The sequence below is a fragment of the Lepidochelys kempii genome, chromosome 1 (genome assembly GCF_965140285.1).
Source record: "Lepidochelys kempii isolate rLepKem1 chromosome 1, rLepKem1.hap1, whole genome shotgun sequence".
NCBI classification, from domain to species: domain Eukaryota; kingdom Metazoa; phylum Chordata; order Testudines; family Cheloniidae; genus Lepidochelys; species Lepidochelys kempii.
The window spans coordinates 185,995,205-186,138,958 of record NC_136380.1 but is presented as its reverse complement, the minus strand read 5'-3'; the positions used below and the strand labels follow the sequence as shown (position 1 = coordinate 186,138,958).

Below are 143,754 nucleotides of genomic sequence, written 5' to 3'. Positions count from 1 at the left end.
CTGCTCTGGGTTCCAGAAAGTTTGAAGGTCCTTGAGAGGATGGAGATAGCTCGGTAGGCAGAATGCAGATGAGGTGCATGATAAATGCGATTGCTCATATTGTTCCACTGTCAGGTTTTGGACTGCAATCCAGACCAGTGAGAGGTCATGTCACTGTCTGCCCTGTAACCAGAGGGGCCAACTTCTCATGGTGCCGGTGGGTACTCGTGCCCCGCCCCTCCCCAACTCCACCCCTGCCCCACCCCCATCCAAACCCCTTCCCCAAAGTCCCTGCCCCAACTCTGCCCCCTCCATGTCCCTATTGGACCCCTTCCCCAAATCCCTGCCCCAGCCCCACCTCTTCCCCACTTCCTCCCCTGAGTGTGCTGCATTCCCGCTCCTCCCCACTCCCTCCCACAGCTTGTTACACCGCGAAACTGCTGTTTTGCGGTGGCAAGCGCTGGGAGCTAGGGGGAGAAGCAGGGAGGGCGTGCTCAGAAGAGGAGGTGGAGGCAGAGGTGAACTGGGGTGGTGGGGCGGGGCAGGGAGCTGTCAGTGGATGCAGGGCACCCGCCCATTTTTCCCTGTGGGTGCTCCAGCCCCGGAGCACCCACAGAGTTGGCACCTATGCCTGTAACCCTATGTGCCTTAAAATGTGCTGCTGCTGCTGTAGCTCCCTGGCCTGGATGCTCCCAGCCAGCAGATAAGCATGCACTGAGTATCTGTGTGATAAACAGCCTGGATCAGCAACTCTGACTCCAGCAGCCTGCTTGTTACACCACAGCCACACTCTGGTCTCCACCAACCTTGGTTACTACTAGCCAAGTGACCCCAATGCATGCCTACTCCCAAATTTCCCCAAAACTATCTGCCCTGAAATGTCCAGCCCTCTTCTGGATCACTCAGAGCAAAAATGAAGTTCTTTTGCTCCTCTAAAGAGAGGATACCCAGCAGCTTGCCACTTTAACTGGACTTAACAATCACTTCCATTCAAATACAGCACTGGACTGGTTTAGATTAAAATAAAACAAGATTATTAACAAAAGGGCATAGGTTAAGTGATGCCAAGTAAAAGAAATAAAAGTAGAGATGGTTATAACAAACATAAGTGAAAAGCATGCATCTAAAAGTCTAAAACTTAATCTAGCAAGACACAGTCTTTGTGTAAGATGGCTTCTCTCACCAATCAATCTTTGTCCAGCTGACTGTCTCTGACTGTCTCCCACAGAAGTACAGGGTGCTGGTTCTCCTCATCTTCCTGGGTGAAAGATAACTTGGGGTTCTTTGCTCCTCCTTCTTATAGTTCAGTGAACCTTTGAAATGGATTCTTCTGAAGGCTCCCCCTCCAAAATAAAGTTCACTCAAGCTGTGAGGAAAGAGACATTGAATCTGGTGGTGAAGGAAGCTCCAAACTGGTTTCTTTCCCTGCTTGTGTTTGTTGTAATGCAAATTGGTCTGTTCCTATCCTCTCCAATGCAAATGAATGGCCACTTGGCATATGATTGCCAATTGACTCTGATGATACCTGGCTGGAGGCATTGGCTTGTCCTTTGTCTGGGAGAAACCTGTTTACCCCCTATCCAGACTTGTCTAATAAACACATTTTAGTTCCACATTTTGTTCACATTTGTATGGTCCCTTGGGTGTTTAGCATACACATCCCACACAGGAATATTAATGATCAGTGTGTTTTTAGTTTTCCAGTGATACCTTACATGACACATATCACATATGACATTAATGAACTGGGCTTCACTGAACTGGTCAGGCCAGCTGAAACTCACTACCAGATACCAGTGAGCCTCTTGCATTGGGATGCTGATAGGGACTCATCCACTGTCTACATCACATACATGGAGATGTCAGTTTCGTAGTTGCATGATACTTATTTGTCATGTACCTTTCACTGCATCACCTGCCCACTAATCCACCTGCCCCACTTCACATCCATGGATGTGATAATTTGCAGAAACATACGACAAGCTGGATTTAAGATGTGGATGAAACTAATTTGAAAATGAATATCTGTGGATAACTCTTGTGGGTAAAGGGCTTTAATCCTTAGTGATGAACATGCTGAATATGTCCAACCTGAAATTTCAGCTTTTTGAGCTTTGAATAACAACGCATTTTAACTATTTTTTTTAATTCAGTATGTCTTTTCTTTACCCTCACTGTAGCTTAAATATTAGTAATGGGATCTTGTTCAAATTTTCACCAGTGTGCAGAATTTGTGGGGGTCGGAGAAGTTGAGAATGATTAGGGGCACTGAAAAATTCCTATGGAGATACTGAAATGACTGGGATTGTTTATCTTGAAAAGGAGACCCACATAGGGGACATGCTGATAAAAGTATATTAAAAATGAATGGTCTAGAGAGTATAGATCAGGAAGGTCTGTTCTCTTTCTCCTGTAACCCAGGAACAACAGAAAATTCAGTGATGCTGAAAGGTGGCAAGTTCAAAACTGACAAAAGGATGTTTCTTCCCCCACTCACTGTGTCATTAGATTGCAGAACTCACAGCCACAGGTTCAAAGAGGGATTGGATCTGTATATGGATAACAAGAATATCTAGAGCAATAGGCAATGATAAAAGTTTTGGAATCTGTACAAAGTCTCATGCTTCAGGTCTCCCAGTTAGGAGGGATTAGAATAATATCTCCATTCGAGGGTGGGCAGCTTATCCCAACTCTTCCCACTGTGGAGTTTCTTCTTGCACCTTCCTCTGAAGCATCTGGTGCTGGCCAGTGTCAGAGCCAGGATACTGGACTAGAAGAACCACTAGCCTGATCCAGAGTGACAATTCCTGTGGCAGTCCAAAAGGGAAATTTCTGTCATGGCTTGAGAAACTGAAAGCAGGGGACTGACTTCACAGCTTTCTTGCACTTTGTAGAGTCAGTTATACCTGAGTAAAATGGTACCAACCCAGGGTAATAGTATTTTACACCCACTTCACCCTTTGTGGAGATGACTACACAAAAACGCAAGTTGTGAAGCTGGCCCCAAATACTTTAAGGAGAGTCCCGTATATGGGCACAGATCTGACCCAGGTGTGCTGGAAGAATAGTTATGGACCTCCGCCCAAAGACAATTCTTCAGACATAGATCCAGGGACATAAGCCATCATATACTTTGCTTCTCTTTTAGCGAATCTGTGCATGCCATAAGTTTCCTGGTAGGTACTTTTTCTCTAAATGAACAGAACTTTTCATTTTATATATTCCTTACTGTTTATCACAATATGAAAAATAATATTAGTAATTGTCTAGCCATTGCATACATCCCTGAGATATTTCTGTGAACAGAATATGTCCCAGAGGTCCCGGACACATGCTTAAATACTGCTTTCGGAGGGAAACCATAGGAGTTCAAGAAGAAAGGATTCTTTTGTTCACTGGTAAGTCATGCAGCGTTAGATGTTGGTAAAAGCTAGAATTTCTCTCATTTACTGTATGGTGTACAAATGATAGTATTTTGGGTTGTGCTCTTGTTTGGTCCTGGACTTGTTCTTTGCCAGAGCTGCTTATATTACCATAGAATACATCTTATCTGGGGGACAGGAAAACGGCAATGCAAGGCAAACATCAGAAATGGTGGTTTGATCTGTAAGTGAAGCCTGGTAAGTATTTCCATGCTACTTTTCTTTCTAGTGTCTCTCTATACAAAACAATGTACAAGCTGGGCTCTGCCACCCTTACTCATATCTAGTAACAGAATCCTTGACTAGCCTGATTGGAAATCAGTGTGACCACACAAGGAGCAAATTGTCACTCCATGTGAATAAGGGTAGCAGAATCTGACATTCTGTCAGTAAATGTGAAGCCAGTTTAAACTGAATTGATGTCAAATGCTGACCTGGATAATAAGAGAATACTAATCCTGACCGTCGGCTACTCCCATCTCATTCCTGTGCAAAAAGAATCCCTAGTTTCAGACTAGTTCTGTGTGGAGAAGTGTCCACAGCACAAATGCCATCACACTTGGTACTAACCGGCCGTTCCCTGGCACTTCAAGCACCAAGATAGCGTGGTAGTTGACTCCTGGTGGCACCCAGCATGGGTTATGCACTTGACAAATAGTCCAGGCTTGCAATGTTTCCTGATCTCTCAACCCTAGATCTGGCAAAACCCACACAAAACAGTTAAAACAAAGTCTTTTCAGGTCTGTGGTCAGGCACACGGCTAATGGGATGCTAATGTGACTCCTGTTATACCAGATCAGAGACTGAATTGAGGAGTTCTGTTTCCAAGGATGTCAGTCTGGCTCTTTGCACCAGCCCTAATTGCAAGCAAATTTTTCTCAAGTTTCTTTAACCTAACAAGAGTACCTTGGAATGTACCCTTCTTTCAGAGGACAGTTATGTATGTTAGGCCTTCATGCACTGACAGAAGAGACATCTATAGCTACAGGTTAACCTAGGGCAGGTCGACACTTAAAACACTTCAGCTGTGGTGCTTCAGTGAAAACGCTACTGCACCGACAGGACAGCGGAGTTAATCCACCTCCCCGAAAAGCAGTAGCTATGTCAATAGAAGAAGCCCTGCCGTTAATGTAGCGCTGTCTATAGCTAGGTTAGGTTGGTATAACTGTGTCATTCAGGGGTGGGGATTTTTCATGTAAGTTTATAGTGTAGACCTGGCCTATTTTTGCTTCCAGGTATTGTAATATAACACAGAACAAAACATACCAAATCTCCTTTTATAAGCCGAAGGAGCAGGTATTTGCCATTTATTCCCTGCTCTCCCACTTTAAAACTGTAAAGTGCAGCAGGATTGCAATGTTGAAGCAGTAGGCTTGTGCAAGATTCAGATTTCTTGTACTTCTATTGCCTGCTTCCCCCTATCCTCCACCTCTCATTCTCTTCCTCATAAGAGAAACTATCCTTCCCTTACTCATCCTGCACCTGTTCAAGCCAATGCAGGGTTTTTTTGCCATTGACTTAAATGGAAGTAGAATTAGGCCCATAATGCTAAAGTATCCCCAACTCCGCCTCTGATTAGATGATTCTCCCTTTGTGGAAGTGTAAATCTCTGCTAGCTATTTTAATTGCCCTTCTCACTGTACTTGAGAACCACTTTTTTTCTATAGTCAGGCTATGTGAAAGCATTGGAGGGTGAAAATAGTACACTAACTGCTGCCTAATGTAATATTTCCATAGTAATTCCTCTAAAAATATCTTACCCACTTGATTGCTTTTGTTGTGAATTGGATAATGTATCACTTACTGCTGACTAAAACTCACAAGGCTTCAGTTCTTATTTACAGTAACTTTGGAATCAAACTGAAATGTCAGATCCTGAATGTTGTTTATGTGTATACAAACTCTCAGAAAAGGAAGGAAGAAAGAAAGGTAGGTAGGGATATCCTACAGAATAGAGATAATTTGCATGGTTTAACTTTAACTGAAATTCTCTCTCATGGAAATGTCCAAATGGATCTTATTAGGACAGGTTGGGACCAATAAAATGTAGATATGACTTAGCAGAAGTCACATTATATGAAAAATACCCCTTAAAGGACATACACACAAAAATGAAATAAAGGTATAATTTCTTAACTATATAAGTGAAGACTGAAACAATAACAAACAGTGGGAACACATTGTGGTGGATGGAAGTAGCCTATTTATAGAGTAAAAAAGGAAATTTAAAAAAATTTGAGTTAAGGTTTAACTTAAAGAAACCCAACCATGTACAAGTCTGGAAACACAGTTAGGGCACCTTAACACCCTTAACTCTCCCCTGTAGGGTCACCATGGCAGGGGAGGATAAAACCTAGATGTATCTTTTTAAAACTGTTCATTTAGCATTGGACTTCAAACACTAAAAGACATTGATCACATGGTTATTGCATGATGTCATTACAGGGCAGAGTTAAAGTAGTTTGGGTGCCCTAACTGCATCTCTAGACCTTTGCATGTTTGGATTTAAGTTTAATCTTAATTCTGAATTTTGTGGGTTTATAATGGCTGCTTTTGGGATAAGTTCACATCTCTCTAATATACCTTACCCTAAATTTACTGATATGGGCTGTCAACTATAACTCCTTCTTGTAGTTTTCTCTTTTGTCTGGGAAATAAGAAGCATGTATTACTAACCATGGCAACCACACTTCTCTTCCCCTCGCTCTCCCATTGTCTGTCTTAATTTGTTATATTTTGCCCATGCTTAGACTGTAAGCTCTAGGGTACTGGGATCGTGTCTCTTATACATTCTATACACTCTACTTAATGTATTAATAAAATAACAATAGCTCAATGGGGCCAGATCCTCAGCTGATGTAAATTTATGTAGCTTCATTGTTTTTAACAGAACAAATGCTAGTTTGCACCAGCAGGTGCTCTGGCCCCCTACCTAGAAGGTTCTTTAGAAAGGCAAAGTGGTATTCATTGACTATTCTCATTGTTTGCACACTGACTATTTTCCCACATCCTTTTCCTTGACAGATTTTTTAAAAAGCTACTGTGTAAATGGGAAATCAAACACACATAATGGAATTCATTTTCTTGGGCTTTTCAAACCACCCCAACCTTCAGATTTTATTCTTCCTGGTGTTCTTAGTCATCTACACTGTAACCCTCCTGGGGAACACGCTGATTTTAACCCTGACCAGGGCTGATCCAACCCTTCACACACCCATGTATTTTTTTCTTAGTAATCTGTCCTTCTTAGATATCTGCTACACGTCTGCCACGGTGCCAGTCATGCTGATCAACTTCTTCCGGTGCAGGAAAACCATTTCATATGCCGGGTGCGTGGCCCAACTGTTCTTCCTCATTACCTGCGCTGGCACTGAGTGTGTCCTGTTGGCCGTCATGGCTTATGACCGATATGTGGCTATCTGCAAGCCCTTGAGATACCCAGGCATTATGAGCAAGAGGCTTTGTGTGCAGCTGGTGGGGTTTTCATGGCTGTGTGGCTTGGTGAATTCCCTAGTGCACACTCTCCTCACATCAGCCGTAGTCATATGCAAGTCCGATCAACTCAGCCACTTCTTTTGTGATGTCCCGTTGCTGCTGAAGCTCTCTTGCTCAGAGACCTCTGTCAATGAAGCTGTGCTTCATTTGGCTAGTGCCTTGATTGGACTGAGTCCTTGTCTGTTCACCGTACTCTCCTATGGCCACATCATCAGCACCATCCTGAAGATCCGTTCGGCCCAGGGCCGATTCAAAGCTTTCTCCACCTGCACCTCCCATCTGATTGTGGTCGTCCTCTTCTACGGCACCTCCAACTTCAATTATAATCGGCCCAGCTCAGGCTACTCTCTGGACATAGACATCTTGGTTTCATCATTATATTGCATTGTAACCCCCACGTTAAACCCAGTTATTTATAGTTTCAGGAATAAAGAGGTGAAGGGTGCATTGAAAAAAATGGGCAGAAAATATTTCACGGCAGTGGCCAGGCCCAGAGGAAGGGAGGGGGCATGTCAATGACATGAACATTGCTTTAGCACAGTAGAAAAGGAGCCCCCGTGTAAAACAAGTAGCAGGGCATCTTAATCCGGGTTTGCTGAACTCCGTGGAACTCAAGGGTTTGGTGACTCTTCAACCACTTTGTGGAGCCTGGGTCAACAATCAGACAGATCTGAGTTTACTACTAATTCTTATTACCCCTGGAGCCCTTGACTGAGATCTGAGCCCCAGGGTGCTTGCACAGTGGATAGCAGAGAGTGAGATACAGTCTCTGTCTCAAAGAGTTTACAGCCTAAGGCCACAGTCCTACAAATTACTCCATCTGGGAGGACCTGTGCACTTGCAGGGGAGCTACATGTGTGCAAAGAGGCATGACTCTGCAAAATAACTTGTGGGATTAGGGCATCGGATCAGACAAAGGGAAGAGAAGGAAGGAAGTATTATCCCCATCTCACAGATGGGGAACTGAGACACAGAGATCAATTGATTTGCCCAAGGTCACTCAGGAAGCGTGTGGCAGAACCTGATCTCCTGAGTCCCAGTCCCCTGTCCTATCCTTCTCTTCAATGTCTTCCTTAATCTTGTTGGAAGCTACTGTATAGAGGCAAGTCTCTTTGAGTAGCCCAGTCCTTTGTGAAGGATTAACAGGGATAACCTCCGGAAGCCAGCAGTGCCTGCTGCAAAGGCATCAAAGAGCATATGGTGCAGTTGCAAGGACTATCCAAACTGCAATGGTTATGGGCCAAACAGTATGCTAAAGACCTGAGTGTATCTTCAAACCAGAGTAAATGCCTTTAGCCATCCATGCCTTCCATATAAGCTTTCACTCTATATTAAAGCTGGGTTTCCTCAAAGGACAGCATCTGTTTGTAGCTTTGAATCCAGAATGGTGTTGAGCTCCTTCATCTTCCACTGAAGTTTGTGAGAGTTTCAAGGGCTCTTCCAGTCTTCTGGATTTGGCCCAAAGTGAGGGAATTAAGCTTGTGAACTTGGTCCAGATCTGCCCAGATGCACCTGGTGCAGAGAGAAGAGGAGGTGTGAATAGCAGGTTTGGGGCTGGGGAATCTGAATGCTCTCCTGGAGGCTGGATGACTCAGTTTGAGAAGGGCAATGTGATTCTCCTCCTCTCCCACTAGACAGGTGCCCACTAGCCTACTGCTTGTACAATGAACTGAGTGTAGGTGGACAAGATGTGCCCATAAAGCAGATGGGAGAAGATGTTTCTCTGAGGAGAGAGAGTAAGAGCTTGCCATGTCCTTAAATCATAGGCTGTAGTAGTAAATATGGATTCTGTCTCGCAGTCGTGGGAGCTGGCTGGATACAGCTAACTCATTTCAGGGAGACTAGAGCCCAGTGGAAATTCCACAGCCCAGATTCTGCATTGTGGGACAGCTGCTTGGGCTGTGCTGCCCGGTGCACAGAAGCTCTGAAGCTGGTGCCAGCAGATGTGTGAGTATTTCCCCAAAGTAGAGGGATCCTTGGGCAGTGTGGAGCCAGGATAGTGGTTCCTGTGCCACCTTCTCTTGCTGCAGCCAGCAGAAGAGATGGTTTTTGCCTCATTGATTCCATGCTGCCATACTGGCCCCTTGGATCAGCTGGCATCGGTCTGCTCTACCATGCTGGGATATTGGCCCAATGCCTCAACACTTGCAAAAAAGGCCTCTCTTATCTGAGTACTACCCTGCCCTGATCTCTGCTTAGCTTCTGATCTAGGGGAATAGAAGCTAAGGGAATATTGATGTAGTCCGGGACTGGACTCAGGGGTCACAAGAGGACTCTCTCTCCTCACCTTAAAACAATCTCTTCCTGGTAGTCAAGGACCAGATTTTTGGATGTCCCAGCCAGCCAGGGGTGGACAATGTGAGGAAAATGCTCAGATTGGTGGTGCATCTTCCAATGAAAGTAAAATGGCCCCTTATTTCTCAAACAACATTAATGCAATTAATTGCTTCCACCAAAATTTGTAACAAGCTTACCCTGTCTTTCTGTCCCCCAGTCTCACCCTACTCCTTAGTTTGTCTCTCAGTCTGCTTCCATTCTATTCCCACTACCACAGCTCTCTGCAGGCCTAGATATTTCCTTGGGTAGTGTGCAGGGGTGGAAAGGAAGGCTCCCCAGTGCTCAGATCGGGTACACAGAGCCAGCTAAGCAGAAACCTGGTGATTCCCTAGCGTAGAAGGCACTAGGATGCAAACCAGTAGCTCAGCTACAGATATCAGGGAGCTGCCTGGAAAAAAAGGGGAATCCAGGAATTCCTAGGATTTTCCAAGCAGAGTCTTGTCAAGAGCTTGTCCTCAGGTGTGTCTGCCACCTTTCGTCACATGATGTGCCACACTCAGAGGAAGTGAATGTAAGCACATGGGGCCAGGTTTGTATTTACACTGTGGCCTCTCTTACACTGCCAGAGTGGAGTAAATGAGCCTGCGTAAGTAATGGCCTCTTATAAAGGTATTATGTGCTTGTGGAGAGCTTGTACTTTACATCCACGACATGCTGCTCATGGTTTGGGGAAAGGAGGCAGCTCTTTTCCCTCTGTATTGATTTTTTGTTCTGCATTGTACAGTTCCTGGCAGCTTCTGGCTTGGGTATAGCCTCGACAGTCCAGAGTGGATGGCTGCAATTGCCAGCTTTAAATTCTCACACAGTAGAGTAGAGCTGAGTGATGTAATTTTACTTTTGGTAGTGAATTTCGTGCTGGTGAAAGGTCCCAGCCTGACAGTCCTGGAGATTAAATAGTGTTGAAGCCCCAAGCTGTGGGGAGAGCAAACGGTTCAAGCCACAAGCTGTGTTCCCCATTCAGTTTTCATGACAGGGTACAGAATACAGCTCCCCACCCACCACTAAGAGGCATCTTGCTCTGCTTGTGTTGAAAGCTGAGTCCTGTTCTGCAGCTCCTGCTGTATGGAAGAGTCTTCCAGACATCTCTCCTGCTCAGTGACTTCCTATTTACTCTGATCTCATCAAGAAATCTGGCTTTTAGCTCTTACCCAGGCCATTACACGCCCCACCCCCCTTTCTCTCTCTCTCTCTCTGCTATATGGAGTACCCAAGGCCGACATATGTCATTATTCAACCATGTATATGGACACAGATCTTCTTATTTGCTACAAATTGTGCTCCAAAATCTGTTTTCATAACAAAATAAAAACATCAGGTGTCATCATGCAAGATGCTGCAGTCTAGAAAATAAAGTGATTTTAAACAGTTGTGTTAATATGTTTAGAGGTCACTAGAGCTGGAGGTGGAATACTAGAAGTGAACCACTCTACACATGAGCCATCATCCAGTCAAATGAGTAATGTCGGACTGTTCTTGCTCTTTGTCACAGCTGTGGTTGATGTTCCCCTGCTGGACACTCACCAGCCTGCTGTGTTACGGCTGATGCATCTCTGCCCACAGTCTGAGCAGTATCCTGGCACTGTTTTTGGCCACTCAAGCTCACGCTCAGGGTGTAGACTCCATGTCTGGTACCTCTTCTTGAAAGTGGGAGCCTGCAGTCCAGCTGCCCTAGGTCCCAAGGGCAGTGCTGGCCCCCTCAAATATCCCCAGTAGCTCAACCACACCCTTTCTGAGTGCCACCTTCAGAGTACTCTGGTTTTCACTTTGTCCATTTGGAGATGCATGACAGTTAGAGCAATGAACTGACTGTAAGGCTTTACAAAATAACTTAACCACACACACCTTATTCCTAGAGACAGCATAGGGACTTACAGATATATGCCAAAATCACAAAACCTGCACACAGAAACCCTGCCTGCAGGATCCACAAGATTCTGAAGGCCTTCAGGTTTTTGGACAATCCTTCACTGTCCCCAGACTCTCCACTCCTTTGGCTCAGCCTTCAGACTCTCTCTCCCTGCCCCTGCAACAAGCTCTCCTTGGTTTGCTCAGGTTTGACATCAACAGGTTCCTCTTACGCAGAGGGCATGTCCCTTTTGGACAGCAGTTTCTAATGCCGCTTCGCCTACAGAGCAAAGTGGACCTTCCAGTTTCCACAGCATCACCCTTGGGAGAGTATAAGTTTTGTGAAGAGTTCAGACAGTTTCTGTTATCATTTAGATAATGGCATACAGAGAACACTTATAAAGTTTGCGGACGATACCAAGCTGGGAGGTGTTGCAAGTGCTTTGGAGGACAGGATTAAAATTCAAACTGTTCTCCTTTGATGAGGAATTTCCATTGCTCCAACTCCTCTCCCTGCAATCAACTTGGGGAGGAAACCAGTTTCCTCTAGCACATTCATTGTTCTGTCAGCTCAGGGTCAATATCCATGCGAACCATTCTTTTGATTGTCCTGTAGCTGCTTCCAGACAGGGAGTGTGATACAGGAATCAGCCATTTTCTGACAGGGACTATGCCAATTCACAGTGAAGATTAGCATTATACACAGCCTTCATAATGTCATTCAGAACTCATAAGCTGTACGTAGACCATTTCCCCAAACTGTTACAGTCTTCATCCCTCACCAGTAATAAATGACAACCAGTTATGTTCCTGGTGAGATCTTCCCTATTTGAGCAGCAGGGGAGTTAGTGGAGCTGCTTTCCTAGAAGACTAATTTGTGCACTGATCCTGCAAACACTTAGACAAGTGCTTAACTTTACACTCACACACACACGTGATTGCACTGACGTTAACAGGGCTGCATTTGAGTGGAGAGTTAAACACGTGCATAAGTGTTCACAGGATTGGGGACAGGATAGGAGGAAAGTTGAATTCTTGCCCAGGGATTCTCTGGATCCCAAAAGTGAAAGGACCTCTTGGATCACCTACACTGTCTGGTGGAGAAGAGGTTCTTAGCATGGATAGGCACATTTTTTGGTGGCTTGGGGATTAAAGTATTTGAACAGGAGTTGGGAGATCCAGGTACTCTTCCTGGCTCTGCTGCAGTCTTGTAATGTGACCTTGGCACAAGTCACCTAAACTCATTCGACTTCATCAGTTTCCCCACCTGAGATATAGGGAGAATACTTAATTGGAGGTGTTGCATGGAAAACACTTAGAGATCCTTAGATGGCTAGAGAACAGCAGAATTTCTACTCCATACACAATCTGGATTCTTCTATGTCCAATAAGCCATTTCAGAAAGGATCCCTCCAGTTTCCATCACCTGCAGAGCAGAAGAGAAGCCCAATCATTCCCTTAATGATTCAAGAGATTACTCAGGCTTCCTTCATCACCCGTACAATTGAAAGGATCCCCCACCGTATGGAAGTGTATTTCTAAGCTTTATCTAGGTATCACAGAATTACAGGGTTGGAAGGGACCTCAGGAGATCATCTAGTCCAACCCCTGCTCAAAGCAGGACCAATCCCCATTTTTTGTCCCAGATCAACTTAACAGCCCCCTCAAGGATTGAACTCACAACCCTGGGTTTAGCAGGCCAATGCTCAAACCACTGAGCTATCCCATCCTCCCTATGTATGGCCCTCATCACTGTAGTATCTCAGCACCTTGCAAGCATTCATGGACTTTATCCTAAAGTTGGGAGGTATTATCCCCATCTCCTGGAAGGGGGAACTGAGAGACATGGGGTAGATCAAGTGACTTGCCCGAGGTCATGCAGAAAATCCATCACCAAATTTGGATTTGAATTCAGGTCTCCCAAATCCCATTCCAGTGTCCTAACCATTAGATCATTCTTCCTCCCTATCTCACTCCATGCTATTTGCATCCTCACCTACATAGCAAAGGGGACTTTTCAGTTTCTACAGCACCACCCTTGGGAGAGTGTAAGTTTTGTGAAGAGTTCATACAGTTTCCATTATCATTTAGATAGCAGCATACAGAGTACACTTATAAAGTTTGCAGACAATACCAAGCTGGGAGGGGTTGCAAGTGCTTTGGAGGATAGAATTAAAATTCAGAGTGATCTGGACAAACTGGGAAAATGGTCTGAAGTAAATAGGATGAAATTCAATAAGGACAAATGCAAAGTACTCCACTGAGGAAGGAACAATCAGTTGCACACATACAAAATGGTAAATGACTGCCTAGGAAGGAGTACTGTGGAAAGGGATCTGGGGATCATAGTGGACCACAAGCTAAATACGAGCGAACAGTGTCACACTGTTGCAAAAAAAGCTAACATCATTCTGGGATGTATTAGCAGGAGTATTGTAAGCAAGACACAAGAAGTAATTCTTCTGCTCTGCTCTGCACTGATTAGGCCTCAACTGGAGTATTGTGTCCAGTTCTGGGCGCCACATTTCAGGAAGGATGTGGACAAATTGGAGAAAGTCCAGAGAAGAGCAACAAAAATTATTAAAGGTCTAGAAAACATGACCTATGAAGGAACATTGAAAAAAATTAGTTTGTTTAGTCTGGAGACGAGAAGACTGAGAGGGGACATGATAACCATTTTCAAGTTCATGAAAGGTTGTTACAAGCAGGAGGGACAAAAATTATTCTCCTTAACCTCTGAGGATAGGACAAGAAACAATGGGCTAAAATTGCAGCAAGGGAGGTTTAGGTTGGACATTAGGAAAAACTTCCTAACTGTCAGGGTGGTTAAGCACTGTAATAAATTGCCTAGGGAGGTTGTGGAATCTCTGTCATTGGAGATTTTTAAGAGCAGGTTAGACAAACACCTGTCAGAGATGGTCTAGATAATACTTAGTCCTGCCATGAATGCAGGGGACTAGACTAGATGACCTCTTGCGGTCCCTTCCAGTTCTATGATTCTACAATTCTACCACCAGGGTTTCACAGATAATTTCTTAACCCATCAGGAGCAGGGAACACCACTCACCATCTGCCTGGCCATGATCGTGCTGCGGCTCAGTCTGTATCATGAAAGAGGTGAGTTTTGATGAGGGACTCAGAGGATAAGGTGGTGGCTTTGCAAACTTTGACTGGGAGCATTTCCCACTTGTAAGGGGTGGTACAGGAGAAAACACTTCCTGGAGAACTGGGCAATGAGGCTGTCATTGCAGTGTGGCTGGGTTATAATATTTAGCAATATACACATTTTTTTTTGGAAAACAGGCATTTCGATGGCACTCATCACCATAGGCATAGGGAACAAGAGGCAGTGTTGCTAGCCTAGATGAAGTACGGCAGAGCTAGGAACTGGATTGGGGTGATATTAAAGAGAGGTGGGGTTTTTTTTAAGGGAAGCAATCCATCATAATATGAATTTCATTTTGGAAGTTCTTATTTTCACTAGAGGGCAGCACAGGCTAGTAATAAGGAAGCAGGTGGAAAAACATCTTCTGAGCTGAATACCTAAATGGCTATTTTTCTTAGTAACATTGTGGCTGGGCATGGGAGAATGAGGCTTAGTTGTATTTTGATCCCATATTTATATTCCCATATAAAAGACCTAGGAGCTGGCCATATAGAGCTGTGTTGTTGTTTATTAAATGGTCTCCTCTCCATTTTCTAAGTTTCTTTCCTCTCTCATTTTTGTCTTTATTCTATTCTTGCTGTCCTCTCCCCGCCTGTCAGGTTCCTTCTGGCTCCCTCTGTCATATGTATGTAGCAGAGCATGTTTTTCTCACAGCCACATAGCCCTCCCTCTGTGCAGCTCTCTCCATGAAATGGAGCTGAACAATTCCACAAGAGCAGGCTTTTTCTTTTTCTTTTTCTTTAATGCCATATGCCGAGATACCACTTCTCTTATGGTATGCTGAATGCATTCATGCTGGAGACACTCTGACAACGGCAGCATTGTGGTGTTTCTGCCAATTCATATATGGATCAGAATGGGATTAAGGACTGAATATTAATAAGACCTAATATTTCGTTGCACAAATTTTTGGTAAAACCAAAATCAAATTTGGGCTGATCCTGCTTGGACCCAGCCAAGACACACTGTCCTGAAAGTAATACAATAATTTTTCGAGACGGAAGGAGATCATCCATCCATGTGCTACCAGTAAGCCAGGGTGGAATTGGGCTGGGTCACACCAGGTCAATGACCTGCCTCCTGCCGCTTCTTTTCAGACTTCCATCTTCTGCAGAATCTACCTTTTTTAAAAAAAAAATAATAAAAGCTAAATCTCTAGCCCTTATAGATACTGATGTAAACTGGTGCAGTGAGTAATGCCTGCCAGCATTTGTAGAGAGCCTGAAATGACAGTAGATTTGAGAGGCTGTGAGCTACCCCATTCCTCTCAAGGCTGTGTTCACCCAGCCAGAATGGGGATGCTCTGTCAATGTTCTGAGCTATTCCACCGCTGTCAAAACATGTCTCATTTTAGTGGGCACAAGTGGTTGGTGCTTGGGAAATACCGCCACATTTTCCCTAAGCTGACCCCTGGAGACAAAAGATTAGAGGGGTTAATCAGAGTGTTAGGAGTGAATTAGTTTCCATAAAAAGGAAGCTGATCCCACAGAGGACAGCAGGACATCCAATGAGCGACAGGGGATGGATCACGTGATGATTACCTGTTCTGTTCATTCCCTCTGGGGCACCTGGCATTGGCCACTGTTGGAAGACAGGATGCTGAGCCAGAGGGACCTTTGGTCTGACCCAGTAGGGCCGTTCTTATGTTCAAGCTCCAGAGCAATGTCTGGTGGTGGGTGCAGGGCAAGGCAGCTTCTTCCCTGGCTTTAGTGGCTGCTGCTCCTACTCTGTAGGAGGCAGTCTGCAGACTCAGACAGACACAATTGTGACAGTTACACCAGGGGCACGTTTTCAAGACATAAGGGCTAGAAAAAAAAATAATATGACGGATGATTCCAGTGTCATCTCACGACTCTTTCCAGGAGCTGAGACTATAGGCATGCGTCAGTTGGGTCTATGGCTTGATCTGGCCTAGCCATGTGTACGTCGGAACCTCAAGCTTGGCTCCTGCTAAGAGGGGAGTCCAGCACAGCCCTTGTGATCATATTTTGACTAGGTGCCGAGTCTGCTATGAATGGTTTCATTTTGCCATTTCAGGTGGGTGGAGCTCGGTTTGCAGACAGAGCTGGGTGGTACACCACCGAACTCTCCCTCTCTCCTCATCAAGTCAGAGGGATTGGGTCCGGCTAAAAGCAGGGGCTCAAGTGCTGGGGCTCTTGGTCTCTATTCTGTATGGACTCACTGAGAGACTTGCTCAAAGTCACACAATCGCTGTGCCTCAGTTTCCAGACCTACAAATGGATAATCCCTATCTCACAGGGCTATTATGGGGCTTAAATAACTCTTATAACGTGTCTTGGGATATAGTATCCTATTCAGTAAAATTAAATGATTAATTCAGTGTTTTTTCTCTAAGTACAGCTATCGCTTTGCATATGTTCACAGATACAGGTTCTACTGCTGTCTTTGGTAGTGTTATGGACTGGGATGTAGGCAATCTGGCCTAGTGGTCAAAGCAGGAGTCAGGTCTAGTGGTCAGAGCATGCGCCCAGGGTGGGGAACAAAGCCAAGGGTCAACTCCAAAGTCAATTGCCGATTACCAGAGCCAGGGGTCAAGCCAGAGTCAGAGCCAGGAATCGAAGCTGACGGTCAGAGCTGGGATCAGATATCAGATGGCAGAGCCAAGGGTCAAGCCTGAGTCAGGGTCAGATGCCACAGGCTTGGGTCAGAACCAGGACTGGTAACTGATGATTGGAGGCAAGGTATAAGGGCAGGAACTGGATAAGAGGCAAGGATCAAGTTCAAAGTAGGAGCATGCTGGAAACAGGAGCAAAGGGGCAAGCCAGGAGCAGAGCAGGACTCAGGAACAGGGGTAGGTGCAGTAGGCAGGCACAAGCAGCGTCCAATGCAGCAATCACAAATCATCTTGTTGCTTGGACAAACTTCCTATGCTTCCTTCTGGCTTAAATAGCATGGTTGGACAAATCAGTGGTGCTGGGCAATCCTCCCCTCAGGGCTCCCCAGGGTGCTGCCTTCCTTGGCTGAGGCTATAGTCCTGCTAGCTCCTTGGTACACCAGGTTTCAGCAGACAGTGGGCAGAGGCCAAGATGCAGCAGCTGTCTGGGGACTCTCAGGCTTTCAAGACCCAGGACATCACAGGAAGACCCATTCCACAAAGTTATTGAATTCAGTGTTTGCTGTTGTGTTCATATCTTTTACTCTCTTGAACAGATTTGAGCACGACCCTCTCCGTGTTCTTTGGAATGATATATTCCTGATCAGTGTCTTGCCGTTTTTAACTATTTTGATCATGGTCTAGTGCAATTTGTCATTGAAACAAGCTGATTCAGGTGAGACCAGGAAGGAAGATAATTTTATACTTTTTTTTTTTAAAGCATTAGGAATTATCCTGGGGATTATGGACCAGCAAGTCTGACTTTGTTTAAGTTTGGTTTGCTAGCAGCTAAATTGGCTGGAAACAATAAGCGAAAACACCATGGTGAACATGATATGAGAGGGACAAACCAGCACAGCCTCGCCAGTCTATTGGAACTCCTTGAGGATTTCAATCAGTTATCGTTTATTCACTATTTTTAATAATATGTATTTGGATTTTCAAGAAACCTTTCATAAAATAATTTATAAGAAGCTATTAAGGAAATGCTGTAGTCATAGGGAAAGACACAATGGTGTAGAAAATGATTATAGCACTGCAAACCCCAGGCAATCAAAATCATGAGGCAGACCCTTCCCCCCCCCCCCCAAATCATGAAAAATAACAGTTCTGAACTTTCAGTTCTGCTTATTTGCTTTCTAGTGTTTTTAACCTTTGGAGTTCATTTGTGTCACTATAAGCTTTTCTCCCCACCATGAGGGCTAGAAACGTTCACTAAAACAAAAATAGCGGAGTCTCACAAAATCCTGTGATTCCAAGAGCTGGGGTTTTAAGATATTGCAGATACTATGGGACATCACTTGGAACTCCAGACATACGAGGGGACTGGCAGCATGAGGACAGATTAAAGTAAATGTAAATAAAGGGCAAGTGATGCACATTGGAAGGAACAGTTTGAACTACTCAGACACACTGGTGCATTCTAAATTAACTAATCTCAGAAACAAGATCTAAGCGTCATTGACGACAGCTTGATGGAAACATCTGCTCAATGTGCTGGTCAAGGCAAACAAGATGATAGGTTATAGTAAAGAAGGGATACAGAATAATACTCAGTATTATATTGCTACTATATAAAGTGATGGGACAGCTTTGAAAACTGGACTCAGTTCTGATCACCCCATCTCGGAAAGGATATAGCAGACACAGAGAGTCTAGAAAAGGGCTACAAAAATTAGATGCATGGGTAGAATATGGTATAAGGAGAGATTAAAGAGATTGGGACTGCATAGCTAGGGGAGTAGAAAAATAAGAGGTGACATGATTCAGAGAGAAAATGAACAGTGTAGAGAGGATAGATTGAGAGATCTCTTCAGAAACAAGAATAAGGAGACACCCAACAAAATTAAAAGGCAACATTTCTAACTGATAAAAAGACATTCTTTATTACATAAAGCGCTTTTGAGATCTACTGATGAAGAGTGCTATATAAGAGCTGGGCATTATAATGTAATTAACCTGTGGAACTCATTGTGACATTGATACTCAGACACCTGCTGAACTCTTAAAAAGAATAGATATGGATAACGAGAACACCCACAGTTATTAGAAGGGATCCAAAGTTATAAAGGCTATATACTCTCCTGTGTAAGGAAACCAGCAACCACTGTGGGCTAGGAAGAAATTGCCTTTATGAGCAGGATATCTGTGCCGGCCCCCACTCTATTAAAATGCGCCTATTACAGTATAGAGTTTCTTGGACTTCCCTAGAAGTATCTGGTACTAGCTATGGTTGAAGAGAGGATACTGAATTAGATGGACGGTTGGTATGGCATTGCCTATGTTCCTGTCCCATGTTCCTCAATTTTAAGACTAGAAACTAGGAACTTCTGAAGGAGATTCCCTCCTCTGACTCTTAACTCCCCCTCTGTGTGTGATCTTGGGCAAGACACTGAACCTCTGAGTGCGATTTTTTTTAAAACACCTAAGTCACTTAAATGCTTTAAGTCATTGCTTTTCAATGAGACTCATGCTCCTAAGTCACATAAGGTAGGATTTTCAATAGCACCGATGTCTAAATTGTGCAGACGGGAAAGAGAAACCATAAAATTCTCCCAGGATTAATCAGTACTCTGTATCTGCCAAACCCTTACCAAACACGAATGTTACTATTATCCCTTTGGCTGGTTTTCCAACCCTGTTCTTATTAGTTTACATTTCTGAATACAGAGTAGTCACTTGTACCTCTATAGTTTTCCAGGTAACTTTGGTTCATATCTCACTCCTTGCTAATACCCCCAGGAGTGCCAGCCGCTTGCTACATTCTCCATCCCTTGTGCCACCAAGGGAAAGTAAAAAAGCTGGATATCCACTGTTGCTTCCTTCCTAAAATTTCCTGAGAAGGGATTGGTTATGACTGAGTGAGGGTTGGCAGATTGTTAATTAACACTGTACTAACAGGGAGGCATTAATAGTCCTCGTCAGCAAGAGTGCTGGGTACATCCCAACCTTTTGCCAGCTATGAGATGTGGGGGTTCACTGGTACAGATTGCTCTCTGGGGCCCTCAGAATCTCTGAATGAGATTTGGACGGGGAGTGTGATGCATTTGGTCTTTCCTGGTCTGCCATTGCTTTCTGGGTACCAGAGCAACATTCCTGAATCTGATCAATTTGGTCTGCAAAACAAGATGAGAGAAACATTCAGCCATGAGATTGGGAAGCAATTCTTATTTGTGCTAGGTGCTACTTCAATACAGTCATGGATCAGGGCCTCATTGTGCTAAGCACGGTACAAATGTATAACAGACGCTATGTCTACACAGCAAAAGGTGTGCATGGCCTAGTCTACCTGAGCTAGCTTGAATACAGCTAGCAGGGCTAACAATAACAGCCAAGACCACATAGCGTGGACTTCAACACAGGTAGTACAAGCCCGGCATGGACCCTACGTGTGTACTTGGCTCACTCTGAAGTCCATGCTGTGCTGTCTTCTCTGCTATTATTACCTGCACTAGCTGGATTCAAGCTAGCTTAGGTTGGCTAGCCTGGGCACAGCTTTTGCTCTGTCAGCATACCCAAAGAGGCATTCCCTGTCCATAGACTTTACAGTCTAAGTAAACCTAGGTTAATCATTTGGCCACCTAGTAGGAACAATCCTGCTTATGCTGCAGTGGAGAAAAAGAGGCTTGCATCATGGCTGCTGCATAGACTTGTAAGATCCTAATTCTGCAAGCAATTATAGCCCTGCTACCGTTAAGACTGAGTGTAACTTTTAAAAAGATGACTCTTCTAAGTACCCTAAAATCTATGTGCTCTCTGAGATTGTCTTGAAATTTTCTGTGCCTCATGGGGGCATGGGGTAGGGTTGGTAGTCTAAATAAGAGGTCATTTGAGCCAGGGGTTCCTGAGATAAAGCCCCCTCAAAAAATCTTGTGTTCCTGAGGTAAAGCCCTGTTTAAAAAAATTATGCGTTTTACAAGCAGACTCTTATTTTACTTTAGAAGTATTGTTAAGGAAATTAGCATTAATTAAATAAAGGGAAGATGAAAGACGCCAGTAAGCAGTTATGGTGAATATAATAATGAGTCGTGCTCATCACCCATTTCCTAAACAATGGGACTGAGTGTGAACAAAGGAAAGCAAGTCACTGGGTCATTTAGTCAAGCGGTTCCTGATACACAGCCCCCAACATGAGCTGCTCATAAGATTTTCAGGGTTTTATAATATTTTGGGGGTGCAGAGCTACGCCAACAAGGGAATCGGAGCAGTGCTGAGGAGCACTGGCACAGTGCACCAAGATGTTGAGGGTGCCAGGGTGTCAGGTGGACCCTGTCCTTTTGCCAACCTTACAGCTGTGCTCTGGCACAACTACTGAGGGGCCAGCACACCCCAGTTAGTGAAAGAAATTATTCCAACATGGTTTCTGAAAACCCAGTTCAATGACTAGGGTTTTGACAAAGAACAGGGTTTCCAAAACTGTCATTTTTCTATGATCCCTCAATGAACAAAGGATCGTCCTTGAAGGGACTTTTGCTCTCTGGGAGTGTAAAAGCGTGGACAGAGCAGAACCATGCGGGAATAAAGTAGGGCACTTTTCCCTCCCATGACGTACATTGGGTGGTGGGAGGGAGGGGCAGTAGAAACATCTGTGCCCTCCCCCATCCTACTAAAAATACCCTCCAGAGCTGCTCCACCAGGCCAAGAGAGGGAGCCCAGAGACTCCCCTTCCCTCCACTGCCCCCTGATCAGGGGACAGAACCCAGAATGCCTTTCTTTCCCATGCTACCTCCAGCTGTGGGAAAAGGACACCAGGCTCACCCTTCCCCTTGCTGCTGCTGCTTCAAAGGGAAAAGGGGAGGTCAGTGTCTTGACGGGGGCACTTCAGATCTGCCCCCCAACCCACTGACATCCATACCCCCCTCATTTCTGTTCCACACCCACAGGTGCAGGCTTTTTTCTTTGCCCGGGGGTGCTCAACCCCCACTCAACTCCAGGCCTGCCCCCACTCCACACCTTCCCCAAATGCTCCACCCCTGCCCTGCCTCTTCCAACCCAGTTCCACCTCCTCCCCCGAGTGCACCTCATCTCCTACTCCTCCTGCACGCCATGGAACAGCTGATTGTGACAGGTGGGAGGCTCTGGGAGGGAGGAGGAGTTGATAGGCGGGGCTGCCAGTGGGCAGGAGGTGCTGGGGGTAGGGGGGAGCTGGCTGCCGGTGCGTGCTAAGCACTAGCTAATTTTTTTCTGTGGGTGTTCCAGCCCTGGAGCACCCACGGAGTCAGCGCCTATGCCCACACTTTCAAAATATACCCCACTGGCTCTGTGTGGGTACCCTGTTCCTGCATTCTTTTCCCAGCTCCCAAACCCAAGGGGACCTTACTGACGCCCACTCCTCCCTGGGAAGGAGGGAGGACCAGGCTGCCCTGGGCAGGCAGAGAGAGAGGAGCTGAGGAGCTGATGCAAGGGTAATGAAGGGACTAACTGCAGCCAAAGCAATCTGAGGCCAGTTTAACCATTGCCAAGGAGCAAGAGGTAGTGGAGGGGGAAAACTGGGCTGTGGAACACAGGGGTGCTTAGAAATTATTTGTAAACAAACAAGAAAATGAACTACCCAAAAACTTCATTTAATGCAGAATTAAGGTGACTGATCCCCTTCCAGAAATGTTGAGTTCAGCTACACTCAAACCTCTGAAAACCAAGAGGTGAGGTCATGCCACCCCTGTAATGCCACCTTAACTCTGCCCTCCTTGCGCAATGCCTGAACATGTGCAGATTAGCCCTGTCCCCTTACAGATGCTACAGAACACTGTAGGAACAGAGCTCAGGATCTTGCAGGACAAAGTCTAACACCTTGTCGCTAAGGCCAAAGTCTGATTTAGGTCAGGCACAGTGAACAGGAGCTACTTACAGCTGGCCTACAATCAAACACTGAGTCTACACACACAAACCACCCAAGACTTGCAAAATGTTAGCACCCCTTCTCCGTTGCCCTGAAGAATCCCTCTGAGACATTGCCTTCACTTACCTATCACTGAGGCCTGGGGGCCACAGTCATGCATGACAATCCCCATGACAAGCAGACCCCTGTACACTGCTTCTTTCTGACACAAACTGAAGAACCACTCAGTGCTGAAATGCAGCATACTTGACCCTTCGGGTATACCTATGCCTCTCCTCGTGTCACAGCGACAGATCTTCCAACCTGCTCCAGCTATCCCTCCGCTCTCTAATACAGCTACACCGACACCCAGTGAATGTGACTGGAAATACATGCTGCAATTCAAATCTGGAACGCAGCACAAACAACCCCACCTTCTCATAGTCCTGCATGTCTCCCGCTTGTGGCACCACCCTTCTGTTCCTAGTTACTATTGGCGAGGGAGATGTTTTGCCTACTCAGCCATCCCCTCTAGCTATGTGAACACTGAATATTGCACTAGGACTCTTTGCTTTTCTGTGGCAATCATCACCATCATAGCTGAGGATTTGCAAACATTAATGAATTTAGTTCCCCCCCACACAAACTCCTGTGAGCAAGGGCAGTGTTATCCCTGTTTTATAGATGGGTGAAAAAGAGACATTTAGTGACTTGTCCAAGGTCACACAGGCATCCTGAGTCCAAATCAAAATGCATTCTTGCCACTACCCCACCCACACAGATTTAGGAGCTCCTGTCCTGACTAGTAATGAGACTCACTTGCCCTGCAGTAAGGAATCCAGCTCCTTATCTCTCAGCTTCACAGAGCTGAGGCGGAGCCCCTAGCCAGAGGGAACCACTAAACCTGTGCAAGACTGGAGATCTGGAAGCTTACCTTTTAAATCCATGGCTTCCCTAGATGAAGCAGTTGGTTCATTAGTCCATTTTTTCTACTATGTAATTGTCAAACCAAGAGACTCTGAAAAGTATTTCAAATCCTATTGACCTAGTCCTATGCTGTTTTATTTCATGGTGGTGTGTTTTTGAGGAACTAAAGTAGCTCAAATGGGACCTAGAAACGTGTCAAGCAACAAATCTGGAAGGCCTATGCGATTATTACTCGCCATTCGTATTGTGGTCTCTCCTAGACACCCAACCTGGGATGAAGATCCCACCCCTAAGCACTACACACACATTAAAAAAAAAGATTTCCCCTGCCCTAGAGCGCTTACAATGTGAGAATAAGCCTAAAGACAACAAGTGGAGCCAACAAACAGCCAGGGGGAACACAGGGTAACAGTGAGCTGACTGTGACAAGCAATGGTCAAGCAAACCAACAATTTAATATAATGCAAATGCCTGAGCATGCCCAGGGTGAACAAGATCTTTCCAGAAGCCTGAGCCATCTTGGTATGAGCTGGCTGCTGTTGGCTTTAATAGCAGTGCTGTGTTTAGCTCCTGAATGCTAATCAGACATTTCAGCTGCCCCCTCTTTCTCCTCAGACTGGACTGGACCCTGATCAGGCAGCAGAACTCCCTCTCCCACGAGCACCTGGAAAAGGAACTTTGTCTGTGCCCCTCCAAATGCCCCCATCCCCACACTGAGGGTGAGAGTGGACAAAAGACAAGTGGCCTGGGCAATATCTTTTGTACATACCACAATTTAACATAACATCCTTCAGTTTCCTAGAGCTCTTTGTGTCTGTATCATGCACAATCGTACATGTAAAGCAAGGGCAGCTGCTGATACTTACATATTCTGTATGTGGTTTTCAGTCACTGTGAAGTGACATGTTAGCATGCCAGAGTCTCGTTCGTTTTTGGAATTAACCAGACAAATCGCTCCACCAACTAAGAACGGCCATGCACCACCCTCCTAAGAATCAAGAAAGAGCTATCAATCTGTCAATCCTTTCTGTGTCCGGGCCGGGTGAGGTTTCCTGTGTTGAGTCAAATTAAGCCGCAGGCTCCACTCCTGGTGGTGCCCTTCCGTCAATTCCTTTAAGTTTCAGCTTTGCAACCATACTCCCCTCGGAACCCAAAGACTTTGGTTTCCCGTAAGCTGCCCGGCGGCTCATGGGAATGCCCCCGGCCGTCCCTCTTAATCATGGTTCCAGTTCTGAAAACCAACAAAATAGAACCGGAGTCCTATTCTATTATTCCTAGCTGGAGTATTCCGGCGACCAGCCTGCTTTGAACACTCTAATTTTTTCAAAGTAAACGCTTCGGACCCCCAGGACACTCAGTTAAGAGCATCAAGGGAGCGCTGAGAGGCAGGGGCTGGGACAGGCGGTAGCTCACCTCACGGCGGACTGCCAGCTCGATCCCAAGATCCAAATGCGAGCTTTTTAACTGCAACAACTTTAATATACGCTATTGGAGCTGGAATTACCACAGCTGCTGGAACCAGACTTGCCTTCCAATGGATCTCTGTTAAAGGATTTAAAGTGTACTCATTCCAATTACAGGGCCTCAATAGAGTCCTGTATTGTTATTTTTCATCACTACTGAATACCAGTGAAAATGAGGTAGGACCAGAAGCCAATCTAGCAAAAGAACAAGTTAAAAATTACTTAGACAAATTAGATGTCTTCAAGTCACCAGGGCCGAATGAAATGCATCCTAGAATACTCAAGGAGCTGACTGAGGAGATATCTGAGCCATTAGCAATTATCTTTGAAAAGTCATGGAGAGACAGGAGAGATTACAGAAGACTGGAAAAGGGCAAATATGGTGCCCATCCATAAAAAAGGAAATAAGGACAACCTGGGGAACTACAGACCAGTCAGCTTAACTTCTCTACCCGGAAAGATAATGGAGCAAATAATTAAGCAATCAATTTGCAAACATCTAGAAGATAATAAGGTGATAAGTAACAGTCAGCATGGGTTTGTCAAGAACAAATTGTGTCACACCAACCTAATATCTTTCTTTGACAGGGTAATAAGCCTTGTGGATAGGGAGGAAGCGGTAGATATGGTATGTCTTAACTTCAGTAAGGCTTTTGATACTGTCTCACATGACCTCATAAACAAACTAGGGAAATGCAACCTAGATGGAGCTACTATAAGGTGGGTGCAAAACTGGTTGGAAAATCATTCCCAGAGAGTAGTTATCAGTGGTGATAGTCATGCTGGAAGGGCATATCATGTGGGGTCCCACAGGGATCCGTTCTCGGTCTGGTTCTGTTCAATATCTTAATCACTTATTTAGATAATGGCATAGAAAGTACACTTATAAAGTTTGCAGATGATACCAAGCAGGGAGAGGTTTGCAAGTGCTTTGGAGGACAGGATTAAAATTCAAAATGATCTGGATAAACTGGAGAAATGGTCTGAAGTAAATAGGATGAAATTCAATAAGGACAAAGGCAAAGTACTCCACTTAGGAAAGAACAATCAGTTGTACACATACAAAATGGGCAATGACTGCCTAGTAAGGAGTACTGCGAAAAGGGATCTGGGAGTCATAGCGGACCACAAGCGAAATAGGAGTCAATAGTGTAACACTGTTGCAAAAAAAAGCTAACATCATTCTGGGATGCATTAGCAGAAGTGTTGTAAGCAAGACACAAGAAATAATTCTTCCACTGTACTCTGCGCTGATTAGGCCTCAACTGGAGTATTGTGTCCAGCTCTGGGCATCACATTTCAGGAAAGATGTGGACAAATTGGAGGAAGTCCAGAGAAGAACAACAAAAAATGATTAAAGATCTAGAAAACATGACCTATTAGGGAAGATTGAAAAAACTGGGTTTATTTAGTCTGGAAAAGAAAATGCTGAGAGGGGACATGATAACCATTTTCAAGTACATAAAAGGCTGTTACAAGGATGAGGGAGAAGAATTGTTCTTCTTAATCTCTGAGGATAGGACAAGAAGCAAAGGGCTTAAATTGAAGCAAGTGCAGTTTAGGTTGGATATTAGGAAAAACTTCCTGTCAGGGTGGTTAAGCACTGGAATAAATTGCTAGGGAGGTTGTGGAATCTCCATCATTGGAGATTTTTAAGAGCAGGTCAGACAAACACCTGTCAGGGATGGTCTAGTTAATACTTAGTCCTGCCATGAGCGCAGGGGACTGGACTAGATGACCTCTCGCGGTCCCTTCCAGTCCTATGATTCTATATTAGCATCACCCTTTATTAAATGATAAAGCAATTTACTGACTTTGTCTCTCTTGCTTTTTTCCCTTTTTCCTCTCTTTCTTCACTCTTTTCAAGCTGAATCCTGGGGTAACTTCCCCTCCCCATTATTTTCTGTCATTCCCTTTAGTTTGATTTCTCCTTCTTATCTCTCCCTCTTTACCTGTGTTTTGTTCTTCTTCTCCCCCTAGCTTTCGTGAGAACCCCTTCCTTCCCTAGGCCTATCCATCTCTTTGTTCTTCTCCATCCCTAGTCTCTCCCTCATTCTCTTTTCTAAGCCATCCCCCTTCCAACTTCTCCAATGTCTGTCACTCACTCACTCACTGCTGCACAAACTCCTCATACTCAGCACCTATTTATTGCTTCTTCCATTCGCTCAATGCCCTTCACACACACCCATGCACGCACTCATTCTTGGCTGGTCTACACTCCCACAAACAACCACCACTAACTGCTGCCCCCAGCTCCAATCCAGACATCAACCCAGACTGTTCTCTGAACCTCCCTTCCACAGTTGCTCTGCCTTTCCACCCTATGTCCCCTTGAGGACCCTAGCTTTCCTCCACCCACTCCTGAGGACAGTGGTGCAAGTAGAATTCATTTCTTACTGGTACGGCGCACCAGCTAAAGGGGGGCGGGGGACATGACCTCCCCATGTAATCCCACCCTGCCCCCAGCCCAAGCCCGGCATTCTCCCCCTTCCCCCTACCCCATGATCCATCCCACGTTACCTACGTGGGGAGGAGGGCTCTGTCCTTCTCCCGCTGTGCTGGAGACTTCTCAACTGCAGGGCTCTCCCGGGAACTGCAGCGGCAAAAGGAGCAGAACGTCGGCTGGCCCCACACCGGCAGCTCCTCCAGCACGGCTGTACCGCCCCCAGCCCTGTCCTCTGGTGGGGCTGCTGTACGGACCCCGGACAGGAGACTCAGGCATGCAGGGCTGGGGGCGATACAGCCACGCTAGAGCATCTGCTGGCGTGGGGCCACTGTTCTGCTCCTCCTGTGTCTTTCCGGTACGCTTTACCGGCTATAAATAGCTTACTGGTACAGCGTACCTGACCGGACTGCCCTACTTGCACCCCTGCCTGAGGACTGCAGTTCCCTCCTTTGCCCAGGCCTGCCTTTCTCTTCCCTCCCCCACCCCAGCACTGGGGCCAGCAGCCCTTCGGCATCTCTTCCCCCGGGCCTATCAGTTCTGTTGTTATGAAAACAACGCATGAGCCTTGTTAAATTTAAGTCAAAATGAAAGATGAGACTTCTGGGAAATTATTTATTTCCTAATTAGTGCTAAGGTGGGAGACTAAATACAAATAACCATTAAAGCTGCCTTCATGTGGCCCTGAGCAGCACTGTAATCACCTCATTGTACCAAAACAAGTGTGTGGTGTACCTTGGACTATGCAGATAATGGGATATTTCTGAACCATAGATACTATTCCAAAGCTCCATGGAACTTCCATCTTTCCCGCACCCCCCACCTTGTTTTATTTCTTGACTCTCTTGTCATTTGCTGTGACTATTTTCTGTTTTCCCTTTAGACTAAGGAAGAAGGGTTGTGTGAGTTTAGAGGCTTTTCTTGTAGCTGTAGGTGTAAAATGCCTAGCTTGTGTCTGTAAGTGGCTTAGTAGCTCTAATTTCTCCCTCTTTATTATCTTTGAATTGTTTGTCAAGTATTGTCTCTGAATTGATGGCTGTATCAGTGGTAAATGGTTTGACTGAAGGAGGGTTAGTCTAAATTGTGGCAGGATCACATATGAGTGTCTTTCCTCTCCCATTAGGTCCCAATTCTACTCACACTGAAGGCAATGGAAAGACTCCTTTCACAGTAAAAGAAAAATATGCAGTGTTTAGAATACAGTAAAAGCCTCTCTAGATCAGCTAACACTGTATGATTGAACCATTTCAAGGCTACATGTTACAGATAAAAGTGGTTTTTAGCTGTGCATGGTTTATTCAGTGGTTCAGTGTATCCACACTAACCAGTCTGACTTGTGTAAACCAATTCAGTACACCCAGTGCTCCCTCCAGTTCTTGCTGTTCTAGTGCATTGTAGGTCTCCCAGGTACCTATTCCATAGTTCCTGCATTCTTAGGAAGGAGCTTTTAAGATAAACTGCAAAATATTGTAGCACTACAGAGGCCTTCTGGGAGATTGGATGAAGGTCCCAGAATTCACTGTAGATTGTCTCCATCCTGGAAGGTCATGCCTGACTAATCTAATCGCCTTCTATGATGAGATTACTGGTTCTGTGGATGAAGGGAAAGCAGTGGATGGATTGTTTCTTGACTTTAGCAAAGTTTTTGACACGGACTCCCACAGTATTCTTGTCAGCAAGTTAAAGAAGTATGGGCTGGATGAATGCACTATAAGATGGGTAGAAAGTTGGCTAGATTGTCGGGCTCAACGGGTAGTGATCAATGGCTCCATATCTAGATGGCAGCCGGTATCAAGTGGAGTGCCTCAAGGGTCGGTCCTGGTGCCGATTTTGTTCAATATCTTCATAAATGATCTGGAGGATGGTGTGGATTGCACTCTTAACAAATTTGCGGATGATACTAAACTAGGAGGAGTGGTAGATAAGGTGGCAGGTAGGGATAGGATACAGAGGGACCTAGACAAATTGGAGGATTGGGCCAAAAGAAATCTGATGAGGTTCAATAAGGATAAGTGCAGGGTCCTGCACTTAGGATGGAAGAATCCAATGCACCGCTACAGACTAGGGACCGAATGGCTAGGCAGCAGTTCTGCGGAAAAGGACCTAGGGGTGACAGTGGACGAGAAGCTGGATATGAGTCAGCAGTGTGCCCTTGTTGCCAAGAAGGCCAATGGCATTTTGGGATGTATAAGTAGGGGCATGGCGAGCAGATCGAGGGACGTGATCGTTCCCCTCTATTTGACATTGGTGAGGCCTCATCTGGAGTACTGTGTCCAGTTTTGGGCCCCACACTACAAGAAGGATGTGGAAAAATTGGAGAGAGTCCGGCGAAGGGCAACAAAAATGATTAGGGGTCTGGAACACATGACTTATGAGGAGAGGCTGAGGGAACTGGGATTGTTTAGTCTACGGAAGAGAAGAATGAGGAGGGATTTGATAGCTGCTTTCAACTACCTGAGAGGTGGTTCCAAAGAGGATGGTTCTAGACTATTCTCAGTGGTAGAAGAGGACAGGACAAGGAGTAATGGTCTCAAGTTGCAGTGGGGGAGGTTTAGGTTGGATATTAGGAAAAACTTTTTCACTAGGTGGGTGGTGAAACACTGGAATGCGTTACCTAGGGAGGTGGTAGAATCTCCTTCCTTAGAGGTTTTTAAGGTCAGGCTTGACAAAGCCCTGGCTGGGATGATTTAATTGGGGATTGGTCCTGCTTTGAGCAGGGGGTTGGACTAGATGATCTCCTGAGGTCCCTTCCAACCCTGATATTCTATGATTCTATGATTCTATGATTCATCCTGGACCATCTGCGTCATCTGCTTGCAGTGGACTCAGTTAGAAGTGGGGCTTGCTGAGCAATGCAGAAACAAAATGGTTTCTGCAGTTCAAAGTTGGCAGTGGGCATTCAGCTATGACTGAGGGCTGCTAGAATGCAAGAACTAGTAGACTCTGATCTCACTGAGGGCAAAGAGTCTGGGCTGCAACTGCCAATGCTATTCAGGAATTGGGACAGATATTGGGATGCCAACACCCAGTGCTTAATATGTAATGAAAGCAGTGCCGGGGCTCAAGCAATTAGGTGGCAGGTCAGGATTACATCCAGTGGCTGGTAGAAGAGGGTCAAATTAAAGACCCCTAGAGTGTAGGAAAAATAACTGTCGAACTGCTGACGGTTAAAGGAGAGTTTTTCCTCTTGCTGGAGTGAGGTTATCCTGCCACAGGAATGCCAGGCTGTCTGAAAGAGTTCAGGTCACCACGGACAAGAGAATGGTAACTGCTCTGTGGAAGCTGTAAATGCAGGCAATTATTGATCGGGGGACATTCATTTGGAGTTGGGAAATGCTCAGTGTGGGCTGCTGTGCTGGAGACAGAGTTGTGTATGGCAATATGTGTATGGCATGCTGCTGGGGCATGTGACAAACACACAAAACATCCCTGAGATCATTGTGGAATTTTAAAAGCTGAGTTTCCCAAAGAGAAACAAGGCTAATGATGGCACTTGTTCTTGTTTGTCCTCCCCCATGCAAGCCAGCACAATGTGTCATCTGAAAAGAATGCAACTCCCCAATGATGCAGTCCCTAGTGGATTGCTGCAGTTGGTTCCTAAATACATTGGTTTGCCTGGCAACCTGCATGTTGTCTGCATTGTCAAGAACTATGTGTGAATGGCATACTCTTCCCAGCCCACACCACAGAGAGCCATGTGGAGCTGTAACCATATTGTGATTCTCAAAGGCCTGATACCCACCTCTGCCTCCGGCTTATGAAACCCTACACTGATTTCATCAGTGTCACTTCAGTCAAGGCAGGGGCACAATGGTGGGTTAGTGTGAGAATCTGGAAGGCAGAAGGCAAAATGGAGGTGTCTTGACGATCACTGCTCTTGAAAATCTCTCTTATTTCTCCTCCACTCCTATTATTTCAACCTGCTGTATTGTGCATATTTGTTTTCTTAGAGCGAAAGGGAAGATAGCAAGGAGAAAACCAAAGCTGAGGAAGCAACAGAATTTACCAGGAAAAGCAACTATCTGTGGTTCAGGACTACACAGCAGCTGCATACCTCCAGGTTCTACCACTCTCCCAATATGTTGGGACTGCCAACATTTTCTTGGGGGCAGTGGCTGTTTTGAGCCAGAGTGTGTTCCAGCTCACTGAAGAAGAGGCAGGTTTGCCTTTCTGGAGCAAAGTTCCTGTTACTGTCCTGTGCCTTAATGAACTACACCAATTTGTCCTTGTGGAACTTGGCACTGCGCTTCATCTCAAGATAGGCAAGCTACTGGGGCACCTTTGTATGTACTAAGATGTTCCAGACACTGGAGTTCAGCTCACACTAGATCTCCACACTGCCCCAGATCCCAAAGAGGAGGATGCTAACATCCACCTTGGACCAGCTGGCATTACCATTGCAGGAAGGCTTCACGGTGGCAGGTATTATTTCAAAATCCAGAAGTAATGAGTGGAACAAGAACATGGCTCTCACACAGAAGTGGATGCTGGCAACAAGGGGAGTACTATAGTTAGCCGATGTAAGTGTGGGGCATAGTTTTCGGGTAAGAGTCTTCCTGGACTGTTGCACCATAGAATCCCTGGGCAGGGAGCACAGAGTGCAGATGGACCATTTCTCAGCATGTTACTGAGACGAGGGCCGTGGTATCGTGTGACTACTCTGGGTGGACCAAATCAACTGGGCAGCTGCAACATCTCATCGCCTCTGTTAATGGGAAATGGAAACAGCTCACACTGAATCGCTATGGGTGGGGACACTTATAAGACTTGTTTGAAACTTGTGCAATTGTAACTGTGCCTGTGTGACACTTGTGAAACATTAGGAAATCTCTCTTTATATGGCCACAAAGTATTCCAGGTACTTGTACTGGGGTCACAAATATTTTTAATGCCAGTGGAGCTTGGATGAGCCAATATTTTATATAGTAAAGTACAACCAGTAGCCCACCCCTCTCTCTCACATTTGTCAGAAGGGAGAGCAGCAGCATTATACCCTCCTTCCCTGTGCTATGCTGCCACAGTTGTGGTCAACAGGGATGCTTGAGTTGCCTCCCACCCCAGAAAAGAGATGGGGCAGCTGACAGGGGGTTCTCTGTGACAGTTTCAGGACTCAAGAACTGGCTCCCCCCTTGAAATTACCTAGATTTGGTGACCTTATGGGCAGGCTGCAAAGACCTGATTTTTTTCTGGAGCGGACTGAGGGTGTGCTTCCCATAACAATGAATGGGTGGAAAAGAGCTTCTTCTTTGAGCTGGCAGTGCTCATTCTTGAATAATTATTTAAGGCTTCTGGGGTTTTGTTATCATATTAAATATATGTTAGGGCACGTAGAGTCTTTTATTGGCATCTTTTTATTATTAAAAATAAATATATGCAATAAGCCAGATGCCACTCTCTTTGCTCTCTACTGTTTCATCATCAATTCTATCCAGAGCTCTCAAGCATACCAGATTTTACAGAACGTTCTGCAATTGAAGCTGAAACAAGGTGTTAGTTAAACTAGATAAGAGACTGGCTCCAAATTTCATGCAGTCTAGGGGAAGGTGCACTGAGCAAGGAGACGGAAAATCATGAACTCTGGTCTGTCTCTGCTGACTGCCATTTGTATTTCATAGCACTTCATAACCCTTGTGACTGATCAAGACTATGTACCCCTCCCCTTCCAAACAAGTATTAGCCCCTCCAATTTTACAAATGAAGTAATGGAAAAGTTGCACATGATCACATCAGGTAGTGCTAAGATTAGAACCCACATCTCTAATATGGTAAATGAATTTTGGCCTGCTACCAACACTACTTTTCAGGCCCCAGGGGTTACACCTATATGATTTGATGAACCTATCTCTAGCTACTGCTCTGACCTCCAGATCATATTCCCTTCCCACACCAGGGGATAGAACCCAGGAATCCTGATTTCCAATATTCTACTGCTGTCCGGCAGACACTTTGTAACTACTTGGCAAATTGTGAGTCAAGTCACTCTCTACTAGCTGATCTCCATACCAACAACAATTATTCCTGTAGCTCTCCTCCGAGCATGCTTTACCAGGAATCTCAAGAGCCAAGTTCAATCTTTCCCAGTGACTCATTTAGGTGGACCTTATATTTGCATATAAACTTGTTTTTCCAGTTTTCTTTTTAAAGGGTTTATTAAATTCACATATTCAGAACATCCTTTAAAACTAAAACTTTTTAACAAATCTGTCAAATATGGTACAGCACACAACAAAATACAGGTGTTCCACACAGGGGACATTTTTCACACACTTTGGTTGTTGGGGTCCCACATGGGCAAGTTTGAAGGTTAAGAGGTATGTTTATATCATAATAGGAATCAGGAGCAGCATGGGGATGGCAGCCATGGTCTTTCGTCAATGCTTTGACTGGAGGTATGCAGTATAGGGGTCACACTATGTAATGCTTTTGTCAAGAGAGGAATGGATCCTATTACCCCTCTTCTGTGACTATACCTCACCTTTTCAACTTTGACTGTTCATGTCAACCTGCTGGTGGGGTATTTGCTGCAGGGGGCTGATGATGATCTGTGTCCTGCCTCCTTGCCTGGCCTAAATTCTGTGGTACCCACCCCACAAGCTAGGGTTGCCAAAAGTCTTATATTATGAGGAAAGTCCCTTATTTAAATATAAAATTGCCTGTCCCAGACTAAATCAATATGGAATGCCTTTCATCTTGCACTTCAGCCAGGGATGTGGTGCTGCCAGAGTGGTCCGGAGTCCAGACTGCTCCAGCACCAACACCCCCGCTCCCTCCCAATACCTGAAATGCAAGATAAAAGGCATCTGTGATGCTCCCAAGGGGTAGCCAAACTTGGGATGCACCTCACCAATGCCTGCTCTTTGCACGAGGAAGTCTTGTCTGTGCCTGATGTGGGTCAGTTCCCTGAAACCACCAGCCTCTAGCAGCACAAAACACTACCTTCTAGAACTCCGCAGACCTTGCTCTCTCAGTACAGGTAGCAATAGGCACACACCAACCTCTGAGTCCTCCAGGCATTCCCTGTGGTATCCAGCCCCTGATCCACTGAACACTCACAAAATTATGAGGCCTGCTGTTCCCAAAGGAACAGTACACCACAGCTTATAAGTTATACCTAAGAACACAGCTCTGCTAAACGCACAGCACTTAAGATATATTTGTAGTAAAAACAAGAATACGTTTAGAGAGTCAAGTGAGAGTGAGTAAGAATACTGGAAACAAACGGTTACACACAAAACAAAATCATAACATGCTGTCTAGAGACTAAACTTAACTGACAAGTTATCCTCCTGTCTAAAGAAGCTTATCTCACCCGAAGTTCTCACCAGTGTTTTCAACCAAGCCTGGCTTAGACTCCTATTTCGTGATGCAAATACACTGTCCATTTACTTCCTAGGTGAGAGCTGACAAGGAGTCTTCTTTGACCCCCAAATACACCAGAACATCTCAAGATAGGGTTCCACCCCTGCTGCTTACCTCTTCCTGTTACTTTTCTGTCTTTGACGGTTTTTTACAATCCTTCATTAGCATTCAGTTCAGATTGGTGAGTGGAGGCCCATTGTGAACCACATAATACTCAGTGTACATGTAAATAGACAGAAGGATAAAAATCTCCTGTCTGAAAGAAAACTTGCTTTTCACCTTTGCTGGTGACCAGTCACTGGACACAGACCTTAAGAACACAATTTTCAATGTACGTATGTAACTCTTCGCATAACCTCCATATGTGTGGAAAGGGTGGCTGGCCCCCTGTGATTGAAATAGGTCCAGCACTCCTGTGTCAGAGCAGATGCTCTGAACTGAGCCAATTAAGCGAGCGGGGGCCACAGCTGGGCTATAAATGCTCAGAGGGCATTTCAGGAGAGCGTGGCTGGAAGGGTAACTGCGAGAGAAGCTGTAGGGAGAGGGTCTCCTGCAGTGCTCCCTGAAGAAAGGTGTTGGGGCTGGGGAAGAAGACCCAGCTGAGGCAGTACCAGGCTGTGCCCAGCTTAAGGCTGGATGGAGATTTCTTTTTGTGTTTGCTTTATTTGGAACTTTGTAAATAAAGAAACCACACCCTAGCAAGGGCTGTGGCTGAATGAGATGCTGTGTGAGAGGTTTGTTTAAGGAACCCTGAAGAAGGGGAAAACAGTCGTGGGGCGCACTAGAGGCACCCCTGGCCAAGAGGAGGTGCTCAGGTGGTGGCACCATGTTACTGTGCATTTTGCAATGGTATTAATGACGATTGGGACACAGGTTTTATATGAGACCTTTATGTGACACTCTGTGGTGAACTAGAATGGTACGTACCAGACCCAGGAGGAAATCAGTGTAACCCTTATGCACCCTCTCTGTGCTTTTTGCAGTTAGCATTCAGAGGGTCCTGGATCACAGCATCCTGTACTAATTTAGAATGCTGACAGAAGGGTAGCTGGGTCAAATTTGAGTGGTGTTGCTAATGGAGAAGTGACTGGGCCAAATATGATTGGCTGTGCAACCTGGTGCACGTGGTTGCAACACCACTCAAATTTGGCCCAGCTGCCCCTCGTCATGCATATTCCATATTTTTGAAAGACAATGCTGGCAACCATACCAGTAACACTCCTCTTTAATGTTAATCAGGTCCTTGATTTTCTGGTGTAGCTATTTTTTGAAAGACCATCACAGCAGCTGTTTGGGCTTCTTATAAGACTACTGGCACTATAGGCTTGTTTTCTTTAAAGCTGCTGGGTTTCTTAACTTCAGGTACAAATATGAATTTAATTGCACACCTAATGTGCACATTCAGTTGCCATGAGAGTAGATACCTGATCTGCATCAATAGCTGCATAGGCAAATTACACACTTTTTTACAAGTCTGGTCATCCCTGTGCATGCCCACACCCTTGGATCTTGGGGGGAGGAAACGTGGACAAGGATATGATGCTGCAGGAGCAGCCTCTAACAGTTTCTGGGAATTCCATGCTGCCTGTCATCTGATGCACAAACTGAAGGTGGTTATAGATGGGTGGCTAACCAGCTTCCTCACTCTCCCTTGGATTTCCACCACAGCACGTGCTGTAGGTTTGCTTTTCACACATTGTAAACGTCATCTTTTCTTTTCTTTTAAGGAATTCCACTGATAAAGCTTCAGAAAATGCACTCTCCCCAAAATCTCACAAGCACAATATTTTGATCAAAAGGGACTTTTTGTCTGACGCACTGAGGCAAATAAGAAGTCTCCAGAAATTTCACAGAAAACGGAATCAGAATCAGTTGGAGGAGAGGAATGGCAGCATTTTACACCAACATGTCCTCACCAGTTTGACACAGCTCTGATCCTCTTCCCCTTGTGCAGGTTGGGTTGCTAGGAGAGGAAAGCTCTGCTCTCATCATGAGTATGCCTAGCTCTCTCTGCTGTTTATTCAGTTCAGCTCCACCTGTTGGTTACAATCGCAAACTGCACCATTTCATTACATTGCCTTTCACCACCATAAAACAATGAAACAGCAACATAAATGTTTCCCCCTCAGTTTGAAAGGACTTAAGGGTACCCTTATACTACACTGGTTCAGAAACTGCAATTTGTAATAGTCCCTTTTCTACCTATAACCACACTTTAAAGAGTACAATAACCTTGCTTACAGAAAGTTCTAAGAGCATCAAGCCTGCAGTTTTGCCAACCTTAAGTGTTCAAAAATCATGATTCAGGACCTCCAGAATCAGGAGATTGCCTTAAAAATCATAAGATTATTTCCTAAAATACACATTGTGTTCTTTTTATTTGTATTCCAGTGTTTTGAGCCTTTGGGATGCAGTTGAGTCACATTTTTCAACTTTTTCTCCACAACATGGAAGGCTAGAAACATACTTTTTTAAAAGTAAAAGCTAAAATTTTCACAAAATCCTATGAATCCAGGAGCTGGGGCTTTAAGAAAAATATCTGCTATCATGAGAGATGGCAACCCGACTGACTGCTTGAGTTTTAAGGGTATCTAGGTATTTTGTGAGTCTGACCATGAATTGCATGTAGTGCAGGAGCAATGTGGACTACATTGGTGATAGAGTGGGGCTGAGGTGGAAGAGCAAAATATTTCAAAACAACTGCCACAAGGGAGGCAGGGGAAGAGAGCAATCAGAAGCAGACTGTATGTTATAGGAAGGAGTGTACATATCAACAAATACAAAGAGGTCCATGAAGGCAGAGCCTTGCAAGTTAAGAGTAACACATTCTAAACATAACTCTCAGCTTTCAGGGCAGCAACTTGCCTGAGGGGGAAAAATAATTGACAAGGAACCGTGATGAGCAGAATTGTGAATGGCTGCTAAACAGGTAAGGATGAATCACTCCCTCTGTTCCTGGTATTTTTCACTGTATGTGTAAACAATGGGCCTGCTAGATGCTCCAATCCTGTGGAAGATGGAGAGTTAGTTGGGTATATGTATGAAGGCTAAATTATAATATTTACACATTATTTATATTATAGTTGTACCTATTACTTGTGTTACTGTAGGGCCCAGGAGCCCCAGACATAGATCAGAATCCCACTGTAGTAGGCACTGTATAAACATAGAACAAACCAAGAAATCCCAACTGGTATCACGGTCCTATTAGAGCAGGCACTGTACATACATGTAGTAGGAAAAAGTCCCTGCCTCCAAAAGCTTACAGTCTAAATAGACAAAACAGACAACAGATGTGAGAAAGGAACATTATTCTTCCCATTTTATGAATAGGGAAGTGGGCACTGTGAAATTAAGTGACTTGCCCAAGGTCACAAAGGAAGAGCTTTTGTGGAAGAACCAGGAAGCAAGCCAGATCTCCTGAGTCATAGCCCAGTATCCCACTCACTCTATCATCTTCTCTCTGCACCAGTGATACTCAGACTGCGGCTCACGAGCCGCAAGTGGCTCTTTAATGTGTCTCCTGCGGCTCTTTGCAGCACATGATATTAAAACACTGTGTGATTTAATTACAAACCAATCTAAGTTATTAACCAATCAGGATGCTTTTACTATGTTATTAACCAATTGTAGTTGATAAAATTATAATACTTGGTCAGTCATATTGCAGTGAGAATAATACATAAATCTCAAAAAATAATAAATGAAACAAGAAATTCAATGAATGTGGTTCTTTTGGGTAATGTTGATCGCTAATGTTTGGCTCCGGAACTACTGAGATCTGAGTATCACTGCTCTACACAGAGTGTCTACTACATATAGAAGTATAATTGCCAACCTTGTGGCTCACTTCCCATTGTAATGTGTTAACTGCAGTTCAAGGGTCAAATTCTGCCCTCATATGTACCCAGGTAGCCCCACTGAAAGGGTTCATGAGTGTAGCTGAGAGCAGAATTTGGCTTTGATCATTGACAAGAAGCTCAAGAGTTGGGTGAGTCCTTCCTACAGTGTGTCCTGAACTTTGTGAACTAGAAGATCTGTATTAGTTTGGCGAAAGGGTGAGATTATAGTGGAGCAAACCTTTTGTGTAGTGACCATTTAGCAATCGCTCCCAGAGCCTCACACACATGCTCACCAAGACTAGTGGATGTTCCATTCATTGTACCACTAGATGCACAGCTATACTTCATGCAGGTGCACAGGCCAGACTGGCAACATTGCACCTCTCCCAGCTGCAACTGTGGTTCATGGTAACATCCTTCTGCAGAAAAGATATGCCTCCAGTATGAAGACATCAAAGTGCGCACAGCAGCACATTCAATTTTTTTAACTGGCCTGATACTTTCAGAACCCCAATATATTATCAACTAATTTATATTCAGATCAGTTGTGGGCTTGATGAAGCAAGCACTGGGTGTAATTCCATAGCCTGTATTATGCAGGTCAACTAGATGATCATAATGGTCATTTTTGGCCTTAAACTCTATGAACCTCTTTTATCCATCTCAGTAAAGGAGTGTGGGGAGCAACCTCTGTCACTAGGCAACCTAGTGACAGAGGATGTGGAAAAAGCTAATACACTCAATGCTTTTTTTTGCCTCTGTCTTCACAAACAAGGTCAGCTCCCAGATGACTGCAGTGGGCAGCACAGCATGGGCAGGAGGTAACCAGCCCTCTGTGGAGAAAGAAGTGTTTCGGGACTATTTAGAAAAGCTGGATGAGCACAAGTCCATGGGGCCAGATGCGCTGCATCCGAGAGTGCTAAAGGAGTTGGTGGATGTGATTGCAGAGCCATTGGCCATTATCTTTGAAAACTCATGGCGATCGGGGGAGGTCCTGGACGACTGGAAAAAGGTAATGTAGTGCCCATCTTTAAAAAAGGGAAGAAGGAAGATCCTGGGAACTACAGGCCAGTCAGCCTCACCTCAGTTCCTGGAAAAATCATGGAGCAGGTCCTCAAGGAATCAACTGTGAAGCACTTAGAGGAGAGGCAAGTGATCAGGAACAGTCAGCATGGATTCACCAAGGGCAAGTCATGCCTGACTAATCTAATTGCCTTCTTTGATGAGATAACAGGCTCTGTGGCTGAGGGGAAAGCAGTGGACATGTTGTTCCTTGACTTTAGCAAAGCTTTTGACGTGGTCTCCCACAGTATTCTTGCCAGCAAGTTAAAGAAGTATGGGCTGGATGAATGGACGATAAGGTGGATAGAAAGCTGGCTAGATTGTCGAGCTCAACGGGTAGTGATCAATGGCTCCATGGTTAGTTGGCAGCCGATATCAAGTGGAGTGCCCCAAGGGTCAGTCCTCGGGCTAGTTTGTTCAATATCTTCATTAATCATCTGGAAGGTGGTGTGGACTGCACCCTCAGCAAGTTTGCAGATGACACTAAACTGGGAGGAGAGGTAGATATGCTGGAGGGTAGGGATAGGATACAGAGGGACCTAGACAAATTAGAGGATTGGGCCAAAAGAAATCTGATGAGGTTCAACAAGGACAAATGCAGAGTCCTGCACTTAGGACGGAAGAATCCTATGCACCGCTACAGACTAGGGATCAAATGGCTAGGCAGCAGTTCTGCAGAAAAGGACCTAGAGGTTACAGTGGACGAGAAGCTGGATATGAGTCAACAGTGTGCCCTTGTTGCCAAGAAGGCCAATGGCATTTTGGGATGTATAAGTAGGGGCATTGCCAGCAGATCGAGGGACGTGATTGTTCCCCTCTATTCGACATCGGTGACGCCTCATCTGGAGTACTGTGTCCAGTTTTGGGCCCCACACTACAAGAAAGATGTGGAAAAATTGGAAAACGTCCAGAGGAGGGCAACAAAAATGATTAGGGGACTGGAACACATGACTTATGAGAAGAGGCTGAGGGAACTGGGATTATTTAGTCTGCAGAAGAGAAGAATGAGGGGGGATTTAATAGCTGCTTTCAACTACCTGAAAGGGGGTTCCAAAGAGGATGGATCTAGACTGTTCTCAGTGGTAGCAGATGACAGAACGAGGAGTAATGGTCTCAAGTTGCAGTGGGGGAGGTTTAGGCTGGATATTAGGAAAAACTTTTTCACTAGCAGGGTGGTGAAACACTGGAATGAGTTACCTAGGGAGGTGGTGTTCCTTAGAAGTTTTTAAGGTCAGGCTTGACAAAGCCCTGGCTGGGATGATTTAATTGGGGATTGGTCCTGCTTTGACCTGGGGGTTGGACTAGATGACCTCCTGAGGTCCCTTCCAACCCTGATATTCTATAATTCTATTGCAGGTTAACAAATTTTGCATTTCACTATAAGGGATAAAAACTCCAAGGATGCTGCATTGAACAAACATACTATAGCAGCAACCATTATAATGGTGATGTTTTAGGGACAAGGAAGCGAATATTTCCACTAGTTACAGCAACAAGAAAAAGTACAGTGGATAGGCACAATACAATAGCTCATACTGGACTCTTGTGAGTTCTGGGAACTAGTGGCCCTATACTTAAGAAATGAATTGTGTTATCTTTAAAAGCCACAAGTGACCAGGACTTTTATTTGATGTGCCATTTGAAAAATGGCATCTCTATAATAGATTATAAAGGCCAGAAGAGACCATTGTGATAATTTAATCTGACTTCCTGCATAATACAGACCACAGAAATTCACCTAGGAATGCATCTGAATCATTGAGGCATAGAATAGCATTACTCAGGAGCAGAGCTTGAGCTGTTGCCCGGCTATTGGCTAATAAGCATTATCTATCCACCCCCTTTGGTCAGTGTTTTGGCTCAGTCCTCATTACTTCATATTTTCTCCATCATCACTTCCATAAGTCCCATCATCCCCATGTCCCTACACTGGCACATGCTGAGCAGAAACGCATGGGGACTAGCTCCCCCCACAAATCACCATGTAGGTGCTACTCAGCCCCACTTATCCATCTAATGCACACAGTACAGAAGCAGTTTGATTGGATGCAGCACCTCCTACAGTGAGAAGAAGTGCTCCCCTGATATCAATAAGCCCCATCTTTTCACTGATTGATGGGAGTTGCTGTGTCCAACCAAGCTGATTTGGTGTGGCACTGAGACAGCACAGGCAGACAGGAGAGAAATCAAGTGGGAAAAAGTAAGTACAAGTGCTAAAAGGGGTGGGGGAAATGGGTTAAGACATAAGGAGGAAAAAGTGTCAGAGGAGGATAGCGTGTCGGAAGAAATACAGAAAGCAACAAGGGAAAGGAAAGATTGTCATCAGTGAGATTTAGGAGCCTCGTACTTAAGGCTGTCCTGAATTGGGACCATAAGGAGAAGAACAACAGAAAACAAGAGAAAAATTACAGAAAAGAGGGAGAGAGAGGAAATCTACCTTACCAGGAGCAGTCAGTCACAGATTAAAGGATCTGCCTCAAGATGAGCCAATTCAGGCATTAGGAAGTTTAGGAATGATAAAGGAAGACGAAGTTATCTGCCCTAAGGTAAGAAAAATGGTAAGGGAGAAACCTGAAAATAAAAAAGACACAGGGGAAGCAGAGAGGGAAAGGTGTTGGCTCTTCTTATTAGATGGAATATGGCCCAAACAGGCTATGTTTAATGTTTAACACTATGATTATTTTTCAAGACAAACTGAACATGGGTACTTATATTGATCAGGCTTTAGCCAATGGTGGTCAAGAGTGGTTCCTTTCATCTCCAAAATATTAAAAAATCCAGAGCTCTTTCTTTTTTGGGGAGAGCAGGGGGGAAAGAAATGTGGATTGCACCACAATGATCCATGCCTTTGTGACAGATGGATGAGATTACTGTAACTTGCTTTACTTGGGGTTATCCTTGAAAATGATTTGTAGGCTGTGGCTGTCATAGAACATGGTATCGGGACTACACAACAGCCTTTATCTGCAAGCCAGCAATGCCCATGTGTACAACCTTCACTGGCTGTACATAAGGAATGTTAGCAACTGCACATCAAAGTCTTACTGTTACTACTGCAAGCATTAAGTAATATGGGACCTGTCTTCTAGAAGTCTGTTGACTTTATGTGCCATTGAACAACTCCATTAGATGAAACTGGAACTGAATCATCCTGAGGTGTAATTTAGCTGCAGTTTCTAGATTATTAGAAATCAGGTCCTTCTTTGTTGTGGGTCTGCAACTCTAGAATACTCTGCCCATTGATATGTACCAGTGTAAGGCCCCCTATTCAGGACAGCACTTAAACTCATGCTTACAGCCAGGCACATGCTTAAGTGTTTTGCTGAATCAGAGCCTATAGCCATAGTATTCTTCTAATCAAAGCTTAAGACAGTTTTTGTCTACTGCTTAGTTCTATCAGGGCTGTCTGTGGTTTTATTTATAGAGTGGTACCTTATCAGGTTGGAACTCTTTCCCCAAAATTGGGTTTTATTGGTGTGTGTGTGTATGTTGGCTGGAGGTTCTGAATCCCTAATTTAAGGATGTATTTGCCCAGGGAGTAGGATGACAGAGGACGTAGCCTAAAAAAAGGTAGTAATAACAAAAACAATATTTTTGTGCTTTTATTGGTGTAAGCACAAAAATATTGTTATTGTTATTACTACCTTTTTTTAGGCTACGTCCTCTGTCATCCTACTCCCTGGGCAAATACATCCTTAAATTAGGGATACAGAACCTCCAGCCGATCTCGCTTCTCTTTGCATCTCTGTCCCCCTGCTGCTTCTCCCTTCCATCCTACTAATTTCAAAACATTTTAAACCTGACCAAGGCTTTGCCCCTGGATTGTGTGGAGGTAGGATGCTAAATGGATTACAAAATGCTTGACTAATAACAGGTTTGTTTTTGTTTTCCCTCACCTTGAAGTCCCAGCCTACGTGCTCCCTGAAACTCGTTTTTTCTCCAGAAGGTTGCTTTGAATCCATTTCCCCTCCTCTTTGGTATTACACTAACCTTTCAGTTCCATGCCGTCAGGAAATTGCTTAATGATTACTGAAAGGTGTTCAAATACTACAGTGATGAGTGGGGTATAAAAACTTATATAGAATAGAACAGAAAAGAAAATGTGCACATTTATACATCTGAGCCATTATTATATAACAGATGTCTCTGATTTTTCCCTCCCTTCCCCCCCTTCTCTTTTCATCTCTCTTTTTGACATCTTCAGTCATTCCTCTGTCTCCCTCTCTCTTTCTCTCTTGCACTCTATCCCTCATTCTTGGTAAGTACCTAATTTACATCCTGTCCGAGTCACAAAACTTCAAATTAGGCCTGAGTAAAATTTTCTCAGTGAAACCCAGAACCATGCAACACCCTGTTTTGGGGTTTGAATATAGAGATAGTATGGGCTAGTGTTTGGATAGTCAGCTCTAAGTCAGGAGAGTTGCACTCTCTCTTCTGCCACTGATATCACTGTGACATTAGACAAGTAATTTAATCTCTCTGTGTCCCTTTCTCTGCCTAGGAAATTAGGATCCACCCTTGTAAAATCACTTTGAGATCCTTGGATGAAAGGTGACATCCAAGTGGTGAGTATTATTATTATTTAAAATGAAATTATGGAATAAACTCACTGAGTGGTGTGCAAAACTTTTTGGTTGAGATTTGAAGCAAAACCTTTTGTTGTCTCTGGACAGGCATATGTTTTTCAAGACTGAGTTTTGTGGTTTTGTTATGAAACTTATGACAGTTGGTCATGTGGTCTGTCTTCTGGGCTGAATGAACCCTCATGAATCCATACACAATGCACAGAGCTTAGTGAATCACACCACTAAAGTTTCGGTTTGGCTTTTACTGAACTGAGTTTGCATGAACCTAAATTTCAAGGGGTGAGGAACCCTGTGAATTGAAGCCAATAAAAAAAAGTTTGCCCAAACCCATGTGAACCACAACCAACAAGTTATGCACAGCTCTGCTACAAATCCTGCCCTCAATACACATATGTAATTACCTCTGGTTCCCTCCTGGGTTTACAGGACAGGATGTGGCCAATGAGAACCTAGTACTGTGTAACCTTAGCTCCCTACTTCCTAGCTCTTATGGTTTACGCTACTTTTGACTCTCACAATTTTTCCAAGTCCAAAAGTGCTTGATCTTTATAATTCTTCAGGTTGAAGTGAAAACCATCTCCTCCCAGCGCTTGCACACCTGCCCTCTGGCAGCCCATGTCAGAGGACTTGTGGTTAGAGCAGAAGATTGAAACTCAAAGGACTCCTCAGTTTTATTCCCAGTTTTTGCTACTGACTCTGTGTGTGATCTTGGACAAATCACCTAAATTCTCTATCAGTTCCCCCGTCTGTAAAATATAGATAATGATACTTCCCTGCCACGGGCATGGGGAGGCTTAATTAATTAAGATTAGTAGGAACTTTACAATGCTTAGGTGGGAAATGGAATGCATGGTGTTATTTAACTCTGGGGATGGTTTATGTTTAAGCTAAAATCTCAACAGATTGAGGTGGAGACAATTTTGATTGGGCAAAATCCCTCCCCCCTCAAGATACAGAGTAAGCAATCTGATTTTTTTATTCCCCCCCGCTCCCCGCGTTGCTCATTTGAATAATTCCTCCCCGCACTGGGAGCCTTAAAAGAAAGAAAAAAGCTTTTGATTGCACGGTGCTGCCTGCACAGCTTCTGCCTCTGCCATTTTACTGGGACACAGCAGACAGCTTTCTCCCTGCCCCCAACCCAGCCGGGGCTCTTTCCTGTCTCTGAGCTCCCCCAGTACAGCAGCGAGCTGAGCTGGGCTGGGCTGGGCTGGGCTGAGCTGCCTGGTGTGTGTGTGTGTGTGTGTGTGTGTGTGCAGCTAGGCCTGTCACTGGAGTTTTAGTTTGCATTCTGAAGAAAGGAGGCGGGGGCAGGGCGGAGGGAGGGGGAACGTCTTGTTTGTGGCTTGTCAGCAATTGCTGGAGACAAGCTTCCATGTGTGAAAGCTACTTGGCATGAATGCCTGGGCCGTACCAAGTGCCGCGGCAGCGAGAGGGGGAGGCAGAAGGAAAACCGATCAGGCCAGAGCAGACAATAGGCCCCTAAAGTGTTCCCCCTAAGTTGCTTTGATGTTGTCCTAGTGTCTTGGTAGCGGGAGGCCGGGGACTGCGGGCGCCGGGGCTCGCTGTGTTGGCCGCCGCGGCCCCCCCCCGGCTCGGCGGAATGACTCCCCAGGAATCCCGCGCCTAGCAAGGTAAGAGCGGCCGCCGCAGACCCTGCTCCCGGCCGCGGCGGGCGGCAGCGCGGCGGAGCCGCCCGAGCGCTCCGTGCCCGCGGGGGGCTCGTTCCGCCGCTGCCGGAGCCCGCTCCCGGCCCCGCCGGCTGGAGACCCCCGAGCGGACCCCGCCGAAAGGCGCGCGACGCCTCCCCCGCCGGGGCCGGCGTGGGGGTGGGGGGGGAAGCGGGGCACGGCCGGGCGCAGCAGGCTGCTGGAGGCCTCCCGCCTCCCCCGGCTCGGCGGCGGGGCCGCCGCGGCTGCATCGCACCCTGCTGCGTCCCCGGGGGCTGGGGGAGGCGGTGCGCCAGAGCCGGGGCGCTCGCAGCCCCTGGGCCCCGGGGGCATGGCAGGCGGGGGGAAGCCAGAAACTTTTCCACGGCCGGGGGTGGGGAGGGCTCGGTGGAGAGTTTGATCTCTCGCCCTCCGTGCCTCAGTTTCCCCCTCCTCCCCCATCTGCAAACAGGAGGTGGTGAGAGTGACCTATCTCAAAGGGGCGAAATTCCATCATGTTTGTAGCCTGCCCGGCGAGCCTCAGGTGGAAGGTGCTAGAGAAGGACAAAGTATTATATATTATTTATTATTAAAGAGACCCTGGCAGAAACCGACTAGAGAGCGCAGATCCAGTGTCTCAAGGAACAAAAAGCTTTTCCCACCTGTTGGCTTCTGTCCTTGTGTCTTTTTGGAAGATTTATTGGCCGATTAATAGTGAGAATGAGGTGGGAGGAGGGGTTGGGGTTTTTCTTCTGCCTCGCCCCTTGTACATCTCTTAAAGAAAAATAGTGAGATGCCAGAGAGAGAGGAAAACCCTGGGTTTTTTGTCATTGTGTATTCCAGACCTTGTGGGTTTTTTTGGACCTAACTGAAGCAAGGCAGATCTGTAAACTACCACAGGGCTGGAAGATTTTTATTGTGGATTTTGGAGATTAAATGAGATTTATTTACAATTGCTATTTATCGGCGAGTAAATATCTGGCTGTGTGTGAGGGTAAGAGTGTGAGGTCTGTTTACTCACTAGTGGTTTTGTGGCTATAACCTACTGCTGCTGAGGTGATGCTGCGAAAGAGCAAAAAGGGAGAGGGGGTGATGCCTGAATCCTGATTCCCAATCCTTACAAAATTAAAATCAAAATTGTTCTTGATTTTGTGAATTTTCTTTCGAGATAAATTCTGATATTATTTTACTGGAGTGAAACTTTGGCACTAGGTGGATCCTCCTGATGTCTTTTAACTTTATCACCTAATCATAATTCTAGGGTTTCCCTGATTCTTGCTATTTGTTGACAAGTAATTTACAAGAGCGTGAGCTGCACAAATGTTGATCAGCCTAGGGTCCTGACACAACCTAGGTCATGTAGGAGCTGGAATAGAGAGCAAGAGTGAGGATTCATGCTTTCCCAATCAAGGCCTGGAGGAAAGCATCATGTGTTAAAGAATCTGAGCAGAATGGGAGATGGGGGAGGGAGATGAAATTGGCCTGAGACCCTCCTCAGGCTAGCAAGGAAGATGGAGGCTCCGTATGGTGCTGCAAAAAATGTGAAGGAGAAATTCCGTTCAGTTTCCCTCTGCCTCACCCCCTTCTTGTAAAAAAAACAAAACAAAAAGCCCCCACCAAACCAAAACCGGTATTTGATATAACATGTGCTGCACTAGCTGTGTCTCACACACTCTACAGCATTAAAAAACACAGTTATGGAGGTAATAGCAGAGGGAGAATTTGAGATGTTCAGTCAGAGGAGGAAAAAAAATATTTCAGGTCAGATTTTAAATGAGACCGACGGACAATGAGGCAGGGGGATCAAAGAAGCCTGTTCCTGGTGGCAGGACCTGCAGACGAGAAGGCTCTGGCACTTATGCCATTGAGATTGGATGAAGAGATGGAGAGGAGCACAGTGCTCGATGAACAGAGGAAGTAGGGAGAGAGGAGATCCAAGAGACAGGCTGGACCAACTCCAGGGAGGGTTTTTAAAAGAAGGGATTTTGAAGTAGATCCCGACATGAATAGGGAGCCACTGGAGTTGTCTGAGGGCAAGTGCGATGTAGCTGTACTTCATTGTACATAGGAAAAGGGAGAGAGCAACATTCTGCATAGGGTGGGATTTAGGCGGGCCATGGAGAAAGGAGTCACTGTGTCAAGGCGGGTGGAGATGAAGGCATCAGTGAGGTTTTTACCAGGGGCCAAATCAGGTATCTGGATAAACAGAGATCCTCAAGGTCTGCCTCTCATGTTAGAGATTTGTTGCTGAATTTCTATTTCTGTGCTAGAATCTGGTAACCAAAATATGATCATCCTGCACTCCACATCCCCAAATAAATATGTATGTGTATTAAATAAATGTTATTTCATGTGCATGCCTCTAAACACTGCTCCTCTGCACACATGTTCACAGCAACACCACATGCGTAACCACAAATGGCTACACAGCACGTGATTCCTGCAGAAAGAACAACGCACATGGCTCATACACAGGTATGACCTGATTCTCTATTGCCCTGCAACTTATGTAGTAGTTTACGCCAGTGCACAGTGGATGCAAAATGCTGTCACATCACAACGATAGCTGTTTGCACCCACTTTGCACTGATGGAAATGTCTACACAAGATGAAGGGCAGTTGAGAATCAGATTCATGTGTTCTGTACTATAGTGACCATGTACGATACAATGGTCCTGCGCACCTAAGAAGACTCACACCACTGTTGCTGTCTTGCACATTTGTGAAACAGACATTACACACACAAACCGCATCTACCGGACCCTCGCTAGGACGCACGTCTATATAGCGCGAATTTGCATATAACGTGGTCGCAGCCATGGATCCCAAATTTAATTAATTGGAATTAATTTTAATGCAGTCCCCACTATAACGCGGTACCGTGCATGGATCCCAAATCCCACGTTCTAGCGAGGGTCCGGTGTACTACAAGACTTTTAAACTACACACACACACCCTTTCCAGGAGTCAAACATACCACAACTTGTTCTCCTTATTAAGACGTAAAATAGGAGGAAAGGCAGTTTCTGCTCATGGGATATGTGCATATCACACTTTTCACACACAAAGAATACACACAGTCAGCGTTGCACCTGTTTAAATTCAGCCCAGGCTGGCAGTTAGTGAAAGTTACCACCTGATGGCTTTTCCATGTCCTGTGTGGCTTCAGTTTAGTTCCTAGTGGATAAAGGTCAGGTCACAAAACAAAACCCAACAATAGTGAGCACTAATTGGTCCCTTGGTGGCAGTCTTAGCAGAAAGCCGAAGGACTGAATGGGCATGAAAACTGGGGTGGTGAACCAACTGACCAAATGTTGAGAATCTGCACAAATAGTGAACAGTGAATTGGAGATGACAAAGTCAAAACCAGCACTGCATTATGGGTGTCAAGAGCTGTCCATGCTGGGGTGAGGAGAGCAAGAGGCTGCTTCCTCTTATCATCTGACAACTCAATCTGCTGTCAGCACAGAAGGAAGGCTTGTGCATATTTTATGTCACTTTCCTCCTTCCAGGAAAAACTGCTGATCTGATCAGCTCTGCACTTTAAAATCCTAGATGCACTGATCAGTAAGTATGACCTGAGGCCAAAAACAAGCAGTGGCCTCCTGCCTCTGTTTCCTTGTGAACATCAGTTGCACCTTATCCTGCCTTGCAGAGGGAGCACATGCAGAACAAACCATGTGCGCCCCTCATAAAGTACAACACAGGATGCAACTAGCTGGATGGAGACAGAGGAAGACAATGGCAATGTGTCAGGAGGACATGGGGGCAAATCGGTCATTTCTTCTTCTGTTTGATGATGTTAAAAGGAGACCAAAGTAGCAATTTGGTTTTAATTTTGAACCTTATGTGAGTTGCCCTGGTCAGTTGACGCATACTGGATTTTCATGTGCAGTTTAGGATCTGTGGGGGTTGGCAGTAAACAATTATATTTTATTGCTTCAGATTAGGTTTTTGGTTGTCTAACGCTGCCAAACAAAGGTTTTTCCTAGCCTGCTCCACCAACATTATTTCTATATAGCAGACATTCAAGTCGCAAACATTATTCCTACACACCGAAGATTTGCACACCCCAAATGCTCTCTACATACCAAGAAGGTATAAATCACAAACACATTTTAAGGCTCTGGACGGACACACACACACACACACACACACACACAAAATTCTTGTGCTCTGGAGACATATTGATCATCATAAGCACCATTCCTGCAATCTAGAGACACAAACATTTTGCTACATAGCGACATAAGCATCTCAACTAACAGTGTTCTTACTTTCTGCTTCACTGGGCCCATTTGAGAGACAGTATGTTCTAGTGGACTGAGCAAGGGGACTGAAAGCTAAGAACATTTGAGATCTTGACACTGATTTGATGTGTAGCCTTAGGCAAATCAGCGGTAAAGCTAGCATTAACCTCTGTGAGTCTCAGTCCCAATCTGTAAAATGGGGCTAATACTTACCTACCTCCTAAAGTGGTGTATTTTAGGTTGCTACGATAAAAGTTTGTAAAGTGCTAAGTGCTTTTTTTTGGGGTGTACAGTATTACAAAATCATATAACGTAAAAACATGCAAAGCATGTATTTTTAAACACATAACAGGTGAGACTCATCCTGTTAGAAATTCTAATATAAACTAACTATGCATGCACTCAGTGCTATCTTGAGTGCTCCAGGATGTTCTATTCTTTCAGCAAGAACAAAACAACTTTTCAGTGATATACATTGTATATATACCCAAGTGAGAATATTATAAACCTATTGCACACTTCATATAACAGTTACTGTCCACATTCCCATGCACAGCAAGAAATTGATTAACAAAATACGAGCGCCTGAAGCTATATCACCTCAGACTGTGATCTCCCAAATTAACCAAGGTCTGGTCAATATCTGGGTTATAAACTTGGAATGATGATGTGGGGAGCCTGGTGTTTGTTTGTGATTCAGTATGCTTCCCTCTGGGCAGTACTGAACCAATTTCTCAGTATGGTGTGAGGGGACACAGTGCTTCAGGACGTGATGGACCAATTTCATTCTTGGAATAAGCAGCCACAACTCCCACAGAAGTCAATGGGACTCACATCTGCTTATTCCCAGGGTGATTTTGTCTCTGTGTCTTTCAGATGAGATGTAAAATCTAAATCCTGACCACTTACGATCATTAAAGATTCCATGGCAATTTTTAAAAAGGGAGGGGTCTTAGCCCTTGGCTCTTGGCCAAATTCAAACTCAGGAAATTGCATTCCATCTCGATAAAATTCCCCTATAGTTTAATTGAATAAAGTATTCATCGCTTACTGTGCTAAACTGTCATATAGTGTTTCTCTGCAGCCCTAAACAGTTGCTGTATTCCACCCTAGAGATGGCCACAATTCCTTGCAGGGAGAAGCATTTTCTTTGTGTATAATTTGTAAAGCATTTTTGGGATACTTCTGGCTGCAATGTACTATTTACATTTAAGATCGCTGTATGGTTCAAATGAATGTGAAAATCAATTAGCAAGCATATATGCAAGAAGATATGATGTAGTGCCATTTGCACTGTGGGCAGGTAGTTAATGAATACATATCTTTCTGAAACAGAGGAATGTGGGCCAGATTTTTAGTATTCTGCATATGCAGTTGTGTGCCTAATTTATGTGATTAGTTGTAATTGTATTTGCAAATGGTCATTAGGCATGCCATTGCCCATTTGCCTGTGCAGTTGCCATAATTGAATGCATAAATGTTGTAACTGCATGCACAGGCATACAACTCGCCATGTAAAATATTGATAATCTGGCTTTCCATGTGCAAATATGAACTAAAAATGTGAGCATCTCTCAGTTTAATTGCACTCACCTGCATTTTTCAGTGGAATGCTTGTTTGGACATTTTGCAGTGTTGTCATTCATATTTTCACTCCAGGAAGAAAGGGTTAACTAAGTAATTAGTGGTGATTAGGTCTTTATGTTTCTCATGGTAAATGTAGAGAAAAGTTACAGGGGAGTTATGGTGAGAATTTTACAAATCATGGAGAAACTATGAAAACAGATTGTGGGAGGGGGCATTCCTACTGAAGACAATAGGACTTTCTTTAGCCTTTGAGTTCAATGGCTGGAAGAGTCAGGCTCTGACTTCTAGAACCAACTGCACCTTTAGAGATGCCTAACTATAAAAGATATGTTTGTGTTTGGACACTGTGCTGGTCACTGATGATGGACTGACAACTGTGAGGCCTGAAGTCTTTTATTTATCTCAAACAATATAAAGCATAGACCGCCACAGAACAAATTTCCTTCACACTGCCCTGCCAATGGGTTTCAACCTTGCCTGGTGGGACTACCTCTGGGGGTGAGAGAGTAGTTCAGTTTTCCTGAGTATTCATTCTTTGGCTTCTGTGGTGACATTGCTAACAAAGGGTCAGTCAATACTAGGTGATAGGAATCTCTCTTAGCTGAGTAGAGACCACTAAACCCATTTCACATATGCCTCTCAACAGCCATGAGAGAGGAGCACTTTTTGTCTTTAGCTGGCTGTGCTGGCTTTGAACTAACAACCCAGAAGTAAAAAGCTGTATAGGCCATGCAAGGCCCCTCATCTATTCAGTTCCTCCTAAATAGAATTTTAAAAATGTTTCTGGATACCTCTTGACTTCTTGGGTATCTGGCTGCTACCATTTCTACCTTACATGCCTTTCCTTGTAATCTAATCTATCAATGTATATTTAATGTACCCAGCGCCAGAGTATCTAGGCACCAGGTCTCAGCCTTCTATCACTTGTTTCCACAGATGTTGTCTTTAAGTTATAGTGGATGCTTTAATTTCACCACTTTTTTCCTTTTTGCTCTGTACTATTCTCACAGTCTCATGCTTGAAAGTCAACACCACAAGTTCCCTCTGCTCTGATTCTTTGACTTGGATTTCAGTCTAGTGGCTAGAGCAGGATACTGGAAGCTAAGACTGTTTTTTTTTCTCATCCATGCCACTGACTTACTATATTATTGTGGGCAAGCCCATTAACCTTTCTGGGCCTGTTTACGTAGCTACGTCAAAGGGGCAAAACTTAATTTACTCCAAACTCTTTTGAAGCCCACAGATACAAGGTGCTATAGAAGTGCAAAGTATGTTTTAGAAGTGTTGTCTCTGACCCTGACCGCTCCTAGTCTCCTCAACAGTCCTGTGGAATATTCTCTTTAGTCTCTTACTAAAGTTTTTTCCAATTTTTACCTGCACATTTACGCACTCTCTCCGCTGCATGTAAAAATACCAAGCTATCTGAAGTCATAGAAATATCTGTATAATCCTGACAGCTGTGACACACATTCCTCCTCAGCAATAAACAAACAACATACACAACCTGCCATTAACATAGGTTTATAGCAGCTAGACATCACTCACTGATCTGGGAGGGGGTGCTAGGCAATTCCTGTGCTAGTGAGTCTTAAAGTAGTGTTTTCTGAGGTTAGGAGTACTCAGGATTTGGTATAATTCCTGTGGGCGAGTAATTGGGGAGCCTCGTGTGGGTGTTTGTGCAAACAGGCAATAGGTGGTTGGTTTATTTGTGGCCTTACAGTGGATATGTGGCTCAAGTGTGTATGGCTTAGGGGTTTGATATTTATTTATAGGTACCAAAAAACATGTTTTCAGTAGTGCAAGTTGAAATGTATACAGTACAAATTAAACTGTAAATATATAACATTTTTCTTTAAATCAAGTCTTAGTAGATAGATTTACTTAAAGATTCTCATAACACCTGTTTTCCCTGCAACCAGCCTTCAAGCAGGTGGAGTGGGCCAGTAGCAATACCAGCATCGTTAGCACTCCCGCTCAACTGCAGAGCATTCTCTGAGCAAGCACCCCTAGCAGCCAGATTTGTATTTTGGTGTTTTTTAGATTAACTTAATATGAATATCTGTAATTCAGAGTCTCCTAAAATTGGGTTTGGTTATATATCAGAAAGTGTAGGTCTCTATCCAAACCTATGGAGGCCCCTAAGAGGACCTATGATTCTCCATTCCCACAATCTCTTTCCCTCCTAACAGGCTTTTTTCCTTCCAGTATTGCAGGGGAGTGGCCCTCTCAGATGTGTTCGGAGGGAGAATGTCAGGTCTGTTCCTTCCCCAGCACCTTATGGAGAGGACACCAGACTAGGGGTTAGAAGAGCGGGGGTCTCTTCCCAGCTTTGTCACAGACTCACTGTGCCATTCAAATATGTGTGTCAGTTCCCCCATCTTTAAAATGGGGATAATGCTTTACCCACCTTTTGTGAAGCACTTTGAGATCCATGGATGTAAAGTGCTAAGAATTAATTGTGGTAATTATTATTACCTCCCCCTTCTCTTTATTCCATGAGTGGGTGAAGTGCTTCTTCTTCTGGGTCCTTACCTTACTCTCTGCCCCTTTAGGTTTCCTCAGTTTCTACTGTAATGATTTTATCTCTATCATTCTCTGGACCCTTTTATTTGCACTTTCTCTCCTTCTATGTCATTTTCCTCTCTCTCTCTCTCTGCATGCCCCCTTTATTCTGTAGCACTCTCTTCTCCTGTCTCCTCTCTTTTGTTTGTCCCCATCCCCTCCAAAATGCCTCCAACTGTGTTTTTCCACTTCGGCCCCCTTTTGTTTTCCCTCCCTCTCTCTCTCTGTCTCCTTTTCCCCGCAGCCTGGGAGATGCCAGCTGCTTCTGCAGGACTGGCTGGTGGCTGTTTCAGGAAAGGAGAATGCTCCCACAACTGTACAAAGCTGATAGGAAGCTTATCCTTTCCCTACCTCAGCCTGTTCCGCCACCAGTGTTCTGCTACTCACAGAACAACTGTGGTGGGGCAGGACTCAACCTGCTGCCTGCTCTGTACGGCAGCACCCGCCAGTTTCAGGAGTCCACCTGTATAGTTTTTGCATATTCTGTTATACTTGGTTATCTTCTCAGGACAGAGAATACCCAGGACTGAATTTAAAAGTCCAGGACGGTTAGCAAGCTGCCTGTGGCCCAGAAACCAAACAAAGCATAGTTCTGTCCAGTGCTTTACTCTTGAGCCTTATCATGCGTGAGTATTAGTGAAGAAACAAAGACTTTATCCATAAACATAGAATCGGATGGACAAACCCTAGCTGATGCTACAATCCAGGCCTCTAGCACCTGAGGGTGGAGCTTTCCCTCTGACAAAACAGGGTGAGACCCCTCTGCATCTGAGGCGGCTGTTTTTGATTGTGCATCCTGTGATCCCTTTCTGTTCTATTCTATTTTGGTTCTTTTACTGCACAGCCTACCAGAGAATCGGAGCATCTAATTTCCTTTAGAGTGCCTGATTCAGTCCCAAGTCTTGCCTCCTGAGCTCACCCTGCCTGCTACTCCTGGGACACAGCCACAGAGCTTTCCCTCTTTTAATATCACTAAATCACCACCCTTTCCTATTCCCACATCTTCTGGTCCCTGTCACAGTTTATCTGCACTCCATGCTACAAAACACAGATCATTGGCCTAGCTGGATGCAGTATGATGAACTCCTGTGGTACCTAGTTAACCATTTAGAGATAGATGCCCCGGTATCACAAAGAAAATATAGTAAAAGAGAAGCAGTTTTGAAAGAAAGCCAGTGGGGACACAAAGCAGTGCTCTCTCCTAGCGAGACCAATGATCAGTGGGTCAGGAAACGGCTCTCTTTCCTAGGGAAATCCACACCCAACAAGGCAAAGAAACAGCACCAATGGATTATGGAAGTGTCCTCTCCTCCATGGCCATTGGAGAGTTACATTCTGCCAGCAAGAACCACATGCAGCAGGGCAGAGAACTACACTCTGTGTCGAGAGATCCACCACCAATGTGGGAAGAGACCTGCCCTCTCAGCCTAGACAACCACAGCAGCAGAGCTGCTTTAGGCATAATTGTTCTTGCACTTGCTTTAGAGAGCCCCTTGATACAACTTAGGGAATGTCCTGTATCTCCATTTTCCTCCAAGAAAGCCTGAGTGGATGAAACCTGCTCCTTCACCTCCTTGGAGTGACAGGAATTTTGTTGAAGGAAGATTGGCCAGAAACAGCTGGTGAGGGATTGTATTTCTTGCCTAGCCTAGTCCCCTCCCCCTCTCCTTTAACTGTTCCGTCTTCCTCAGAGTGCTTAAGTATTGAGGCACTCTTCCCCGGAAAGGCAGACTAGATGCTGCTTCCTCCACAGTTCACCCATGCTGCTCCATCAGTCAGCCGAAAGGGGATCAGTCAAGTGGGTGGGACACCAGGGTGTGGTGGGGGGTGGGGTTGTTAAAACTCAACAGCCATTTTGAAGGAAGGGCTGGTGTGATTTCTCTGCCTCTCTTGGATCTTGTCCCATCTCTGGATAGTTCTACACCATCCCTGCCAGAGAGTATTTAGTCATAGGGGGCTCTTTTAGCTTCTCAACCTTCATTCTCCCATCCAATCCGCTCCTGATCCCTCTTCCGCCCCTGCAACAAACCTGACTCTCAGCCTACTCCCCTCATCTCCAGTGGAGGGCCCCAACGCGTTCTGTATCTCTCACAGCCGTTTCTCATCCTCTTCATACCTGTTTCCCCTACTCATTCAGTCCCACTCTGGGTCTATGCTGGGTCACTGCCAGCCTTGCCATCCTGCCTTGCCTTGCCATCGTGTTCTTCTGCCTGGCCTGCCATCCTGTCTTGCTTCCCAGCTGGATGGTTGGGCTGAGAACCACCAGCCAGAAGGTGGGTGACATTGAGAACACAGACCAGAGATCAGTGAGGGCCCCTGAAAGCAGAGAGGTAGGGGAGATTGGGACTCACTCCAGGCAAGTGACCCAATTCACCATACTTCCTTGACCTCCTACATGGGCATCCTTAGCAGCATGTGGCTAAATAACCTTTTTGATTTCCAGATGTCCTCCACCTCAGTACTAAACGGTTTCTAAAAAGCTAATTAAACCACTTCTTGCTTTCTGGGTATTCTGTATAAATGAATCTTGGGGATTGTGTAACAGCCCCACAGTACATGCAATAGCGTCCTTGGCTGCTGTCACACGGAATTCAGTTCCCAGTATCATTACTCATCCCCATGATCAACTCGTGAAAATAATGGCAATCATTCCTCCCTCATTCATGTCTCTCAGCATCATGGGAGTGAAAGCTGGAGATGGCTAACCTCTCATCGTTTCTAAACCTACTCATCCATACACCCCTACATTTCAGTGGGTCCTAATTTTCTCAAAGATTATCTTTAGGGGCTGAAATGTTTTATGTCTGGTCTCAGCCCAATAGGTGAGCTTTTTCTGGAAACCTTGCATAAAATCCATTCAGCTGTTTATGAGTCACATGAACATGAGTAGAAACCAAACCCAGAAACTAATTGTCCTGACCTTCACTGCACTCAGAATACTCAAAAAAAGACCTTGTTTTAAACCACAAACTGAGGACTCTGTTCTAGCTTTATATAACAAGAGCCTGGGTTGGGCTGGGGATGGGGGGGAAAGGATGCAAAGCCAACGGCGTCAGGCCTTGGAGGCAGCATGCAACCTATAGCAGCTCCTACACTTTATTTTTGGAGGTATAGTCTGTGCCAGCTCATGTCCACAGGCCATTATGGAAGTGGAACAAGGCCAATGGCCTTACCTCGTACCACATCCGTTTGGGGTGTTTAGTGCAGCGGGCAGCGCTGGTACTCTCCTGGTACTTGTACTCAGGGAGAGCAAGCACCATGATTGTTTCGGTCCCCTGCCCGTTCGTTGGGTTCCATACACCAGGGATTCTCAATCTTTTTCTTTCTGAGCCCCCCCCACCCACAACATGCTATAACAACGCTGTGGCCCACCGGTGCCACAAAAAATGTTTTTCTGCATATCCAGTAGATTAAAAACTAGGGCCAGCATTAGGGGATAGCAAGCAGGGTAATTGTCCAAGGCCCCATGCCACAGTGAGCTCTGCAGAGCTAAGTTGGCTTCATTCCCATGCGGCGGGGTTCAGGCTTCAGCTTTGGCCCTAGGCAGTGGGGCTCAGGCTTTGGCTTTCTTCCCTGGGCTCTAGTGACTGTAACACCAGCTCTGCTTTCTGGTTTATTTTGGTGGACCCCTTGAAACCTACTCATGGCCCCCCAGGGGGCCTTGGACCCCTGGTTGAGAACCACTGCCATACACCATCTCCCTCTCATTTGCTTACCCTTGTAGACATGGCCATAGGTGCCGACTTCCCCTCTTTCATGTGGGTGCTCGACCCCCCCCTCTGCCCCGCCCCCACTCCACCCGTTCCATGAGGCCCTGCCCCTGCCCTGCCCCTTCCAACCCTTTCCCCAAAGTCCCCGCCCCAACTCTGCCCGCTCCCTGCCAATATTCCAACTCCTTCCCCAAATCCCAGCCCTTTCCCTGCCTCCTCCCCTGAGCGCGCCATGTTCCCAATCCTCCCACACCTCCTGGAGCGTGCTAATGCTGCCAAACAGGGAGCTTGGCTGCTGGTGGGTGTGGAGCACCCATAAATTTTTCCCCGTGGGTGCTCCAGCCCCAGGGCACCCATGGAGTCCGTGCCTATGGGCATGGCCACAGTCTGGGCCTCAGCATATTGGTTGCCCTGGGTGAGGAGTATGGGCGTTGCTAAGTTTGAAAAACAGTCTGTGTTTCAAAGGACAAAGTCACGAGACATTTGAAAATGACACCACAGTGTCACCCCTCCAGCCAGGCTCACAAACTGTGACTCTTATAAAGCTCCCTAGGACTACAGGATTGTATCCCAGCAGGGTCAGCCCAATCTTGATCCTTCTGAGGGAGACAGCTGAATTCTGTGCACTGTACTGTGGGTTGGTCTTTTGTAGAAGAACATAAGAACAAGGCTCTGTTTGCCATGCATGCACAGTAGTAGTGATAGTAAATATTTATACTATGATGAGTTGGGACTGGGGCCCCGTTGTTCTGGGCAGGGTAAAAAAGCAGAAAAGAGACAATCCCTGTCCTGGGTGATTACAGTCTAAAAATGAAAGAGTCCATGATGCTGTCTGTAAGATTAAGGGTTTTGCCTTGGTGTGCTTTACCAACATTTTCCCTTTCTTCCCTCTTTTCCCTGTTGTGTAGGTGGCTTGTTTGCCTGTTTTTTGTCCTCCAGTCCCCATAGTGACTCCTGTCTGTAGAGCTTGTGCAGTACTTTGGGACATAGGTGCTGCATAAATATGTTGTTTATTACTGACTTTTCCCGATCAGTTTCAGTGTACCTATGGATTTCAGCCTCCCCTTATCCAGCTGATATTCGCTCCCACTCTAAAACTCCTGAATTCCTCCCCTTTAAACTTAAAGATGATGTTAAAAGAGGCCCAGCAGATCTGGTGTCATGATCTGCTGGACACCACCCCAATCACACCTCTTCCACCATCTAACTCAGATTTTGTATCCTCTGGTTACACTCCCATGTATAGAAATCCTCCCACCCCTACTCGTCCTATTAGTGCCCTAATATAAGCAAATGCATATATTTCAGTGTTTGATTAGATAGTTTCTCCAATGTAGGAAAGTGTGTGCATTCTGAAGATGCAATCCTATATATATATGGATGCATTTCTGTATGTGGATGCATTTCTGCCTGTGATGGCAGCTGGCCTCTGGGGGGGGGGGGGGGGACTGCCTGGGTGGAAGGGTTTAGTAACTGGAAAGGAGTGACAGGCTTGCCAGGAAGTGGGGGAAAGTTTGGTAGATTGAGATGGGATTGAGAAATCATCATGGATGGGAGGGGATTGGGTATGTTTAGCAACTTGAATGGGATATCAGATTTGGGACTGCCTTGTACATTAATTTATTTACCATTAATTACATTATTATTGTGGTTAATCAGACATTGACAATGATGTCCAGACAAAAAAGAAAAAAATGGACCCTGACCCCAAGGAACTTAATATTTGTTATTTCACACCCAGCTAAAAAAATCAATAAATCAGGCACTTCAGGTTGGTGTTGGAATTTTGCAAGGTTCACTTTTAAAAGGTGTTGTAGAAGAGCAGAATGTTGAGACATTTGAAGAAGAGGCAGGATAATGTGATTCATGAAAACATGATGACCATTCCAAGGATAGGGGGCAATGTGGAAGAAGGCGTGAAGATCATGGGTAAAATCTTGGCTCCAGTGGCTCCAGGTTTTCACCCTGAAATGGGAGAAAGCAAAAAAAAAGTGAGCAGTTAAGGAGGGAGTCTAGTGAGTTAGAGGGGGAGTAAGAAGAAAAGCGAGAACAGATTTTACTGTGTGCAGAGTTGTGCAGGGGTTTGAAGTTAAGGCTGAGGAGCCTACATTTTGTGCAGATTGTGAGGGGAAGCCAGAGAAGGGATCTGAAGAAAGGAGTGACATGTTAAAGGAATTTAGGCAAGCTTATCCCAGCAGAGGAGATTCATACAGGGAATTCTCAAGGATGAATCAGTAAATCCAAAAGTTAAGATTCTCTTAGGAATGTTTACTTGTTTACAGGTTTCAGAGTAGCAGCCGTGTTAGTCTGTATCCGCAAAAAGAAAAGGAGGACTTGTGGCACCTTAGGGACTAACCAATTTATTTGAGCATAAGCTTTTGTGAGCTACAGTTCACTTCATCGGATGCATTCAGACAGACAGACATCATCTTCCTTTCCAAATGCAGGAATGCATACGATGAAGTGAGCTGTAGCTCACGAAAGCTTATGCTCGAATAAATTGGTTAGTCTCGAAGGTGCCACAAGTCCTCCTTTTCTTTTTACGTGTCTATACTGCAGCCATGAGCTATCAGGCTCTGATCTTATCTGGTATGACAAGCTAAGCAGAAGATTGTGAAGTTCACAGATACTGCACTGTTGGGGGGCCTATAGGTACCTATGCTAGATAGATGGAGTGACCTGATCAGCACTCAGATGTGAGTTCCCTACCCAAAAAAAAAAAAAAAAAAATCCAGTTGCTGCAGAAAATGATACTGGTGTTTCATAGGTTGTGTTCTTCTCTCAGTCAATACTGAACCACTGCCCGAGAATACTGGAAGGGGGGAAATATGCTGCAAGAGATATCATCTTTCAGATGAGAAGTTAAAATTGTAAAACCCTAACCACTTGTAGTTCTTAAAATACCCAGGCTAAAATATGTTTCTCTAAGGCCTTGTTTATAGGATTTTGTCTCCCCACCAATTTAGTTGTGCTGGTGTAGGCAAAGCAATGGTGGTTTATCCAACCCTTTTCAGAGCAGATCTGAATGACACAGTAATTAAGGCATCTGCTACCACTGCGTGCCTTGTCTATACTAGTGTTCTCACCATTGAAGTGGTTAAATACCTTAAGGGGAAAATATTATATACACACCTAATAGGGTTATACATTTATTATTTTCTATCCACAGGGGCAAGTAAAACTGTGCTAATACGGTTAGACCATAAACATGGTTAGTTTTGTACCACAGGGAGCACTTTGCAAATACCTGTGTTAGCCAAAACTACCCTCTTTTCCCACCCATCATATGGAGCAAGGTTCAGACACAGTTGCTAAATATAGTTAGGATGTAATTTCTAATTATATACAGCATTGATGTAAATCATATTACAGCCACACATTGTCATAACTGTATTTGAAAACTGTTTAAAAATTATTACAAACCCTAAAAAAGGGCAAGGTCTTAAAGGGAATCCCTTTTACATCTGTGTTCTGTATGACAATGCTTGTTGCCCCATGTTACAATAGAAGTAGTAGTAAGAATCCCCAGATATTGGTAAACTCACTGAGGAGGTAAAAATGAACCTTAATAGGAAATCCCTCTGTTTCTTGACTTTGTGTGAGTTTGACTGTGGTTGGACGCCACTTTGGTAGGCCAGTGTGACTGCTATAGCAGAAGGTGAAGTAGACTGATGGGGCAGAATTCCGTAGGAATGAGTTTCCCTTCAGCCGAAGAATTTGGGGGTTATTAGAGAAATGGAAGTTGACTTTTAGAAGGGTTTATCCCTTCAGAAGAGATGTTCCATTTCAAAAGCAAAATTCCGAATAGTCCAGGAATGATAAAATCACCCTTGTTTTTTCTTGTGAACTCCTAGAAGTCATCTATGTTGTATAAATGAGATCATTTGGCCTAATTAGTTCCAAGCTTAATTAGCAGTAATTATCCCAACATGGGAGTAATACCAGAGTAGGAAGTACCGAGTCCTCGATTAGATAGATCTCTAATTGGTGTTACAATATTGTAATTAAAGCATGCTTATATGCCTCTGCCTCAGCAAATGATTTGTTTTATGTCTGATTAAACAGGGAGTCCAGAAGCCTCAAGGAGGCCAGGTCTTCAGCACTGATTGAGATAGTGCATTACCCCTTGTCGTAGGAAAGAAACAATGAATCATGTATACTATAAACACCGTGGGCCAAATAATTCCTTGTGTAATACTACTGAAATTAATGAAATTGTAAGAGAGATAAATTTGGTCTGGAGTGTATAATCTAGATCTGTATAACACCCAGTTAAACACTCATTAGTGTTTCTGCAAACCAACTTCCAGGAGCATCAGATGAGCATCTGACAAGGCCCTGCTCCCTCCTCATGTCCAGGCCACCTGGCCAGTGGCTTGGCATGAGCAACTCTAAGGCTGGTAACTATGATAACAACCTTGCAGAACCTGTGTGTGTGTGTGTGTGTTTGTATGAATGAATGTGTGACTAAATATGAGATTGAATGGCATGTTATAGCTATAACTAACTGCTTACTATGATTCTTTCTGTATTCACAATAAATGTGGTATTTTGCCTTTTTCCCTTTAATAAGATCCTGCTGGTTTTTATTTTATTGGTACAACATTTTGGTGGAGAATTGCGAAAGGGGGAATATTGGTAAAAAACCTCAGTTATTCTAAATATTGGTGTGCACACCGCCAGCTCTACTCTGGCAATTATACATGCAGATAAATGCAAGTGACTTAATCTGCGTTTGTGGTCACTGTATTGCAGGTGTGAGTTTATTTGATTGCTGTGTGATCTTTAGATTGCACATTCCATTCAAAGTTTGCACGTTGTGGTGCCATGCATCGCAGAATGCACTCTGCTCCTCAGAACTCTGCAAACTTTGAAATTGGTGCAGCTTGATGTGTCATACAGCGCTTAAAAGGGTGCCAACAATTTTATGCCTGGAAATGTACCTACTGTAGTTACAAGTAACACCTGAGATGACTACAACTGAAAGAAATTAACAAACAGGAAAACAAAATTGTTCTCCTTTCTTTCAGCATTGTTACTTTGTGTATAGTCTGTTTTTCCCTTGCTGCAAACACAGCTTGCTGTAAACATCAGAGAACCAGAAAAACTCATATATTTTAAAAAAGAAATTAAAAAAATATCAGAAATGGTAATTGTCTGAAATTAGTCAGCTTCAAAGCTTTCAAGTTGTCTGTGTCTCTTTAAGAAACAACCTCCAAGGAACTCTGGAAATGCAATGCTTCATTTCTAATCTCTTTTATTATGCACCAAATTATGGAATGGGTGAGTGCACTTCCTGTTTTGATTCTTTGACATATCCTAGAACTTGTAATCATAGACATGTGGTGGACCCTACTACTCTACACCTGCAGAAAACAACAAATAATGAAGTTGCATTTCTAAACCAGCCTTTATCCAAGGATCTCAAAGTGCTTTACAGTCACTGAAAAATTAAGACTCACAATAACACCCTGGTGTATGATTCCATTTCACAGATGGGGAAATTGAGGCCCAGAGTGGTTAAGTATCTTGTACAACCTTGCATAGCAAGCATCAGGCAGAGCTTGGAATAGAACTGAGATTCTGTGCTTTAATCACAAGACCATCTTTTTACTTAGAGGAGGGGAAGAAGGAAGGAGGGAGCTGGCTTTAACTTGTACCTGAGGCTTGTAACCATGATTTTAAACAATTTCTAAAGAGAATTACACATTAAAGAGTAGTTTGCATCCACGCTCCTCCTCAAGGTCGCTGTTAGGATGACACTTGTAATACCAAAGGGTAAACTCAGTGTAAATAGTGGTTCCTTCATGCAGATGCTTACATATTTTTCTACTCCTTCCATCCCCCCTTTTTTCACTCTCTTTTTAAACAAGGAAATTAAATGCATAAAAATATGTTAATGCAATGGTAAGGGTGAGAATTTAAATGCCCCAACATCAGGACATTCAAAAGTTAAGGTTCCCACAGCAATATTAACTTGGCCATGTTGCATATGTGCTGTTTTGAATGACTGTTTATGATGTCAAATGGATACTTTAATATATATGTTCAATATGTCTAAATTAAGGTTGCCAGGGATTTTAGGGCTGAATTGTACCTGGAAGGCACAGCTCTGCCCGGTGTTAGGAAGAAACAGAACTGCATTGCCCCAGCAGGATCTGTGGAATAAACTGTGCCGTAGGCAGGCACAACTAGATCTGGTTGGGAATTTGTTAGACTGACTTTCTAATAGAAAATGCAGTTCTGTAAAATGGAAATTTTCTGTGAGAAAAGGTAGTGCAAAGACTGCAGTTGTGCTCGGCTCCTGTGTTGGGGCATGAAGGCAACACCTGGCACCATCCCTTATGAGGGCCAGGTAGATCTGATCCTTAACTTGTACTGTTCTTGGGTTATAAGATTTTTAAATTTTTAAAACCAAATTCTAAAGTGCTTCTTTGGTTTTTACTCTGTCCCCACTTCAAGAAAACTCCATTGTCACCAATGGTGGCTTTGAGTTGACTGCGTAAAAACTGAGCAAAACCTTCAGGATTTGGCCCTTAAGCCTTCATGTTATCTTACATTTTTGTAAAAGTGGATGATCCACAATACAAGGTCAAATCCTGAGGGTCTTACTCAGCCTTTGCTCAGGCCATACTTGCACTGGGCTTTTTATTGGATGTTTCTCTGAGTAAGGACCTCAGGATCTGGCTCATTTGTTATTTCTTTTTAAGGACAACATGGTTTCCCTCTCTCTCATAATAGGCATTGGATATCTACACACCCTTTATACCAAAGTGCTTAAAGAATGCTGTCATTCATAATAAGTGAAGACCTATAGACTGGTTTTATGCCATCTGCTGAAATTCATTCTTGTATGTGAGAGAAACTGTGCAGGGACGTGGAAGAGAGGAGAAGAGGAAGAGATTTTTCCATGCAGCACTGAATGGTGTTGCATACTAGATAGAGAAAAGCTGACAAATATCTGAATGTATAGAAAAGACTTCTAACCGAAAGGGAGGAGTTGTGGTTTAGGTTAAAGCCACAAAGGAAGTGAAGGAGGTTACCACTTTCCTGTGTGTGGGTAGATGGTTCTGCTCTTGCTTATCTGAAGGCCTTGCTGCAGCTCGGTCTTCCTCTAGGCCAGTGGTTCCCAAACTTGTTCCGCCGCTTGTGTAGGGAAAGCCCCTGGCGGGCCGGGCCAGTTTGTTTACCTGCCGCGTCTGCAGATTCGGCCGATCATGGCTTCAGTGGCTGCGGTTCGCTGCTCCAGGCCAATGGGAGCTGCTGGAAGCAGTGTGGGCCAAGGGACTTACTGGCCGCTGCTTCCAGCAGCTCCCATTGGCCAGGATCGGCCAAACCTGCAGACGTGGCAGGTAAACAAACCGGCGCGGCCCACAAGGGACTTTCCCTGCACAAGCGGCGGAACAAGTTTGGGAACCATTGCTCTAGGCACATATTCATCACTATATGGCATATAGAGAAACACCAGACTTATGGCTGGGTCCTGCCACGTGTTGAACATCTGCAATGTCCAGTGAAGTCAATGGGAACTGTGAGTTCTCAGTACCTCTTGGAATGAGATTCGTGGTTTAGTTTGCAGCCTCAAATATTTTAAGTTTATTTTTAAGGCCACAGTAGATTAAAAAAAACAGTGGCTTTTTTTTTTTAAGAAATGCTTTTTTATTTCAGTCATTTAAAAAAATTTAAATTAAATACAGATTTATTTTTATAAATAAACCTATTTAAATTAAATTTGAAAAGATGACAACTTATACTAAGGCCTAAATTTACTATAATCTATTACAATAGTTTAAATATTAAGCAGTATGTTTGTTGCCCAAGTTTTTTAAAAAGTCAAACCACAGAACTGGTGGAAGTCACTGGCTAAGCACCCGGAACCAGAGTTTGTTGAAGTGCTAAACCAGTTTTTGACAGCAGTAGCCTCTTCTGCAGGTGCAGCGAGAATATTTTCAGTTCAGTGTATTCAGTTAGTAAGGTTCAATGACTAGTTAATTCAAAGTTAAGATACCAAGTGGAAGTTGGAAAAACAGGAAAGCATGTGTTCGTCTTCCGATCTATGAATAAAAACCTAAGTCTGAGAGAACAAGATCTACTAAATCTAAAATCTTGAAGGACATGGTGATCAGAAACAATCAGTTCAGTTCACTCACTGCAGATAATACTTCCTTTGTTTAATAAATCAGTTAGTTTTAAGTGTAAAATAGGTTTTGATAAGCTTTTCCCTCCTTATGTATCGAGCACATTTAAGGTAGTTATACTGTATTTAACTAATGAAAAACAATTTTAAAATGCTGTTTTGGTGCATTTTTAATTTAACTCCAATTTCCTTCCAAATACAGCTTGACACAAATCACAAGTAAAAAATTAATCTAATAAATAAGAAATGCATAATTCACCATCTAACATTATAAAAATGTAAAACTTAATAATATTAATAAACGTATGTTAAGCTCTATAATTTCTTACACTATATTTATACACATTTATTTATCCTCCTGGTTAATACCAAATGTAAGATTATATTTAGTTGGAAATCAGCATATTTTAATGGTTACCAGCCAATGAGAAGCAACATTTCTTTAGGCAAATAACTAAACTACCAAAGCAAAACAAGATTAAAATTGATTATTTAAATCAAGGTTTCCTGCTTGCTGAGTTCAAATCACCTTGATTAAATCAATCCCCCTGTTTAAAACCCATATATTGCCATTTAGAAACTAGTTCTTGTTCCTTTCCCTATTGTTGACTTACAGTTAGCATCTCTTTGGAAGAACATAAAGGGCCATATTTGGAAATCAGTGGGATTACCTGGAGTCAAGTTAGCACAGAATTTGTCCTGAAGTTTTGGAATTGTATGCAAGTTGTGTTAAATTTTTCATATCACTTAATTTTGACCACTCTGTCTTGCACTTGGATTATTCCTTCCACCTCTCCTTTCATTGTTATTGAGTTGTGTCTTTATCCTGATGCTAGATTTAGCACTAATCTATTTGTCAAGTCAGTGCTGGTTCTGCCTGGATTTTGATTTCAAATTTCACCTATCCAGTCTGTCTGCTTACTGCAGATTCTGCATAGATTTTAGCTCCCGGTTGTTTGTGGGTGATTGACAGTTTCTGCAGCTATCCCAGCTGTGTCTGGCTGACTTGTTTGTTGATTTAGGGCAGATTCTGAATTAATTTGGGTTCCTGTACTCTGTGTTGCTGATGTTTCCCTTTGGTTTTCACTGTGTGTTTTGTTTTGTTTATGGATCAGAGGCCCTAGTTGCATCTGGCTGAAATGTTTGTTCTGTCATTGTAAGTTCTCATGGATTTCTATAGCTTTGCTCTCAATCACAGTGAGCTAGAGTGTTAGGATGGAGTGGCTGATTGAATCTGGTGTGCTGCAGAAGACATACCAGGAGACAGATGAAAGAATGTAGGATAGTGAACTAAAAGGGAACCAATACTGAGCAACCCCCACCCTCACTCTGAGCACTGGAATGTAAACCAGGCCCCCTAACCCAAGCTCTTAACTGGTTACAGCACTATCACTGACAGTGACTTTATTTTGTGCAACCTGTGCTTTCTGATGATACTGCATTATTGTACAAGAAAAGAGCATTTGAAAGCTATTCCCCGAAGAGCCATTATGTGTTATTGTAGTCCCTAACCTTCCATTAACAGCTCACCCTAACACCTAACCCTGACCTTGGGACGAAGCAGAGGCATTTCACTTACCAGGTGTGAAATCAGATTTTGCCATGTGGGGATTATTGCTCTATCAGGTGTGTTACATTATCTGGTGTTTTAAAAATGGCTTTGTTGGAAGTACAAGATACCATTAAAGATTTATGTGTGGTGAATGTGTCCTTTTTTTGCAGCGTGTTTCCTTTAAGATACCTTCACAGTATTGATTTTGAGAAGAATGTTCCCTGCTGTTTTAAAACTTTTCCTTCGCCTATGGATTTCCAGTATTATCAACTGAACTTGTGTACAGTTTCTACCCTGGCCTATACTGTAAAGCTAGAGTACCTCACTGGTGGTCTCTAGGGACCCACTTTTTAGGTTAAAAAGACTGTTAGCTCTTCATGTTCATTCAGTCCTGGACTTCCCCCAATGTTACTCCCTTCTCACTCCAAAAGATGCCTTGTCATCTAGCTAGGGCTGTGGGTCCACTTGCAAAGTCTGCCAATGGATCCAAAATCTGAGCTGGGTAGACCCTGTGTCCTGCCATCTCTTAGAGTGAGAGAAGTCATCTCAGCATGTGCATTTGTTCTTGAGCTTCCTCCTGCACCACCACTTCAGGAATCCTGACATCCCTATAATGTTTCTCTGAAAGGCGAGGTTTAAAGGGTTGAAACACAGTTTCATAGTCAGACCTAGCAATTTGAGTCAGTTAAGACCAGGATGGAGATGAAACTAAGAGATCTTGGTACCAGCAGGTCATCTTTGGCCCCACAGTCACGAACAGTGGACAGTTAAGAGATACAGCTCTTTGCAGGGCCGAGGATTTGAGAGTTTCTGTTGAATCTAGGGCTGTGTCTACACTGCCACTTTCAGCGCTAAAACTTTAGTTGTTCAGGGATGTGAAAAAACACCCCCTGAGCGACAAAAGTTTTAGTGCTGAAAAGCTCCAGTATAGACAGCGCTTTATTGTCGGGAGCCGGATTCCCGGTGATAAAGCTAGCACTGCTCGTTCGCGGTGGTTATTTTTCATCGCCGGGAGAGCTCTCCCCTGGGGATAAAGCGTGACTACACGGCCCACATCACAGTGCTGTAATGTGAGCAGTGTAGACATACACTAGGATGCCAGGAGTCCTGCTTTCATCAAGGAGAACCCTTGGGCAGCAATTCCAGGGTCAGCATTCATTCACCCATTCCTCAGCCCGAGGACGGCAGACTGTGTGGGGGGCAGGGTTCTATCTACAGCTGGAAGAGCTGTTGGTTAGTGAACTACAGATTTGAGTTCAATTTCTCATTGATGGATCATACGTGTAGTATATTGAAATCCTACATTCAGTTCCAGATGCCAAAGCACCTGGACTATGGTAACTGAACCTAATTTACTATAGCCTTTGGTCCCCAGAAAGTGCAACTCCATTGAAGTCAGAGGAGTTGTGCCTGCTTATGCCAGTGGTGAAGCTGGGCCTTTGACTGTCCCTGTAATTCTTCCAAAATGCAGAAGAGACTCCCATCAAGTCATATCATGATTTTTCAGTCACCTTACATGCAAAATAAGGAGTCAATGAAAGAAACAGCAGTCCTCTTTGGAGAGTACTTTATAGGAGTGGTTCAAATAACAGCTTGTAGTTTTTAATGGAGGGGAAGACATAATACCAGTTAAAAGCAGAAATTACCAGGTCCCAGAGTGTCATAATGGGTCACTGCTTTTCCTTCCCTACATGCGAAGTCCCACAGTAGGTCTCAGTCCTAGCTCCACTCCTGTTTAACATCTTTCTATGGAAAATCTTTAGGAGACATTATAAGATGCCGTGGATTGTGATGCCAGCAACATGCATTCAGCACAGAGCGTGCAGTCTTCCGAATTGCAGGGAGGAAATCATAACTTGAATAAAGAACATAACTGAGCCCAGGAAACTGCCACCACTTTTCCCTCAGCTGAAGGCATCTGCACACTGGCAATTAAATATTGTTTGCAGGTGCTGGGTCATGCTGGCCTCCTTGCTGATGTTAGATACTCAAAGAAGAGCAATCATCAGCTCTGGCTAGCAAAATGGCTCAGTCTTTTCTGTTCAGAAGATGAGTTAGCCACAGCACTTGAAGCATTCCTCACCTCTAGGCCTGACTATTCTCATTCACTTTGCCTGTGTTTTAGATTGGAAGGATACAAAAGGCTACAGCTGATATATAGTGCAGCAGCCTGTCTCTTAAACCAGACAAGCCAAAGAGAGCATATCACCTCAGTGCTTCATGACCTGTGCTGGCCCCCTGTGCATTACCAGCTCCAGTCTTAAATGCTTGTTCTGGTCTATGATATCCTAGATGTGATAGGAATATACTATCTCAAGGACTGCCTTTCCTTCTGACAAGAATAGGACTGTTCCTGATCTGCTTTGGGAGGGTGTACAAGTCCTACCCTTGTCAGAAAGAGAAGCAGGCCTTGAGATAGTAGGTGCTTATCCTATCTAGGACCTTGTAGATAAGAACAAGCACTTTGGTTTGGATCTGGTAAGCCACAGCAGAAGAAACACCATAGTATGCTCTGAAACATAAGACAATGAATAAAACAAAGAGCGAGGTGGAAATCCTTATGGATGGAGCTTTTTGTTTTATATAGCCCTGATACAGCACCTAAATATCACAGTGAGTCGTGCTTTAGAAATTAATTTAATTTAATTAAATATTTTCAAAATTAAAAAAAAGCAGCTGTCCATTCACTCTAGGCTCCCTTGACATTGTTTAATCTACAAATACTGAAAATTCCTTAATTATAACTTCAGCAACTCCATTAGACCCCCAACCAGCAAACATAGACAAATTAAAGATTGAACCATCCTTCTCTCACTCCTAACCACCCACATAAGCTTCCCCCCTCTTCATAATGTGGAGAAGAAAACTGAGCTTTCCAGCGTGCCGTAATGATAATCAAAAGCAAGCTATTTTGGATTAAGCGGGGGAGCAAGTTCTGAAATCAAGGGGACTTCACCTAGAAGGACCTGCCAGCAGCGTTCTCTTATACCAAGTGGGTGCCAGTTTAAATGCTTCTGCTGATGGCAACTGCAGCAATGTGGCAAGGTGAGAGATGTGGTCTCTCCAGTAGGCAGGTCCCTGGCCACTTAGGGCTTTATATGTCAAGTGAAACATGTTAAAATCTACCTGGAAGCCAACAGTCAGCCAGTGCAGATCCTGGAGCACCAGGGTAAAAATGCTCACGGTAGGATACATGGCTTTTGAAGTGGGCTGCTGAATTCTGCACCAGCTTCAGTTTATGAATGGATTTAAAGTGCAGTGCCATGTAGAAAATATTGCAGTATTCTCATCCTTAGATGACAGAGGCATAAATGACAGTTGTCAGATCTGCGTTGGAGAGGGACTATCACTACTTCTTGGCCATATGTAAGTTTTTAAAAACCAGCGTCCTGACATTGCTGCTACCTGATCCTTTAGTAACATCTGGGAATCTAACCAGACCCCTAAGTCTGAACAAAAGCCAAACACACATCCCCAGTCAAAGAAGCAGATGTTATCTTCAACTAGATTATATTTGCTACATCTTCTGGTAGTTTCCCACAATCAGGATTGCTTCAGACTTGTCTGGATTGAACTCCAGCCAACTAGCTCTCATCCATGTCGCAGTCTCGACCAAGCAACTGCCAGTCGATAAATTAAAGAGAGAGAGTGAGAAGAGGGAGTATTGAATGGACTGGGATGGCTGCTTTATAGAAGAGGCTAGCATTGGGTAGTAAATTATAGGGATACGGGGAAGAATAGAGGCTGTGACATTAAAGACAGATGTTATTGAAGCACACAGAGAACAGAATTAGTGGATAGAGGGTTGAGTACTATAGTTAGAAATAGTCATGGATATGTGATGTGTAAGGAGAATAAGTGTACTTCAAGAACCAGTGGGAGATGAGAGTACTTCAAGCACCTTTAGGGAGCTGAGTGGCAAACTGCAGTCCAGTTCGTGCTCCAAGAACATCTGCGACCCTGTGAAATGTTGGAAAGTAAAATGTTGCAGTAACAGTGAATAAAATTTAGATCTCATCTATCTGAGCAGGAGTATCTCAAGGTGAAATAACAGAAGGAGAGGAGGCGGGAATATTGATTTCTGCCTCACAAAACAGACAACAACGCCTACATTTTCATGGCAGGCATTTAACCATGTGACTCCCATTCACTTTAATGGACCAGTCTGGATTACAGTAAGGCATTGGTTTTTTCCTTCATGTACAATATAAAGAGGAAATCATGCTGAAGTTATTTTTATTTTATTATAGCATTGCAGTAGAGTTGTTGAGCCAAATTCCACCCTTGGAGGCTTGTGCACAACTCCCATTTATTTCAGAGGGAGGTATAGTCTGTGGGCCTCATTCATCAATGCCTTTGGGCCAGGATGCAGGGTTGCACCCTAGAGTACAACCCCAGCTCAGAGGGCTTTCCCCAGAAGCCAAGGGTTCTGGGGTAGCCAGGTGCAAGTTGGGGTAGCACCAGAGGCCAAAGGACCCCTGGCAGCCCAAGAAGTGTGTTCTGTATTAATGCTGGGACAATTTCTCTTGTTTATTTCTATTTGAGGACAGAATTGAGCCTCCTATAGTTATTACTGCTGAGTAGGATACTTATTCATCCACAAAGAGATTACCAGAGGATTGCACAGAATGGACTACCATAGTTGTAAACCTCCAGTAATGGAGATGCCATGTAAGAAAAAGGACACTTCTACTGAAAACTCTTTCCTTCAGCTGTTCATAATAATCTCAGAAATATTCCTTCTGTGCTGAAATTTAATTTGCTTTGTGTCAGGCCAGGGAAATACAGGGGTGTATATCAGGGCAATTGACAGGCTTTTTGATGGGTGCAGCAAGGGTGGTTTGGTGTTGGGATTGTTGTCATGGACTAGGCATGTGGTATAGTTGGATAGAGGCAGGATGTGGTTAGCTGGCAACTTGCGGGGCTGTGAGAGAATATTTTTTTTAAAAAAATCAAGGGCATTAAATAATAATAATAATAATAAAAGTCTAAGATTATAGTGTATCTTAAATGTAGAGTCCTGTGCGGACACAAAATTTATATCCGCGGATATCCATGGAGCCGCAGGGCTCTAGCGACAACGAGCGAGACCAGCAGGGCTATGGCCAGCAACTGGGCCAGGAACTGCAGTGGCGAAAGCAGCAGAATGTTGGGCCGCCACTCGCAGGAGCCAGCGCCCAGCCTGGGCAGCTCCTCCATGTGCTGCCCCCAGCCCTGCCCACTAGGGTGGGCAACAGGCTCACTGGCAGCTGTCCATAGTCACTCTGGTGTGTGCAGCTGCTTGCAAGCTCCTGGACAGGAGTTCTGTCCAACCGGTGGTGTGCGACATGCTGCTGCTCTTGCCGCGGCAGTTATTGTCCCGGTCGAGGGCCATGGCCCTGCTGGTCTCGCTCGTTGTCGCAAGATCTCTGCAGCTCCGTGGATATCCGCATCTGCGGATAGAAAGTTTGTATCCATGCAGGACTCTACTTAAATGCACAAAAGTCAGGAGATTCTGAAGCCAAGTTCCCATGGCTTGTCCACATCTAACTGCGTGTGCAAACAAATACCTTACATAGAGTATGTCCAGTGTAGCTGAGTTAACATTCCTGTGCAAACTTCAACTTTTGAATGTTCTAACTTTTGTACATTCAAGTTCTCAACCTTAATTTTGCATGAATGTATGTTATTCCATGTGTTTCATAAGCATATATTTTTCCATATTATGTTTATCTGATTTTCCTTCTGTTTTAATATATCTTCTTCTTTTTAACATGGGAGATAATGTTGAATTTTTATCTATATTGCTAGCTAAAGTTTGCAGTGTACCTGCTTAGTAACTGCCAGGGATGCTTTCGTTATAAGATGAGGGTTTCCTACAGCTGCATTTTTATAATGGATCAGGGTGGTTTTGTCTGTTTGATGTCTGGATCTGGTTAATATCTTGAAAGGGGCAGATCAGGCCTCTGTGATGCTGGAGATCAGACTAGATTATCACAATGGTCCTTCTGGATTTGGAATCTATGAATCAGAAATGTAGGCACCAATCCTGCTAAATGCTCAACGAAGTCAGACCACTGCTTCTGCACAGAACACCATTTATTTCAGGGGGGTTCCCTGTAGGCATAGGGAGTTCCAGAATTGTAGAGAAGTTTTCAGGATTGGAGACCTAACAACTTTAAAATAGTTTCAGGTACTAAAACTACCTCTGAGTTCCTCTGCCAATTTTTACAATCTTTACAATAACGTTCTAATATTAACAATGTATTTCGCTCTCCTGTGGCCATATGAAGTTCCACACGAACAAGGGAAACTCAGTGGGCCTATTCACCTGAGTAAAGTCAAGCATGTGCTTAAATGTTTGCAGTAAGAGGGCATACCTGATTTTGCTAGAGGCACAATGAGGCTGACTGGACACACAATGCTGTCAAGTGCAGAAAGTAACCAAACTGGAAAAAATAGCAAAAAATATAACCTGTTATAGTAATCTTAGGAATTACTAGTAGCAGTAATCTCTAAAACATTTTTTTCAGATAGAAGAGTAGGCTTTAAATTAACAGCGGACCTTTAACTGCCTCTTTCACACTTTCCTGTTTTAGACTCTCAGCCTGCAGTGAGCTCCATGCAGAGCTCATTGCAGTATTATGGCTTTAATCACCTTGGTTTCTTATAGAATTTATTGTTACCTCTCTGGAAGGCTCATTATAACACACAGCCACGTAAAACGTAAACGTTGGAGGAGAAAAAGTCAGTGTCTGATTCTGTTGCATGCACCTTGTTCAATAACTTAAACTTGAGCAAAATGAGGTGGGGGAGGGAATACCCAAAAAAGCCTCCTGGCAATTGGAATTCTACATTCACAACAGTGGGAGCATTTTACACCCACTTTACACAAGTGTACTCAGGACTGCATAAGGTGCAAGGAAGTGGAGATTAGATTCTTAAGTAGTGTGTAGTGCTTCAGTGCTCTAAGGGTATGTCTACACAGCACTTACACACCTGCAGCTGGCCTGTACCTGCTGACTCGGGCTTGCGGGGCTTGGGCTATGGGGTTGTTTAATTGCAGGGTAGACATTTAGGCGCAGGCTGGAGCCCAGTCTCTAGGACTCCCCCCCCCTCAGGGTTCTAGAGCATGGGCTCCAGTCTGAGCCCGAATGTTTACACCGCAATTTTACAGTCCCATAGCCCAAGCCTTGTCAGACCGAGTCAGCTGGCACGGGCCAGCTGTGGGCGTGTAATTGCTGTGTAGATGTACCCTAAAGGTATAACCATTTTCAAAGAGGGAAGTTGTAGTTCAACAGATAGAACATATGTGGCATAATTTTAATAGAAAGTTGTTAGAGGTAAAATGGTCTAGAACCTGAAAAGGGTAGGAAGTGTTTTATCTGCCCCCATTCTGCTCCTGTTGAAGTCAATGGTAGTGTCCTTTGACTTGAGTGGGATTGGGGCCCAAAGCGCTGCTAATGCCATAATTATATCATTTAAGTGTAAGGAAGACCTGTGATGATCTGTATGGTAACTGTCTGTAAATAATGAGTTCTTAATGGTGACTGCCTGTCTCTACTCTGGGAATAATGGTCAGTCCACTGTAAAGAAGAAAAGGAAACAGAATAATTTTAGGACTGAAGCAGTATGGCTCTGAGTCGCCTGAAGGGCCTGATCCACTTGTTCTCAAGCAAAACTTGTTTTATTTGGAACAGCAATGTGTGTCTACAATGGTGGAGGACATTTGACTGGAGTTGATGACAGATGGACAGGGGCTACTATATAATTTTAAAAGAGATTAACAGCCCATGTGCTGACACTTACTTATGCTGTTAATTGTATTTGCCTGAGTAGCCCCATTGAATTCAATGGTTCTATACTTATGTGTGCAAATTAAGTACCTGTGTACGTTTTTGCAGGATTGGGGGCTAAAAGAATGAAAGTAGCAATCATGGTATGCAAAGCTCTGAACCATATATAGAAAGCAGAACATACATGTATTGAGCTGGTAGGCATGTGAACCACTACTGTTATGTGGATAGAATTGGGGCTCCTCAGCTGTGTATCATAGCCCAAATTGTAGAGGATTGTGCTTTTGAGCAGAAAGATTGAGTTGTATGCCTGTTGCTGCCATGAAGTTCTAAGACCATGGTGTGCAGTGTGGTGACAGCTGTGATGTTCTGGGTGTTCTTGGATTTGTTTTAATACTGTAAAGAACCAGGAGAGTTGGATTATTTGCAACAGCTTGTAAGAACGTAAATGGGGAGGGGAAGGCCTCCTTGAGTGTTGTGTAGTTGCTGACAATCTCTAAAGCCTTGAATGGTCTGGGATTTGGCCACCTGAGAGGCTGCCTTTCCACCTTACAACCTGCCAGAGCTATTAAAATCAGCAGGGAGGCTTTTGTTGTCAGTTCCCATGGTGAAACTCTTCAAGGCCAACAGTAGGGATTTCTTAGCTGAGAACTTCTGCCTTGGGAATTCACTCTGGTTGGTATTTTACTGTAGACAATTCCCAGAGAGGATAGGGCAAAGTACCAACTTAACTCTAAGGGCTTGGCTACACTTACATTTTATAGCACTCGAACTTGCTGGCTCAGGGGTGTGAAAAATCACCCCCCTGAGCGCAGCAAGTCAGAGCGCTTTAAAGCGCTAGTGTAAACAGGCTCCGAATGCTAGGAACCGTGCTCCCAGCGCTCGGAGCTAATCCCCTCAGGGAAGTGGATTGCTAGGAGCGCTGGGAGAGCTCTTTCCCAGTGCTCGTGAGTGACCACACTCGCACTTCAAAGTGCTGCCGTGGGAGCACTCCCGCGACAGCACTTTGAAGTTTCCAGTGTAGCCGTGCCCTAAGAGTAAAGTAAAATGTTCTGATAACTGATTTCAAGAGTCCTCCAAAGAGAGGAAGGAATAGACAGAAGGTGAGATGGGAGGAGAAAAAAAGAAAGGATGGTGGCTTGATGGGGTTATTTGAGATTGAAGGAATGATTCGCCATTGCCTTGCAACTTGGCCAGTAATTTTTGCCTGTATGAGATGGTAGCTTTCTGATCTAGTAGTGTTTTACACCCATTTCATACACAAGGGGCAAGGCAGTGGAGAACCATGCATAGAAAGGTACACCTGTTAACCTGTTGCTAATTTTGTGTTTGTCACGATTAAACTGTAAGGCTGGGATTTTCAAAGGCACCTAAATGGAATGGAAACTGGGTGCCTGACTTCCTCCGGCACTTTTTAAAATCCCAGCCTAAACTGCTTGGTCTCTTAAGGAGACCACGATTGAGTCCATGATGTCAGTAGGAACTGGGATTGGGCCCTATATGTGAATCACCAGTGATGCACTTCTATTCCTTGTTTATTACAGTAGCACTTGAAAGCCCCAACCACAGTGGGGCTCCATATTATTGAGTACACACATGCAGTGAGAGAGAGGCCCTGCCTCCGAAAAGTAGGGCTGTCAATCACGCTGTTAAATAATAGTAGAATACCATTTATTTAAATACTTTTGGATGTTTTCTACATTTTCAAATATATTGATTTCAATTACAACACAGAATACAAAGTGTACAGTGCTCACTTTATATTTTTTATTACAAATATTTACACTGTAAAAACAAAAGAAATAATATTTTTCAATTCACCTAATACAAGTACTGTAGTGCAATCTCTTTTTCATTAAAGTTACAAATGTAGAATTATGTAAAAAAAAAAAAAAAAACTGCATTCAAAAACAAAACAATGTAAAACTTTAGAGCCTACAAGTCCACTCAGTCTTACTTCTTGTTCAGCCAAGCGCTCAGAAAAACAAGTTTGTTTATATTTGCAGATCATGCTGCCCACTTCTTGTTTAGAATGTTACCTGAAAGTGAGAACAGGTGCTCGCATAACACTGTTGTAGCCGGTGTCGCAAGATATTTATGTGCCAGATGTGCTAAAGATTCATATGTCCCTTCATGCTTCAACCACCATTCCAGAGGACGTGTCCATGCTGATGACGAGTTCTGCTCAATAACGATCCAAAGCAGTGTGGCTTGATGCATGCTCATTTTCATCATTTGAGTCAGATGCCACCAGCAGAAGGTTGATTTTGGGGGGGGGTGGTGTTTTGGGTTCTGTAGTTTCTGCATCGGAGTATTGCTATTTTAAGACTTCTGAAAGCATGTTCCACACCTCGTCCCTGTCAGATTTTGGAAAGCACTTCAGATTCTTAAAGCTTGGGTCAAGTACTGTAGCTATCTTTAGAAATCTCACATTGGTACTTTCTTTGCGTTTTGTCAAATCTTCAGTGAAAGTGTTCTTAAAATGAACAACATGTGCTGGGTCATCATCCAAGATTGACTTAATATGAAATATATGGCAGAATGTGGATAAAACAGAGAAGGAGACATACAATTCTCCCCCAAGGAGTTCAGTCACAAATTATTTAATGCATTTTTTTTTTTAAAGAGTGTCATCAGCATGGAAGCTTGTCCTCTGGAATGGTGGCCAAAGCATGAAGTGGCATACAAATGTTTAGAATATCTGACATGTAAATACATTGCAATGCCGTCTACAAAAGTGCCATGCGAATACTTGTTCTCACTTTCAGGTGACATTGTATATAAGAAGCGGTCAGCATTATGTCCTGTAAATGCAAACAAACTTGTTTCTCTTAGCGATTGGCTGAACAAGAAGTAGGACTGAGTAGACTTGTCGGCTCTTAAGTTTTACAGTGTTTTGTTTTTGAGTGCAGTTCTGTACCAAAAAAGATCTACATTTGTAAGTTGCACTTTCACGACAAAGAGATTGCACTATAGTACTTGTATGAGGTGAATTGAAAAATACTATTTCTTATTTTTACTGTGCAAATATTTGTAATAAAAATAAAGTGAGCACTGTACACTTTGCATTCTGTGTTGTAACTGAAATCAATATATTGAAAATGTAGAAAACATCCAAAATATTTAATAAATTTCAATTGGTATTCTCTTGTTTAACAGTGCAATTAAAACTGCGATTAATCACAATTAATTTTTTTAAATCGTGATTAATTTTTTGAGTTAATCGTATTATTTAACTGCGATTAATCAACAGCCCTAACAAAAAGATTTCAATTTATGCTGTGCTTTAAGGGGAAGAAAATGGTGGTATGTCTGGAGGAGGAGGGATTGTGGACATTAATTTAAAAAAGCAACAACTATGATAAATGCTGAAATAGGCAAGGTTTAAAAGTTGGTACCGATTAGGGTGGGTAAAGAAGCAGAGATTAGTTCAGGAGGAGAAAGTCTTCGACTACACTAGACTGATCTTTAAAAAGTGTTCGACTACTGCTACCACCAATGGAGCTGCTTTGGTAGTAGCCACAGTGGGACACTGTAGGTAAAAAAGACTCGTATAGGCTACCCCTCTGAGTTCAGCCTTGTGGGCTGGAAATGGAAAACTACAACTGCAAAGAGTTAATGTAGTGCCTGCTTTTAGCCTTCTCAAGAGGTGGGGGAGGGGTAAGTGAAGGGGAAGAAATTCCCAATAGATAACTGTGTGGGAGGGAACAAGGAGGTAACAACATCTTAAGAATAAGGGATGGAGAGGGAAAATATAACTACCACTTGTCTACGTGGGGAAATTGACTGTTATAGCTATAGTGGAATTATACTACTGGAATTATACTACTGAAGCTATACTGGTATAATTCTCCATGTGGACACTGTTCCAGACTAAGTGCCTTTATTCCAGTATAATTATGTTGCTTCCACAGAGCAGGGATTTATTTTAAGGGTGGGGAGCGGATAGGAAAAGGGATGGTGTCATTTGAAGAGTAAGGAAGGGAGAGAATGCTACATTTCAATACACTAACTTTATTGGCATGACAATCTATCTAAATGTTGCAAAAGTGTGACAATGCCAAAATTTGGATTTCTCTCAGTGATAAATGCAATATATCCACTGTGGTTAGTGCTCGTCTCATGATGTACAGGATTAAATATTTTGTGGGAGTGGTGGAGGGAAGGTAGTGTTTTGGGAGAAGAGGTGAGTCTTTATGAGAATCTGTATCTTTCTCAAAATGATCCACAGAATGGAAGAAGGGGGGAACCACTGCAAACCCTAAAACACTGGCCACAAGAGGGTTTCAAGGTGCATTAGCATTTAACCCCCAAAACATCAAGCATTTGCTCAGGATGGGGCTTTCCAGCACTTTTGGGGTTGATAGGTTGTGCTTATTTGTCATTCTTGTCCATTCCTTCTTATCTAGTTGTGGACTGTTGCACAACCTAGTGCATTCTTCCTCATGCTAAGGTCTAGGAATCCATTGCAATGGGTGCAAAGCCTGCTAGGGGCAGACCCAGACCTGCCAGTTACTGGCTGCGTGGGAATACCCCCTTCTGAAATTTTCTCTCCCTCCTTGCTGCAGAGCTTGTCTGAGGGAGACTCAAAATGTGGTATCATTACTGACTAACTCTTTGGTTCAATAACATGTCAATTCCCAGCAATGTCCCAGGGCTTCATTTGCCTTTTTGGGTGAATGTCCCATTAGCTCTGCTTCCCTGGTGAGGTGTTTGCAGCGGCTGATGCCCCTGCAGGCTTCAAGGAGCCAGCTAGGCTGAGAAAGCCAGAGGGTAAAGGGAGGGGCCAGTCTCCTGCTCTCCTCTCCCCTCCTCCCCCACTTTATCTAGCATCTCACTGGGGAGCTTGCCCAGCTCTGTGGGCAGATAACAATTTCCCTCTCACAAATTAGTGAGGGTGGGATTACCTCTGCCTCCCTTCCTTGGGCAGGAAAGGACAGACTGAGCCAGGTAGGATTGGAGGGAGTGGAGGTGAGGGGGGGGAGACACTCTGCTGGGCAAGATGCAACCCAGGACAGGACAGGTTGATGATTTAACTGGGAATTGGTCCTGCTTTGAGCAGGGGGTTGGACTAGATGACCTTCTGGGGTCCCTTCCAACCCTGATATTCTATGATTCTATGATTCTATGACTCACCTTTATCCCTTCTCCTGCCAGGAAGGAGGCAGGCAGTATTGGGAATAAAATGGCTGGAGGGGAGGCAGTGCCCCTATCTCTGTGATGGGAGTGAAGCCAGACAGGCAGCGTGCCAAGTGGAAGATCATTCCTGAGTCCCAGTAGCTCATACCTGCAGCGATGCCTCTGATTGCGGAACTCAGCTACCTCTTCCTTCTCTGCTTCCCTCTGAGTCACGAATGGAGGGTACTGGACGAAGCATGGACACTGGCAGCGCCAGAGTGCGTGATAGGAAGCTGAGCTCAAAGGTCATCTCCCTCCCCCTGGAATTCTCTTCTCATATCCTCTGCTGAGGCCTCCAGGAGAAATCAGACACATATGGACCCTATCCAGTAAAAAGTAGACCCTCTGTGAAGTCCATTCTTGAACCCTAGAAGAAGCTCCTGTTGGGCTCACAAGACAATAAATCTGGCTTCTGTGAGGGCAGGGTGATCGCTATTGAATTGAAATATTTTGGGGGTAAAGACTAAGCCCACTTTCACCCCCTCTACTGAAGCATGATCATAGGGACAAACATCCAAAGGGGAAATATAAATAAGTATTTGTTTGTATTCTCACCTTTATGGATGCAGCATGGTGCATAATCCTCAGTGCTTGGCTCCCCTGCTCACTGTGTCACAGAAACAAAAATCCAATTCTTAGGGCAACCTACTGAGAATGCTGATCTCATGTACACGTGTGTCAGTGATCCAGAGTTCATGTGAGTCCTACCCCCTAATTCCTGTTATCCCCTCTGGATCTCATCCTAGCACATCTGTTGGGAGGTCCAGTGCCTATTATCTGTTGTCCGTTCCCTCAACTGGTAAACGCAGAGAACCAGACTTTTTTGAAGGGGTCCATCCATTAGTTAACCAGGCAGCGTGATTCATATGCCAGAAGCTAGCAGGGGATCATGGAGAGGGCTCGTTGAGGACGTGATTCAATGCGGGGAATAGGTACCAAAAAGAGATCCATCCGCTGGCTGGAACACAGTGATTTATGGAGCTCTTGAAGCACTCTTCCTTCCATGTGTAACAGATCTATTCTGGTCTTGACAGTCAGCATGTCTAACGGTGCTTTAATAAATAAACTAGAAAGAACACATCAGCCCAACCCCAAGAATGAAAATCAACTTCTGTCCTGGGCAGAGCAGAGTTTCCCGTCTCTGTGTGCACAGCCCGTCGAGGGGAAGATGAAACTGTACTTTCCCCCTTCAAATAATAGTTATCGCCACCTGTGATTTCGGAAAACAGATGAGAATCATCCTGGCTGTGGAAGTTATTGCAAGCGGAGGAAACTTCAGGAGGCAGGGCATGCTCCCGCTGCCCATGACTGACAGGTCTGGCTCTGCCCCCAGGTTCAGGCAGGCTGGAGTATCCATTGTAATAGGTTCTGTGCGGACCTTCGTATTTCTAAGGAAGGCCCCGTTTCAGGTGAGCGCGGACACAGTCTCCTGGATCTCGGCCCCCGGCGCCCTTGTGCCCCCGGCGCCGGGGCAGCGCTGGGGGTGGGAGGCTGAGGGACTGTTGACAATTTGCTGCCCGAGACCATTGATCGCACCCCAGGGTGGTGGGCGCCGCCTCCCTGCCACAGCGGCGGGGGGCAGGCTCGCTCCGAGCGGGGGAGCGGCGCTGCCCCCTCCACCCCCCGCCCGGGGTCAGTGGGGCCGGGCTGGGAGCGCCCCGCTTCCCTGGGGCCGGGCGCCCGCTCGCCTCGGCGCTGCCCGGCGGCTCCCGGGGCGGCCGCGTTCTGGGCAGGGCTGGGGCAGCTCCGGGCGCAGCGTGGCCGGGGCCTGCTGGGGCTTTGCAGGGGGCGGCGCGGGGAGCCCCCGGGGGGAGGCCGGGCCGGGCTTTCACCTGGCTCGGGGGGGGACGGAGGGGAGTGAGTGGGCGGGCGAGGAAAGGAGGCGGCCCCGCCGCCACTGGGCGCTGGGAAGGGGCAGCGAGAGAGGGAGGCACTGGGGGAGTGTCCCTTTAAGAAGCACAATTGGGTGGCTGTCTCTTTAAAGGGGAGAGGTGGGGTGGTGCCACAGTGAGGTGGGGGATGAGCTATGTTAATTGAGGGGGCGGTACCAAGGTGAATGGGGGAATGTAAGGGCGGTGCTTCGTGCAGGCGCGGAAGGGGCTTATGGATTCAGGCCTGCCTCTTTAAGAAGCCGGTTGATGCCATTGTGTGGGGGGGAGGGTATTTACAGTCTCCTCCTTTGGGACAGTACCATTCCCAGGGCGGGGTTGAGAAGCGGCACCATCCCCTCAGTAAGTAGGGGACAGTACCATTGCCGGGGCGGGGCAGAGGGGGCGACGGGTGGTACCATTCGTCTAGCTGGAATAGGGGGGGAGGAGTGACGGGCGGTACCATGTGTGCGGAGGGGGAGCGCTGGCGGACAATGGAGCCTGTGTGTGTTTGCGGGAGGGGAATGGATCCGCCGCCACCGGGGGGAGACGCTGCGCCGCCCCCTCCCGCCCGGAGCTGAGAACCACCCCCTCCCCTCCCGCCCGGCGCCGCTCGGTAAGTGGCGCTGTGTGTGTGCGGGAGCGGGGTCCGCGTGGTGCCGGCGGCCGGGGGGTCCCGGCAGGGCTGAGCCGCCCGCCCGCCCCGGGGAAAGTTTCAGAGTTTGGGGCTGGGTAGAGAGAGAGTGTGTGGGGGGGAGGGGGGGTGTGGGGGGCTTGTGCGGTGGGGGGTGTGTGTGGGGGGAGGGCTTGTGGGGCAGGGGTGTGGGGGAGAGGGCTTGTGGGATGGGGAGGGAAGCGCCCAGTCTGGGGGTCCATGCAGAGCGGTGGGTGGGTGCATGCACTCTCCTAGCACTGTGCAGGGGGGAAGCAGGTGCTGAATCCCAGGGGAGGCGTATGGGGTGGGAGTTGCCTGGGGCTGGAACAAGGGAGTCGGGAAATCCAGGGGAGACCCCCACGTATGGAGGTGGGAGGCTAAAAGGAAGGATTTCTTGTTGGGAGAAAAGTGGAGGGAATGCCATATCTGGGGTTGCTGGTGGAGCTTGGGAGACAACATCCTCTATCCTGATTCACCACCCATAGGTGACTTGGAGGTGAGGGTACCTCATAATGTTATGGGTAAAAATGTGCCCATTGATCAGGGAGGAAGAAGCTGCTTGAGGGGTCAGCATACTGTGATAGGGTAAATTACACGAGGAGGGCAGGTGGGAAGGGTCAAGTTGTTGGGGATGTAGGTATAAATAGAATTCATCCCCTATCCTTTCCTGGGGGATAATTGGGACTTGAAAGAGATGGTGGGTGATTAAGTGGTTAAGGTTAGAGAGGATCAGAGAGCCTGTTCTTATTTTCAGGTTTGGCAGCATGGGATAGGGAAAGGGTTATGGTTGGGGAATGATGGTTGCAGCTGGTGGTGATAGAGATGTGGACTAAGGAGTTGATCATGGAATAATTCCAACTCCACCAGATGAGGAAGATTGTATTGCAGAGAAAGCTTAGTGTTTTCAGAGTAAATGTGCATAATGCAGTGTCCCCAGCTTAATCCATTGTCCTGGAACCTAACCTACTGTTCAAGGACCTTTCTTGTGAAAGAGGAGAGAAGGACTCTCTCCTTTGGCTCGATCTTGGGAAGAAACTGCCACTCCTTGGTGATGTTAATAAGTGTCCAAACTGGTTTGGGGGGGCAGGGGGAGGGAGAATAGTCATGCCTGAATGGGGCTTTTCCCCTTAAATTCTCTAATTATTAGTTTTTCAGATATTAGTTTTAGGGAGGAGAGGAAGGTACTACACCTCACTAAGGTCCATGCTAATAATTTTTTGGGGGCTGGGATTTACAGTCACACTTTCCTATTCTGAAAAAGGTGGTTCTCTCCCAGGTTGCTGTGTGAAAGACATGAAAGATCCACACAAACATCCCAGAAAACTGACTATATGCATAGTACTCTTAAATGGACAAAATTAAGAAAAAGAAAAAGAAATGAATAGCTATCTTATTTTTGTAAATAGTGACCTGGGGTGCATGTCGTCTTAAAATAGCGTGAAAACAAACACTGAAAGCCAGAAACATCTAAATTAATCAAAAAACACACAGGAAAATATGGAAATGTAGTGTTAACCTCCCCTAGATAGCCTTAATTCTGACTCCATTCACCTCTATCCTGCTTCTACTTAATGTTATTCATTCAGTTAGGCCTTGTCTACCCTAGGAAAAAACTACCCATAGCTGACAACAGGTGTTGGTAATTTGGGCATGGGAACTTGTATAAACATAGTTTTTGTTTTTTTTTTCTATATTTGTAACTAAACTGTGTTCCATGCCTGTTCACTTGCACCCATTGCCTGCAATAGGTAGATCTGCTTTTTCCTGGAAACCGTGGTACAGTGGTTGGTTTGGTGATACATAACTAGGTTGTCCAATGTATACCTGGCCAACTATGTCTGATGGCTATGGTTATTTTAAAGGTGGCCTCCAGAGATTTTAAACTGAGCTTGAGTGCTCTTTTGCTGTTTTATGTGTGTAAAGGGTCATGCTCACTCCCTTTCTCCTATGTATGCCCCCACCTCCCCATCAAAACAAACAAAAAAATCTGCTTGTTTTTTAACTTAGAACTATTAGAAATGTCAGGCTTGGGTTTTCCAGATTTTGCTGGAGGACTTGTGTTATGGGGTGGGGTTGGGTCTCAGCATTATTGTTAACTCTTAACACCTTAAATGAAAGGGTGGAGAAGTTGAATCGTTAACATTTTGTATAAAGGAGGTCTTTGTTAATCATTAAACAAGTGTAAACAAAACCAAACAAAAAACTAAAGTTTTTTTTTAAACAATTGACAAAAACTCCCTCCCTCTCAATTGCTCATCTTTGGCCAGGGCAGGTCTATATATTTGCTCAGATAGCAACATCAGTTAGATGTGGGGCTTTTTGTGGCACCTCTGTTTTCAAAAGCTCTAGTATAGACACAGTTAACCAGCATAAGTGTTTTTGCAAGTGTAGTTTTAGTTTATACCATTTCCAAGTTAAATTATCCTTTCAAAATCAATCTTTTTTGCTGAAGTAAGCTGCCTCTCCACTGGGCGTTTGCCAGTATGGCTATGGTGGCAAATCTTTTCTAGTGTACATCTAGCATTTCACTCTCAGCTCTTGTGAGCTCATAATTTAATTAAAAAGAAAAGGAGTACTTGTGGCACCTTAGAGACTAACCAATTTATTTGAGCATGAGCTTTCGTGAGCTTAACATAATCTTCTAGGCTAGGTCGGACTTGAATTCCTAATGTAAAAAGTAAGCAAAAAATGCTTTATATTAATTTAAAAACAAAAAGCCTCTTCCAGATCACCTTTATATATAATAAAGAAACAAAGTGTACAAACTCCATTTCCCCCCCCCTTTATAAATCACCTTTAAACCCTGTATGTTCTGGTCAATTCAGATTAGGATCAGTCCATATACAAAATTTAAACTAACAACTGGTTATGGGATTCATATTCATAGAAACATAAGTCCTATATCGGATTAAATTGGCATTTTCAAGCTGTCTGTCTAAAGTCTTACTCTCTAACTTCTGGGATTTCTCATACTTGCCTTTATAAATCTTTCTTTAAACGTTTTCCTCTTAATTTATTGATACATGTTTTCAATCCTAAAAGTCTTTCAGTCTCTCTCTTTTGGTGGGGGGATAGGGTGGGAAGAGTGTAGGAATTTCTTTAGGGTTTTAGTGTGTGGGTGGGTTTTTTTTTGTTTTTTAAACAAAGTCAAGGGTAAAATTTTGGTATCCTCTTCATATGGAACTACTTGGGATTCTAACTGAAAGTGTGCCACTGTAGTCTTTCAAGTATAGACACTCACTGCAGCAATGGGAGGGGTTCTCTCATTGGTATAGTTAATCCACCTCCTCAAGAAATTGTAGCTGGGTCAGTAGAAGAATTCTAGTGCTGTCGACATACCCCAGGGGCTAAGTTGTCTGAACTACATTGCTCAAGGGTGTGGATTTTTCACGCCCCTGACCGACATAGCTGGGTTGACTTAAGTCTTGAATGTAGACCTGACCGTAGTCTTGACCAAATATGCAAACTTATGTCCTGCTATGTTTGGGCCATGTCCACACTAGGAGTGGTTTACTAGTATAGGAATACCAATATGCTTTACTGGCAGAGCATTCCTAGTGTGGATGCAGCTAATACTGTCAAAGCTATGCTTTACCAGTATTGGCTTATTCTACCCCCAAACAAAACAAGCTGTACTGGCAAAAGCACAGTTTTTTGCATTTACACCAGAGGCTTGTGCTGGCACAGCTGTGTAGGTCAAGGATCAGACCTCTTCACATCCCTGACCAGTATAGCTCTGCCAGCAGAAGTGTGTAGTGTAGACATGGCCTTGGTGTTTTGCTTGCTCAAACTGCATCAGTATTTCTTCAGAGGAATGCAAGCAGCCTTAAAATCCTTCAGCCTAGTTGGCTTGGCCTTGGCCTTTTTGGAAGTCCGTGCTTCAGTAAGGTCTGTGGTCTATTTCCATAGATATGAAATCCTTTAACCCAAGCAAACTTGCTAAGGACTTCGATTCCTTACTTATGAGCTCTGTATGAGTCCCTGTGGAGTTTGAGTTCTGCTAGAGAGATGAGTGCATTAAACCCAGGTTCTGGGGCCAAGTTGTGTGTGATAGAGGAATTGTGTGTACTGAATCTTTCCCCAATATCATTGTTTTGTGTAATGTAAACAAAACAAAAAAAACCCTGTTACATCTTTTGAGACTTTTCTGAAGTCCCACATTTTTGTAGACCAGGCAAAGTTCTTAAAAGCACTGGCAGACTTCATACAACTCAGCAAAAATTAGGATGGTCTTCATGAAGTCATCTGAGTCCTGACTAACCATTCTGATGTTCCTAGTTTGGCAATGAATAATTTAAAATTAGTGTTCTTCGTATGTTGAAGAAATATGGTTACACATTTTAAGTTTCTAACCTCAGTGTTTTGGAAGCCTAATACCTTTTGCTTTGTTCTAAGAACCTGCCAAACTTGCCAAATATTATTTACACCTAAATTTTCCAACTTCCCTAGCTCAAACAGCTTTTTCAATTTACATCAGGTTAAAGAGGGAAGGGGAAAAATAGGACTTAAAACTGTAACCAGATTTCTATTATAACTATGGAAAAGCTTTTATCATCTCAGTACTGACTGAATGTGGAACTTCAAGATAGTGTAAATTGGTGGAATATTTGGTGCAATTGTAATTAAGCTGTGGGAGTCATTGCCACAAAATTGTTGAGACCAAGAATTAGAGATTCAAAAAGGGATTGGATATTTATAAGGATATCAAGAATATCCAGAGTTGTAATAATTGACAATACATTTTTTTTGGAAGGGCTACCAAACCATGTGCTTCAGCCAAGCCAATCTTTATTAGCAATCAGGATGAAATTTAAATGGGAGGACAAAAGTAGCTGGTGCTGGCCACTGTTGGAGATGATACTGGATTGCTGGCCTGATCCAGTGTGGTAATTAGTATGTTCCCTCTAGGGTCTTAAACTGCTGCTCTTAGTGAGAAGTAAATGTTTCCATGTGAATTTTGAATTTGCTTTCTGTACACCTTTTGTGCAGTATTCTGCCTGCTCTTGAAATCCTAATTACAGTATAAAGATTATGATCAAATGAGTACATAACTCTCATTGAAGAAGGTTCTCAAAAATACTCTGCAAATTTACAAATTACAGCTGGAGAGTGAATGGTGTCTATAGTTAAGGTAGCCTAAATGTTTCTGTTCTAAGCCCTATGTTTTTAAACAAACAACTTCTCACTGAAGAGCTGAAATTTTTCAGGCTTGGTTTCTGTCTGGGAGGAGGCGGGGAAAAGGGGAGCAGTTTGTTTGATTTTTTTTTTTCTTTTTTCTTTTAAGCTTGAACAGAAACAGTCAACTGTTTTTTGAGAATAAGGACAATGGAAAAATACACTTGACCTATTACAAAATTTCTTGCAAAAAAACATGGAGCTGAAATTTGGCTAAGAAATGCCCTCCTTTGAGGGAAATTGCCTTTAAGCATTCAGTGAAAATTGCGTGCTTTCTCATCTTTGAAAATAATACTTTTTTTTCAAGCACTCTTAGAAGTGTTCTATAGGACTATAATAGACTTCACTATATATGCAGTAACTTAACTTCATGTTGAATAGAGCCCTTGCCTCAGTCCATGTGAAGTTCAGAGCAGCTGCAGTGCAGATGTAGCTAAATTAGCTATGCACTCAACTTTTCTTAAAACGTTGGAATACTCTGAACTGGCTTTGTTCCATTTCCATATGTTTCAGGGAGCTATAGGCCTGGTGAAAAGGTTTCTGATTGTGTCCCCAAAATGTCTCCTTAACCTGCCTGAGAGAATGTGCATACAATCTGGAGCCAGGAAGTCCTAAATTCTTGGTCCATCTTTTCACTTGGCTAGTCTTAATTCTCTGTACTTCATGACTCTCACACTTGCCCAACTATCATTACCCCATTGTATAGACAGGGTTAGTGAGGCCCAGAGACTTTTACTTAGCCAGGATTACATAGAAAGGTTGTAATGCTGGGAACAGAACCCAGAACTCTTGTAATATAAAATTATAGAATCTTAGAAATGTAGAGCTGGAAGGGACATTGAGAGATGTGGCTAGACAATTACCTAGGCCTGCCCTGGCAGGTTGTGCTCATGTTTTATCCACTAGACCACAGTGCCCCAGAAAAAATACCTTAAATCTGTGTACTTAGTTAGGCTGTCTGTAAAATGGAGCAACTGGTACTTTTCCCCTTTTATTAAGTGCTTTGAATTCGACAGATGAGAAAATCCTAATGCCAGAGCATTAATTACCTTAATGATTTGTATCTTTTATGCCACTTGGAAATTAAAAGCACTGCGTAAGAGCTAACTCTGAGGCCCATTTTACTGATAGTGCAGTAGTGTTATAATGGAAAAGTTGAGGCAACCTTCTTTTGAGTAGCTCGCTACTCTTCAAAAATTTAAACTGTTCTGTTGAAATTTTCCAGGCTTTTTGTTCTTTTATGTTGGGGGTGGAGAATATGAGACAAAATGGTTAAACTGCTTTTGAGGAGAAAAATATTTTCTCTCTTTTTTTTTTAAACAAAATTTTACAACCTTTTTTTCGTTAGGGATAGAAAATTGAAATTGTCAGAAAAATAGTGCCATCATTGAACAGAAATGCCTCTGAATATTCCCATAAAACTAGTTTTGACTTGCCTTTGTGTTTGCAGTACAGTTGATACTTCAGAGTACTTCAGGTTTTGCTGTGCATGTGCACCCAACTTAGAAAAATATTGAACATGTACATTTTGTGTTGTGCTCATTGAATAATGCAGGGCTTCACAGCAGCTGGAGCCTTGCTCACTGTACACCTTGAGACCTTGTAAAATGTATGAGTTAAGGAGTTTTGATTTGAAGCCCTATAGTCCTGATTTTTGAAGTTAAACAATTCCATGTAAAAATTAAACTTCATACACGGTACTTCATGATATCTTTAAATTACATGATTGTAACATTTCTCAAATGTCAATCTCTTCTCCTCTTTCCTCCCCTCCACCCCCCCCAACCTGAAATACACACATGTAGCATCTTGTTGTTCTGTGTATGGGTTCTGTTTGCCACTTTAATTTTTTAAAATTCTTGTCCTCCTCTAAAGTGTCTTCAGCACAGCAATGACTCCTATCTAAAAAACTTGGGAAACCAACACGCAATAACACTGCATTTTGCGTCAGTTAAGATTGCTCTGTACATAATACTTCTTGTTTTCTCGCTTTTTAGTTTTTAAGGCTATCAATAATCGTCCTCCCCTCCCCCCCGTGACCCACACTTCACCAGTAGTACAACCATCATACACTACCCCATGTAGGGCTATGCCAGGTTTCCAACACTGTTTCCCAAATCTGAGTATGTGTAACTTTACAGAACTATGCAGAAAGGTTCTGTAAGTGTGAGGGGTGGGGGTTAAGTCTGGTCCATTTGGGATGGAGCTGGGTGAAATTTGGGAAAGGCAGTACTAGGAGGCAGTCATTCCTGCTGTTAAGGGTCTGGTATGGTGACTGCACTACTGGGGAGATGTGTGTCTTTGGGTGGGGGCAGGAGAGAAGGGTACAGGGTATGTCCCACTGGCATTCTTAACTTTTCATTTTCTTTAAGTTTTGTTAGTTATAGAGTAACTGACACACAATGCAGTGGTTTTGTTTTTGTTTGTTTGAGAAAGTATGGGATCATTAAAGACTATCATTCATACACGTACAGAGCAGAGTAAAAGCTGCATCCTTGCAACCCTAATGTTCTCATTGTGTAGTGTGTTTTACTGAATGTGTAAGAATCACTGTCTTATATCACTGGAATGCAGCTACCTCTAGAGAAGCTCTAAAAGAACTCTTCACTTGGGTCAGATAAAATCAGGCTAGAAATATTTACTAGATGTCTACTAATCAGAGGCTGATATGAAAGGAGGTGAGGAGGGGACAATCGATCAGCAATTCTGAAAGGTATCATGCAGTGTATCCTTGCAGCATACTGGGGCACTGGTTCAGCAATTAATTGCCCCTACCACTTCCTGCAACAGCTGGACTTTCCTTGGAGGAGGAGGTCTGTCCACAAGCTGATCAATCCCACCGCTCTGTAACGTGTGAGAGATGACAGGATCACAGCTTGATGTGTGTTATGCCTGCAGACTCTTCATATCTTTCATTCTAGAAACTTAGTGACTGGCTGCCAAAATGAATAGAAAAAGCACTTGCCACTTTCCATACCTGGCTGATGTGCCTCATTCTTTCTGTTTAAACAATGCCGTGGTGTTGTATACTGAGGAACAAGAAGGCTTCACTTCAGTTACTCCCACCCTCGCAGCCCCTATTCAAGGGGTGCCCAATCTATGGTCCACAGGCCATACACTGCCTACCAGAGCATTTCACAAGGCCTGCTGCCTGCTTCAACACCATATCATAAAATCATAGAATATCAGGGTTGGAAGGGACCTCAGGAGATCATCTAGTCCAACCCCCTGCTCAAAGCAGGACCAATCCCCAATTTTTGCTCCAGATCCCAAAATGGCCTCCTCAAGGATTGAACTCACAACTCTGGGTTTAGCAGGCCAATGCTCAAACCACTGAGCTATCCCTCCCCCGACCGAGCTATCCCTCCCCCCTGATTCATTAGCATTTTGTTGTCATGTTACACAAGTATGTAAATAGGTTGTTTCTATGTAGAATATTGTCTATCTCAATACAAAACAAGCTGAACTTAAAATATAAATCAATACAAGTGACTTTAAATCTTATTAAAATAGGTAGAATCTGTTTGGCCCACACAAGATTGTGCTTAGGTTTGTGTGACCCTCCTGTGTAATAAGGTTGAGCACCACTGCCCTATTCTGTTCCGTTGACTCTAGGTTCCTACTAATGTTTCGTGTTTGAGGTGAGTGGTTTTTTTTTCTTTTCCATGTAGTTTTGACCTGTCCTGAAGTTTGAGCTGAAATGTTAAATATCTTTTAGTTTGGTGAGTGACTTCCTTTTTGGGGGAAAGAGAGGTCACCACTGGCTTCAAGCCTGTTTCTTGCCTCATTGTGAAGGAGGCGCAAGAATTTGGAGGTGAAGATGTGGAGGCCTGCATAGGCAACATATTTGAATAGCTCCTAGCTCTGGAAGAGCTACTCTTCAAAGACCAGGGTTACCTGCTCGACATCTATGTATTGTGCTGACTGAGATTAACTTTGAGCTTCAGGCATAATTTGTTAAGCCCCAGAGGCCCTGTCTGCACTAGGGAAATGTTCCTGGTTGTTGCTAAGGGCAGTTTGGTTCCACTGTTGTTGGCAGTAACTGACGTCCATTAAGGCTGGGATATTCAGGATGGTTAGGTGACACTGGGCCCCAAAATGCTAGCAGCTGCTTGTCTGCTCATGAGTTTCAAAACATAGCTAGTACTGGTGGAACTGAAATGGTGTTAGCAATAATGGGAAACGTTTGCAGAACTTCCTTGATGCGGACATGACGAGTGTGTATCATAGCCTGGCTCGCAAAGGCACGGGGCACTTCTACACAGCCAAAAAAATACCCCAAACCCTCCTGGCTGAAAGTCCCAGAACCCAAGTCAGTGGACCCAGGTTCATGGTGTGGGGCTAAAAATAGCAATGTAGATATTCAGGTTCAGACTGAAGCCCAGGCTCTGAGACGCAGCCCCTCTTCCTGGATTTCGGAGCCTGGGTTCCAGTCTGAGCCCTACTTTTAGTCCTGTAGCACAAGTTAGTCAGTTGATCCAGGCTCTGAGACTTGCTATATGTTTCTGTTGTTTGTTGCTGTGTAGATGTACTTTAGGTGGCTTCTGGAGCAGTTAAACTGCATCAGCGGTTGCTGGGAGATAGTGTGAGCAGCATGTTGTTGATGTGATAATTGTACACTATATTAAAGGGGACAGTGTCAACTCAAAATCTAGTAACTGTAGATAGTATTCCTGCCCCTGAATCTCTTGGCAATTTTTGTGGCTTTTTAGGTCTTCGGATGTCTGTCTCTCTTGTGTGGAGAAATTGTCTAGTTATGTTCACTCTGTCCTGTACGGTTAAAGTGTTGTAAAATGTACAATTTTAAAAAGCTTTAAAAAAAAAACACCTTAATTTTACCTGCTATTGCAAGCAATACCTTCTAATTTTCAGTAATATTATTGGTAATATTAAAAAGATTAGAGGAAAATATGCAGAAAATACATACATAGTTTAGAAGCACTTGTTCTATATTCTTTTAATTATCAAGCTGTACACATACCTACAGTTAGTAAATGCATGATTTTATTGCCCTCTCCTTAGTTCTACCTTACACCATGTACTCCCTACTGTTTGGTACCTCCCTCTGTTTTGTTGCATCTAGGAATTGTTTCACAGTGTCTTGTGAGAGAACTTCTGCTCTTCCTAAGCTCCTGTGTGGAAATGTTCTTAGCCTGCCACTAAAGTACTTCTGGTTCTGCAGGCGCCTCACTTTTGTCTGTTCCAGCTATGCCAACACATGGATCCAGTTTATGGGTGAAGATCTGTTCCTGCTTTTGGCACTGTTAATGCAGCAGTTTGTAGATGGAGGTCATGATTGAGGATGGAGAGCATTTTGGCAGTGGCTTGTGTCCCTGAGAAGGCAGTTGTAGGCCTAAGTGAGGAGATCATGAAGGCTGCATGCTGACATGATGGTGGAGACAGCTGGTATGGATTGCAGTAGCTGTGGATTTCCCCCATGTAGACTGGCCATTCTTTGCAAGACCACAAGCACAGAGTTGGGGGGACTACCTTATCATGCAGATCTGGGAGGGCTTAGAACTTTCTCATGAAGAGAGCTATGTTCATTGAGCGGTGTGACGAGCTTGCCTTCATCCTCTAGTGACAGGACCATCAGATGAGGGTGGCAAGGCCCTGCCAGTCCATCTGAAAGCTGTCTACCGAAGACTGCTATATGTCTGTGGCTAACCAGTTTGATGTTGGTAAATTGACTGTTGGTGCTGTTGTGGTTGAAGAGCAGTTATTTCTGCAGTTATTTACCACTGGGTGATGTACATTGCTAACATCCCAGAAATAATTAACTTTGTGACAAATTGGGTTCCTGAACTGTGCTGCAGCCTATCCATATAGTGCACATGCCCATTGTCTTCCCACTGCAAGGGACACATGTATATGGTAGATTTAAACAAAAAGCTGACTTTTAACAAACTCGAAGAATGGGTAGGTAAAGCCCCACAGAAAGGAAATCTAAGGGGAAAAAGGAGTTTAGGAGAGATGGTAACTTCTCAGACACTATTAGAGGCACAATAGCAAACTATCCCAATGTGAAGCAAAGAATAGTAAGAGGCCAATATGGCTCCATCTGGAGCTCTTTAGTGACCTGAAAATCAAAAGGGAATCCTACAGAAAGTGGAAACATGGACAAATTGCTAAAGAGGAGTACAAAAGAGTAGCTTGGGCATGTAGAGACAAAATCCAAAATGGCCAAGGCAGAGAATGAGTTACATCAGGAAGGATAATAAAAAGCAATAAGAATAGGTTCTGTAAATATATTAGGAGCAAGAGAAAGACAAAGGAATGTGTAGGTCCGCTATCTAGTGGGGAAGGAGAGCTAATGGACAACATCAAGAAGGGTGAGGTGTTTTATGTCTATTTTGCTTCAGTCTTGATTAAAATGTTAATGGTGACTTGATGCTTAATACAATTAATATTAATAACAAGGGGGAAGGAACACAAGCTAGAAGAGAAACAACAGGTTAAAGAATGTTTAGATAATTTAGATGTATTCAAGTCAGCAGAGTCTGACAAAATTAGTCCTAGGGTCCTTAAGGAACTAGCTGAAGCAGTCTTGGAACCATTAGCAATTTTATTTTCAAGAACTCACAGAGGACAGGTGAGGTCCTGGAGGATTGGAGAAGAGCAAACACAGTGGGGAGTTATAAACCAGTCAGCCTAACTTCGATACCTGGAAAGATAGTGGAACAAGTGGTTAAACAATCAATTTGTAAGCACCTAGGGGGTAACAGGGTGATAGTAATAGCCAGCATAGATTAGTCAAGAACAAATCATACCATGCCAAACCAATTTCCTTCTTTGATAGAGTTACTGGCATAGTAGATATGGTAGGGCGTTCATGGGTCTTTCCCCATCTGTCAGAGCAGGAGACCACGCCCCTTACTATGATCCCTCCTGGAGCGAGTCAGTCTGTGGGGGAATTAGCTAGGAGTCACTTGGTTCTATCCTGCAGCTGGCCGAGCAGCAGGGAGTCTATAAACCCAGGGTCCTCAATCAGGGTGGGACAGCCAGCAGTTACTGGTCCTGGCTGGTAATCAATCAGGGCAGCAATTACTCTATCTGCCCTGGGCCCTGAATCAGGGCAAGCAATCCACAGTTAACTGTTCTGGTTGGGTCTACACAGAACAACACAGCAGTTCGGGGGATGGGGGGGAATCAGCTCTTGGCTGGAGCTACAGTCAGACCTGTCTGATGCCCTAACTCTGGCAGGCGACAGACCAATACAGTCCTCCTGGCCTAACTGAGTAGATTGCCACCATTCAGGGTTGGGGTGGCCAGGGTAGGGGGATGCAGGCCCTCCCGCTCCACTGCATCCCAGCCCAGAGCCCTGTGAATGGCGGAGTGGTCTGCCACTGGGTCAGCGGGGATCCTCCCACAACACACTGGCTGGCTTACAAATCGGTCCCACAGCCAAACCCTGTTCAGCTTCCCTGGACTACCTGAGTTCCAGGGTTGTTCTCCGTCTCACTCAGGTAAACGGCAAGCAGCAGCCCCATCAGTTCATTGGTGTCTGGTACCTCTGGCAGCCCTTCTGGGTCTCAGGTACAGTGGCAGCCTCCGTCAGCTCCAGGCTCCACCAGCAGGGGAGAGGCATCCTGGTCTTCTGACATTTCTCCCCCAGCTGAGCTAAAGGGCCAGTCTTTTATAGTTCCGGTTCCTGTCCCACCTCTCTGCTTCTGGCAGGGCAGCCGCGGGTGTCCTGGCTCTGTCCACCAGGAGTAGCTTGTGGGTCTCTTGCTGTCTGTCAGGGCAGAAGACCATGCCTCCTTGCTACAGATATCTTAATTTTTTTAATAATATTTTTGATGCAGTCACACATTCCATTCACATAAACAAAGTAGGGAAATTGGTCTAGATGAAATGACTAAAAGGCAGGTGCCCCAAATGGTTGAAAGACTGTACTCAAAGAGTAGTTATCAATGGTTCACTGTCAAACTGTGAGAGCATATCTAGTGGGATTCCACAGCAGTCTGTTCTGGGTCAGGTACTAACCAATATCTTCATTGATGATTTGGATAACAGAGGGGAAAATACGTTTATAAAATTTGCTGATGATACCGGGCTAGGAGGGGTTGCTAGCACTTCAGAGGATTGGAATTAAAAATGACTTTGATTAAATTAAAGAATTGGTCTGAAATCAACAAGATGAAATTCAATAAAGGTAAGTGCAAAGTACTTAGGAAGGAAAAATCAAATGCACAAACACAGAAGGGGAATAACTGGCTTTAGGCAGTAGTCCTGCAGAAAAGCAGTTGGGGGTTATGGTAGATCACAAATTGAATATGAGCTACAAAGTGATGTAGCTACAAAAAAGGCTAATATTCTGGAGTGTATTAACAAGGAGTGTCATATGCAGGAGGTAATTATTCCTACAGTGCTCTACGTGGCACTAGTGAGGCCTCAACTGGAGTATAGTGCACAGTTTTGGACACCACAGTTTGAGATGTGGAGAGAGTACAGAGGAGAGCGACAAAAATGATAAAAGTCTTAGAGAATCTGTCCTATGAGGAAAGGTTAAAAAAAAATTAGGTATGTTTAGTCTTGAGAAAAGAAGACCAAGGGGGGACATAACAGTTTTTGAGTATGTTAAGGGCTTGTTATAAAAATGGTGGTCATCACTTGTTCTCCATGTCTACTGAAGGGAAGACAAAAAGTAATTCCCTTAATCTGCCACAAGGGAGACTTAGGTTAAATATTAGGCGGAAACTTTCTATCAGGATTGTTAAGCGTTGGAATAGGATTCCAAGTGAGGTTGTGGAATCCCTGTCATGGGAACTTTTTAAGAACAAGTTAGACAAACACCTGTCAGGGAGGGTCTAGGTAAACTTGGTCCCGTCCCAGTGAAAGGAGGTGGACTAGATGACCTCTCAAGTTTCCTTCCAGCCCTAAATTTCTATGATTTAATAGCAACCAGAAATACTACTATATTGTTGTTCACACCTTAGTTAACCAACAAAGGACATTCCTGATCACCACTGTGAGATGCACCAGCTGGGTATATGGCACCAGGGTGCTCAGGAGATCTGGTGTTAATCTGTTTGGACAAGAAAGGTTGTTATTGACAGGATGCCTGTGTCCACTGTTGTTTTAGGGGACTCAGCTTATTCTCTACTGCTTTGACTCGTGAAGTCGTACCCTGATTTTAGACCATGTGGCAGAAGTTTTAATTAAACACTGAGCAGTTGCAGGATGGTGATAGGATGTGCATTGGGCTGACTAAAGGCAAGGTGGCGCTGCCTACGAATCCGTTTGGATGCCAGTGTGCCCAGTGCCATTTGTACTATTGTAGACTGCAGGACACTGCACAGAATATGTGAAGGTAAGCGGGAGAGCTTTTGCTAGAAGTGGGTTCAGTATGCTGTTGCCTCTACAGGCAACTGGAAGATGCACCTCTGATCACTGGGGCTGGGTCCAGAAGAGCAGGGGAAGTAAGGAATGCCCTGCATGCCATACTAGTTTATCTATTTGCTGTTGCTTTTATGTATTTTTAAATGAGTTTGAGACTTTAAAGTTTTGGATAAAACTTCCTGCCTTTTCCTTGTTTCCCAAGCTGTCATGTTGATGTAGTGTATTAAAAATAGTTTATTAAAAACTAATCTAGGTAGCCCAGCTGCCATTATACAAAGACTGCAGAACTGAATGAAAGTTAAAAGTGCAGTGTCTGGTGAAAACCAGCAGAGAATGCCAATTAGTGCAATCTCACTGGTAACTGAAGTGCACATTGCCAACATACCTGTTTTCAGGCTAGCAGGGGCAAAGACCATGAACAAGCACATTATTGTGTGTCAATAGAAGGTAGAACATTTTTATTCTCTTTAACATGCTGCATCACAGCAAGGCTGCAGGTTGACACGAGGTGTGTCTTTATTTCATCTCTTCATCTTTGCATTTTCAAAGCCGGAGAAAGGATAATAGTTAATCAGTGATATCCACAGCTCTTCCTGCCAGAGTTTCTATCTAATTATTTATGTCTGAAAGTGCCTGGCCATCCATCACCATTAAAGGTTTATAAGTATGCTTGCATTGTCCTAAGATTGGTGAAGGAGAAAAAGCAGGTTTGGCTGGAAGATTTTACTTCTGGGTTCGGCTGCAGTAATATGGGTGGCTAATTCATAGGTGCTAGAGATGGGTCACATCTAGTCAATGTCCCGTCCCCCCCCCACCCCCCTTCCCCGGATTATAGATTCATAGATATTAAGGTCAGAAGGGACCATTATGATCATCTAGTCTGACCTCCTGCACAATGCAGGCCATAGAATCTCACCCACCCGCTCCCGCGATAAACCTCTCACCTATGTCTGAGCTATCGAAGTCCTCAGATCATGGTTTAAAGACTTCAAGGAGCAGAGAATCCTGCAGCAAGTGACCCGTGCCCCATGCTACAGAGGAAGGCGAAAAACCTCCAGGGCCTCTTCCAATCTGCCCTGGAGGAAAATGTTTTGCATTTAGAACTGATTTATTAAACAAAGCAAGCATTATCTGTAGTTAGTGAATTGAATTGATTGTTTCTAGTCACCATGTCGTTCAAGATAGTCATGGAACTGAACTAGCTGCATTCCCTATACTACATTTTTCTAGCCTCTTGGCAGGTAGAGACTTGAATGTCTCAAGCAGTAGAGCTCTGACCATTTCCTGTGAGGGGTTCTCCCACATCCCAGGCTGTGTCAGTGTTCCTATGACATAGTTGGCATCACCGAGACTTGGTGGGTTAATACGCATGACTGGAATATTGGTATAGAAGGGTACAGCTTGCTCAGGAAGGACAGGCAGGGGAAAAAAGGGAGGAGGTGTTACCTTGTATATTAAAAGTGTATATGCTTGGACTGAGGTTGAGACGGAAATAGGAGACAGACTTATTGAAAGTGTCTGGGTAAGAATAAAAGGCGTAAAAAACAAGGGTGATGTCATGGTAGGGGTCTATTACAGGCCACCTAACCAGGAAGAAAAGGTGGATGAGGCCTGCTTTTTTTTTTTTTTTTAACTAACAATCATCCAAATCACAGGACTTGGTGGTGCTGGGGGATTTCAACTACCCAGACATCTGTTGGGAAAATAACACAGCAGGGCACAGATTATCCAACATGTTCTTGAAATGTATTGGAGACCATTTTTTATTTCAGAAGGTGGAGAAAGCTACTGGGGGGAGGCTGTTCTAGATTTGATTTTGAGAAACTGGGAGGAACTGGTTGAGAATTTGAAGGTGGAAGGCAGCTTGGGTGAAAGTGATCATGAAATGGTAGAAGTCATGATTCTTAGGAATGGTAGGAAGGAGAACAGCAAAATAAAGACCAGGAACTTCAAGAAGGCAGATTTTAGCAAATTTAGGGAATTTAGGGAATTGGTAGGTAGGATCCCATGGGAAGCAAGTCTAAGGAAAAACAGTTGAAGTCAATCAGCAGTTTTTCAGAGAGACATTATTAAGGGCACAAGAATGAACAATCCCACTGCATAGGAAAGATAGGAAGTATGGCAAGAGACCACTCTGGCTTACCCAGGAGATCTTCAATGATCTAAAAAACAAGAGTCCTACAAAACTTGGAAACTAGGTCAAATTACAAAGACTAAATATAAACAAATAACACAAGTATGTAGGGACATCAGAAATGCCAAGGCACAAAACAAGATCAAATTAGCTAGAGACATAAAGGATAACAAGAAAATGTTCTACAAATACATTAGGAGCAAGACCAAGGCCAGGGTAGGCCCGTTACTCCGTGTTGGGAGGGAAAAACAATAAAAGAAAATGTGAAAGTGGCAGAGGTTCTTAATGACTTCTTTGTTTTGGTTTTCACCAAGAAGGTTTGTGGTGATTGGACATCTATCATAGTGAGTACCAGTGAAAATGAGGTAGGACCAGAAGCCAATCTAGGAAAAGAACAAGTTAAAAATTACTCAGACAAATTAAATATCTTCAAGTCACCAGGACCTGATGAAATGCATCCTAGAATATGCAAGGAGCTGACTGAGGAGATATCTGAGCCATTAGCAATTATCTTTTGAAAAGTCATGGAAGACGGGAGAGATTCCAGAAGACTGGAAAAGGGCAAATATAGTGGCCATCTATAAAAAGGGAAATAAGGACAACCTGGGGAATTAGGACAACCTGGGGAATTACAGACCAGTCAGCTTAACGTCTCTACCCGGAAAGATAATGGAGCAACTAATTAAGCAATCAGTTTGCAAACATCTAGAAGATAAAGTGATAAGTAACAGTCAGCATGGATTTATCAAAAACAAATCGGGTCAAACCAACATGATAGCTTTCTTTGACAGTGTAACAAGCCCTGTGAAATGGGGGTGGGGGGGAATGGGGGAAGCAGTAGACGTGGTATATCTTGATTTTTAGTAAAGCTTTTGATACTGTCTTGCATGACCTGCTCATAAACAACCTAGGGAAATGCAACCTAGATGGGGCTACTATAAAGTGGGTGCAAAACTTTTCCCAAAACTGTTCCCAGAGAGTAGTTATCAGTGGTTCACAGTCATGCTGGAAGGGCATAATGAGTGGGGTTCCACAGGGATCAGTTCTGTTCAATATCTTCATCAATGGTTTAGATAATGGCATAGAAACTACACTTATAAAGTTTGCGGACGATACCAAGCTGGGAGGGGTTGCAAGTGCTTTGAAGGATAAGATTAAAATTCAGAATGATCTGGAGAAATGGTCTGAAGTAAATGGAATGAAATTCAATAAGGACAAATGCAAAGTACTCACATACAAAATGGGAAATGACTGCCTAGGAAGGAGTACTGCGGAAAGGGATCTGGGGGCCATAGTGGATCACAAGCTAAATATGACTCAACAATGTAACACTATTGCAAAAAAATGCAAACACCGTTATGGGATGTATTAGCAGGAGTGTTGTAAGCAAGACACAAGAAGTAATTCTTCCACTCTACCTTGTGTCTGTTAGGTTTCAACTGGAGTATTGAGTCCAGTTCTGGGTTCCACATTTCAGGAAAAATGTGGACAAATTGGAGAAAGTCCAAAGAGCAAAAAAATAATGAAAGGTCTAAAAAACATGGCCTATGAGGGAAGATTGAAAAAAAATTGGGTTTGTTTAATCCGGAAAAGAGAAGACTGAGAGGGGGACCTAACAGTTTTCAAGTACATAAAAGGTGGTTACAAGGAAGAGGGAGAAGAAATTGTTCTCCTTAACCTCTGAGGATAGGACATTGCAGCAAGGGAGGTTTAGGTTGGACATTAGGAAAAACTTCCTGTCAGGGTGGTTAAGCACTGGAATAAATTGCCTAGGGAGGTTGTGGAATCTCCATCATTGGAGATTTTTAAGAGCAGGTTAGACAAACACCTGTCAGGAATGAATGCTCTAGGTAATACTTAGTCATGCCATGAGTGTAGGGGACTGGACTAGATGACTTCTCAAAGTCCCTTCTAGTTCTATGATTCCTGTCTCTTTACTCATGCGAAAAGGTAAATTTGGGCTGTACTGGACAGCTGCTTAGAGCTAGGTTAGGTAGAGAGGTGTCGCTGTATTGGCACTGGCTTGGCCTGCGGGGGATTATAACTGTTGGTGTTGAAGGGATGTTGGTGTTGCTATGGCTAGGTTTTTGCTGGATTAAATGGTTTATGGCGGCAGTTGTCTTGTCAGATGCTGTTTATATGTGTGATTTATAGGGACAGTCTATCATGTTGATGGTCTCATTGTTTGATTGGGTGGAGGATGCAACTCTGTTATTTAGGACTGGCTGACTAGAATGGTGGCTTCATTGGTCTAGATATTGCTACACTGTTTAGGTCAAATTGGAACAGATGATACTTGGAGACAGAGGGAAGGGACTATAGAAGTACAAATTTTTACCACTCTTAATGAATTTAACCTCAAGTCACAACCCATGTTCCCTGTTTCACAGATGGGCTAACTGAGTTACTTCAGGTCGGACGGGAAGTCCGTGGTAGAGCTGGGAATAAAAACCAAGTCTCTTGATTCCCAATTGTGCTTTAACCACAATGCCATCCTTCCTGTGTAAATAGTAAAAGGCACATTGTGTCTTCAAACTGAACTTAGTAGAGTCGTGTATCTTGGTCAGAATGGATAGAGTGGGTAGAAGAAATAAGTCTGTAACAGGAGTTCTCTGTTTTTTCTGCCGTGACACAGAATTTACCATAGAATCCAATGACTTGCTGTAGAATTGTGCTCTGGAATCTTAAGTTTTCATTTTATAAAGTAAAACTTGCTAGATGATGTGGTTGAAGATGGTTCCTTATGTGAACTGAACATTAACTGATGTGATATATTTCTCAGTAGGGAGAGTGGAACTGATCAGTTCAGCAATGACCTCTTTGGCTATATGAGGAATAACTGGCAGCATCTGATGCTCAAAGATACCACCAAAAATGCAGCATGCCATGCTTTCAAATGGATAAGCCTCCACATGTAGACTGGTGTCTTACAGTGGAATGGTGGCCAGTGGAACATTAGATGAAGCTGCCTTACTGTCTCCTATTCTGACGCTGGCCTGATACTTCTCCTGACTGATCAAAGAGAGCACCCAGTTTTACCAGGCTATTGCATTTTCAGTCACATGTGGGCCGGCAGGCAGGCTGTCTGGCCTTGGTGGCAGGTATAATTGTGAAGAGCAGGGGTTGGCACAGGTAGCTGGGCTCGTGGAGTGAGGGGAAGGCAAACCCTTGAGCACTTAGGTGGATAAGGAAGTTGGGAGGATGCTTGTGTGGGCACTGTGCCAGTTCTTGGGAGTACAGACGGGCTCATGGGAATCAATCTAGCTGAACTGGGGGTGTGCCAAAGCAGGTCTAAGCTGTCCCTTGCTGCATTTGTTTATAACAAACATACTTGAACCAGTTAAACCTTACTGTGGCTCTCTCCCTGTAAAGGCTTTCTTAGCACTAACAAATCTTGCTGAGGTGAGCTGAAGCTTTCTTGTCAGCTGTTCAGAGAAAGCTTTGGTCTCCTTTCTGTGGCCTGGGAGGGGTCCAAAGGCTTGGGTATACTGTGATGGAGCTCTTCCTTTTTCTTCTTTTTCAGATAATCTTTCCTTGTGTGAGAAGGAGTCCTGAACTCATCACCTCTACGATGAGCACTGCAGTGTCGTGACACCAGAGGTCTTGGTGAGTTGCCTACAGGGAAGATGCTGGGTCCTATAAGATTTACAGAAACGTTGACCCCTCTGCATGGGTCTCTCGAACACTTTGCTGAAACATTTTTAAAACGTGGTTTAATTACCCACAATGGTGCCAGTCTCTGACACGAGAACAAGAATTGTTCTGCAGGTAGATGAATGGTTCTGCAAGGAAGAGCGACTCCAGCTATGTGGACTGGAGTCCATTTTCCCTGAAACTTAAATGAGAGCAAGGGAAGAGCATATCCAAGTTTAGCACAAGTGAAGGGGACTTTTAGCTTATTGGACACCGAACTCCCACAAATAAAAATTGTGATGCTTTCTATTTTGAGTCTCACAGTATTGTACAGTTCCACTGCACAGAAGGGGAAAGCAAAGGGGGAAAAATACGAGTTGACAGTCATTTTGTCATCAACAAGTAAAATGCAATACTTAGAAAAATCGAAAATTCTGTTAATATTTACCCCCTCCATTCAAATCTCTTCTTATAATTCACTCCTGCAAAGCTTGTCAGTGCTAATCCATTGAAAGATAGTGTGCGTCTTGTGTATTATATATAAAGACCACGTTAGAGGAACAATATCCAGGTTGCCAAATAAAGCAGTCGAAGTTAGGAAATGTTGCATTTATGGTTGCCCGTTCAATCTTAATTCTGCTGCCTTTTGTGTCTGTCATGTGCACTGAATGATACAGGGGTCCTCTGGAAAAAATAGTGTGTGCTCATATAATGTATCGTAGTGCAAACACACACGGGTAGAATTAAGGCATTATTCATGAGTGAAAAACATTATAATGGAAACAACTACATAAATAACAAGAAATCCACAACACAGACTTCAATATCCTGCTTTTTGCAGCAAATTGTGCTCACTGTTATGCCATTACTCTTCCCTCCCCTGCCATGATGTGTGGGCTTTTGGTCTAACTTCAGTTTTAAGAGAGGGATCATGAGTAAAATTTTCAAATGTGCCCCAATCCCACTGACTTTCAATATGACAGGCTCCTAAGTCTTTTTTGAAAATGGAACTGAGACACTTCTGAAAATTTGAAGTCCTTTTTTCAAGAGGGACTTAGGAGCCCAAGACACAGTGAGAGTCAGTGGGATTTAGACACTTCTGAAAATTAACTCTTCATGTATGCCTGTAAAGCACCATGCACACCAATGGCATGATAGAAATAACAGTAACACTACATTGCTCTCAAAACCAATGAGATGCTCTGCTTTTGGCTCTAGAGATGCATATGGTCCCTGTGGAGTCTATGGACCTGATCAGAACTCCTCTTGCTCTGCCCAATATTATCAGGCAGAACAAATGAAGCTCTTAATGCAGGAATGTTTCCTGCATTTGTGGACTTTAGCAGGGCAGCAAAGACAGGAATATTGAGCAAACTTACTGGGGTCACCAGGATCCCTCTTTGTGTCTCCAGGCTGCAGGAGAAGCTATGGAAGGGAGAATATCTGGAGTTCTCGAGATCCACAAAATCATTACATTGTGATGTCCTGACACTGTGGATTGATGTTGCATCAAAGTGTACTGGTGTAATATCATGAGACAAGTGTGACGATGTGCCAAGATTACTTTGAGGAGCTGGAGGGCCACAAAGCTCCATACCAATGTCTTACTAGCCAGTCTTTCCTGGCAGCAATGTGATCATATGGTGGCAGGTATTTCTTAATCATCCAGTAGCAACGCATCAGTGAACCAATTTGTGTCCTCTTAATACCCTTAAAACACTAGTTCCTTCATAATAGGCAAGACCCTGCCAGCCTGATTAAATCTTACTTTGTTTCTATTGATTCATACAAGAAACTGCTTCTTCAGTGCTGAGAAGGAATACTGGGAATATTCATATTTGAATAACTTTTAACTAGCAATATTTAATACATTAACAATAAATCTTGTTTATATTCTGAATTACGTGGATTTACATCTGAGTAGGTGAGATGAACAGAAGATCTGTTAAAATATAAACAAGACAGAAAATTGGGCTAAAGAATTTTGGAACAAAGGACACAAGAAACGTAAAAGTCCAATATTTTCCTCCTCCAACAACGTAGAAGAAACAGTGTTATGCTGTTCTGTACGGCCAGCATTGTGCATGTTGCCTCTCTTCAGAAACGAGCTGAAAAGTGCTCAGTTAAATTAAAAAATGTTTTTAAATAGCTTGTATGATGTTGCTGAGAAAATTTGGATGGGCAGTTCTCTAATGATCTATCAACCTTTCAGTTAGAAACAGTAATTGACCACAAGTTCTCCTTTGTGTGCTATGCTTCATGGCATAAGCTGGTTGCTTACAGGTGGTCAGGAAGGCATTTTCTGTTCTCTCTCTCTCTCCCTCTCTCTCTCCCTCCTGTGCACCTTCCACCACACAGCATTGCGCAAATGGCTAATTGTTAGGGGTGGGGGGCGGGCGGGGGGATTTACCTTCCTCTGAGAAATCTGGTAATGGCCATTCATAGTGGGAATTCTTGATAATCAGGACTAGCAGTCTGATCTGTCTAGTTCTATGTTCCTAGTGATTTTGGTGTGGTGTATGCTTAAATAAGTCGTATGAATTCTTCCATGACTTGGATCAAAGTGTCTGGGTAAGAAGAGCTTCCCTACCTCTTTCTTCCCTGCTCTTTTGAATCCAGCATAACTCGTTTTGGGTGAAGGAAGGACTGGCTTTACCACTTGTGAGTTCTTAATACCTGCCCAGAGCTTCCTCTTAGCTGTACATTCCAACTATCTTCCAGCCAGCTGAAAATGCCAGTCCCTCACCCTCTTAGTGAAGGGGAAAGGATTGCCATCCATGGGTCTGTTTCAGGTAATTCCAGGGTTTGGAATGTATTTTACCTGTTTCCTGTTCTTTCTTTGGGGCGGTTTGGCACAGTGTGCCCTGGAGATGCGAGACTTCCCCTCAGCAGCAGGAGGCACACATTCAGAGAATGCTGGAGCTGCAGGAGGGAAGGGCCCAGTGCAACGACAGAGAGAGACAAAGAGGAAAAAGACAAGCAGACGGACAGCGGTGAGAGAAGCGTGCGGCAGAAAGTGCTTCAAAGCTGCCAGCAGCAGCAGGCCCCCTAGAGGAACTTGACAAGAGCCCAACTGTGTGTGTGTGAGCTCAGGATTTCTGTCAATGCATTCCAGTAACCCCAAAGTGAGGAACTCCCCATCAGGAAACACACAGAGGTGAGAAACTTCAGTGAACTGTTCTGGGCAGGGAGGGGGAGGTGTCCCTGCTCTACTGCAGTGTTATCCAAGGCCTGGGTCAAGCACTGGTGCTCTTTGTGCTTGCACTCCCACACAAAGTTCTCCCTGTGTGGCTGGCAGGAGCAGCATGGAACTGATTACCATTGCACAAGCCTTGTCCATGTCATTCATCTGCCTGTGCCAGACTTCATAGAATATTAGGGTTGGAAGAGACCTCAGGAGGTCATCTAGTCCAATCCCCTGCTCAAAGCAAGACCAACACCAACTAAATCATCCCAGCCAGGACTTTATCAAGCCGGGCCTTAAAAACCTCTAAGGGTGGAGATTCCACCACCTCCCTAAGTAACCCATTCCAGTGCTTCACCACCCTCCTAGTGACATAGTGTTTCCTAATATCCAACCTAGACCGCCCCCACTGCAACTTGAGACCATTGGTTCTTGTTTTGTCATCTGCCACCACTGAGAACAGCCGAGCTCCATCCTCTTTGGAACTCCCTTTCAGGTAGTTGAAGGCTGCTATCAAATCCCCCGTCACTCTTCTCTTCTGCAGACTAAATAACCCCAATTCACTCAGCCTCTCCTCATAAGTCATGTGCCCCAGCCCCCTAATCATTTTTGTTGCCTAGACTCTCTCCAGTTTGTCCACACCCCTTCTCTAGCAGGGGGACCAAAACTGGATTCAGTACTCCAGGTGTGGCCTCACCAGTGCCAAATAGAGGGGAATAATCACTTCCCTTGATCTGCTGGCAATGCTCCTGCTAATACAGCCCAATAATGCCATTGGCCTTCTTGGCAACAAGAGCATACTGCTGACTTATATCCAGCTTCTCGTCCACTGTAATCCCCAGGTCCTTTTCTGTAGAATTGCTGCTTAGCCAGTCGGTCCCCAGCCTCTACCAGTGCATGGGATTCCTCCGTTCTAAGTGCGGGACTCTGCACTTGTCCTTTTTGAACCTCATCAGATTTCTTTTGGCTCAATCCTCCAATTTGTCTCTGTCCCTACCCTCCAGCATGTCTACCTCTCCCCCCAGTTTAGTGTAATCTGTGAACTTGCTGAGGGTGCAGTTCATCCCATCATCCAGATCATTAATAAAGATGTTGAACAAAACCGGCCCAGGACCAAACCCTATGTCACTCCACTTAATACCGGCTGCCAACTAGACATAGAGCCGGACAATCTAACCAGCTTTCTATCTACCTTATAGTCCATTCATCCAATCCATACTACTTTAACTTGCTGGCAAGAATACTGTGGGAGACGGTATCAAAAGCTTTGCTAAAGTCAAGATATATCCTGTCCACCGCTTTCCCCATATCCACAGAGCCAGTTATCCCTTCATAGAAGGGAATCGGATTGGTCAGGCATGACTTGCCCTTGGTGAATCCATGTTGACTGTTCCTGATCACCTTCCTCTCCTTCAAGTGTTTCAAAATGGATTCCTTAAGGACCTGCTCCATTATTTTGCCAGGGACTGAAGTGAGGCTGACTGGTCTGTAGTTCCCTGTGTTCTCTTTCTTCCCTTTTTTAAAATATGGATACTATATTTGCCTTTTTCCAATCGTCCAGGACCTCCCCCAATCGCCACGAATTTTCAGAGATAATGGCCAATGGCTCTGCAATCACATCAGCCAACTCCCTCAGCACCCTTGGATGCATTAGATCTGGACCCATGGACTTGTGCATGTCCAGTTTTTCTAAATAGTCCTTAACCTGTTCTTTCACCAATGAGGGTTGTTCACCTCCTCCCCATACTGTGTTGCCTAGTGCAGCAGTCTCGGAGCTGACCTTGTCTGTGAAGACGGAGGCAAAAAAAACACCAAGTACTTCAGCTTTTTCCACATCATCTGTCACTAGGTTGCCTCCCCCATTCAGTAAGGGTCCCACACTTTCCCTGACCACCACCTTGTTGCTAACATACGTGGAGAAACCCTTCTTGTTACCCTTCACATCCCTTGCTAGCTGCAACTCCAATTGTGCCGTGGCCTTCCTGATTACACCCCTGCATACTCTAGCAATATTTTTATACTCTTCCCTAGTCATCTGTCCAAATTTCCACTTCTTGTAAGCTTCCTTTTTTAGTTTAAGCTCACTGACAATTTCACTGTTAAGCCAGGCTGGTTGCCTGCCATATTTGCTATTCTTTCTGCACATCGGTATGGTTTGTTCCTGCTCTCTCAATAAAGCTTCTTTAAAATACAGCCAGCTCTCCTGGACTCCTTGCCCCCTCATATTAGCCTCCCAGGGGATCCTGCCCATCAGTTCCCTAAGGGAGTCTAAGTCTGCTTTTCTGAAGTTCAGGGTCCGTATTTTGCTAATCTCCTTTCTTCCTTTTGTCAGGATCCTGAACTCAGCCATCTCATGGTCACTGCTACCTGGGTTGCCTCCCATTTCTACTTCTCCTACCAATTCTTCCCTGTTTATAAGCAGCAGGTCAAGAGGAGCACAGCCCCTAGTTGGTTCCTCTAGCACTTGTACCAGGAAGTTGTCCACCAACACGCTCCAAAAACTTCCTGGATTGTCATTACTGTATTGCTCTCCCAGCAGATATCAGGGTGATTAAAGTCCCCCATTAGAACAATCATTCTCCATTGACTTGGAAGAGGAGAAGTTTGGAGGAAAAGCAATGCACTGGATGTATCATGTGCTTGACAGCACACCTAGGTTTGATCCTGCACCCTTGGGGTCAGCAAGAGCTGATAGTAACTTGGAGGGAGTGCTTCTGAGTCAGCTGTCTGACCAACTGAAGGAGCAACATGGACAGGCTCCATAGTGAGGCTTGCTACAGTGCACTGCCTTTTGGGCTGGGGGTGAGGGATAAAATGAGCTCCCAGCAGATCCATGCAGAAGAAAGGAGGAGGGATGACAGTGACTAGACTAAAGGGAGGAAGGAAGACTGTAATTGAGTGGAATCTAAGGAGACAAAATAGTTTTAGGATGTAGTTTGTGTAATGGGTCAGTGGGTGGGAAAAGACTGTTTTTGAGTTTCTTTTGGTAAACTCTAATGCAGTCTCCTTTACCCCATTTTGCAGGAGAGTGTGTGGAGATAGTATCCTCCTCTTTCCCCATTCAAAGGCAGCTTATAGCTGGTTTAATTGTTTTCATGGTCAGAGGTTTGTATTTTCCTGGCGAGTTTCCCTGATCTGTGATGAGTGCTGCAATAATGCTGGGTTTTCCTTATGCTCTCTTGGGCTGGCTTGTGGTGGGTTTCTCTGCTCTGTGATCACAGCTGTACTGTGTCATTTGGGTCTGGATGGGTAGTGTGGTGAACTTTGTGGTGCCCTGTTTGTTTACTTTGAGCTGGTCTTGGTGTGAGATGCTTTTCTGTGTACATAGAAACCGTTGTCTTTATTGACAGAAGCCCCAGAGGTAGCTCCTCATGTGACTGAGCAGTTCCTGGGATCTGGCAGGCCTGCTGCTTGTTCTTGTGCCTCCTTGAGCACTGTGATCCCATATTGGATAATAACCCTTTCTAGGCATGTTTGAAAAAGCAGCTGGATGAAACCAAGCATGTAGGCATTTCTTACTCGGCAGTAACTGCCTTGCTCGGTAAAGGTGGCATCAGCAGTGGTTGCTGCTGCTGCTTCTCTCTAGTCCATTCCCACCAGAGTGAATCGACAGTCTAATCTCTATTTTTAATTCTCTTTTTTTCAGTAGCCCCAAATCAAAGCAGGAGGTGATGGTCCGTCCCCCCACAGTGATGTCCCCGTCTGGCAACCCCCAGCTGGATTCCAAATTTTCCAACCCGGGTAAACAGGGGGGCTCAACCAGCCAATCCCAGCCCTCTCCCTGTGACCCCAAGAGTGGAGGTCACCCCCCCAAAGTGCTCCCTGGCCCAGGTGGGAGCATGGGGTTGAAGAATGGGGCTGGAAATGGTGCCAAGGGGAAGGGAAAGAGAGAGAGGAGCATTTCAGTGGATTCCTTCGAACAGAGAGATGCTGGGACTCCCAGTGACGATTCGGAAATCAAAGGTAAGTGCTAAGTATTGGTGTGAGATGATCATTTGGCTTGGGGGTGTTAGCAAAAGCATGTCTGCCTGAGGTGGTGACTGTGTTCAGTTGAAGTACAGCCCTGATTAGGATTGGAAAGTTGTTTCATGCTAACACATGCTAAACTCCCCAAGAAGTTTTGGGAAAATAAATAAAAGCTGTTAGTCTCCTTCCACCCCACTCTGTCCTTTGGCCTCCCAGGAGCTTCTGTGTTTGAATCGGAGTATCAAAGCCAGCATGCAAGCCAGTTTTGTGAATACAGACAAGTAAGGTGTATTGGGTGATGATAATCACTTACACCTCTGTGACTGGTAGGAACACAGGACTGGGAGTCAAGACTTCAGGAGTCTGTTCTGGCTCTGCCACTGATTCATTGTGAGACCTTGGACGTGTCCTTTACCCCACTCTTTAATTTCCTAACCTGTGAAATTAGGTGCAGTATAAATAGCTGCTACTTGTGTTTCTCAGTTGTGATATTTGATTAATTGCTCTGAGATCGCCACATGAAAGGTGGCGCAGAAGTGCAAAGAATTATTACTGCCTTGTGATATTAGGTCTTCCAGAGTTTGCATTTGATAGACGCCTTGACAGAGTGGCAACAAGAGAGCTTTGGCTGTAAAAGACCTAGGTCCAGTTTGAGTTCGTTTCCAACTGGTGTGATTAGAAGCTGTGTGGTCAGTCTGACAGTATAGCAGACTAGGGTTCAGGTGGCATGAGTAAGGAGAGAAAAAAGGTCTCATATAAAACTTCCCCCACTTTACAAGAACTTCAAATGCTTATCTGCTTGTGTGTGTGTCTCATATATGCTGTTTGACCTAGTCATTTGTGAATGCTAGGAAACTAGCTAGAGCTGAGACAGTATGAATTTCCTCTCAGCGGTGCCTGCAGAGTTTTTTGGAGTGTGAGGGGGAATCATGGTGTAACAGGACAGCTTCCTTAGTACTAACTGGGAGAGGAGTCTGAGCCTTCTTTATGGGAACGTTGGGTATCGTGATGCCAACTGAGAGTCAAGGGTGAGAGAAGTATCAAACTTCCTCACAGCTTCAACACTGGTGAGACCTTCCCTCCCCCCTCCTCCCCCCGACCCCTTCTTCCTTTCCAGACTGCAACTCTGCCGACCATATGAAGACCCAGGATTCCCAGCATACGCAACACTCCGTGACTCCTTCAACTGCTTCAGCCCCAAGGTCTTCCACACCCTCCCATGGCCTGACTGCCACTTCGGAGCCAGCTAGTGGACAAAAGACTCCATCCAAAGTGGTTTATGTCTTTTCTACTGAGATGGCCAATAAGTACGTAAATGTGTCCTTCATGTCTTTCCCTCCATTTGTGTTTTGCCTCATTACATTAAATTCAAAAGCATGTTTTCCTCCTTCAAATCCTTTGTGGGGTGGGTAGCCATTTACAGATCATGGGGGAGCATTACTGACACGTAGCCGTGGATGAGGATTTTCAGTTTCTTCCACCTAGCCTTGTTTTTGGCAAATGTTGGCAGACAGCCTGTTTCATGAGCTACACAGTGGATGGTTTAGGGATGGGTTAAATGGTGACACGAACCCTAAATACTGATTAGCAAGATTCTGTAGATGGGAGGATTTTTCTTCTCCTTTGATTTCTCTTCTCCCAGACCTCTGGGGTCAAAAGACAGGTGGCTCAGACTTTTGCTTTCCTTTTCTCCCTGCCCCTAGTAGTTGGGAGAGAGGGGGATTTAAGAAAGATAATCATCCAACTGCAGCCTCACCAATGTCTGTCTGTCTTTACAGGGCTGCAGAAGCTGTGCTGAAGGGACAGGCAGAAACCATTGTGTCCTTTCATATCCAGAACATCTCAAACAGCAAGGCAGAGCGAAACACTCTACCCCTGGTAGGGAGCCTTTACTTGGTAGAAGGGGGAGATGGAGTGGTGTGCACATGCGTGGGGGAGGGCGAGGGAGGGTGACTCCTTACGCTCTGAAAAGCATGTTCTTGGCTGGAGGGAGCACTGTGCAGAATTAAAGGATTTAGTGCTTCCAGAGTAGTTTTCCAACTTTATTATAATTGGGTGGAGTCGTTCTGGTGATATAGGAGAGAGGTGCAAACATCATCGTTTGGGTCTGTGGGTGACACATGAGTGAAATGAACATTTCATCTTTGTCCAAGACTCTAGTTTGCAAATTATATGTGAAAGGCATGAGTTCCTACAGAAAGTGTTCATAGCAGGTTTGTGTGACTAAGGTGGGGACGAGACAGTGCATCTTGATCTTTATCCCTCTCACTCTATTCACAGAGATGTAAAAAGAGCTGATTAAAATGTTCTGCTTTGTCTTTCAGAACACCCAGGTTTCTGCACTTCGAAATGAAACCAAGCCTCTGCCACAACCTCAGCCGCAGCCCCATGCTTCACAGGAACACAATCCTCCCCAGAATGCCAAAATACAGCCAACTCCACCTGTTTCGGCGCCAGCATCGAAATCTGCTGGCCCCCCGTGTCCCATGGATCAGGACAGTCCTGGAGTAGAGAGTAAAGTGATGTCTGTTGGCAGCCCTTCCAACTCCACCCCATTGCAGACTGAGGGATTTGGGCAGAGTTCAACCCCAAATAATCGAGCAGTCAGCCCAGTCTCCCAGGGGAGCAACAGTTCCAATGCAGACCCCAAAGGTCCCACCCAGCAGGTATCCGGTGGTGACCCATCCAGTTTAGGCGAGAACCCAGATGGACTGTCTCAGGAGCAGCTGGAACATCGAGAGCGCTCATTGCAAACTCTACGAGATATACAGCGCATGCTTTTCCCTGATGAGAAAGAATTCACTGGAGGGCAAAGTGGGGGGCCTCAGCAGAACTCTGGAGTTCTGGATGGTCCTCAAAAGAAACCTGAAGGGCCAATACAGGCCATGATGGCTCAGTCCCAAAGTTTAGGCAAAGGGCCAGGACCTCGGACAGATGGAGGGGCTCCATTTGGCCCTCAAGGACATAGAGACATGCCCTTCTCACCAGATGAAATGGTGCCACCGTCTTTGAACTCTCAATCTGGACCCATAGGACCAGACCACCTGGATCATATGACTCCTGAGCAAGTGGCCTGGCTGAAGCTACAGCAGGAGTTTTATGAGGAGAAGAGAAGGAAGCAAGAACAGGTTGTGGTGCAGCAGTGTTCCCTGCAGGACATGATGGTCCACCAACATGGGCCTCGAGGTGTGGTTCGAGGCCCCCCACCTCCCTATCAGATGACCCCTGGTGAGGGCTGGGGTCCTGGCGGTCCAGAGTCCTTTGCTGATGGCATGAATGTGTCTCATTCTCTACCCCCCAGAGGCATGGCCCCTCATCCCAATATGCCTGGGAGCCAGATGCGCCTGCCTGGATTTGCAGGAATGATGAATCCTGACATGGACAGCCCCAGTGTCCCAAACCCCACATCCAGACCTGGGCTTTCAGGAGTCAGTTGGCCAGAAGATGTGCCAAAAATCCCAGATGGCCGAAACTTCCCTCCAAGCCAGGGTGTCTTCAGTGGTCCTGGCCGAGGGGAGCGGTTCCCAAATCCCCAGGGCCTGCCAGAGGAGATCTTTCAACAGCAGTTGGCAGAGAAACAGTTGGGCCTGCCCCCTGGCTTGAGCATAGAAGGCATCAGGCCTGGCATAGAGATGAACCGGATGATTCCCTCCCAGAGACACATGGAGCCTGGGAATAACCCCATCTTCTCTCGCATGCCTGTTGAAGGGCCCCTGAGCCCCTCCAGGGGGGACTTCCCAAAAGGAATGCCACCTCAGATTGGCCCTGGTAGGGAGCTGGAGTTTGGGATGGGCCCTGGGAGCATGAAGGGGGACATAAGTCTGAACGTTAGCATGGGCTCCAACCCATCTATGATACCTCAGAAGATGAGGGAAGCTGGAGTGGGGCCAGAGGAGATGATGAAACTGCGTCCAGGTGTGTCAGAGATGCTCTCTTCTCAGCAGAAAATGGTGTCATTGCCATTTGGAGAGCATCCCCAACAGGAGTATGGCATGGGTCCCAGGCCTTTCCTTCCTATGTCTCAGGGCCCAGGAGGTGGTCTCCGTAATCTCAGAGAGCAGATTGGGCCTGACCAAAGGACTAACAACCGGCTCAGCCACATGCCGCCACTACCTCTCAACACAACCAGTAACCCGAATAGCCTCAACACAGCTCCCCCTGTTCAGCGCAGCCTAGGACGCAAGCCCTTGGATATCTCTGTTGCAGCTAGTCAGGTGCATTCACCGGGCATCAACCCTTTGAAGTCTCCCACGATGCGGCAGGTCCAGTCTCCCATGCTGGGTTCTCCCTCGGGGAACCTTAAGTCTCCTCAGACTCCATCCCAGCTGGCAGGAATGCTTGCAGGGCCAACTGCTGCAGCAGCTGCTGCTTCCATTAAGTCTCCCCCTGTTTTGGGATCTGCTGCTGCCTCACCAGTCCACCTCAAGTCTCCTTCCCTCCCTGCACCTTCTCCTGGCTGGACTTCCTCTCCAAAGCCCCCGCTGCAGAGTCCTGGGATTCCCCCGAACCACAAAGCATCTCTCACCATGTCTTCCCCAGCCATGCTGGGGAATGTGGAATCAGGTCAGTGCTTCCTTTTCTATCCAAACGTAAATTCTTTGGTTCACATATGGTCATCTTGAAGTGTGACATGAGATGAGAGCTTAGAGGTTACGCAGTGTGCATTTGGGGTAGGGAGTGCAAAGAGGAGAGAGAACATGGAGTTTTTCCTGCCAGCTTGAAGCAGGTTGTGTCTAGGCTCAGAACTAAGTGAGTGGAACATGTGGGTGAGCTCCATAACAAATTGCCTCCTCTCATCTCCTCTTGCCCATGTGCACATGCTGAATACTGCCCTTGTCCCAGAGATGAGGGTCAAGTATATTTGGATTGGTTGGGAGGAAAGAGAAGGGGAGGAGGAAGTCACTCTTTGCAGAAGAGCTTAGAACAGTTTGTTTGCCAGTCTGTTCTTATTGTAATATTGTAGCATTGGGGAGAAATGTTGCTGCTTAGATCATAAAGGTGCCTCAAAATAAACGGGTTTGTTAGGATAAAGGAGAAACAAAAGATACCTGTAGATAGATGTGTGCTGGCCATAGGAGCTATTGTTCACAATCTGTTCAGACACAGGTATAGTTTTACTTTACAAATTCTACTAGGAGGAGCTTTGTTGATACCAATTTGGATTTTGTCTATTTCATGTATAGTTAGAGGTAGCAGGTGGATTATCTACAGCTGCTCCTCAGAGATGTGCTGCAGGTCTGTGGGGTGGTGGTGGTATTGTTTTGTATTATCATAGCACCTGGGAGCCCCAGTCATGGCCTGGAATGCCTGGGGGAGGGACTACCAGTGCCTAGCACAAAAGACCGTACAATCTAAGAACAGATCGTGTGAATCCAGAAACCTATCTGTTTGGCATTTCAGCAGCACCAGTCTCCTCTTTCATAGATTCAGAGCTTATATGTGACTGAGTCTGTTTCTGCTATAAGCTTCCAAATATGTAAATCCCTGGTGTGCAGCGTTTCCATGCAGAAGCAGCAGTGTGATGGAACCAGCTCTCAAGAGGTTTTCAGCCTGTGAAACCTCCTCCTTATTGCAGGAGTTAGTGAGGAGACTGTGAAAGATGCATGACTACATTGCCCTCTAGTGTTGCAGAATGATAACTGTATTGAAAGGGACCAGCAGCCTTTGTCCCTGTTCAAAGTGACTGGACTGCTCCTGTGGCTCAGAAATGCATGTTCTAGTGAGTTTTGAGCTCCTGTGGCAGCAATGGTTCTCACTAGAGACACTTAATGTCCATTATATGCCAATAGCTGTCATTTAGCCATCTTATTCTGAGTCGTATGCCTAGCATGTGCCACACTGGGAAGGAGGAAGAATCTGGATGCTTGTGTGGCCTCTGAGGTGGAGTGTTAAATTGGCATTGAATCTGGGCTTGAATTGCTGCAATTAGACCCAGACTCTCTAATCTGTTACTACTTTTGTGCCTAGAGGAGTATTTAATATCAGAGGTTTTTTGGTGGTGGCTTTTGCTTGTCTTAAACTTCTTCCTGAAAGCAATGACCTCTTATCCAAAACTGGGCCAGGCATCTTGAAGCTTATTGGTGAGGAGACATGGGGACTGGGAGCAGCAGAAAATTGTGTTTACACCTTTGGAAGAGGGGGGGATATTTTACAGTTACAGTCTCAAGGAGTATCTTTCCCTATTAATTTAATGAGCTTTTATATGCAAGACTTAAGCTTAAGTCAAAACAGGAAACTTTGTATAAACTTTTAATAGAGCTCTCCAGAAATTGGCATGGATGCCTGTAGTGTATGACCTACTATGGATGTATGTCCTCTGGTTTCTGTCTCTGTGCTCACATTTTGAAGCATAAATGGGAAAGTTTTTTTTTCCAACTAGTTGACCATGCTTCTGGAGTTAGTATTGTCTCCTTCCCAAAAGAAACCACATGGATAGAAATCCACTGTCTAGGAGTACAGTGTGTATTTCAACCATACTTATCTGGTTGCCTCACTACTACTATTTGGATGGACTCTTGGAACCATTGAGGGGGTTTTCTGGGAGAAAAGGGGTTTATTTTAAAGGGGAGAAAAAACAGCTAAACCCTTTCCTCTTTTAGGTGGCCCACCACCTTCCACTGTCAGCCAGTCTGCTCCTGTGACTCTCCCTGGAAATCTTCCCTCTAGCAGTCCCTACACAATGCCTCCAGAGCCCACGCTCTCCCAGAATCCCCTCTCCATCATGATGTCCAGGATGTCCAAGTTTGCCATGCCCAGCTCTACGCCACTCTACCATGATGCCATCAAGACTGTGGCTAGCTCGGATGATGACTCCCCTCCAGCACGCTCCCCAAATTTGCCACCAATGAACAATCTACCAGGTAAGGCAGCTTCCCAGCCAGCCTTCTGCACGCTCTGCTTCAGTTGGAATGCTTCCCAGAAACATACACCCTCTTTTTATACAGAGGATGGAGCATGGTGACTGTCTGGCTTGTGCCAGAGTAAGGGGGGAAGCTGCTCAGTTCCTTATCCAGGCATTAGGGGAGAAGAGAAAAAAAAAAAAGCTCCTGTCCCTTTAGGCTTAGTGACCTGCTCTATAATGAGTGAAATGTGTTTACACTATAAGCCCCTACCCCAAATTGTTTGTTGTTCATAGGAACACAATAGAAATCTGTTGTTTTTAAAAAAAAAAAAAAAAAAAAGCCAGTTGAAAAAGATAACTCTCAGCATGGAGTATGGTAACAGGCATTTGAAGACTTTGCCTGTAGTTTACTGGTTTACAGTCTGCCCAGGACAGTAGTGATTGGAGCTGATCACATACTTGAAAAAATGACTTGATGGCAAATTGCAGCTTTCATGGACTAATTAATTTGACCAGCTCTAACAGCAGTGAGAGCTGTCTGACTTGCAGGTACCATATGTTTGGAAGGGAGGTATTCAGTCCACTTGCAGTGGACAAATGTCTGTGTATGTTTATAAAACAACCCCCACCCCCTACACACACTTGCCACTAATTTTCCCGCTTGTTGACTGTCTTGACAAAATGGTCACAATATGGATTGGATCTAGGGTGACCTCTCCTCCTACTTTAAGAGCCCCGTTCAGTCCCATTGGAACAGTGTGAGGACAAGGTAGGGCTCCTGCAGCCCATGCTGTGTACATTTTATGGTTAAATAGAACAGTAGCCCTAGCAAGTGAAGTTTTGGCATCTTTCACTGGCACTAATTTTGTTTTTTAAATTGGAGCCAGGAACATTACACAGAGTTCTTCTATCTTCTTTGATTGTCTGTTCTAAATATGATTCTTTGTTTCTTCCTTAGGCATGGGCATTAATTCCCAGAATCCTCGAATTTCAGGTCCAAACCCAGTGGGTCCAATGCCAACCCTTAGCCCAATGGGAATGACCCAGCCTCTTTCCCATACCAATCAGATGCCCTCTCCAAATGCTATGGGACCCAGTATACCTCCTCATGGGGTCCCTGTAGGACCTGGCCTGATGTCACACAATCCAATGATGGGGCATGGTTCCCAAGATCCTCCAATGGTACCTCAAGGACGCCTGGGCTTCCCACAGGGGTTTCCTCCAGTACAGTCCCCGCCCCAGCAGGTGCCATTTCCGCACAATGGCCCCAGTGGAGGACAAGGCAACTTCCCTGCTGGAATGGGCTTCCATGGAGAAGGACCTCTGGGGCGTCCCACCAACCTGCCCCAAAGTTCAACAGATCCAGCACTTTGCAAGACTGGAGGCCCTGGGGGTCCAGACTCCTTCACTGTTCTAGGAAACATGCCTTCGGTTTTCACTGATCCAGACCTGCAGGAGGTGATCCGCCCTGGAGCCACTGGAATACCAGAGTTTGACCTGTCCAGGATAATTCCATCAGAGAAGCCTAGCCAGACACTGCAGTATTTCCCTCGTGGGGAAGTTCCAGGCCGCAAGCAGCCGCAGGGTCCTGGGCCTGGATTCTCTCATATGCAGGGAATGATAGGAGAGCAGACTCCAAGAATGGGACTTGCATTACCTGGCATGGGGGGCCCAGGGCCAGTGGGAACTGCTGATATCCCCCTCGGAACTGCTCCATCTATGCCAGGCCATAATCCAATGAGACCACCTGCCTTTCTGCAGCAAGGCATGATGGGACCTCATCATCGGATGATGTCACCAGCACAAACGGCAATGCCTGGTCAGCCCACGCTAATGAGTAACCCAGTAGCTGCAGTGGGCATGATTCCAGGCAAGGACCGAGCCCCTGCTGGGCTATATAGCCACCCAGGTCCTGTTGGCTCACCTGGTATGATGATGTCAATGCAGGGCATGATGGGACCCCAACAGAACATCATGATTCCCCCCCAGATGAGACCCCGAGGTATGGCTGCTGATGTTGGAATGGGAGGATTTAGCCAAGGCCCTGGAAATCCAGGGAACATGATGTTTTAAGCTGCTACCATAAGACTGGATGTTCTGATCCTTGTCAAGATGAGATTCCAAGTCCTGACGGCTTTTGGGGAGCTTCAGGAGTACAGTTTGGCCATGCAATAGGTGAAAAGAGACCAGAGGATGCTTTGGGAAATCTCGAATGTATGGAATTTACCTGAAAACAGATTATTCATTTTAACAGGTTTTTTTTAAGATTTATTTTTTAAAAATTATTTTTGTGGACTTCAGTATCCCATGATGGCACCTGCTTTGAGAATCTGTAGCTGTATTTTGAGAATTGCCATTTGTCACAAGTTGCACCATTCTCTGTATGTTTACGTCCTTTGGACTGGCTTCTCCCAGGACTCTCGGTTATTTTTTGGGGCTTTTTTTGTGTACTGTACTATATTGTAAAAGGGATTTTAGCAGAGACTTTAGTCTTTGGGGTGAGAGGAGAATGGGATTCTAGGCTGTTTACTTTAGGTGGAGAATCCATCTTCAGAACTTCGGACTATTTTCCTTCAACTCCAATGTATAGAAAACCAAACTACGACCTCAGAGCAGAGTATTAATGAAAAGCACAAAAAAGGAACTTAAGTTCAGTGAGGGGAATCTTTTAAAAGAAATAATAAGTTAAGGACATATTTTTCAAATTATGGAGTGCTGTCCAGCACCTTCTGTCTCTCCCTCCCACTCCTTATTAAATAGGCTTCTCTCTCCGTCCCCTTCTGTCTCCTCCTTTGGCAGCTGCAATACAATGTATTATTTTGGGGAGTAAATCTAGAAGAGCCTCTCCTCGTGGGGAGTTTTCCCACTTTCAGGAAGGGGCTGGACTTGGACACTGTTACATTCTACAGTAGTCTCTCTCACTGTTTCCTATTCTCCTTTTCTTAGAAACCCCAAGTGATTTTATTAATGTGGGAGTGGAACAGACACTAAAAGTTATCCAGGATTTTTTTTGTGGTTATTTTTTTTCCTCCCCAGCGTAAGACGTTCTGTGTAACCTCCATTAAATTTGGTACAAAACCACTCGCCAGGGCTGTGGTGTCAGAAAAATAAAATATATTGTTTCTTACAAAAACGGACTTTTTTTTTTAATCCAGTCTAGTGGTGTCCTGTGTACTTCACATGACTGGCAAACTTTTCCTTGTTTGTTCCCTTATTAGGGTCACAACCATATTAGCTGCTAGATGGGACTAGCTTTTATATCTTATAAAAGGTACTGTATTGGTTGCTGTGTGCCTCTTTCAGTTCACTTCTCCTGTATTCGTTTTACCTGTCCTGAGCTGAACTTGATTGTTTCTTTGAGTTTGGCATTATCTCAGAGGGGCAGACCTGAACGCTGGAGATGGTATCCACAGCCTCTTTCAACACTTTGAGGGCTGGAGAATTGGTTAAAAACTCTCCTGCTTCTGGACATCCTTCTGGGTTAGTGGTTCTTGGAGACACTTGCCTTGCAGTGGACCTTTCTGTTGCAACTGGGAGAAGATCTGACGCTGTTTGCAAAGTCTGTTCACTGCCAAAGTGTCTCTGCCCAAAGGGCAACACTCAATGGTTCTTTGTCACACTGGGTTGCTGATGAGTGAGGTGGGGTTTCTGACTTGTGGATTAGAGGCTAAGGTAAAGGGGAAAGAACTAAAATAAATGACAAAGGTGATAAATTCTCAGTGAGCAGATTTTTTAACGAAACAGCCCGACTGGGTAAATTGTTGCCTTGCTGCTCTTTCATTGATCCATGTCTAATTCCATCTCTGCTTTTTTCAAACCTTTTTGAGAGAATTTCAGCAATCAAGTTTTATGTCGTGTGCATGGGGAGGAGAGACTGGATACTAAAACATAGTCCTTTCTCCTGAGTAAAACTGCAATTTATTCTCAAATCCTCCTCCTGCTTTGTTTGAAGGAATGAGGTAGACTTTATTCATACAAGCTTGGCTGCTCTTTCTCCGTAGTAACGTGGGAGGAAACATTCTGCTATTCAGATTCTCATTTCAAATCTCTGCACAGCCTGATGGTGAAAAAGCCCAAAAGGTAACCCCCAGATGGCCGGTTAGCTCAGTTAGAGTGTGGTGCTAATAACACCAAGGTCGCGGGTTCGATCCCTGTACGGGCCACACCTTTGAGGGGGGAGGGATAGCTCAGTGGTTTGAGTATTGGCCTGCTAAACCAAGGGTTGTGAGTTCAATCCTTGAGGAGGCCATTTGGGATCTGGGGCAAAAATTGGGGATTGGTCCTGCTTTGAGCAGGGGGTTGGACTAGATGACCTCCTGAGGTCCCTTCCAACCCTGATATTCTATGATTCTATGGTGAACTTCTGAAACTTAATGGTAACATCCCTGCTATATCACACATACATGGTAAATATTTGAAATCTGTTTAAAGTCGTAGACTGTGGTATTGCAGACAGTTCATTTGTAAAGTACACATGCAATTCTCAGTATCAGGGTCTAAAAGACGGTATATTCTCTGGGTTGCAGACCATATAACAGGCTAGCTAATCTACTCAAGAACCATGCAAGTGAGGAGCTGTATCTTGCATACAAATTCTCCTACCAGCTAGCTTAGTATCTGTCTTCTGGTGGTACCCACTAAGTGATGCTTCAGAAGATTTACAACATTCTTTATGCTCTTGGGATCTAACCTATGTTGAATCAGAAGGTACTGGGACAGGTTACTGCCTGAGTGGCATCAGTGCCTAAGCCGCATTCTTTGATATGAATTTAGGCATCCTCATATCTTTCTTTTCTTAATTATAGATGTGACTCCTAGACAAATTATCTAGACCTCTTAAATATAGCGTCTGTTCTGATGAACTGCTAAGGCACTGTAAGCCACAGATTGCAAATATGTTGCATAAAATTTAATTTAGTCAATAAGCGCAGCACCAATAATTTAATGAAGAATCTGCTTGTTCTCTAACAGCAGAAAGAGGTGCAGCTGATTAATTTTCACCACACTTCATAATTTTGAATACATCCATCATGTCTAATGTAAATGTTCTTTTCCACATGTAATCTTTACACACTCATGTCTTCACACATAATTAAATATATGCAGTTGTCCTCTGCGAAATTTATTCACTATTTGATTTTTCTTGAAGAGAGATGAACAAAGTTGAAGGCAAGACTCCAAGTTAGAGAAGTACCATGGTCTGCTACATCAACTTGGTAGCAGCGACTCTTAAAAGATCTCATCTCATGTCTGCTGTTGGCCTGTTCCCTTTATTCTCTTCCCACTTTCAGCAGTGGATCCTCCAAGTTCAAAGCAGTCCAATGTAGATAATTTACAGTATTTTTATAGCTGCCTATTGTAGACATGACACTTCAATACCTTGTGCCATATATTGTGTTTTAAACAGCTGGAGTGTCTCTCTTTAATCCTTTAAAGAAAACTCCACTAACATTTACTGTGTTGGAGCCACAGGCTCCACTTCAACTCAGTATCAGCTTCTCCTCCTCTAATGAAACTTCCACACCAAGTTTTAAGACATTCTCCCTACTAACGCCTCAGCATAGAATCATAGAATATCAGGGTTGGAAGGGACCCCAGAAGGTCATCTAGTCCAACCCCCTGCTCAAAGCAGGACCAATTCCCAGTTAAATCATCCCAGCCAGGGCTTTGTCAAGCCTGACCTTAAAAACCTCTAAGGAAGGAGATTCTACCACCTCCCTAGGTAACGCATTCCAGTGTTTCACCACCCTCTTAGTGAAAAAGGTTTTTCCTAATATCCAATCTAAACCTCCCCCACTGCAATTTGAGACCATTACTCCTCGTTCTGTCATCTGCTACCATTGAGAACAGTCTAGAGCCATCCTCTTTGGAACCCCCTTTCAGGTAGTTGAAAGCAGCTATCAAATCCCCCCTCATTCTTCTCTTCTGCAGGCTAAACAATCCCAGCTCCCTCAGCCTCTCCTCATAACTCATGTGTTCCAGTCCCCTAATCATTTTTGTTGCCCTTCGCTGGACTCTCTCCAATTTATCCACATCCTTCTTGTAGTGTGGGGCCCAAAACTGGACACAGTACTCCAGATGAGGCCTCACCAATGTCGAATAGAGGGGAACGATCACGTCCCTCGATCTGCTCGCTATGCCCCTACTTATACATCCCAAAATGCCATTGGCCTTCTTGGCAACAAGGACACACTGCTGACTCATATCCAGCTTCTCGTCCACTGTCACCCCTAGGTCCTTTTCCGCAGAACTGCTGCCTAGCCATTCGGTCCCTAGTCTGTAGCTGTGCATTGGGTTCTTCCGTCCTAAGTGCAGGACCCTGCACTTATCCTTATTGAACCTCATCAGATTCCTTTTGGCCCAATCTTCCAATTGGCCTAGGTCCTTCTGTATCCTATCCCTCCCCTCCAGCGTATCTACCACTCCTCCCAGTTTAGTATCATCCGCAAATTTGCTGAGAGTGCAATCCACACCATCCTCCAGATCATTTATGAAGATATTGAATAAAACCGGCCCCAGGACTGACCCTTGGGGCACTCCACTTGATACCGGCTGCCAACTAGACATGGAGCCATTGATCACTACCCGTTGAGCCCGACAATCTAGCCAGCTTTCTACCCACCTTATAGTGCATTCATCCAGCCCATACTTCCTTAACTTGCTGACAAGAATACTATGGGAGACTGTGTCAAAAGCTTTGCTAAAGTCAAGAAACAATACATCCACTGCTTTCCCTTCATCCACAGAACCAGTAATCTCATCATAAAAGGCGATTAGATTAGTCATGCATGACCTTCCCTTGGTGAATCCATGCTGGCTGTTCCTGATCACTTTCCTCTCATGCAAGTGCTTCAGGATTGATTCTTTGAGGACCTGCTCCATGATTTTTCCAGGGACTGAGGTGAGGCTGACTGGCCTGTAGTTCCCAGGATCTTCCTTCTTCCCTTTTTTAAAGATTGGCACTACATTAGCCTTTTTCCAGTCATCCGGGACTTCCCCGGTTCGCCACGAGTTTTCAAAGATAATGGCCAGTGGCTCTGCAATCACAGCCGCCAATTCCTTCAGCACTCTCGGATGCAACTCGTCCGGCCCCATGGACTTGTGCATGTCCAGCTTTTCTAAATAGTCCCTAACCGCCTCTATCTCCACAGAGGGCTGGCCATCTCTTCCGCATTTTGTGATGCCCAGCGCAGCAGTCTGGGAGCTGACCTTGTTAGTGAAAACAGAGGCAAAAAAAGCATTGAGTACATTAGCTTTTTCCACATCCTCTGTCACTAGGTTGCCTCCCTCATTCAGTAAGGGGCCCACACATTCCTTGGCTTTCTTCTTGTTGCCAACATACCTGAAGAAACCCTTCTTGTTACTCTTGACATCTCTGGCTAGCTGCAGCTCCAGGTGCGATTTGGCCCTCCTGATAACATTCCTACATGCCCGAGCAATATTTTTATACTCTTCCCTGGTCATATGTCCAACCTTCCACTTCTTGTAAGCTTCTTTTTTATGTTTAAGATCCGCTAGGATTTCACCATTAAGCCAAGCTGGTCGCCTGCCATATTTACTATTCTTTCGACTCATCGGGATGGTTTGTCCCTGTAACCTCAACAGGGATTCCTTGAAATACAGCCAGCTCTCCTGGACTCCTTTCCCCTTCAAGTTAGTCCCCCAGGGGATCCTGGCCATCCGTTCCCTGAGGGAGTCGAAGTCTGCTTTCCTGAAGTCCAGGGTCCGTATCCTGCTGCTTACCTTTCTTCCCTGCGTCAGGATCCTGAACTCAACCAACTCATGGTCACTGCCTCCCAGATTCCCATCCACTTTTGCTTCCCCTACTAATTCTACCCAGTTTGTGAGCAGCAGGTCAAGAAAAGCGCCCCCCCAGTTGGCTCCTCTAGCACTTGCGCCAGGAAATTGTCCCCTACGCTTTCCAAAAACTTCCTGGATTGTCTATGCACCGCTGTATTGCTCTCCCAGCAGAGCAGTTCTGGTTTTCCCAGAGAAAACCAGTTCTTTACTTTAACTGCTTGTTGCGCACCATCTTTAAATCAACATTGGATATGTTTTCCCTATAGTTATTATTCTTAAGTTTGAAGGACTTCTAGTTTAAAAAAACAAAGCAAACAAACCCGTCTGATGCTGCATTGAGGGGGAGATGGACTGGATGCCCTAAATGAACTTGTATTACATTAAGGCTTAGTTTTCCTTTATAGAAATTTCTCAGTTGATCATATTAGATTCAGTAATTGGCTTTACTAGTGTATCCTTAGACATACATTGCATAAACTGTAAGTAGCAGGATTCCTCTTTCTTCTCTCTTGTAGAGAGAAGCCCTGTTCTGGAGTTGATGACTTTGAAAAATAATATCCATGTTAGCATAAATACCTCTGCTACTTCATACCTGTATTTGCTTTTTAGCAGTTGGCAGTATCCTCCAGTCCTGTAGACTTATAGCTCTTAACTTCCTCCTTTGGTATTTGTCTTTGTTTAAAACTACACTCATCTCCCATCAGAATTCCTTTCAAAACTATTATTTATAGTGGCTACAGGTCTGCTAGACATTAGATAGCTCTATAGGTCTTGGACAAAGCCCCCAGCACACAGTGCCTTTGTAGTGCTCCTGTTGCATCACTTCTGGCTGAGTGTTGAGCAGAAGAATATTACTGCTAGTCATAGACAATGAGCAAAGACAAGGGCAACTTCCTCAGCAGATCTTGGCTTAATTCTTTCATCACACCATCACCCTTCCGTTTTAATCTTGGGCTTATATTGGAGTTGTCATACTGAATTAGTCCATTTAGTCCAGTATCTTGTCCGACAGCGGCCAGTGCCAGAAACCCCATATATAACATTATGGAATAACCTGTTGAGAGCTGAAGCATGAGGGTTTTATACTTTTTCTAAGATGTATTTTATCCTACCTAGGGTAAGTGGTTCTTTTCATTAGCTGTATAGTCCTTCAAAATCTGCCTGTGTTCTTGAGTATCTTGTTGCTCTATGATGAGGGTAAACGATCTTATATTTTACCTTCTGTACAGCTTTAGTTATTGTATAGACTTCCTATAATGTCCCCTTTCCTGATAGTCCTCATGGCTTCAGTCTCCACATAAATAATTAATCTTTATGGCTGTAATCACTTCCATTGCTCTTCTTAGAATGCTTTCTGCTGTCATTCTTGAGCTAGTGGGCCCAGAGCTGAACACAGTGATCCAAATGAGGGTGTGCCATTGACTAATATGTTCAGGAGGTGTGAGAAGTTAATTGCAGTTAACACATATGATTAATTCAAAGTAAATTAAAGTTTGGGTTTTTTTTGGATGTATGCTAATTGCATACCTCTGAGATAGGGCTTGGTCGGGAGGGAGACATGGCCAGTCTTAAGGATGGGGCAGGGGGGGGCACTCTAACTGGTGTATTCCTAGAGTGCTCTTACTGAGTACAAGCTGCCATGATCCTTCCCAGTTTGTGAAATCTGCAAGTATAGGCTAGAGTAGTTCACTAAACTTCCCTGTTAAATTGAGACATCAAATTCACCTAGGCATTCATTGTGTATGTTCCCATACTTAACCTTGGCTTGGTGTAGTTATATGCTCAAAGCAGGCAAATTTCCATATGTATCATGATGATAGGGGATTCAGCAACCTCTTTACTGCCTTGGAAATGGGAGAGGTCTGCATGGACCATATACATTATCAATGGACTAGACTACTTTGAGCAAACATGCTGCTTGGGACTTAAGGTGAGATAAAGAAGGGAAGATAGCTTCTGAGCCGAGCATGGCTGCTATGGTGGGGAAAAAGAGGCAACAGTCTACATTGCTTTCAACATAAACACCAATGGAGGTACCCTGCAGAGTGTCATCTCTAGAAGATAATCTGACATACTCCAGCCTTTTGCTATTAGGGAGCGGGTGCGGGGGGTGATGTTTTCCCTTCTATGTGCACAGCAGCAGGTCAGGCCAAAGCTTCTGTCTTCCTTCGCTATCTTCAGCGTGAGAGACAATCTCTAACTGCCTTTGTATTTTGACAGTAGTTCATACTGGCAGATGCACTACCCAGATGTGAGGTTGAGTTACTCTATATTACACACACTACCTCCTCTTGCTGCAAATGCATGAGTTAGCAGCAGTGCATACCAGACCGGCGGAATCCTGCATCTGGCATGAACAGGTCTAGTCACCTTCATAGCAATTTGTTGGATGGCGAGAGGGAGGAAAGAGTTCAAACACCAAAGGTTGTAGGCAGGAAACTGAGTTTTATTTTAATACTACTTATGAATTAATTTGCTAGTTCTCCTCCATGTGGGAGCAAAGGACACTGTACTTCTCTGGACTTACAGCATAGTGGGATAGAGCATTTAGAAATTCCTCCAGTGGGCAGAGAGCTGCTCTGCATCCTCTCACCAATTGTTCCTGCAGAGAGACAATCAAGTTTACACCCATTTAGTAAATGACATGTGCTTATGTTGCCAAAACCCCTTTTGTATGATCTCAAACATGATGAGGCAGAGGATAAAGAACTTTGCCAGAAGGTCCCACTGAATCAGTGGCCAGGCCAGAAAGATAATTAGGCTCCTCCCTACTCATCTTGTGGGTGAGTATTTTAATTATGTTCCCTCTGACAGCCGAAATCTCTTATTCCACAGCTTAGTGTGCTGGAAATCTGCTGCAAGACCTAGTATCTAGCCACTTGCATTGCAGAGCCACCACTGAGTCCTTACCTCTCCATTGTAAGACAGATGTACAAACCATTCTTTGGACTGGCGATGCTGATAGAGTTCCACTGTCACGTCTGCGGCATAGGGTGGCCACTTGTGATCAAAGGTCCCCAGTGCCATCAACAGAGGGATGAGGGTAACGTCATGAGCAGCATAGAGAATGAGCTTTCTGAGGGGTGAGAGGAGAGATACTAAAACATTTTGCATTTATTTCTCTGGATATCTAGCTACCACCTGCATGCCTTTGTTAATGGTGGATTAGCTTTTAAAACTCAGATAATGGTTGCATACACAGCTGTTCCTTTACTCATGCACACTCAATGTCTAAGTAAATTGGCTCTTTACAGGTGCAGCCAGTCACTGATAGCTAGAGAGACAATTATATCGTCCTGTACCTGGCCTTTGTAGCAGGAGATGATGGATCCATTGCTTTCATTATATTCTCATGTACTGCATAGAGAAGAGGACCAACACACATCTGGAGAACCTCTCTAGAACAGATGGAATTGGAAATTAGTCTGAACAAAAAACTGTGGTCCGAACAAAAAAAGTTGGTGAACTCTTGATCTGTCCTTTTATTTCCCTTTCCTGTTTTGTTTGCTCTGATATTCGGATACTCAACCTGGGGTCATGACTATACCCTCCACTTCCATAATGGCTTGAAGGAAGGGGGAATCCTGAAACATTGTTTTAATGCAGGGTCAAAATATGGAGAGGTTGAGAACCACAGCCCTAATAAAAGGGGAAAGCATTCCCATCACCCGAGAAGAGCTGCTGGGCATTGCAGGTGGGGGACTTTTTTAAGGAAAAAATATCATGTCCTTGGGCAAAGTTAGCCTCCTATCTCCTTTTACGAACAATTGTGAAACGGTTACTCAGCTATGTATATCAGCTGAAAATGTTCTGCAAGTTGTGTGCTGCAGGCCTACTCTTCCCACCTGTATCAACCCCTCTCTTTGCAGCCCAGCTGTGCGTTACAGGTGATGCACCACCAGGATAATCCTCTGCCTGGTGGAAATCAGATTCCACACGTCTGGAATGACATCCTGCAAAAGGGATTCTTTGCTCATCCAGCCCCAGCCTCCCATACTGGAACCTTCCCCGCTTCCCCACTCAACCTAGTGAAGTGTAGAACTTTTCCTTCAGGCTGGGGTCTGGAGATATGAGACATCACCTTGAATTGTGTTCCAGAATGTAAATCATTGAGTCGATAGATCGACGCTCAATCGTTTTCAGGAAGTTCTTCAGCACGAGGCAGCTGGGCAAGTCATGTACCTGAAAGAACACGTGGGGTGTAACAACCAGTGTGCAGGTACTGAGGACACATACACACTCACACCTAAACAGGTGTTCATGGGCTAAGTTTCACACTATGCACACTTCACAGGTCTGCACTTGCTGTCGGAAACTAAATTGTGATGGGTGTTGCAGTTTTGGGGGAATTTAACATAAGGAGCTGGCCCTTATACCATCTGCAAGGTTTATATATATTTCTCCTTAAGCTTTCACTCACATAAAAAGCACTAAAGGTGCTCTTGGCACTTATGATGGACGCACAGAGCTATTCGGCTGACAGCCAGACCAGGTGAATCCTCTTAGTTCCAATGTGAATAGGGCTATAAAAAGGAGTTTGAGCCTCTCTGAGACAGGGAACTTTGAGCAAAGACAGAATCCTGCAAGAAAAAGCCCTGGAACCAGCCAAACTCAAGAGGAAGGATAAGTCAAGGTCTATGTAAGTTAACAATAAAGGCAAACTTCAGGAAGGCAGTAAATTTGGATCATATGTACCGTGGTAGGAGCCAGGTGGAAATGCTGCCTGCCTGTAGGCTCAGTTCTTTGCATGCTGATTAGAGCTAGGTAAATAATAGTAGGAAAATTTTTTGCAAATATATAGGCCAATATTTGAATTATTTACTAAGCTTTGTAAGCTGAGTAAAGGAAGAAAAATATTTCTTTACCTTATTTCAGGGGTGGGGGAGAACTTGCCATTTAAATAAATTTGTCTATTTTACAACCACATGCCTGCCAACTCTTGTTGGTTAGAGGAGAGGTTGCTCTGAACCTTGCTTCATATTAAGACAATCTTCCTCAGGCTGCTACTTTCCAAGAGCTGCATCCAGCCAACTGGGCTGCACAGGTAGATGCCTGTGGAACGCCATTGACTTTACGGGGCTCTGCATATCCACAAGGGTCTACCTGTGTGGATCAGCTTGCAGGATAGGGGCCTGACATTGCTTCAATTATGTCCAACCTCACCTGCTCAGCGAAGATGTTGTCAAGGAGAAGAAAAAAATCCACAGGCTTCTCACTGTCGATCCCCATCTCCTCTCGAATCATCTTCAAATCATCAGAGATGCCCGGCTGCAACAAGACACTTTCCATTTTACCCCTGTCAAGAAAAATGAGGCTTTTTAGATCCTCAGGCATGCTGGCAAGAGCAACAAGATAGCCACAAGAGAACCTCCCTGCTCGTTGAGTAAGGCTGTCTTCCAGGAGTGCATGGGGGAAGAGAATGGAAACCGCTTAGTGCTGGATGGTGTCCCAGCATTTGGAATGCTGACACTAGAAGAGACAGATTCTCAGTGTCTGAGCTGATGCTGAGATTTTAGATTTGTCAGTAGGACTCTAACCTGGGGAGGAGATGTTCATTCCAAGGAGGAAATCTAAATGAGACAAGCATTTCAAAAGAAAAGGACACACTCAGCAATGATTACATATCAATTGGTAGGCGGTGTCACTGGAACTCAGCCCACCTGTACCTCCAGGGAGCACTACTTTGCCAAGCTTGCCTCACAAGGAACGAGCAGTGAAAAACCTCTGGACTGACTTCTACATTTGTTGTATTTATTATAGGGGCAATGCAGAGTGATGTCTTTAGTTAACTTGGCCTCTAGCCCCTCTTTTCAATTCTTTTTAAACTGCCAGACTTCACCCATTTGGGCAGTGAATGTCCATGCTGGATCTTTGCTTCAGTCTGAATGGGGGGGCGCGGCATGTGTCAGCAAAAACTCTTCAGCCTTTTCCCAGAACTAAATTGGGGGAAAACAGCTTTATCAATGTTAAAGAAAAAAGTCTGACCATTTCTTTCAACAGCTCTAGCACCTCACAAATCCATCCCTATTTGGCAATCCTCCCAAAAATTTTTACACATCTGCAATTGTTCAGTGCTTGCTCCTTAGTGGTGTGAATGTTCCAGCTGCGGTGTGCATGTTCTCAGGCCTCACTGAGCTGCCTGCAGTAGTCAGCCTGCTTGCCTGTCCACTCCTAACCCCATCAAAATACACCCTACCTTGCAAAGCTAAGCACTCCGTTTTCATACGCCAGAATTAAGGTTGCCTCTTGGTGTGTGAGAATTCTGATACTCTACTAGGCTGTAGACATGAGCGTATCAAATAATCCAAGACAAGCCCAGTACATATGTGCAAAGGGGACAGAGTTAGATAGCACTGGCAACCGTAAATCTGGCATTTATTAACTTGAGTGCCTGACTTTGCAACCTTAATGTTCTTTTCATGTAGATTTTTATAAGAAATATTTTAAATTCTCAGATAAAAACTTTGGATTTAAGGCTGAGCACCAGTTTAACAATCAGTTAAGGGTATAAATATTACACGGATGTTGTAATGATCCCAAAACAAAACACTACACACGCCCTGGACATTCAGAGTTAAGGTTAAATTTAAAATAAATCCAAACACCTTAAAGAATGGAACTGTAGAGTTAAGGCTTCCAAGCAACCTTAACTCTGCCGTGTAGTGATGCCATGTTATAACCATACAATTATGATTTGTGCACAAGTGTCCATAGTGATTAGATTAAACTGATCTTTCAAGAGCCATTAAATATTTTTCCCACACTGTCACTAATACTTTATGCAACTGCACAGAGACAAGGAGTACAGCCATTGCAATAGGAAGAATTCAGTGAATGAGGAAAACATGGTGCTTTCAGTTATTAGCAGTGATGTGCCATGATGGGGACCTCATAAGGAGAGATGTGACTGGGGATTACCTGCTCAAATGCTTCAGGCGCCGACAGTTCTGGTAATTGGGGTAGAGGATTTCAGTGCTTGCTTCATCAGTGACAATAGTGATGGGTCCTGTGGAATGGTCAAGAGGAGGCTTCTGTTATCTCTAGCATAACTGGGTTTGCCTTATACTAGATCTGCTTTCACCAGTACAGGAATACAGAATTGGGCCTTTGTGCAAGACCATCTCCTATAAAAGTCAATTTCCTTGTGCAAGGTCTCACCTTTGTCCTCATGTCCTTCCAAGGCTCTGCCAGATTCTATTTTTGTTAATCAATATTTACATTGTGGTACCACCTAGAGGCCGTTCAGTTTGGAGCCTCACTGTGCACAGCTGTGGGCATACAGATCATAAATGGCAATCTCTGCCTTAAAGAGTTTATTGCTGTAGGAATCTTAACTGAGCCAGGGTGTGCGCGCGAGTGTCTGTGTGTGGTATTTCCTACTGCTGAGTTTAGTATTACTGTGTACCACAAAATATATCCCTCCCTGTTACCCATTAAGAGAGTTATGAGCTGGTAGGTAATTTTACTGCTGCCAGGACATTCAAGCCTAGGGACCAACAGCAAATGAGATGCTCTCAAGACAGTCATATCTCTAGGGGCTGCTCCCTGTGACATTAGTCTCACATTGGTGAGCTTCAGGATGCAGGTGAAGGTGTTTCTGGATGGTCAAACTTTTAGCAGAGCTCAGGACTCTTACAAGCAGAATGCTCCAGGTTCTCTAGAGAAACATTTCGGACTTGACAATGTAATGTGGCCTACTCTTCATTTCTCATTGCCTGTTTCTGACACTGGTAAATGCTGCCCTACTCAGTCAAGCTGAGCTTGCAGCACCAGTGGGAAGGGATCAAGGATGGGCATCAACATGAAGCCAAGGAAGAGACAGACCAGAAGGCAAACTGACAACTCATGCACTAGGCAGGAGATCCTAGATGGGAGGAAGAGCAACAGAAGGGTGGTGGGGAGACAGCAACTTGGGGACCAGAGCAGTTGGGATGTGTGAGAGGAGAGTGTATCTAGGCTAGATAGAGGGTGGGAAGAAAAGTCAGAAATGACCCCTCCACACACACACACCATACCTTCTTTATGCTGTTGGAATAGCCCAGCTAGCAGACACCGAGTAGACTCCAAATTGCGAACAATATTAGTGGAACGGATGCTGAAAGAGAGAAGGCAGCTTGTGAACTGTAAACAAGGCCACATCCAAGAACAACCTGTTGGACATGGGACCTTGATCTCCTCATGAATCAGCAGCTCCAGATCCCCACTGTCAATATTAGCATCACCTGAAATGGCAACTCGGACACTGGAAGGCACTAGTGCAGTAGTTCTCAAACTTTTGTACTGGTGACCCCTATCACACAGCAAGCCTCACAGTGCAAACTCCCTCCCCCCCCCCGCCCCTAGAAATTAAAAACACTTTTTAAAAAATATATTTAACACTATTATGAATGCTGGAGGTGAAGCAAGGTTTGGGGGTAGAAGCTGACAGCTCGTGACCCCCACATGTAATAACTTCATGACCCCTGCCTCCTCCCCCCCCCGCCCCGGTTTGAGCACCCCTGCACTAGTGACTCCTGGTACAAAGTTGTACTGGCCATGTGGGAGGGGTCAGAGGCCTGCAGTGAGAAACACTGCGGGAGGAGGATGTCAGTCAGGGAGCTTTCATCCAAGAAGTAAAAGTGAGGGCTGTGGGGGGACTCATGCAGGAATTTTCAGAAACTCACAAGACCTCAGAAGGTTTGAACACTGGAGATAGAAAGTTGATCTTCTCCACATAGCTTCTCCTCAGCCTTTCCCCCAGTTCAAACATCTGCTGCATCCCCACTGTTGTCAGCTGCCCAGCAATAACACCACCCTGGGGAGAGAAACAGCAGTCACATTCAGTGCCTGGAAAGATTAAAGTCTCAAAGAGGAACCTGATCAAGGGGAAAGTCTCTCACCTTCAGTGTGGTCTTTTTGTATTGATCTTCATAAGGGGAGTGGGGTTTTGGCCCACCAGAGAGGTCAGTTACTGTGTAATCAAACTGGGTTTGAGCAGGGACTTCTAACAGAGTTGGATGCCACTCCACCTGATGCAAAAACATGAGAGAAATGCTTCAGTAGAAAATAATAATCTTCCAATCGCATCAGAACTACTCTGGGCTACACCAAAGCATGGGGGAACACACGGCGCTGCCTCTGCAATAATGAGACAGGATCAGGTAATACATAGTACATGACGCTATCATCTCCTGTTATATAGCACAGCATCTTGGAATGTATGGTGCTAGGACATCTGAGACCCTCCATTATTGAGACATGCAACATGACCTCTCTATTGCTCCTGAGAACCTCCAGCGCTGAGACAGCCATACCCCTCTAGCAGCTGACGAAATAACAGGCGACACACCTGCTACTAACAGCAAACTGAATTTCTCCTTGAGTTAAATGGTAGAGCTAGTACTCTCAGATTCAAGAGCTCCCAATCGGAGTCCACGAAAAGTTGGGTCAATCACAATGATGCCCAGGTAAGTGGGGTAGTGTAGTGCCTGTTTACTGGAGCAGCCTGCATAGCAAGTGCTCATTGCCTTGGCACAGCTCTCTGGGTCTGAGCATTGGGAGTCGAGCACTTGGTTAAAGTGGCAAGTAGAAATGGTTTTGCCACTTCAGTGGCAGGGAGCGTGAGAGGGATGATCTCTACTGCTGCTGCTGTACTGGCAAGATCTAGCCATTTTTTACTCCAAGCCCTAAATTTGTGCCACCTACAACAGAAAACTGAAGCCAGTACCCATTGTACCTGTACAAAGAAGGCGTGGACCCGGATGGATCTTGGTTCAAAAGGGCAGCAAAAAATTGGATCTAGCTGGTATTTGGCAAACACTGTAATTAAAAGTGGCTTTGTGCACTTAAACAGATACGTATCTTCTTCAGTAACAATGTGTAGTTACATACATTTGGAGAAAATGTGACACTGTAGTTGGATCTCTGCACATGACGCTATTTAAGTTAGAAGTGCGACAGACATCTTTCTGAGCGTGTCAGATGCCAAACACTATTTTATATCAGATACTGAGTGTGGCTAAGGATAGGACATCAACAGCTTCTCAGTACACAAAAGTGAATTTATAGTATTTCCATGTAGTTAAACTAGTGATCGTAATTATGTGTACTTCTACAGTAACAGAGGATCCAGTTCTGCCTCAGCTATGCACCCACACCAACTTCAATAGAATATGTTCGGGCACTCAATATTAACTACGTTTTAAATTAATACATCAGAACCATGCTAAACTGCAACTTCCTAATTCCCATGTTTAAATAAATGGTGTGAACCCTCTTCTCAGCAAAGATTTAACAGCAGACTCCTGTAGTGAGGTTTCATATTGCCAAGACTTCATTACTTTTTCACATTATTAGAGAGTACGTTTACTACTACGCCATATTGTATAAATAATTAAAATTAAACGACAGCTATCACAATAAATGAATAGAGAACACTGTAATGAAATAGCTTTGTTATTCTGTTCACTTACTAATTAAAAAAAATCAGCACTTGGTAATGGGACTCCCTGTTGTCACGCCAAATGAGCAAGGCTTTATAGTATTGTTAATTGCATCTAACTTTAATTAATTACTATTTTATCCAATATTGCTATTTTTTCCAAAATGGTATCCTAACAATTCTGACTCCCTTTATCCTGTTTGGATTTCTGTACAAGTCAATTTGAATCAGAGATCTTTCTCATCCCTGTTTTAAAGACAGCCATTACACCACCCCGGCTAACATATCTACCAAAGCCACAAATTTGATAGCAATCTAGGTCACAGTTGGAAACACATTTGGAACCAAACACTCATAAGCATAGTTGCACTGAACACACTAACATCAAATATGATCTGACCAACACTAGACAAGATGCTCCCTCTTCTTTCACCACACCAGCTCCATTTATTATCTACACAGATAGTAAAAACCTAAGATTTAGGGGCGAAAATGAACATGTTCTGATAGGATTCAGATACCACATCCAGGAGTTTGGAAGATTCACCAAGTCTGAATCCCTGCACATACAAATGTCTCTGAAGCAGGGCACTGACTATGTTTGGGATTAGATTAGATTAGGTCCATTAGACTCTTAGGTCCAAAGCCCTTGCCTAGGAATTGCAGGTGTTCTCAGCACGATGACCAAAGGGCAAGCTAACCTTGCAAAAAGACACGTGTTACCCTTCAAAGGCACTTTGGTCTTTTGGGGTGTTTAGGCTTTAGAAACAATTTATGAGATGCCCAAAACAAAACAAAAAAACCCCAGAGTCCAGGCCAGAAGCCCCACCACCAGGCAGCACCATTTCCCAGTGTTGGATGCCAGAACCACCAGGCTCCCCAAGACAAAGGGCTGCCATGTCTTCACTTTGTCAAACCCATCCTGTTCACCGAGGATCTCCTCTCCTCCTGCTAAACCACACTGCCACTTCCCTGAAGGATAACTGCTCTTCTCCTCATAAATAAGTGTAAAACACACAGCAGGTAGGGAGGTAGGGGAGAATGGTGTACAGATAAGCATTTTGTTTTTAACACTAATTGTCATTATACAGAGTAATTGATTTTGAGTTGAGAGAAGAAAACTAAAAATTAAGTGGATCCAGTAGTGGATTTCCGTCCTCTCCTCCCAAGCTTTATTGCACCAGAATGCACTGGGAACCAGACTCTTCTAGTGCAAGGGCACTGAATAGAAGTGTTGTTTGTAAGGAGCCAAAATGGCCTAATAGACTGGGGCTTAGGAGACCTGATTTCTAGTCCTAACTCTGCTGCAGGGAGGAGACCTTAGGTAAGTCATGTCCCCTTGTGCCTCAGTTTCCTCCATCTGTTAAATGAGGATAATGAGACTTCCTTTGTAAAACGCTTTAAAATCTAGTAATAAAAGAGAAGTGTTATTATTGAATGGTAAAATGTGGGAACCAAAATACAGTTGAGTCCAGAAGAATCCAAATGCTAGATCTGAAATTTTGCTACTCTAGTTGATCTGTCAGGGTCCAAATTTTACTATTGTAGTGTCGTCAGCTATACTTGTTTATAATTATGGTACAGAAACTGGGAGTTCACTCAGAGCTCAGTCTGGACTGTGAATCAGGTGTACCAGGAAGAGTCAGAATTCACACTTTAGCACAGTAGTACTTGTCTACTTACCAGTAGACACTACAGTTTAGGAACAAAAATTACATAGATTTTACTTGAAGTCAAATTTTAAAAAACAACAAAACACTTCATGGTTGTGCTCTACTGCTCTCTAGTGCAGTGCTACTCAAAGTGGTGGTCCGTGGACCGGTGCCGGTCCGTGAGCCATTGGTTGCCCGTCTGCGCGCACATTGGAAAAAAAATTTGCCAGTCACCGCCACATCAGATAGCTTGAGAAGCACTGCTCTAGTGCACACCCTGTCACTGCAGATACTCTCCTCTCTCCCCAAGATACAGGGACAGCAGCTTCCTCTGCTCCTCAGATCAGCCACACCGCCCTCACCTCCGGAGTTTCGAGTAGCCCCCGCTCACCTGCTCTGGTTTCGGGATAGGTCTTAAAGGAGTGCGAGCTCCATGCCGAAATATGACCTGGACCAACTTCAGCTCCAGCTGAGGGCGATCGCTGCTGTATTGAGTTTTGTCCCTTCTCAGCTCAGCCAGGGCTACCCTCTTCTGGTGCACACAGAAAGCCAGGGTGCCCACGACACCCGCTCGAGCCCAGATACCCATGCCGAGGGGCTGTCCTCCCTAAGGGATGCTGCGTGTGCATTAGTTTATGTAATGGCAGCCCTGGGAAAGGCTGGCGGCGCAAGGAGGCCGCACCTCAGCCCACGAATTCAGCCGCCGCCCGCAGGCGGCTCGGGGGTGGCCAGGCAGCAAGTGTGAAAAATCAGGGCACGTTTCGGGGGTGGCGGTGGTGACAGCGGCGTTTATAAAGGCAAAGTCCCTAATATGGGAACATCTGGTGGTCACCCCAGCTGGGGGGCAAGGGGGAGGTTGTTGCCCCCCCCCCCGCCCCTTTCCTTTAGCGCAGCCCCTGAGCGAGGTGCCCGGGCGACGCCCAGCTCCGCCCGGGGCGAGCAGGGGAGCGAGGCAAAGCGTCACGTCGCAGCCACCGCCTCCTCTCCTTGCCGCAGCCCCGCTCCTGGCGCGCTGGGGGGGCGGGAGGGGACGGAGCGGACCCGTCCCCGCTACAAACTCCGGAGCCTCCCAGCCGGACCCGAGGCCAGTTCGATCACCCCGGACGGTGAGAAGAGCGGAGCTACGCAGAGGATTATGGGAAATGTAGTTTTCCCACCAGCGTGTTCCCTTGCTGGGAGCCCGCGGAGAGACTACAACGCCCAGGAGGCAGCGCGGCGAGGGGCCCCCTCCTCTTTCCTGGTGGCGTTCGCTGCGCGCTCACCTGTGAACTCAGAGGGCGACGGGACAAGCGCTGTGGAGATAGCGCATGCGCAGAAGAGGGACTCTCGATTGAGGGGGGTCTCGCGCTGTGGCTGGGCCGCGAGCGCAAGTTCCCGCAGGGCTGGGCGCGAGCTGAGGCGAGGCGTGTGCATTGGCGGGTGCCCTGGCCTTGGGGCTGGGCCACGCCCCCGCAGCTGGTAGCATCTCTCCCTCCCTTTTCTTGTGTGCAGTCCACAGTGAGCGGCTCCCCTTGCCCGCTGCAGAGATCATTCTTCCTTGCTCCTCAGAGACTGCAGAGGGCAGGGCCACCCACCCTCTGCAACCGTCTTCTCCAACACCCCCAAGCTGGTCCCCTCCATAGTCTCCCATGCACCACAAGATGTTCAGGAAGTCCCCCCGCCCGGACACCCCAAGATGTTCAAGAAGCCAAACACTCCCCACAAAAAATAGGCTTACAAGAAGTGGAAGATTGGACAAACGACCAGGGATGAGTATATAAATATTGGTCAGGCATGTAGGAATGGAATCAGGAAGGCTAAATCACACCTGGAGTTGCAGCTAGTGAGGGATGTTAAGAGTAACAAGAAGGGTTTCTTCAGGTATGTTGGCAATGAGAAGAAAGCCAAGGAAAGTGTGGGCCCCTTACTGAATGAGGGAGGCAACCCAATGACAGAGGATGTGGAAAAAGCTAATGTACTCAATGCTTTTTTTGCCTCTGTCTTCACGAACAAGGTCAGCTCCCAGACTACTGCACTGGGCAGCACAGCATGGGGGGGAGATGGCCAGCCCTCTGTGAAGGAAGAAGTGGTTCGGGACTATTTAGAAAAACTAGACGTGCACAAGTCCATGGGGCCGGATGTTTTGCATCCGAGAGTGCTAAAGGAATTGGCGGATGTGATTGCAGAGCCATTGGCCATTATCTTTGAAAACTCATGGCGATCGGGGGAAGTCCCAGAAGACTGGAAAAAGGCTAATGTAGTGCCAATCTTTAAAAAAGGGAAGAAGGAGGATCCTGGGAACTACAGGCCAGTCAGCCTCACCTCAGTCCCTGGAAAAATCATGGAGCAGGTCCTCAAGGAATCAATCCTGAAGCACTTAGAGGAGAGGAAAGTGATCAGGAACAGTCAGCATGGATTCACCAAGGGACAGTCATGCCTGACTAATTTAATTGCCTTCTATGATGAGGTAACTGGTTCTGTGGATGAAGGGAAAGCAGTGGACGTGTTATTCCTCGACTTCAGCAAAGCTTTTGACATGGTCTCCCACAGTATTCTTGTCAGCAAGTTAAAGAAGAATGGGCTGGATGGATACACTACAAGGTGGTAGAAAGTTGGCTAGATTGTCGAGCTCAATGGGCAGTGATCAATGGCTCCATGTCTAGTTGGCAGCCGGTATCTAGCGGAGTGCCCCAAGGGTCAGTCCTGCAGCCAGTTTTGTTCAATATCTTCATAAATGATCTGGAGGATGGTGTGGATTGCACCCTCAGCAAGTTTGCGGATGACACTAAACTGGGAGGAGTGGTAGATACACTGGAGGGTAGGAATAGGATACACAGGGACCTAGACAAATTGGAGGATTGGGCCAAAAGAAATCTGATGAGGTTCAACAAGGACAAGTGCAGAGTCCTGCACTTAGGACGGAAGAATCCAATGCACCGCTACACATTAGGGACTGAATGGCTAGGCAGCAGTTCTTCAGAGAAGGACCTAGGGGTAACAGTGGACGAGAAGCTGGATATGAGTCAGCAGTGTGCCCTTTTTGCCAAGAAGGCCAATGGCATTTTGGGATGTATAGGTAGGGGCATTGCCAGCAGATCGAGGGACGTGATCGTTCCCCTCTATTCGACATTGGTGAGGCCTCATCTGGAGTACTGTGTCCAGTTTTGGGCCCCACACGACAAGAAGGATGTGGATAAATTGGAGAGAGTCCAGCGAAGGGCAACAAAAATGATTAGGGGTCTAGATAACATGACTTATGAGGAGAGGCTGAGGGAACTGGGATTGTTTAGTCTGCAGAAGAGAAGAATGAGGGGGGATTTGATAGCTGCTTTTAATTACCTGAAAGGTGGATCCAAAGAGGATGGATCTAGACTATTCTCAGTGATAGCAGATGACAGGACAAGGAGTAATGGTCTCAAGTTGCAGTGGGGGAGATTTAGGTTGGATATTAGGAAAAACTTTTTCACTAGGAGGGTGGTGAAACACTGGAATGCATTACCTAGGGAGGTGGCGGAATCCCCTTCCTTAGAAGTTTTTAAGGTCAGGGTTGACAAAGCCCTGGCTGGGATGATTAGTTGGGATTGGTCCTGCTCTGGGCAGGGGGTTGGACTAGATGGCCTCAAGAGGTCCCTTCCAACTCTGATATTCTATGATTCTATGAAATCCAATCCCCTACTGTCATACCTGGACTCAGCTTCCTACGCTATGTCTAAAGGCTTGTCTACACTTGAAAATTCATTTGGATTAAGGTAGGGTGTGAATTTAAAACACAACAGCTCTTCCAGAATAGTCCCCTGTGTGGACATTCTTATTCCCAAATAAGAGTGTTCACGTGGGTTGGTTAATTTCTCCCAAGCAGATGAGCCCTTAATTAGGAAAAGAGAGAGAAATTAGGTTGGTGGTGGGTAATGTTGACCTCTTTTCCTCATCTGGACATATCCCTAGATACCAAATGTGTAGCAAGGCACTTCTCCACCCTTTAAACCAGGAGTGGGCAAACTACAGCCTGGGGGCCACATCCGGCCCTTCAGACATTTTAATCCAGACCTCAAGCTCCCACCAGCACTCAAGGGTCAGGGTCTTGCCCCACTCCTTGCATACCGTGGCTCCGCGCAGCTCCCAGAAGCAGCGGCATGACCCCCCTCCAGCTCCTACACGTAGTGGCAGCCAAGGGGCTCAGCCCACTGCCCCTGCCCCAAGTGCTGCTCCCGCAACTTCTATTGGCTGGGAACCATGGTCAGTGGGAGCTGTGGGGGTGGCACTTGTAGACAGGGCAGCATGCGCCTCCGAATAGGAGCTGGAGGGGGGACATGCTGCTGCTTCTGGGAGCTGCTTGAGGTAAGCACCACCCGCAGCCTGCACCCCGACCCCCTCCCAACCTCTGTCCCACCCTGTATCCCCCTCCTGCCCTCTGAACCCCTTGATCCCAGCCCAAAGCACCCTCCTTCATCCCAAACCCCCATCCTCCTCCCTACCCCAGAGCCTGCACTACCAGCCAGAGCCCTCACCCCCCCTGCACTCCAACCACCTGCTCCAGCCCAGAGCCCTCTTGGACACTGACCTCTTCATTTCTGGATCCACTACAGAGCCTGCACCTCCCCCAGCCAGAGCCCTCCCCCCTCCTGTACCCCAACCCCCAGTTTTGTGAGCATTCATGGCTCTCCATAAAATTTCCATACCCAGATGTGGCCCATGGGCCAAAAAGTTTGCCCACCCCTGCCTTAAACTATCTGCATCCAGCTCTAGAACTGTACTTCCCATTCCATGCGTTTTAGTGACTGCTATAAAAAATGTTTGGAGGGCCTGTACTACACATTTGTGCTGGAATATAGTGGTCCTATTGATTTGTCAATCGCAAAAGTCCTGTTTATTTTCACAGAGCCAGGATTTCACTCTTGGTCTGTTAAGATACGAGCACACCTTGATCTGAGCTGAGATACCAGCTAACGGGCACAGTAGAACTCAAGATGCCATGCTCAATCTCTCGGCATAATCTAGGGTGATTGTATTGTGTGCTGGAACTTGTCATCTCCATGATATACGTGTCCGTATTATGAATGAAGTTGATTGCAAGCTGTTCCATTTTATGCTGGTTTCGGGCAGCTTGGCAAATTGCCAGTGTACCTCCCTCAGGTGGGCAGTTTTTTAGGTGCCTCTGTATTAACCAGCAGAGCCTTTCCTGTGCAAATATCACTCTTTTTGTAGGCCCTGTTCCTTATGTTCTTGTAAAAATGGTTCAAATATACCTTTTTCCCCCTGGCCCTCAGGCTTGAAATATGATGGAGGATCTGTTAGGAATCCAGAGAGAGATGCTGAAGTCTAGTGAGTTTTATTGTCTGAAAAATAAATAAATAAAATCAAATAACCTCACAGTCCACTGGAGGGCTACAGTGAGCGCTGGAAAGGATTTGTACTGCTTGCTGAGAGTGTAATGAAGAAAGTGACCATGGCAGAGAAAACAGTCCATTCACCTTTTTTATCTGGAAGGCAAACATTTAACATCCCCCAAGTTAGGGATTATGGGGTGGTCAGCTAGAACGCCTGTTTGATCTCCCTAGAGAAGGTGAAGGGGATTTGTGAGAGATTGTTGCAGGTATTTTGAAAGGTGGCACCGATAAGAACAATGTCTTGACAGCAGGTAGTTGAGAGTATTAGTGTATTCTGTCTGCTTTTAAAATATTGGAAAGGCAGAGAAGTGCGTGGGTGTTGGTAAGAGATGGTTTGTTGAGGAGAGACAGATACAATGTCAGAGACATTTAAGAGAGACTCTGTAGTGGTGCTGTGCACTACCATCTGACTGGGAGGCAGAAGCCTCTAGGGAGAAGAAAGGAAGGAAGAAGGGCCTAAAAGGGTGGTCTGCGCAGTAGTGGCTCAAAATGAGGCCACCCCAACCACCGCTGCTAGGACCCAGGGAAATGATCTTTCCTTTCTTTAGATAAAGGGGTTGGGAGCTCTACTGTCAGCACTTCATGTTGTAATTCTCTGATCTCCCCAGCTGCCTCCATGCTGGGCCTGCCATATGCACTGGCCTCCTGGCATTGGGGTGTCTCTGATGAGAACCTATAAAGCATAACACAATAGCCTGCTGCCTTCAAACACAGTGGGCAACAGAGGACAGTGAGATCCAGCTCCCTCCTCCAGCCAGTGTCCTCACCTTTTGTGCTTCCTGAATCCAGTCTTGTCCACTGGAATGCCCTGGCCCCCCAAATTGATCTGTGTATCTAAGTTCTGTTGGATGCTGGGTCCCCTTCTAGCGTAATCAATGCCACTCCTTGGTGGGGCCTTGGGGATCTCCAAGTCCTGGAGCCTCCTGGGAAATTTCTCTATAGCCTTATAGACCAGTTCAGGCA

General features: G+C 44.8%; 4 protein-coding genes and 1 long non-coding RNA gene across 6 annotated transcripts; 3 read left to right on the top strand and 2 right to left on the bottom strand.

The window, feature by feature from the left end:
* The first annotated feature begins 6,449 nt into the window (after window positions 1-6,449).
* Window positions 6,450-7,415, top strand: LOC140906092 (olfactory receptor 2G3-like). Its single transcript, XM_073329630.1, has one exon. It carries the CDS (start codon window positions 6,450-6,452, stop codon window positions 7,413-7,415), a length of 966 nt encoding a protein of 321 aa, XP_073185731.1.
* A 38,307-nt stretch (window positions 7,416-45,722) lies between these two features.
* LOC140895114 (uncharacterized) lies at window positions 45,723-106,624 on the top strand. Its single transcript, XM_073304411.1, has 3 exons — window positions 45,723-45,989; window positions 103,453-103,535; window positions 106,421-106,624. The coding sequence occupies exon 3, from the start codon at window positions 106,433-106,435 to the stop codon at window positions 106,622-106,624; it is 192 nt and encodes a 63-aa protein (XP_073160512.1). The 5' UTR covers window positions 45,723-45,989; window positions 103,453-103,535; window positions 106,421-106,432.
* Window positions 59,723-82,415, bottom strand: LOC140895119 (uncharacterized). Of its 2 annotated transcripts, none has more exons than XR_012154109.1 (3): window positions 81,311-82,415; window positions 80,714-81,077; window positions 59,723-60,078 (listed from the first exon to the last, which is right to left on the bottom strand). It is a non-coding gene; the product is annotated as an uncharacterized LOC140895119 (long non-coding RNA). The 2 variants fall into 2 exon arrangements; XR_012154110.1 differs by lacking the exon at window positions 81,311-82,415 and adding an exon at window positions 74,162-74,230 and having other exon boundaries at window positions 80,714-81,304.
* A 10-nt stretch (window positions 106,625-106,634) lies between the features above and the next one.
* On the top strand, window positions 106,635-120,796 carry BCL9 (BCL9 transcription coactivator). Its single transcript, XM_073304399.1, has 7 exons — window positions 106,635-106,719; window positions 110,393-110,709; window positions 111,830-112,019; window positions 112,491-112,590; window positions 113,037-115,275; window positions 117,312-117,572; window positions 118,512-120,796. The coding sequence occupies exons 1-7, from the start codon at window positions 106,667-106,669 to the stop codon at window positions 119,624-119,626; spliced, it is 4,275 nt and encodes a 1,424-aa protein (XP_073160500.1). The 5' UTR covers window positions 106,635-106,666; the 3' UTR covers window positions 119,627-120,796.
* Window positions 120,797-127,778: 6,982 nt separating this feature from the next.
* ACP6 (acid phosphatase 6, lysophosphatidic) lies at window positions 127,779-138,544 on the bottom strand. The gene is made up of 10 exons (XM_073304385.2): window positions 137,817-138,544; window positions 134,233-134,361; window positions 134,017-134,147; window positions 133,369-133,448; window positions 132,272-132,359; window positions 130,517-130,649; window positions 129,435-129,535; window positions 128,656-128,751; window positions 128,264-128,429; window positions 127,779-127,955 (listed from the first exon to the last, which is right to left on the bottom strand). Exons 1-10 carry the CDS (start codon window positions 138,012-138,014, stop codon window positions 127,830-127,832), a joined length of 1,248 nt encoding a protein of 415 aa, XP_073160486.1. The 5' UTR covers window positions 138,015-138,544; the 3' UTR covers window positions 127,779-127,829.
* Between the last annotated feature and the right edge of the window lie 5,210 nt (window positions 138,545-143,754).

Bases quoted from the DNA above. Each gene is read 5' to 3' on its own strand.
- LOC140906092 (XM_073329630.1), top strand. From the start codon at position 6,450: ATGGGAAATCAAACACACATAATGGAATTCATTTTCTTGGGCTTTTCA.
- LOC140895114 (XM_073304411.1), top strand. From the start codon at position 106,433: ATGCGAGACTTCCCCTCAGCAGCAGGAGGCACACATTCAGAGAATGCT.
- BCL9 (XM_073304399.1), top strand. From the start codon at position 106,667: ATGCATTCCAGTAACCCCAAAGTGAGGAACTCCCCATCAGGAAACACA. The intron at 110,710-111,829 runs GTAAGTGCTAAG...CTTCCTTTCCAG, and splicing joins TGACGATTCGGAAATCAAAG to ACTGCAACTCTGCCGACCAT. The intron at 115,276-117,311 runs GTCAGTGCTTCC...TTCCTCTTTTAG, and splicing joins GCTGGGGAATGTGGAATCAG to GTGGCCCACCACCTTCCACT.
- ACP6 (XM_073304385.2), bottom strand. From the start codon at position 138,014: ATGGGTATCTGGGCTCGAGCGGGTGTCGTGGGCACCCTGGCTTTCTGT. The intron at 129,536-130,516 runs GTGAGGTTGGAC...GTGTTCTTTCAG, and splicing joins ACAACATCTTCGCTGAGCAG to GTACATGACTTGCCCAGCTG. The intron at 128,430-128,655 runs GTACAGGACGAT...CTCACCCCTCAG, and splicing joins TCTCCTGCTACAAAGGCCAG to AAAGCTCATTCTCTATGCTG.